At 41.8% G+C, this 144,179-nt stretch overlaps 3 protein-coding genes and 1 long non-coding RNA gene across 6 annotated transcripts; 3 read left to right on the top strand and 1 right to left on the bottom strand.

The window, feature by feature from the left end:
- Nucleotides 1-53,865: 53,865 nt before the first annotated feature.
- On the bottom strand, nucleotides 53,866-59,222 carry LOC142151010 (uncharacterized). Its single transcript, XM_075206272.1, has 7 exons — nucleotides 59,043-59,222; nucleotides 58,531-58,641; nucleotides 58,107-58,253; nucleotides 57,311-57,959; nucleotides 56,605-56,846; nucleotides 55,946-56,121; nucleotides 53,866-55,492 (listed from the first exon to the last, which is right to left on the bottom strand). Exons 2-7 carry the CDS (start codon nucleotides 58,585-58,587, stop codon nucleotides 54,772-54,774), a joined length of 1,992 nt encoding a protein of 663 aa, XP_075062373.1. The 5' UTR covers nucleotides 58,588-58,641; nucleotides 59,043-59,222; the 3' UTR covers nucleotides 53,866-54,771.
- A 4,986-nt stretch (nucleotides 59,223-64,208) lies between these two features.
- LOC142150989 (hippocampus abundant transcript 1 protein-like) lies at nucleotides 64,209-78,977 on the top strand. Of its 3 annotated transcripts, none has more exons than XM_075206243.1 (12): nucleotides 64,209-64,472; nucleotides 66,888-66,983; nucleotides 67,067-67,129; nucleotides 67,238-67,365; nucleotides 67,736-67,850; nucleotides 71,109-71,327; nucleotides 74,812-74,925; nucleotides 75,138-75,209; nucleotides 75,483-75,595; nucleotides 76,048-76,145; nucleotides 76,538-76,704; nucleotides 77,437-78,977. In XM_075206243.1, exons 1-12 carry the CDS (start codon nucleotides 64,389-64,391, stop codon nucleotides 77,647-77,649), a joined length of 1,482 nt encoding a protein of 493 aa, XP_075062344.1. In that variant the 5' UTR covers nucleotides 64,209-64,388; the 3' UTR covers nucleotides 77,650-78,977. The 3 variants fall into 3 exon arrangements, with proteins under 3 accessions (XP_075062344.1, XP_075062336.1, XP_075062353.1); XM_075206235.1 differs by lacking the exon at nucleotides 64,209-64,472 and adding an exon at nucleotides 64,479-64,595; XM_075206252.1 differs by lacking the exon at nucleotides 64,209-64,472 and adding an exon at nucleotides 64,596-64,611.
- Nucleotides 64,618-65,087, top strand: LOC142151004 (uncharacterized). The gene is made up of 2 exons (XR_012691121.1): nucleotides 64,618-64,875; nucleotides 64,914-65,087. It is a non-coding gene; the product is annotated as an uncharacterized LOC142151004 (long non-coding RNA).
- A 5,249-nt stretch (nucleotides 78,978-84,226) lies between the features above and the next one.
- On the top strand, nucleotides 84,227-127,817 carry MADCAM1 (mucosal vascular addressin cell adhesion molecule 1). Its single transcript, XM_075190662.1, has 8 exons — nucleotides 84,227-84,462; nucleotides 101,603-101,872; nucleotides 105,587-105,889; nucleotides 109,402-109,758; nucleotides 112,664-112,933; nucleotides 117,332-117,634; nucleotides 123,567-123,923; nucleotides 127,486-127,817. The coding sequence occupies exons 1-8, from the start codon at nucleotides 84,408-84,410 to the stop codon at nucleotides 127,737-127,739; spliced, it is 2,169 nt and encodes a 722-aa protein (XP_075046763.1). The 5' UTR covers nucleotides 84,227-84,407; the 3' UTR covers nucleotides 127,740-127,817.
- Nucleotides 127,818-144,179: the final 16,362 nt, after the last annotated feature.

Below are 144,179 nucleotides of genomic sequence, written 5' to 3'. Positions count from 1 at the left end.
CTTAGAATTCTAGTGCCCTGGGCGAGAAAGACAAATGCCGCCCCCCTAGCCCTCAATTTTAACCAAATTAACCTAAAATATTCCTAAATTGCGCCCCCCTTCAGCGTTGCGCCCTGGGCGGTCGCCCCTGTCGCACAGCCCTAGTTACGGCCCTGCTTACATGCTTACAAAGACAACACCTTCATGTCTTGATCTTCCTCCTTGAAATGATCCTTGCCGCACCTCCTTTGTGCTCCAGCTGACAGCTGGGTCATAAGGTCTGTTCGAATAAATTACAAACATTTAGCTATTTCGTAAAATGGTGTCTGTCTCACTTGTCCTCAAAATGAAAGAGATTGCTAGGTATCTCCATTAGAAAACATTGACAAATCAGTGCCTTAAAAACAGACAACACTTAGTTTATGTACTTTACCTGGGCAGAAAAAACATTCACATAGAGAGTCAGATATATGATTAAAACAGACTATGTTTAATTACTGAATATTTTTCAGGTGAGGCAGACATGTCCCAGATAAGGCCTGGTAGTACATCAATGAAAGCCTTTAATTTGGTCTATTTTAACCTAAACTCTAACAATCAAGCTTCATCATTATTTTTCTAAGTGCTATGGCTTTATAAGTCACATCTGATAATCTCAGCATGGGCAGAGGCAACCCTTACAGATGATTACAAAATTGCAAATTTCAAATGTAAACATTTTTATTTAAGTGTAAACGGTCTGGTGCATGCATTTGTATATGTTTTGAAAAATGAAACATGCCTTCACTTTCATTACCAAACAATTGTATTTTTAGGATGTTAGAGAATTTTAAAAGTGTGATATAAACAATATTAGAAAAAGATTTTACCTTTCAAATCAGTGTGGAACCTGAAGTGGCCTGCCTCTACAGTTCCAGGAGGGCTGGGAATCTGTTGGATAGACATGCAACATGGGGAAGTGCAAAAACACATAAGAATCATTTTAATAGATATTAGATTGAAAAGCCTCAAACCCCCCTCCCCCCCCCCCCCCCCAAAAAAGAAGAAAACAAAAAAAATTGGGTTAAATTTATAAGACAAATGACACACACTGTTATTGTGGATCATAAAATATCTTACAAACACTATAAGCTTGGTTTATGGTTTATGTACTCACATTTATTTTTACCTAATAGAACTTTCAAACATGGTGCTTGACATTCAAGTCTATATAAAGTATGTAATGCTCAATCAGCACATTGCCTTAGTAGTTAGACAATACACTTTCCATCAGTGGGGTCCTGAGTTTCATTCCTGACCCATTTTGTGGAATATGCCTATATAGCATGTTGAAATTTCTGCGGAGCTATAATACAGACAAGCAGCTGTTCCAAATAAAGTGAATCCAAACAAATAGAAAATATCCACAGATAAAAGCAAAAAAAATCCTAAGTACCCAAAAAATCCCAGAAGACAAAAAATGACAAACAATTTTAAGTCCAATTATTATTATTATTATATTATACATCAATGAATTTCCATAGAAAATTATTTAAACTGTGCATCTATCAAGGATTTAGGGCTATAATATTTCACTGTATAGTTATTGACATTAATTTAAATTAAAAAAGAAAAACAGTTTATGAGAGAAGTTCATGCTCAGCTTTTCGTTCTAATCTATATCATGCACATATTGTTTCCACCTGCACGTTAGCTTAGTGGTTAGACAATCCACCTTTCAACAGTGGGGTCCTAAGTTTGAATCCTCACTCAAGGCCTTATCTCTGTGGAGTTTATATATCATTCCCATGTTAGTGTGGATTTCCTATGTATCCCGTATGGAAGAGTACACATGGTTTATGCTCACACAATGTATCTATCCAATTTTAACAAATTAAGCTGTTATATCTTTCATTTATACTAGCGTATTATTAGCCATTTTTTTTTAAATATCAAAAATAGTGTAGGCTAACTATTAGATATTACACATCCACCAATTTTACATTGCAATTTATTACAACTGTGCATCCACCATGGTAGTTTTTAAAAATAGTACATTTGTTAATGCTTGATTATGACTGGATCACTTATAAGTAATTTATGGTATAAATTGATTTAAAGGAAATAGCGTCGGGCGCTTATTTATATAATTGCACATGCACTTATTTTGGTATTGTGATTTTAGTAAGGGAAGTCTTTAATTTCTGAGACCCGGGGGAGATCATTTGTTTTTTCTGTTTTAACCTTTCTAGAGGAAATGCCTTATTTCTGATGTATATATCTGATACAATAAGCCTTTGTTTAGAAAACCTTTTGTATATCTTGGTGTAAGGAAATGTCTTGTTTGGGGTTTGCAACTTTTCTTGGGGAATTCTTTTCTTTGGAGGAAATGTGTATTCTGCAACTTTTGGAAGAAAGGACTCATGCTAATCTCATGCTAATTAGACCTTTTGATGTGTGAGGGTCATAGGAAGATGTAATTAGACTTGCTGTCAGATGTCCACTGTGTCCAAATTAAGATGCAGGATATCGCAGCAAGGTTTTAAGATATCACAGATAAGCGTAAATATTGTTAGCTTTGCAATGCATGTAAATTTATGTTTTGGTAAACAGGTTACATCCTGATTAAAAAAATAGCCTGTAAGGCTGTGTCTAAATAGTATAAAAAGGGAGCCCTTGTAAACTGAAATGTATCATTCTGATATTCCATCTGACCTGACCACTGATACCTTTAATCAGTGGGACTGTCCTTGCCAGGACACATGAGCAATAAACATCACTCTGCTTCAAAACCCTGCTTGACAACTTCTTCAATATTGCTGTAATCCTGTGACCTACAGATTAGACCCTAAATCTAATCCGTCCTGTGGCTGTTTCTGAGGTTTGGACCCAGCTCTCTAGTACCACCTCTATACCGCTACCCAGCAGCTTTGGCCAGTGTGATAGGCCAGGGGAATCCATCCACAGCCCCCTTATCCATAGTAAGCTGTCAAGGGTACCAGCCCAAGTGTACCAGCACAGGAGTACACTAGCAGCAGCAGTTACCCAGAAGAATCGTGGTTCTGGGTGCCATAAAGGAGTCCAGTGGTAGCAGCAGGCTCCTCCTACTACGGCAGCAAGGGCATATTCAGAATAACGAAAGGGGATGGTGGCAAAGTAAGCCAAGCCGGTTCCCAGCAACAACAGACAGGGTGGCTTAGGCGGTCTATCCTGTCACATTGATATATAATATACAATGTCAAAAAAAAAATTTGAGTGAAGTGTATTAAGATGTATGTTATGCATATTTAGTTGTCAGTGTTTTAAACGAACAATGCTTTATAAACAGTTTAGTGATATCATTCAGCGCTGCTGCTATAGCTGTTTTGGATTTAAACATGACCCCGAGCTTCCTTAAGTTTAGGCAAGAAGTTAAGAAGCATTTCTTCTTATCTATCCGACAGATCCGGATGTAAACGCCTAATTTTCTTAAGTCAGTACAATCTCCGCCCATTCCCGCCCCTTTCCCAACCCTTTTTTCTTAAGTGTTGGGAGAACTTCTTAAGTGCAGTTTAGAAGGATTTTCATCTTAACTTAAGAAATTCTTAACTTACGTAGTGGATTTTCTTTTTAGTATCCTTTGCTGGGCATGCTCAGAGAAGATTTTCTTAAGATCCTCAAAAAATGGCAGATAAGATCAGTAATGAATCAGGCCCAAGCAGATGTAACAATTGCATACACAGGAGCCAGATAGCTGGATAGCTGCTACAGATTGTAGATGCTGGATTGCTAGGGGAGCAATACACTGCAGACACAGTAACAGAGGAGAGTCAAACAAGCCAGAGATCAAAGCCAGATGGTCCAACACTATACCAGAGAAAAAGCAGGTGAAAAGTCACAACAGTGCCGGGTCAGGGGTCACAGGAAGAGATGCCAAAATGGAGGGACAAGCAGAGGTCCATACCAGGAAATCATTCTGGGATAACACACAGGAGAGACAGCAGAAGTTAAGGCAACAGATGAACTGTCAAAGACTGCTGGGAGAGATAGTCTTTTAAAGGCTAGAGACAGGTGCTAAGCATCCCAGAGTAATAAACTTAGCTCTAGCAGGTAGAACAATTCAAGTACCACAGTGGCCCCTTTAGTGGAACAGCAGCACTGCAGGCTAGATACATATAATGGCAAAGTCCAAAATAGAACTTGGTAGACAGGAGCTGCAGGAGGCAAGCAACATCCTCATGGAGAATGCTGCAGAGCAGCCGGAGGCAGATTGTGATAGGGAGAGAGGAGGCTGAAGAGAACTTTAGGGAGAGAGGGGGCTGAAAAGAACTTTGGGGGGAGATGGGGCAGGAGAGAACGGGGGTGGGTGGAGGGGCTGGAGATAATGAGGGGATGGGCTGAAAAGATCAGGGGGGAAGAGGGACTGGAGATAAAAGGGGGGAGAGGGGCTGAAGAGATCAGTGGGGAGAGGGGCCTGAGAGAATAGGGGGAAGAGGGACTGGAGAGAACAGTGGCAATTGCTGGAGAGTAGGAGGAAGATTCAGGGTGCTGGGGGTAGGAGAGAATGGTGTTACGATTCGGGGTCTTAGCCCTGTTTACACCACTCGGCGGTACCATATTACCGTACATCTTCCTCCTGGTCATATGCAGCATGTTATCCTGGGACTAGCATGACTTCTGTCTGCAGCACTGAAGGCTGCCATCTTGGGTGAAACATTTGCTAAGCTTCCTGCTGAGTCTGAACACCTGATCCCATTCCCCAATTGGCTTCCTCTGCAGACTATAAGAGTCCCCTCCTACACTCAGCAAGTTGCCAGTGCAACACTTCCTAGTTCCTGGTTCCAGATCTACAAGTTGCTGTTTTGGCTGCTCCAGGCTATCTGCTGTATAGAGATCTCTACCCTTTGTATGTATTCAGCCTCATCCTGATTACTGCTTCTCCTCCCGCTGTGTACAGATCTTCATCGTTACCTCTGAGTGTATTCAGCCTTAATCTGCTGTTATGTTATGGACATCTCTCAGTGAGTTCAACTTCTTCTATATGAACTGCAACATTAACCATTTGTGTGAATTCAACTTCTTCTGCTGCCATTATATGAACTGCATCATTAACCATTTGTTTGAATTCAACTTCACCTGTGCTGCCGTTATATGAACTGCAAATATTAACCATTTGTGTTCATTCAATTTCATCTGTTGTTATCTGAATATCAACTATTAACCAATTGGGAGAATTCAGCTTCATTCTACCGCTGAAATAAATACCTTGGTTTGTTATTCCTCATGTGGATTCACCTTCTTTGTACCTGCAAGCAAGCTCTCTGAGCAAGACATTCATCAAGCCCTCCAGTTTCCACTACACTCCTGCCACAGCTAGTCCCTGGGGTCCAAAGACGGATCCCAGATACTCTATTGCCGTGACAAATTGGGGTTGTCCTTTGGAGTGCAAAAATACATGCTACATTAGTACAATAAAAGCATAATAACTAATTCATTATAAAAACATTATAGGAAGTGGGCTCTTATTTGGCACTGCCACTAATATATCAGATACTGTATTTCACTGCTATACTGTCAGTCAAATCCCATCTCAATGCCACCACAATCTGTAGCTGTGTATTTAGCTTCAGTGTCAGGGAGTGGTTTGACTTCAGGGTTTTGTGACCGGATGGGTCTGACAAACTCCATCCTGCCCAATCCGCCTCTTAGGAACTTAAGATCATGCCTGCTCTATTAAATTCTATGGATGAATTTTCTTTATTTACACTTCATACTTGTTATAAACTCATAGCTTATAGAGATACACCCTCATGAATGGACTTGAATTTATCTGTGTAGTTTGGGTTAAGAGATATTGGGCTTAAATGTAGCCAGGTGCTCTACACATGTCCCTTGTAAAGGACAATCATATGACATCCCTATTTCCTTGCCAACTATAACCTCCCACTCTAAAAGCAGGAAACTGAAAGCAACTGGAGCTGCTTCTAAACCATAAAAGTATGCAAGGGGTTAAAACAGGGAGTTGCTCTAATCAACTTGGATTAAGTTTTTCATCAACTGGGTTGAGCAACTATTGTTCTCCGCTGGACTCTTCTTGACTCTTGGGCACCATCCCAGTAGGGGGCTGACCACCCTCTCCACCTCTACCGCCCATAGGCATCTCCCAACCAAACCCAATACACCTGACCTGAGAATAATCTTTCAGGGTGGGATTTTCCTCATGGGAATTTTGGTCTAGTTAAAAGAAACCTGCAAGGGAAAATCTGATGTTCCTGGATAATCTGAGCATGGTGTTGAAGTTCTGTCTCCTTCCAGCTCTATTGTCGTTCCAGATTTAATTCTGCATCCTAGTTGCATCCTATATAGGACATCCTGCATCGAGGAAAACTCTACTCCAATGGAGGCTGCCCGTGCGTCTGCCCTCCTGGTGTGATTACAGGAGTAGGGTGACTGGGGTCCAAACTCCTATCATGCTGGTAGAGTAGTTTTGGCTAAGTGGTCGGGATCGTCAAGATACAAGGACGGGACCTCTTTGCTCTACAACTTAGCCGGAAATTTTACATGGGAAGTCTATGAGACATACAGTTTGACTGTGAGATTTAGTGTAAGTCAGTTAGGTTTTTTGGACACTTGGCCCTATGGACACTCTGCTTGCAGTTTGGCTTGGAACAAGTCTTCTAACTAACATCCTCATGGAGAATGCTGCAGAGCAGCCGGAGAGTACTGGATTATTAACTCTGGGAAGCTCTAAGCTTCTTTTGATGATGGTGATTGTCCTGGTGATTATTTAATTGTATGTTTTTTATTAAAGCTAATGTTTTTACAGTTATATCTGTATTCTGTAAATACAGATACTATTGTATGTTCCATATTTCCAAGGGTATGTGATCTAAAAAACCTAAATTGCCAGTGGATACCTTGTGAGTCCAGGTTGATGATGTGAGGCTAGAGCATAGGTGTCACATCACAAGTTTAGAGAAGCATACTTGTGACTGGCATTAATGTTAGGCTTACACCTGGCATTGTCAATAAAAGAAAAAAATAAAGGGGTTGCATCTTTGTCACTTTGCTACCCACTTTACCTTCAGTTCATATGTTATGACCTCTAGCATCAATCCCTTCTTGCACCACCATCTCCCTCTCCCTACACACTTGTCTCTCCTCCCACACTCCTGTGGGGATGCTCTCTTAACCCCTGTTTCCCACTGCAACCCCACCTCACTAGCCCACCCATCTTCTCCCCATTTACTCTGGTATTTGTGGATGAAGTCCGCACCCTTCTATTCTTCACACACCCCTGCACCTGTTCCTTTCACCCCATCCCCTCTCACCTCCTCTGTTCCCTCTATCTTGAGGCCTGCTCCCACCTTCTCAACCTATCCCTTTCCAATGATACCTTCCCCTCCTCCTTCAAACATGCTCTTGTCTCCCCCATACTCAAGAAATATCCCTGCCCTCTCTCTAATTACTGCCCTATTTCTCTACTTCCAGCTCCAAACTTTTCAAACAGGTTTTTTACAACCATCTCATCTCCTTACTTTATTCTCACTCCCACCTAGACCCACTTCAATCTGGATTATGCTTCCTCTACTACAAAGAAACCCCCACCACTAATGACCTTCTCTCCATTAATTCTATGGGACACATTTCTGATGCTTTCAATACCATTGTCCACCCCCTCCTTTTTTAAACTCTCCAATCTACAGGCCTCTTTAACACTGTCCTCTGCTGGTTTTCCTCTTACCTCACCAGCCGCTCCTTTTTTGCTCGCCGCAACTGAGCCTACCTCCACCCCTCTTCCCTAACCTGTTAGAGTTCCCCAAAATCCACTTGGTGACTTCATTAAGTCCTTTGGCCTCCAGTACCACTTTTATGCTGATGACACCCAAATCTAACTTCCTCCTCTGGCCTTTCCCTTTCCCTCATCTCTCATGTCTCCTGTCCTAACGTTTTTCTAAACTCAAGATTTCTAAAACTGAAATCATTGTCTTCCTGTTGCTTTCACTTCTGGAATATATCCAAGATCTGACCCTTTCACACCATGGAAGCTACCAAAACTCTTATTCACGCCCTTGTAAACTCTCAGCTTGATTATTGTAACCTCATGTTCACTGGTGTAGCAAACTCTCACCTTATCCCTCTTCAGTGTGTCCTCAATGCTGCTGCCCACCTTGTTTTTCTCACCCCCAAACTATCTCTGCCAGTCCCTACACTGGCTCCCTGTCACCTACAAAATTTAAACTCCTCACCCTCCCTCAACTAATCCTCCACCTTCTACATCTCCAACCTCATCTTTATCCACACTCTTTCCCTCTCCCACCACTCTGCCAATGACCACTGACTCACTATCACACTGATTACCTCTTCCCACTCCCACCTCCAGGACTTTACCCAGACTGCTCCCATGCCCTAACAGATTAACCTCTACTCTTCAAGCTGCTGTTAAAACTATTTTTTTTATTGAAGCCTATCCGTCCTCCTCCTATCTCATTTGGCTTTGCTTTCACCACCAGTTCCCCTGTTGGAGCCAGACTATTTGTGTCTTCCCCTTTTCTTTAGGATTTAAGCACTCACAAGCAGGGCCCTCTTACAGCGTAATATCCTTCTCCTATTGTATTAACCTCTCTACCTGCCTGCTTCCCCAGCCCTATTTTCCTGAGGCCAGGCCTACTTTACGATTATATTACCATCACTCATACTCATTGTTCTGTAAATTACTTGATCTGCATTACCAAGTTATTTTTGTGTATTCTGTTAATTCTTAAATTTCTGTACTTTTGTATTTTTATGTTAATTTTAATAATGTATTATTGATGGTTTCTGCCTGGGTATTGTATATTACTGTATATGTCATGCATGATGTTGTGGACCACTTGTGGTATTTTATAAATAAAAAATAATAATAATTAGAGCCCTAAGTGACATAATTGTGGACAAGCGGTACAACTGGTTGCAAGCCTTTGCTACTTGTCACACATTGTACCAGCAAAACCTGCTTTATGGTCACTGTTCTCATCTGTTTCCCTCTTCATGCATTCACTTGCTGGTCTGAACTGAGCATGCACACACCTGGTCTGCTCAATACTTCCTGCATCATCTTGATTGGCTAATTGCCTCTCAGCTCTCTCTATTTAAAGCATCTGCTTCTCTACCAAGTTGCCAGATCTTCAAGTCTACTCTCCTGTTCAGATGTCCTGTTCTCTGGCTCCTGTTTGTTACCTGTTCTTGGAAGTCTCCAGCACATCTATCCGCAGATCATCACAGCCTCTGTGAAAACTCCACTATCCTGTGGCAACGCTCTGCAGATTATTGCTACCTGTTCTCTGAAGTCTCCAGCACATCTATCCCCAGACCATCACAGCCTCTGTGTCTACTCCACTATCCTGTGGTAACGCTCTGCAGATTATTGCTACCTGCTCCCTGAGTCTCCAGCACATGTACCCGCAGATCATCGCTACCAGTCTCCAGTATCACCTGCATACTCGCCCGTGATGTTCCTTACTCCCTGTACATTGGCTCTACCCTGCCCTGGGAAACTGCCTCTTAGTCTCTCAGTCATTGAGCTACTTCTCATCCGTTGCATCTTCAGTTATCATCTTGGTTCTCAATACAGCCGCGCTCATCACCCCCTAATAGGGCCGCGACCTGCGGTCTGGGAGCAGCTAACTCCAAACTCCCTTGCGGGAGTCCCTGGCGAACACCTCCCTCACCGTTAGACTTTGTGCCTCTCAGGAGGTAATATCAGGTGAGACGGCTGTACGGTCAGTCCTCTGACCCTAACTCAGTGACACTACTCTAGCTAGCATTATTATTGATAGGTTTTTCAGCAATGGGTAAACAAGCTGCTCCCTTTATATACAATTGTCTGCAGGTCTTATGGCACCAGAGAGTCTAACTATGTCAGCGGTGTCTGGTGGTTCTTTAATAAAGGTCAGTCTATGTAAAATTAGTGTTCTCATTACAATGGTACCCAGCCAACAAGTGCTTAAAAAGATGAAACAGGCCTGCAGGGAGAGGTCATACATGAGATACTAAGGGTAAGTGGTGCAAAGCTGAGGAAAATAAAAATGATGGCCCCTCGGCTCGCCCAATTTCCTAATAAAAGCTACATATCTAGTTGGGAACTTGGCAGGTGGGAGTTGAAAAGATATAAATTGTGTGTGCTTAGCTAGCTTACTCTGGTTTCACTGGGGCAGGTCTGCGTAACTAGGATTCATTTTACATGTTGTAGTCTTAAATTTGGCTGCAAGCCATTCATTGTTTGGATACATGGAGACTTTTGTCATTGGGCAGGGAAGAAAGCTGCAAGTAACCTGTGCATCAGGCTGTGCTCAATTGGTTTTGAAAGAGTGGTATATGCTGGTATCACATCTATCACCAGCACTGAGCTGTGATCACGTTGTAGCACATTACTTAGGTTATGTGCATTTTATGTACTTGCCCTTCATAATTGGAGAGATAGGCAGCACGGTGGCGTAGTGGTTAGCACTTCTGTCTCTCAGCACTGGGGTCATGAGTTCGATTCCCAACCATGGCCTTATGTGTGTGGAGTTTGTATGTTCTCCCCGTCTTTGCGTGGGTTTCCTCTGAGTGCTCCGGTTTCCTCGCACACTCCAAAAACATACTGGTCGGTTAATTGGCTGCTATTAAATTGACCCGCCTTTTTTCTGTGTGTGTGTTAGGGAATTTAAACTGTAAGCTCCATTGGGGCAACGACTGATGTGAGTGTGTTCTCTGTACAGCGCTGCGGAATTAGTGGCGCTATATAAACAAATGATGATGATATGGTCCATTTTAGTCAGCTGCTATAAAATTGTATAATAATTTGTTGCGTGATGATTATCTGCTTGGTTTGGAGAGAGGTTATAAGGTGCTTTAGGTGCTTTCCACTGGCCAGTGGATTATGTGGAAGTCAAATAATTGGATGAAGTAAACCAAATTGATTAATATTATTTTACCGTTTTTCTGTTTTGCACATAAGTTAAATACTGACTGTTTTTTCATGTAACACACAAATATCAACTTTAAATTTCAGTGTACAAGCAAGCTATCAAGTATTTGTGTGCTACATGAAAAAACAATCAGTATTTAACTTATGTGCAAAACAGAAAACTATTTTGCACTACTTGCATTGCAACATGGTTTTGTCCAGGAGACTGAAATAAGATACCTCTTCATTTAAGGTCCTTAATGAGTAAAATGTATGCATAGATAATACTATAGTAAAGGTATTTATGGTTCAGGTCTTGTAAAAGGTAAAGAGTTTTGTCTCATATTAAAGCTTATTTCACCAGCATTAACCCGGTTTGGACAGAGTAGTGATCGCATCTAGCGGTCGCAAGATATAAGCAATATGAGATTAATACTCAAAAGTACTTTGTGTGTGGGTCAGTTTGAACTGGCTATTCAGAGGGAAGACACGTAGACAACAGTTGGGGACAGTTGCCCCTCACCCTTTCAAAGGATCAAATGAACTGACCTTTGACCAGCAGGCAACTGGAATATCATTATCCCTGGACCAATGAAGACCTCACTAAGTGTTATCTGTGTACATAGTGACATCATCAGTATTTTTATTTTTCTATACTGAAACTGCATATAAGCAAGCTGCTCCCCCAGCTAGATCTCTAAGCCTGACTTCAGACAACATGACCCTATTTTATCATGGGCCCGAGTGAAGTACTACATAACATGTAATGTATTCGGTTTATGTTTATACTTTCCTGATTATAATATCTTTTATTGCTTGATTGTAACATCTTTTATGCATTATGATAGCTTTCTGTAAATCCTGCTATATTTTTACATTAAATATCTTTGTGCTTTGAAAACACAACAATCGCATTGGACAATGTTTTATTGGTAGCAATAAAATTACTTTAATGATTTCTTCTCAGTTAAGCATCTAGATCTTGAAGACCTCATCCTTATCTATATTGGCAGCAAGGGGTACACATATCTGATATAGGTAGCAATATTTTTACCAGGAAATAGTAGAGAGGGCCTTGATTTTGTTTGGATGAAAAGGCCAAATGAAAGTGTGAAATTGCCTCTTTGGTAACAGTTTAGGGTAGAGAGTTTGGTGGTTGTGTCCTGCAGGCATTGGGGGTAATTGTCCAGCTGCACTCATGTACGAGTACTACGGTACCAGAACATCATGTATTTTCCTGTGCACGTCTATTGGGTGTGAGGAAATATCTGTGATGTTATATTGCCACATAGTGCCTTTGCAAATGTTCTGGAGGAACTCTGGGACTCATCGCAGGGAAATTAATTTCCATTATGTTTTTGTCATGAGGAGCTTGGAGTTAAGTTAGGCTATGGTGAATTCCAATGGCTAGAGACCAGGGATACAAGTCATAGAATGGTCAGAGATAATTGCCAGGGAAGTATAGTCAGAAAAGTATTCAGTTGGAGCCAGAGTGTAGGCAGCCATAGCCAGCTAGTTGCCAGAAGAACTAACCAGATAAAGCCAAGATCAATCACAGAAGTCAGTTAGTGGAAAACAGGAGTCTCTAGATAAGATGTATAGGGCACAATAATCTTGCACTGACTTAACAATGCAGTGTGATAATGGCAGATTAAGCACGCACAATTCTTGCACAAGTTTTTTGTGTTTATGAATTTGCTATTGCGTCAGTCTTTTCTCATCTTTGGGCATATGTCTGTTACCCTTTTACACAGGCACAGTTCATTGATCCATTCATGCACATGCAGTTTTCAGAGAGTGATGCCTGTTGGCTTGTCATGAAAGGAGGCAATTTGTTGTGGGGTGTGGACATCTCTCATCCAAGCTGTAACATGGATGGCAATAATGCTGGTCTGAGTAAGGAGGTATAGAAAACAGGGTGGCCTGTGGAAGTGCCAACCGGAAAGTCTAAGAAGATATTTGTTTAATGATATGAAAAGGGCCTATCAATCATTCTGCTAATTGTAGAAGAACGCCCAAAGTAGATATTCACAGTTGACAGCCAATCTTTTGCCTGATGTGATAGCTCAGACCAGGAATGTGTCTCTTATTTGCATGATACTTATAACGTGCTTGATCATGTTGTAAGTGTGTCTTCAGAAACTCTTAGGAATCATACAGTCTTGTGTAGATGAGTAATTGCTTGTAAAGGTCTTCCCGCTGTAAAACTAGAATAGATCCGGTGGTGAAATTCATAAGAAGCAAAAGACCTCTTCTTTCTAGAGGAGTATACTAAATTATTGTGCATAAACTCTGTCATTATGAGCAAATGGGCCCAGTCATTCTCTCTCTTCTAAAATGTGGCCAATCCACTTGAACAAAAATGGTATTGTGTATCTTGAGACTGACAGCTTGGTAAAAAAAAATGCATTGAGATTGAACTCCAGGAACAAGGATAGACCAGTTACAGCTGCAGGAGGCTGGACAGACTGGAACTCAGTTACTTCTGTAAGTTACATTTTTAGATATAAAGGACAAGGAGCTACAGGGATGGAAAAATTGCCACTCCTTGAATCCCATTACTTTTTTACCATGACAACCACAGCTCAGGCTGTCTCAATATGAAGACCTGATTTTGAGAATACACTGAATGCTTACTAAGACATGACCAGCACTGTCAATAAAAATAATAAATAATTTTTAAAAACACCCCCCCTCCCATCTTAAAAATTCTGTTACTAGCCCCAGAGCTAGCCAGCCGCTGCCGATTATCACTATAATGAGGAAATACAGCATGGGGATGCCTGATATAATATTAGCTAAGTCCCAGATTTGTAAACAAGGGGCTGATGATTCTATTATGATAGGTGGAGTAAAAAACACAAGGTACTGAGTGACATATGCACTCCCCTCCACATTGAGCTCTGGCCCACATTGAACACCACGAAATATTGAGGCCAGATTCATGTATGTGGCAAAATAAAGCACATACATGTCACAACATTTATTGAACCTCAATAGAAGGGAAAATCTGGGGGGGGGGGGGGCTGCTAGTGCTGCGGACACCACTTAACATGGGGGACCCCCTGTAGTACCTCCCCAACAACCTTGCACTTGGTTGCCCCAACTCCCTGCTCTTCCTGGCAAGTTCTCACACAGCCAGATGTAGTGACCTCTTGCCTACCATAGGACTATTTTTCATGGCTGACCAAAGTGCTTGACTCCAAGAAAGGTACCCTACCCTGCCGTTGGCCACTTGGGGAGCATCTTTAGAGCTAAACTTTGTGCACCCCTGATGGGGGAAGACTATTGCCAATGGTGTATAGGGTATGGGGCCTGCTAGAAATCTGGTGGTGTTTGACAAATATCCACAAAACACCCCTGAGGCTTCAGGCCAATCTAGCTCCTGTTTTAGGAGGAGAATACAAATCCCTTCCTGCCACCACAACAGCATTGGCTAGTGGATTGCTCTCCTGGATTAGACCCAATGCCAATAATTTTGCTGCACCAAGCATCATCTACCTATCTTTTTAAAACTGCCCCTGCAGGCACTGTAGCAGTGCCTGTGCGGAATTAATGGGTGCTATGATAGTTGCTGTCTAGGCCTAATATCTGTAAGCATCTCTAGGAGACAGTATTTAATTGGTACTTGGACAGTGACTTGACTAGCCTAAATGGCTGCTAGCTCCTCCTCCTTCCTGTGTTCACTGTTAGCTGGCATGTGACAGACCTGATATCTGACCAACAGTGCGGTGCTTGGGTAGTTTATTATAGTTAAAGGCCAAGATGCTCTATGTCATAATTTGTTTTAGGAAATTAAACGATTTGCAAGAAACAGCCAGAAAGAGAGTAATCTGACAAGGGATTTGATATAATGTAGGGATGTGCACCGGCGACTTTTGAGGTCTCGTGTTTTATGTTTTGGATTCGGATTTTCACGATGTTTTGGGTTCGGATTTGTTTCGCAAAACACCTGCCGAAAGGTTTTGGTTCGGATTTAAGGTTTTGGATTCGGATTTTTTTTTAAAAAAGCATAAAAAGTTCAAAAATCAAGTTTTTGGGCTTATTTTCACTCCTACGCTATTATTAACCTCAATAACATTCAATAACAAGCATTTCCACTAATTTACAGTGTATTCTGAACACCTCACAATATAGTTATTAGTCCAAAATGTTGCAACGAGGTATCTTTCTGGACTGCGTAGTGGAGTGGTCCCCACAAGGCTTGACAACCACCAACACCCTTGGACTCGCCTTGGCGATTTGTGATAATTTCTCTTTAGAAGGCAGAGTTGTTTGCTGTTTTGTTGCTGAAAGCATAACTCTCTTCAATTTTTTGTAGGGGGGGGGGAGGAGGAGGAGGGCTAAGTTCCTTGGGTGAAGATGGACCACTAGTCATGAACACGGGCCAGGGCCTAAGCCGTTCCTTGCCACTACGTGTCGTAAATGGCATATTGCCAACTTTACGTTTCTCCTCAGATGATTTTAAGTTTCTCTTTTTGCTTTTTTTTGAGAACTTGGGCTTTTTGGGTTTTACATGCCCTGTACTAGGAGATTGGGCATCTGGCTTGGAAGACAACGTTGATGGCATTTCATCATCTATGTCATGACTAGTGGCAGCAGCTTCAGCATTAGGAGGAAGTGGGTCTTGATCTTTCCCTACTTTATCCTCCAAATTTTTGCTCTCCATTATATGTAGCACAAGATACTGCAGAATGTGTGAACTTGGTAATATTGCAGTACCAATGGGCTTATACTGCAGGATTGGTTTTGCAAATTTTTTCTTTTTTTTTTAACTTTTTTTTAATTTTTTAAACACTTGGGAATAATGGGGAAATAACTATGCCCTTAGAAGCACAGAGCACAGGACACAGCACCACTGGACTGAACAGGACACAGCACACAGGACCCAGCAGCACCACTGAACTCAAAATTGACAGAGCACAGCACACAGCACCAGTGGATTGATACTGCAGAACACAGTACAGCACAGCACAGCACAGAACTAAACAGCACAGCACGAGATCTACCAGAACAGAGGACCACCTAACACACCCTCCCTCTACCCTGATCAATGCCCGAGTGAAGATGGCGGCGACTACCGGGTAATTTATAGGTTCCGAGTATCGCGAGATCCGACAGCGGGATTATGACTCAGAGCCTCGGTTTCAAGTTTTCATTTGGCGCCAATACCCGGATCTGTCTCGGATCCGACTCGGATCGGAAAGGTTCGAGTGGGCTTGGATTCAGGAAATCCGAGTGCGCTCATCTCTAATATAATGTATAGAGTTTTGAACAAATCTCACAAGGTTTCACATGATATAACATTATTTAATAGGCCCATTACAGTGTATTTATTTTAGCTGTACTGAATACACTTATTGTGTATTATATGGGTATCCTAGACATTTACAAGATTTGCTCACTGGCTTTCAAATATCTATTATTGCAATCAGTGCTTTTATTGTAAGAAAAAAGGTGCCGGAACTCACATCACGTAGTCAATCACTGTACACACACCCACACACGTCAGTTGTAAAATGAAACATAACGGTTGCCGCCCGCAGTAAGCACTCAGCGAGCGACCACACGACCAATCACAAGCTGAGCAGCGCCACAAGCTATGCAGTGCCATACATACAGTATGGCTGTTATAAATTTGTATCACTAAATAATGTGGCAGATTAGATAGTGCTCAGTAGGGAAATTACGATCTTGGTTTTCACCTCTCACTGGCTTCTACCAGAGTTTCATCTGCCTGACAGTGAATGGTTTGGCTTAAGGACCTTAGACTAGATACAAAACAGCTGACTATTATATGACAGTGAGCGAGCCAAGGAGTGGGCAGTGTTAGAGCTGGTGCAGTAGCTGGCAAAGATCAGAAAATAATAAATAAATCTTAGTCAGGGCACATACTATGATAGCTGGCACAGTCATGTTTTGATCATATATCAGGGTATTTGGCTAAGAATTATATGAAGGTCATATAGCATATATAGACCAACCAGATACCAGAACAGTATGATACAAACACTTTTACAGAATAAAAACCTGACAACAAAATACTGGAATCCATTGATGTCACTTTATCCCTTTATATATAGAGCCTGTTTCACACATGTATTAAATACAAAGTGTGCCCCATATACACACTGCTAACTTAGCCCATCTGGAGAATAACTCTTTACACAAACTAACCAGGTAATTGAATAAATATGGACACATTTGCATTACAAACTCCGTTGTGCCAGGACTTGCTCAATATATCAGTCAACATATCTGACAAAGTTGGTGGTTATTGCCTTTAGCAAAATATGTACAAACACTTTTCATATGATATTGCAGGTTATTGTAGGGTACAGCTTATAAGAAATGCTTTTGAAAATATTAAATATGGATGCAATGGTTTAAAATTATCATTTAAAAACTTGACCTGACATAAAAGGACAAAAGGGCACCTTGATGGAGAACCTTAAATAACACCTGCATATTACAAAGCAGACTTATGCTACATGATCTGTACTTACCTTATATGCTATTTTCTCGATTCGCTACAAGATCGCGGCTCCTCTCACTGACAGCGTGGATGACGTCACTGCCGGAAGCAGGACGCACACAGATGCGGTGCTGCTACAGACAGGGCCGGTGCTAGCATGTCTGACAACCCCTGCAAAAATAAATTCAATAATGCTTTGCTTCATATACAAATCATATAATAAACCTTTTAGGTCTCCTCTCATTCACACTGTGCACATCTTGCTGTGTTTATGTCTTTAATGAGCCCTTTCTCATTATTTTTCTCCCCCTTGCCTTTTTTATCTCCCCTTTCTTTCAAACTGTGGCCCTTTTTTATTATTTTTCTCCCCCTTGCTTTTTCATGCTGTGTCCTTTTACTTATTATTTTTCTCCCCCTTGCCTTTTCATACTGTGCCGTTTTACTTATTATTTTTCTCCCCCTTGCCTTTTCATGCTGTGCCCCTTTACTTATTATTTTTCTCCCCCTTGCCTTTTCATACTGTGCCGTTTTACTTATTATTTTTCTCCCCCTTGCCTTTTCATGCTGTGCCCCTTTACTTATTATATTTTTCCCCCTTCCCTTTTCATGCTGTGACCCATAACTAATTTTTTTCTCCCCCTCATTCTGCCGTTTTTAAATTTTTTTCTCACCATTTCTTTTTTTTTTGCCACTTTCTTTAAACATGCGCCCCTTTCTTATTCTTTCTCTGATTTACCTTTCTATTGCCGCCTTTGTTCTCTTCTGTCTTCTTTTCCAGTCTTCTGTCGCTGTCGGCGGCGCTCATCTTCATCCGCTGACAGCTCCTCACTGCTCCATCTGTAATGAATGTCGGGCATGACGTGCACCCGACATTCATTGCAAATGGAGAAGGGAGGAGGGCGCAGCCGTGCCGGACATAAGGTGCTTGTTTTGATTTTGATTTTTTTTAAGGCCGGCAGGGGATGGCAGGCGCGGGCAGCGTCTCTCAGACTGGGTCCCCCCTGCCTTGCTTTCCCCGCTTACCGTGTTCCGCCGACCCTGGCTACAGAGAAAAAATAAATAACTTGTTAAAAACCCTTGGGAAAAAGGTGCCGTAATGGTGTTCGGAGCGTTCTATGAGAAAAAAGCCCTGATTTAATAAATTTTATGTACAGTTCTGCATAAAACCTCTCAGTGCAAAGTCGCTCTGCACTGCTTAATATGGCAATGTAAATGTGGTTTGAGAAGGTCAAGCACATTGTCGAAGTTGCTAAAATGCTGACAGCTCTTTAAAGGTTTATTCAGGAGGGAATGCATGATGAGCATGCACGGTCAAAGTCCTCGCATGCAACTTTAACAATTAGAAAAGCAGGAAAAGAACACTTTTACTATGGCGGTAAGGCAGCAATGAGAGTTAAAGATCACTTTGCAAAATTATGGCAAAACTGTCGGAAGAGTGGTGGGGTGTGGGATGGAGGGGGGCAGCAAATCCCATCATTTTGGCTCTGCCTCACAAAGCAATGACGCAAAATAGTAATTTTACTGTGAGGGTGGGACCAAAATGATGCAATTCAAAGTGAATTGCATCATAGAGGCTCACATCTTGCCCACTTCACTAGGAAGTAGGCACGAGGCAGGAGAAATGCCAGCTCTCCGGGGAGTCCAGGTGACCTACCCGGAATTCGGGAGCCTCCCGGACATTCTGAGAGAGGGGGCAAGTATGCCATACATTCTGAACATTTAAAGACAAATTGTGGAAAAATTATATGGAAATAAATCAATATTAAAAGTAGGATACATTTCTTGTTTAGGATACATACACACTGGTGTTACAATTTGACTTCTAATGCAAGTAAAGTGCATGTAAACAGATATGATATATAATCTTTGCACCAAACGCGACAGTTAATATTTGTCTTTTTAGGTGTATTTTACTTGCATTGCGCTTCAGTGAATAATTTTTAATAGTTCTTGTTCCATTTCAGTGTGTCAAAACTTCAATGGGAGTACATAAAACACAATAACATGCACAATATAACATTAACATATACATTTCAGCGTTTGATTGAACAAAACAACTTACTGCTTTGTCTTAGACACATTTCAAAAAAATGCAAGTTGAACGCCCTTGTAAATGCATACATAAATATGATGTGGTTTATATGTGTTTTTGCATGCAATTAAAAAAATGTATTGCAAACACCAGAGTGTATTATGTCTGCTTAAGCCAATAGAGTTTTACATTGTAAAAGTTATTGTTGTAGTGAAGTATTAGGTGGACTCAAAAAGCCTTATACAGAAAAGGTTATCTGGATAACAAGAGAGCAGAGGAAACCTGCTACAAGCAAATTATGTGTTACTATGGAAACTCAATTCAGTAGTGGAAGAAGTGAATCCTACAGATTCCCAAATGTAGAATTAATGGGGAGATAAGCAAGAAAAATTGCAGGTTCAGCTGCTTGTCTAATAAATCATGTGACATGTAACTCAACTGAACAGAAATAATTGCTCAAAAGAAAAATACATCTGGCCTGAGTCATTAAGGAGAGCGAAGCAAAAAAACGGAGTAACTTTGCACCTGGGCAAAACCATGTTGGATTCGAGGGGGAGGTAATTTAAAATGTGGGATGTGAGGGACTCACCTGGAGGTCGTGCAAACAGGGGGCCCTCCGCACCCGTCCTGGCGGCAAGTGGGGCAATGTGAGGACCCGCCGGCTGTAGAATGTTTTTAAGGAAGCGTTGTACATTCTACAGGCGGTGGGTCCTTGCATTGCCCCCTTAATAGTAGCAGTGTAACTGTTGCCTTTGAAAGTGATGCAAGTTTCTGTTCTGGTATGTTCCTTTCTCGTAATTCTTGTATGTCAGTTTTTCAAGAAGTCTGTATTTCCTGTATGTCGGGAATTACAGCGTCGCATTTAACATGCCTGTCTAACTGTTGTCAGAAACTACTTCTTCGCTATAATGATTACCACTGCCTGCGAGTACAGTGTGCTACGATAAAATAATAGATCCCAACTAAGTGTTTTAATCCAGGGGTTACAATGACTATGATAGCTGGAGACTAATTGCAGTTGGGATAGTAATAGGGTCTACTTGACCTCTAACTCCTAATGTCTTCAAAGAGTTAATCACTTGTATGGCTTTTGACGTCTCTCAATTTGCTATGAACTCCAGCAATTCCCTTGTTGCCATAGAGTCCTGTAGTTGTTGCCTTAGAGTTCTGTAATTATGAAATTGCCATAGACCCTGGTGATTCCAGTGTTGCAATAGATATCTATTGTTGTTATGTTACCCCAGAGGGTCCACTGCATTCTTTTCAACCTGAATGTCCCTGGGTTATTTCTCTGTGGAGACTGAAATGTGTTTAACAAGCAGGTTAGTGATGTCAAAACTTGCCGTGATTAAAACCCAGGACTATTCTGTTCCATGTATTATAATTATCTGATTTTCAATACCAGCGTACACATTTCCTACAAAACACACATTAATTTACATCAAGAATTTTGTTTTTATTGATCAGAATGGGCATTTTTATGCCTAGTGCACATTACCTGATCCACTCACCAGTGGTAACTGCCGCAGATCATCGCTCACCTGATCGACTCACCATTGGTAACTGCCGCAGATCATCTCTTACCTGATCAACTTACCAGTAGTAACTGCCGCAGATCATCACTTACCTGATCCACTCACCAGTGGTAACTGCCGCAGATGATCGCTCACCTGATCCACTCACCAGTAGTAACTACCGCAGATCATCGCTTACCTGATCAACTCACCAGTAGTAACTGCCACAGATCATCGCTTACCCGATCCACTCGCCAGTATTTACTGCTGCAGATCATCGCTTACCTGATCCACTCACCAGTGGTGGCTGCCGCAGATCGTCACATGCCTGATCAACTCACCAGTAGTAACTGCCGCAGATCATCGCTCACCTGATCCACTCACCAGTAGTAACTACCGCAGATCATCGCTTACCTGATCAACTCACCAGTAGTAACTGCCACAGATCATCGCTTATCCGATCCACTCACCAGTATTAACTGCTGCAGATCATCGCTTACCTGATCCACTCACCAGTGGTGGCTGCCGCAGATCGTCACTTGCCTGATCAACTCACCAGTAGTAACTGCCACAGATCATCGCTTACCCGATCCACACATCATTGGTAACTGCTGCAGATCATCGCTCACCTGATCCATTCACCAGTGGTAACTGCCGCAGATCATCGCTCACCTGATCCACTCACCAGTAGTAACTAGCGCAGATCATCGCTTACCTGATCAACTCACCAGTATTAACTGCCGCAGATCATCGCTTACCTGATCCACTCACCAGTGGTAACTGCCGCAGATCATCGCTTACCCGATCCACTCGCCAGTATTAACTGCCGCAGATCATCACTTAGCTGATCCACTCACCAGTGGTAACTGCCGCAGATCATCGCTCACCTGATCCACTCACCAGTAGTAACTACCGCAGATCATCGCTTACCTGATCCACTCACCAGTGGTAACTGCCGCAGATCATCGCTCACCTGATCCACTCACCAGTAGTAACTACCGCAGATCATCGCTTACCTGATCAACTCACCAGTAGTAACTGCCACAGATCATCGCTTACCCGATCCACTCGCCAGTATTAACTGCCGCAGATCATCACTTACCTGATCCACTCACCAGTGGTAACTGCCGCAGATCATCGCTTATCCGATCCACTCGCCAGTATTAACTGCCACAGATCATCGCTTACCCGATCCACTCGCCAGTATTAACTGCCGCAGATCGTCACTTGCCTGATCAACTCACCAGTAGTAACTGCCACAGATCATCGCTTACCCGATCCACACATCATTGGTAACTGCTGCAGATCATCGCTCACCTGATCCATTCACCAGTGGTAACTGCCGCAGATCATCGCTCACCTGATCCACTCACCAGTAGTAACTAGCGCAGATCATCGCTTACCTGATCAACTCACCAGTATTAACTGCCGCAGATCATCGCTTACCTGATCCACTCACCAGTGGTGGCTGCCGCAGATCATCGCTTACCCGATCCACTCGCCAGTATTAACTGCCGCAGATCATCACTTACCTGATCCACTCACCAGTGGTAACTGCCGCAGATCATCGCTCACCTGATCCACTCACCAGTAGTAACTACCGCAGATCATCGCTTACCTGATCAACTCACCAGTAGTAACTGCCACAGATCATCGCTTACCCGATCCACTCGCCAGTATTAACTGCTGCAGATCATCACTTACCTGATCCAGTCACCAGTGGTAACTGCCGCAGATCATCGCTCACCTGATCAACTCACCAGTAGTAACTGCCGCAGATCATCGCTTACCCGATCCACTCGCCAGTATTAACTGCCGCAGATCATCACTTACCTGATCCACTCACCAGTGGTAACTGCCGCAGATCATCGCTCACCTGATCCACTCACCAGTAGTAACTACCGCAGATCATCGCTTACCTGATCAACTCACCAGTAGTAACTGCCACAGATCATCGCTTACCCGATCCACACATCATTGGTAACTGCTGCAGATCATCGCTCACCTGATCCACTCACCAGTGGTAACTGCCGCAGATCATCGCTCACCTGATCCACTCACCAGTAGTAACTACCGCAGATCATCGCTTACCTGATCAACTCACCAGTAGTAACTGCCACAGATCATCGCTTACCCGATCCACTCGCCAGTATTAACTGCTGCAGATCATCGCTTACCTGATCCACTCACCAGTGGTGGCTGCCGCAGATCGTCACTTGCCTGGTCAACTCACCAGTAGTAACTGCCACAGATCATCGCTTACCCGATCTACACACCATTGGTAACTGCTGCAGATCATCGCTCACCTGATCCACTCACCAGTGGTAACTGCCGCAGATCATCGCTCACCTGATCCACTCACCAGTGGTAACTGCCGCAGATCATCGCTTACCCGATCCACTCACCAGTGGTAACTGCTGCAAATCATCGCTCACCCGATCCAATCATCAGTGGTAACTGCCGCAGATCATCGCTCACCCGATCCAATCATCAGTGGTGACTGCCGCAGATCATTGCTCACCTGATCCACTCACTAGTAGTAACTGCGCAGATCACACTTACTTGATCCAATCCTTAGTGGCTATCTGGTGACTACCTTCACCCCTAGTGCCTGTTTTCCTGTTTTATTGCCTGTTTTTCTGTTTTATTTTCCAGTTTTATTGCCTGTTTTTTTTGCCTCCACTTTTATTTTCCTGTTACCTTCTGCTACCTACTGCTTTTCATTGTCTCCATTACTCACTGTTCTGTCTCCATTATCCACTGTAATTCACTTTTGTCTCCATTATCCACTGTTAGTCTCCCCATTATTTTGTCTCCATTATTCACTGCTACTCACTCCATTGTTCACTGTTTTTCCTTATGCCCTCCTGCCTTGTTTTCTTTGCCACACCTTTTCTCCCTTCCACTTTTAAGCCTCATTACTGACTTCCCCTTATTCTCCTCGTGTCCCTTGTCTCCCCCATCTCCTGCAGCCGTCGGCTCCTGCTCCCCTGCCCTCCTAGTATCCTCCCATAGCCCTTTCTCTGTCTCCCCACCGCCCGCTACCTCCCTCTATCCTGCCCTCCTTTTCCCATATGACCTTCTTTCGTCCTCTCCTCTTCAGCCCTCTATCCCAGTCTCTCTCTCTGCCCTCTCCCTTCCGCGCCTCTCTCTCCTCTCACTATGCCCCCCTGTCCACGCGCCATACCCATTCTCTCCCGGGGCTCCGCCTCACCCTCTTGCCCCCGCTCTCCCCAGCACTCTGCCCACCTTGCCAACCTCATCCCTATCTCTCCTCTTCCCTTCTTCCCCTTCTCCTGTGCCCTTTGGAATGCCAGATCCGTCTGCAACAAACTCACCGCCATCCATGATCTCTTTGTGTCCAACTCTTTTAACCTTCTTGCCATTACGGAAACCTGGCTCTCCGACTCTGACACTGCCTCCCCCGCCGTCCTCTCCTATGGCGGCCTCTCCTTCACCCACTCCGCCAGACCCAGAGCCCGTCCAGGCGGTGGTGTGGGCTTCCTCCTCTCCCCCGCCTGTACTTTTCGTGTCATCCCCCTGAACCCTCCCTTTCCTTCTCCTCTTTTGAAGCTCACTCTATTCGTCTCTTCTACCCCATCCACCTCCGTGTCACTGTCATCTACCGTCCCCCTGGTCCCACCTCCCTCTTCATCGACAACTTCGCCGCCTGGCTTCCTCACCACCTCTCCTCTGACCTCCCCTCCATCATCCTCAGCGACTTTAACTTCCCTATCAACAACCCCACTGACCCTGTGTCCATTAAACTGCTCACCCTCTCCTCCTCCCTTGGCCTCACACAATGGACCTCCTCCTCTACCCACTACCTTGGTCACTCCCTCGACCTAGTCTTCTCCTTCCTCTGTAATCTCTCTGACTTCTCCATCTCTCCCTTTCCTCTATCCGACCACCACCTTCTCTCTTTCTCTCTCTCCTCCTCTCCCACTCCCCTCCCCACGCCCACTCCTACTCACTCCAGGCGCAACCTTGACGGTCTCGATCCTGCTACTCTGTCCAGGCCTGCCCCAGCCTGGCGGTCTCCTTCTACAACCACACCCTCCCCTCTGCTCTTGATGCCATCGCCCCGGCCCACTCTGTCAAACCCCGTTGCTCCAAACCCCAACCATGGCACTCCAAATTCACCCGCTTCCTCCAAAAATGCTCCCGTACGGCTGAACGACACTGGAGAAAATCTCTGGTTGATTTTCTCCACTTCAAGTTCATCCTCTCTTCCTATAGCTCCGCTCTCTCTCTCGCCAAACAATCTTTCTTTAAATCCCTTATCTCCTCCCAGTCCTCCAACCCCCGCCGCCTCTTCGCCATCTCCTGTCCCCCCCCCCGCCCCTCCTCTCCCCTCCTCCCTGACGGCCACTGACTTTGCCTCCTTCTTCTCCTCTAAAATCGAGGCCATCCGAAATCTTAACCTCCCCTCCCCCGCCCCTCTCCCTCTAGCCACCACTGCCTCTTCTCCTTCTGCCCCACTACGGGAGAAGTCCACTCTCTCATTTCATCCTCTCCCCCGTCTTCCTGTCCCCTGGACCCCATCCCCTCCCACCTCCTTTGCTCCCTTTCCCCCGCCACCTGCTCCCACCTCGCCCACTTCTTCAACCTCTCCCTCTCCACCGGCATCTTCCCCTCCTCCTTCATACACGCTCTTGTATCCCCCATTCTTAAGAAACCTAATCTTGACCCCACCTCTCTCTCCAACTATCGCCCCATCTCTCTTCTCCCCTTTGCCTCCAAAATACTTGAGAGGCTCGTCTGGAGCCGCCTCTCCACCTACCTCTCTAATCACTCCCTCCTCGATCCTCTCCAATCTGGCTTCCGCCCCCTCCACTCCACTGAAACTGCCCTGGCCATAGTCACCAACGATCGCCTCTCTGCTAAAGCTAGGGGCCACTTCTCCCTTCTCTTGGATCTCTCAGCGGCCTTCTAAACCGTTGACCACCCTCTCTTGCTCCACACCCTTCAATCCTTTGGCCTCTCCGGCTCCGCCCTGTCCTGGTTCACCTCTTACCTTGCTGACCGTACCTTCTCCGTCTCCACCTCTGGATCTATCTCCCCCCCTCCTCCCTTCCAGTAGGGGTCCCCCAAGGCTCTGTTCTCGGACCCCTACTGTTCTCTCTTTACACCTCTTCCCTGGGTGAACTCATCAGCTCCTTTGGTCTCAAGTACCACCTCTCTCCCTCCCTCCTCTCCAGGGTGTCCGCCTGCCTCTCCACCATCTCCTCCTGGATGTCCTCTAGATTCCTCAAACTTAATCTCGCTAAAACCAAACTTATTGTCTTTCCCCCCGCTCATTCCCCCTCCCCTTCCGACCTTTCTATCACCGTTCTCAACTCCTCTATTTCTCCTGTTCCTCAACTTCGCTACCTCGGCGTCACTCTTGACTCCTCTCTCTCCTTTGCCCCTCATATTCTCTTTCTCGCTAAATCCTGCCACTTCCAGCTGCGCAACATCGCACGCATTCGGCCCTTCCTCTCCCAAAATGCCACTAAAGCTCTTGTCCACTCTTTTATTATCTCCCGCTTGGACTACTGTAACCTTCTCCTTACTGGCCTCCCCCGCTCTCATCTCGCTCCCCTTTGCTCCGTACTCAATGCTGCCGCTCGGTTCATTTTCCTTTCTCGCCGCTCCTCTTCTGTCTCCCCCCTCTATCAATCCTTCCACTGGCTCCCCATCCCCCACAGAATCGTGTTCAAGCTCCTCACTCTTACTTTCAAGGCCCTCTCCAACTCCACTGCTCCCTACATCTCCAACCTAATCTCCATTCACGCTCCATCCCGCCATTTGCGCTCGGCTAACGACCGCCGCCTTTCATACCCCCTGGTTACCTCCTCCCATGCTCGCATCCAAGACTTCTCCCGCGCTGCCCCCCTCCACTGGAACCAGCTCCCTCGCTCCATCAGAACTTCCCCTAACCTGTCTAGCTTCAAACGGGCCTTAAAAACCCACCTCTTCCTTAAAGCCCTCCAGTCCCCCACCTAATTGACCTCCTCCCAGTCTCCCCCTACCCCCCTCCTACTCCTGCCCTCCCTCCTGTCCCAATCTTACCTCTCTCCTTTTCATTCTCCTCTTCCCCCCTCTCCGTCTCTGCCTCTGTTCTCCCCATTCCCTCTTCCTACCATTGCGTCTCTATCCGTCCTACCCTCCCCTTAGATTATACGCTCCTTCGAGCAGGGCCTCCTTTCCTTCTGTTCTCCACCACCTTAACTCTGCTCTTCAGCTCCATGTCTCTTCCACGAGGTCCTCCTGCCCTTCTACCCCTCTCTCTACCCCGCTTGGGGCTCTCACCTCTCATCTAGCTGTACATTGAGCTTCGTAATTACTGTGCTTTTTGTTAACTGTACCGTGCCGTCTCACCCTGTATCGTGTTTCTGTCTGTCCCTGTACGGCGCTACGGATAGCTAGTGGCGCCCTATAAATAAAAAATAATAATAATAATTAATTAAAATAAAATAAATACATATTGCTCTGCGTATTTGCATTAACAACATGCAAATACACCTATGCAATTTCTGTAATGATTTTACCAATGATTGAAAGTCCCTATAAGCATGCCGATTCATGTGGACACACCTACACAGTTTACCTGCAGATCTGTGATAAACATCTGCTGAAAAGATCATTGCTGTACACACTCTACAGATATCTGTTTTGCACTGCTGGTCGTGAGTGCATACACACATTTGACCAACATCATCCCATCACTGATTTTGATTTTTAGGAAGTTTATGAAACCAAATTAGCAGACGCGATGTGTTTTTGTACAATAAAACATGATCCAGAGAGCATACACAGTCTTGCAATATCTGACCAAACAATGTGATCTGCACGATAATTGCATAAATGTTTACCCAACTTTACTGCGTAGGTTAGGGACGCACTACAGAATTTTCCAAACAATGTGTTATCCACTATGATTGTACCTATTACCGAAGGTCCAATCAGTGGATCGATTCATGCACACACACTATACACGTTTTAAGCTATTTTTGCATGACTAATCATTGTGATTTCTTACACATTAAAACGATACATAGCCTGCCTGCAGCGATATGCCAAATACATTTAAATAAGGGCTGAACACCACCATAAATAACTAAGACAAACGTCATTGCCATTCATCATATAACACATCTATGTGTATAGTGTACGTTTGTTCACTAGTAACTGCACATTAACAATTTTTTTTTAATATGAATACGGTTGAACTACAGCAAGCTTGTGGTCTTTTGCTACTCAATATGGCAAACAAACTACAAGCACAGACGCAGAGGGAAAGGAGAAAGAACCAGTCTTTTTGGACCAAAGAGTGGTTCTAGAGAAGAGACTCATTTTCTCATATGCCCCTGCTACAGGAGAATTTCCTGAACATGAATGAACCTGTAACACTCCGGTCCCACAGATAGTACCTGTCTCATTACCTGCAGTCCATTCATCTGGAAACTGCCATATCCCAGCATCAGACATTCTCCAGTTCATTCATTCAGCTATATTCAGATCTGTGCAGGTGCAAGCCCAGGGGAGGGCTGGCAGACTTCAGCCCGGGGGGCAAGCACACAGCACTGGCCCATAAGTAGCGGCCTATCCTAAAAGGGTTGTTTTAACTATAATATATTTATCAATATAAAAAAAGAGGTTATTTTAGTGTTGCTTAATCCAGCGGTACTTTTATTATTATAAATGTAAATCTTAAATAATGAAAATAAATAATGCAACAACAAACAAACCTCCCTTTATATTGTATGTTATTTATTGTATATGTTCCTCCCTTTTTCCCATATCTGTCTGATTATAATGGATTATATTCTGACACCCTGGGAACATCAATACTGTGGCGATCACACTCACACAGTCATTTGTCGCTGCAAGGCTCCTGTAGTCTAGGGGGCATAAGTGGCCATCACATACTGCTGGATTCGGCCGCATCACCCATTGACAGAATATACAGCTTGCAGTACAATAATCTGTCAATGGATGACATGGCCATATAAAGTAGTACATGATGCTGCTGACTATGCACGGACTGCATAGGCTCCTGCACCGAGTTTGCCACTGGACCACTAGGTTCTCTCCCTCCACAACGTACCTTTGTGGGAGTAGATGCTGCCTTTCAGTGGTTACGCATCACCGGTGTCTTCTGCTTGCTGGTCTTATGCTCCGTTGCTGCTTGGCTGTATCCTCGAATGTTGGGCTCCTGTTTGGATAAGAGATAGTTATTATTCACGTTTTGAAAAGTTGAGCAGTGAGTGAAGAATCTTGGCCTCCCTCCCCACAGACATTAAATCAGTAGCTTTTTCTCTTTAATAAACAGGCCTACTTCCATCCCATCAACTCCAGAATGTTATTCATAGCATTTAAGTGTAATGTCTATTTTCCTCCATATAGCCCCGACATTAAATTAATAGCACCCATAAATTAAAAGCCTCCTTCTCCCCAATCAATACCCTATAATAAATGAATAACAATTAATAACATTTCCATTTAATAAACAAACATAACCCCCCCCATCAGCCCAGACATTAAATTGATAACCTCCACATTTAACAAACAGACCGATTTAACCCCTCACTATCCCCGACATTAAATTTTTAACATTCCCATGTAATACACATGTCTATTTCCCCACCAGCCCCACAATCAAATTACGGGTTACAACTTTCCTCACATTTAATAGAGATTATTATTGCAAATTAATATTTTACTGATTTATTTTTTATATTACTTATGTTTTTATAGTATGCACCATACTATAAAAAAAAAATCCTCCCTTCTCTCCACCCTCCTGCCCTCTGAAATCTTCAGCCTCCTCTTCTCATCAGCCCCCTCTTGTCTCCTGCCGCCCTTCTCATTAGCCCCGTCTTCTCATCAGCCCCTTCTAGTCTCCAGTCCCCTCTTCTCATCATTCCCCTCTAGTCTCCAGCCACCTCTTCTCATCAGCCCCTTCTAGTCTCCAGCCACCTCTTCTCATCAGCCCCTTCTTGTCTCCAGCCACCCCTTCTCATAAGCCCCCCCACTTCTCATCAACCCCCTCTTGTCTCCTGCCCCCTTCTCATTAGCCCCGTCTTCTCATCAGCCCCTTCTAGTCTCCAGTCCCCCTTTCTCATCAGCCCCTCTCTTCTCATCAGCCCCCTCTAGTCTCCAGTCCCCCCTTCTCATAAGCCCCCCTTCTCATCAGTCCCCTCTAGTCTCCAGCCACCCCTTCTCATCAGCCCCCCACTTCTCATCAGCCCCCTCTAGTCTCCAGTCCCCCCTTCTCATAAGCCCCCCTTCTCATCAGCCCCTTCTAGTCTCCAGCCACCTCTTCTCATAAGCCCCCCCCCCCTCACCATCTGACTGTAATTTACTTACCTGAGCTCTCTTTTTCCTCCTTCTTCCTGCGTCCGAGCTGGCTCCTCAAAGCAGCTCCTGTGTTCTGGGCCGCCTGCACCTACTATACTAACTATTGAAAGAGAGCCAGCGCATCGGCTCTTTCTCACTGCAGCATCCTGACTTCTTTTTTTCACGTCAGGACGCTGCAGTGAGAGAGAGCCGATGCTCCAGTGTACTTCATCGTGACAGCTTCAGTTCTCGCATCACTACCACTCAGAGCCGCTACTACATCTGTGGCTCATCAGTTGTTACCACGGGTTACCTCCGATACTCCAGCCTGCTCTCAGTCTCTGGCCGTGTTGAACTATCGCTGCTCCAGTACCTCTATTACGATCTCCAGTGTACTTCATCGTGACAGCTTCAGTTCTCTCATCGCTACCGCTCAGAACCGCTACTCTCTGACTCATCAGCTGTTACTACGAGTTACCTCCACAACTCCAGTCAGCCTTCAGCCTCTGGCTGTGTTGAACTATTGCTGCTCCAGTACTTCCATTACCATCTCCAGAGTACTTCATAGTGACAGCCTCTGTCCTCTCGTTGTATACCACAGAACACCTATTCTCCTAGTGACTCATTGGCTGCTGACCATCAGCCTATATTATTGTTGTGCCTGTATTTATACCACTCATCTGTGGACTCCATTGTCTCCATCCACTTCACCTGGCTCCCTCACATCATTCTGCTGTACACTCACTCACGGAACCGCGACCTGCAGACTTGGTGCAGCTAAGACCATACCTCCTTGCGGGGGTTCCTGGTGAAAACCACCTGTCTGTTAGACTCCGCGCCCGTGGGTGGGCTTAGTCATGTTCAGCAGAGCCTAGGGATCAATTTCCTGTAAGCCAACCGTGACAGAACCCACATTCCAGGAACTGCTCCAACTTGTCACCCCTGTCTTCCAGAAGGAGGACACCCATTTAAGGATAGCAGAGACTGGTTGCTACCCTGAGATTTTTGGCCACAGGTAAGACACTGGCTGATCTGAAATACAGCACAACAATTTCACCTCAAGCTCTGGCTTTGATCATACTTGAGACCTGTGACGCTATTGTTCAAGCTCTGCATGGATAGTTTATGAAGTTTGGTAAAAATAAATATCATGGGTTTTTAAAAAAATAAATAAATATGTATTTTATTAAAATAGAAAGTATACCTATTACATAAAAACTGTGTGATACAATAAACACAAGTAAGGGGTTCACAGCTGTTCATAATGCAGAATTTAGCTATTTTCCATTGGGGATGGACTTCCTGAATACTGTCGCACACTTGTGCCCATAGGTGCGGAAGTCATCTAGGGTTGCAGGGTAACTGATTGTCCTCCCATGATGGGATGTTGCATGTGGAGAGTCCAAAATATATATGATGGTGCCTGCCTGAAATGTCTTTGCTTCTGTGTGTGGTTGGATGTTGTTAAAACAGTGTCTGGCGCCAGATGCTCCCTGGCTGACCTACAAATGATGTCATACACCAACCGTTCCATCTCTATGCACATTGGTCAGCAAGCACGTCTCAGTTTGCTTGAAAGAATTGCTCTTAGCAGATCAAATTTGTCTTTTGTCGAGGTTTTTTATCAAATGGTTGGCACACTCTACAGTGATGGCCAAAAGTTTTGAGAATGACACAAATCTTATTTTTCACAAAGTCTGCTGCCTCAGTTTTTATGATGGCAATTTGCATATACTCCAGAATGTCATGAAGAGTGATCGGATGAATTACAATTAATTTCAAAGCCCCTCTTTGCCATGACAATGAACTTTATCCCAAAAACAACATTTTCACTGCATTTTAGCCCTGCCACAAAAGGACCAGTGATTCTCTCGTTAACACAAGTGAGAGTGTGGCCGAGGACAAGGCTGGAGATCACTGTCATGCTGAGTTAGAATAACAGACTGGAATCTTTAAAAGGAGGGTGGTGCTTGAAATCATTGTTCTTCCTCTGTTAACCATGGTTATCTGCAAGCAAACACATGCAGTCATCATTGCTTTGCATAATAAGGGCTTCACAGGCTTATTGGATCATCATGAACTTCAAGGAGAGAGGTGCATTAGTTGTGAAGAAAGCTTCAGGGCGACCAAGAACGTCCAGCAAATGCCAGGACCGTCTCCTAAAGTTGATTCAGCTGCGAGATCGGGGCACCACCAGTGCAGTGCTTGCTCAGGAATGGCAGCATCCAGGTGTGAGTGCACCTGCACGCACAGTGAGACGAAGACTTTTAGAGGATATCCTGGTGTCAAAAAGGCCAGCAAAGAAGCCACATTCCTCCAAGAAAAACATCAGGGACAGACTGATATTCTGCAAAAGGTACAGGGATTGGACTGCTGAGGACTGAAGTAAAGTCATTTTCTCTGATGAATCCCCCTTCAGATTGTTTGGGGCACCTGGAAAAACGCTTGTCCGGAGAAGGAAAGATGAGCACTACCATCAGTCCTGTGTCATGCCAACAGTAAAGCATCCTGAGACCATTCTCAGCTGAGGGGGGTGGGCTCTCTCACAATTTTGCTTAAGAACACAGCCATGAAAAAAAGAATGGTACCAAAAACATCCTCTAAGAACAACTTCTCCCAACCATCCAAGAACAGTTTGGTGAGGAACAATGCCTTTTCCAGCATGATGGAGCACCTTGCCATTAGCCAAAAGTGATAACTAAGTGGCTCGGGGATCAAAACATCGAAATTTGGGTTCATGGCCAGGAACCTACCCAGACCTTAATCCCATTCAGAACTTGTGGTCAATCCTCAAGAGCCGGGTGGACAAACAAAAACCCACAAATTCTGACAAACTCCAAGCATTGATTAGGCAAGAATGGGCGGCCATCGGTCAGTATGTGGCCCAGAAGTTGATTGACAGCATGCCAGGACGAATTGCAGAGGTCTTCAACAAGAAGGGTCAACACTGTAAATATTGACTCTTTGCATAAACAATGTAATTGTCAATAAAAGCCTTTGACACTTATGAAATGTTTGTAATGGTCATGAAAGCCTGAGAGTGGAAATGCTCTTGATCTCTGCTTGAGTGACAGCTACCCCCAGAGAGGTGCAGAGTCTAACGAAAGAAAAGTATTCACCAGGGATTCGCACAAGGGAAAATGGTCTTAGCTGCTCTCAACCACAGGTCGCGGTCCTCTAGGGGGCGCAAAGCAGATAATTCGGAGAACCACCAAGTAGCTGTAAGGCAGAATGAAATGTAGCCCCAGGTATATGGAAATTCAGGAACTGGACGGATGCTGTGTGATGATCAGCAGTATAGCCACGAGTCTTGATAGCAGAATAGGCTGAGCAGGTAGTACTGCGAAGCGATGAGCTGCAGGACTTAGAAGGTCTGAGATATACACAAGTCTAGTAATTCAGGAACAGGACAGATGCTGAGCGATGTAGTATAGTCACAGGTCTAAACAGCAGGATAAGCTGAACGATGGTGCAGTGAAGCGATGAGCTGCAGGACTCAGAAGTTTTAAAAGTTCCCGGGGTTGCGCATGTGCAGAATACTTAGCAAAATGGTGTCCGAGGATAGAGGAATGCCAGGCTGTACAGCAGACAGCAGTAACCAAGGGAAACCAATTGTACATAAGGATCAGGATGGAACTAACCAGTGAGATGCGTGATAGTAATTTTACTTCAGTATACCATAGCAACATCTGACAAAAAGGTCTAAAAACACTAAAGCAACAAACTTTGTGAAAACTAATACTTGTGTCATTCTCAAAACTTTTGGCCATGACTGTACAATCTTTTCTGTTAGTGCATCACTTTGTTCGAGATCACATACTCTTTTTTCTTTTTTATTCATTTAACCACCTTGTGGCTATGTTGGTACGTCTGTGAAGTGCTGGCTGTCTAGTGTCAGCTGGCTGGCATACATAGGTGTATAATGTTGTAGTGAGTAGAACATTACATGCATGTACCAATTTAACATTTAAACAATGTTTATCTTTCAGTTTCCTGCAATGGTAGAGCAATGGCACGTTCTTACTGAAGATTTTGAAAGTCTTTGGAATTTCTCAAACTGTGGCGGTGCCATTGATCTTCTGCATCTATTTACAGAAAGAAGAATGCACGATGAAGGCTTCTGCATAGCTACTGAAAAAGTTAAAATGGAAGAAGCTGTAAAATGTGTTTCCTTTCCTCATATAGATACCATCGTCATATCTCCAGTGCATGCCTCAACTTGAGGACTATAAACTTGCCTTGTCCCTAGATTTGGTGGTTAACTAAAAAAATAAATAAAGAGAGAGTGAGAGAGACACCCTGATAATTTTCAACTCTCTCTTCCTATCCCTACCAACTATGGAGGAGATAAAAAAAACCTCTTGTGTTATTGGCGCACAACACGAAAAAACCTCCTAGGGGGGGAACCATACTGGAAAAACACCCTTTCCCAGAGGTTGTGAACTGCAGGAGAGAAGAAAAAAAAGGAGAGAAGAATGGAGAAGAGGAAAAGAGAAAAGGCACAAAGGAATAAAAAAACAAAGACATTCATGTAAAGCAATTCCCATGCCCGCAATTCTATGCCAGCAAAGTCCATAATGCCCGCAAAGTCCATAATGCCTATACCCCACCTTCCCTTAATAATTCATCATTTGTTGTCTTTTAGTCTTCATGTGTTATTCAGTAAGTCAGTACACTGTGTTGTTTAACCAGTCTTTTATTACTACCATGTGCGTGACTAATACCAATATAATGAGAACTATTATGGGATGAATTAGAAGATAATACTTTTACATCATGTTCCAGTTTGATTGTAGCTTGATTGCCAGAGAGTTTCTGCAGTATGTCTTCTTCCTTCCCGAAGTTGAGCAGCCAATTTCTTGAGTTCTGAACCAAAACTAAGCGGAATTTTCTGAAGCCTCACTCACAGGAGTATTTGAATGGGCACTTGGTCGCTTCTCTGGGGTCACTGGTGTTCTACCCATCTTCTCCGCTACATCAACACCTAGAGTGGAAGAAAGAGTACAATATGCTCCTCGGAGGAGTGTCCCTCTTTCAGCACAGTTAGTTGCATATACAGTAAAAGATGTAATCAGGGTAGGGCTCTAGGATTTTCCTTTCCTTACATTATGGTTCTCAATGATCAGTTAAAACCTTTTTTTTTTTTTTATTTGGAAGGGGTATGATTTCTTAATCTACCCGTCTCAATGAGCACAGAAGCACTCTATTGAGTTAAGGAGGCTTGTGTGGTTTTCACTTGATCAACGGACCCAGAGAACTTTACGTCTTCTCCGAGAGTCCTTCTTTGTAGCCTTTGTACTTTTAGCATTGTATCACCCAGGATTTCAAGGACCTGATATGGAACCTCTCAGTTTGCATCCCAGGGACCTGCCTTTCGGAATGTCTTGATCATTACCAGACTATCTACTGGAGGCATGGGAGTCTCCCCCTGTAGATAGGGTTTGTTCAGCCAGATGGCTGCGTATGGCAGCAGTTCTTTCAGGTTATTTTGCACCTGTTGTAAGAACACATCTCTGCCAATTGCCTCTTTGATGGGGTTTGACAACTGTGGTTCATTGGGGAAGCAAAGTGGAATTTTGCGACCAGTCATGAGCTCAAATGGAGTGATCCCTGTTGCAGTTTTCTCAGTTGCCCGAATACCCATCAGTATTGCAGGCAGAGTTGTCACCCATGAGGAGCCCTTCTCTAACAGTGTCTTGGTCAAACGAGATTTAATTGTACGATTCATTCGTTCTACTATTCCTGTTGACTGGGGATGATAAAGTGCATGAAATCGCTGTTTTATGTCCAGTAATTTACAAAGCACTTTCATGACCTTGCCAGTAAAGTGTGTTCCCCGATCAGATTCAATGATCCTGGGAACTCCACAACGTGACAGGATCTGTTCCCATAAGACCCTTGCTGTGGTAGTAGCAGTCATTTACAGTTTGAATGGCCTTAACCCATTTTGAAAATACATCCACAACTGCCAAGGCATACCGACAATTGCGACTGGCAGCTGGTAGTGGTCCTATAAAATCTATCTGTCCCTGCTGTGTTTAGCAGTTGAGACAATGCATATTTGGCCTTGTGACTTACTTTGAGATTGCGCCCACTCAAATTCATTATCCATCTCCCAAACCTCTGTTGAGAGACACCAGGCAGCATGTCCTGGAGTAGAAGGGTTAATGGAGAGTGTGGGGTCTGTATAGTAAGGGGTCTAAAGCCCACAATATGTTCTGTCAGCATAATGTATTGCAGCCAGTTGTTTTGCACATTCATCAAAACCTCTTTCCACAGGAGAAAGAAGTCTTGAAAAATAGCCTAGAGGTCTAGTCACAGATCCTACTTCTAGTAGTAATACTGTTATGTGGACTCTGGGCCGGTGTGAGCCTGAATTGCCAGCTCCCCCTCTGGGTGTTGAGTGGCCAAAACAGAGGCAGAAGAGAGATCTCTTTTCAAAGTAGAAAATGCCTCTTCCTGTGCTTTTGCTCATCCTTTCATTGAAGGCTCCTCACCTCTGAGCAATTCATACAGAGGTTTCGCTTTTGTAGTAAAATCCTCTATGAACTCACTCATGAAGTTTGTAACCCCAAGGAATTTTCGCAAATCTTGTAGGGTATTTGGTCTAGGTAATTTGACCATTGCCTCAACTCGGGCAGCCATTATACCTTTTGTCCCATGAGCGATCTTGACTCCCAGAAATATGACCTCTGACCTAGCCAGGTTTGCTTTGTGAGGACTTAGGTTGAGCCCTGCACGTACAAGGAGGGCTAACAATTCCTGTAGGAATGTCAAATGTTCCTCCATTGTCTCTGTAGTTAGTAGATCATCCGCATATTGCAGCAGACATTCTGGGTGTGAAAATACACTCAGTACTTCTGCTAATGCCTGATGGAAATATGTGGGACTACTGTGAAATCCTTGGGGTAACACGCAAAACATGTATTGCGTATTTTGCACGGTGAATGCAACTTTGTAAAGGCAGCTTTCTGTCAATGGTATCGAAAAGAAACCATTGGCTACATCAATGGTGGAAAATACCTTACTTTTGACGTTTATTCTTGCCAATATGTCTGGCGTCTCTGCTACCACCTGTGCTGACATGGGGGTATATTTATTCAAAACCCTGAGATCAATTGTGAGTCTCTAGGTGTTAGTCTCCTTCTTCTTGACAGGCCATAAGGGATTATTGCACTTGGAATTTCCCTTTATGACCGACCCCCTTGCTTCTAAGTCAGTCACAGCTTCTATCACTGGTTCCATAGCTTCAGGGGGGAAACAATATTGGCGTTGAGGTGGTGGATCTGGTCCTTGTATGTCCACCTGAACATCAATCATCTTTCCACAATCATTCTTCCCTTGAGCCCACAGCTCTGGGAATTTGTATACAATAGGTACAAGGTCTGTGTTATGCGAGACCTCTGGCTATTTGTGTACAACCATGTTGACTGTTCCACTAATTTCATGTATGGGTGGTCCTAATTGATGTCTCTTTATCACACAGACCTTTGAGTTTCGTGGGTCCTTCCATAACAGTTTGCTAGATCTAAGATCCAGCCATTCTGTGTCATTACATCAGTTCCGATAATGTTATCAGAACCTGAATAATACCACATAGGAATTTTTAAGGTGAAATCATTGTTGATTTCCACAGTGACTTCCTAAATTTTTTGGGCTTTTACCCCCCTTGTTGGTGATCAAATCCAGTCACCACACACTGAGGGCTGTCTGGTAGTAAGTCATGTTCTACATTAGTGATTGAAATTTCTGACCCAGTATCAAGCTTAATTTTTTAGTAATTCATTTTTTATTTTGCCCATTATGTGGGGTCTCCCTGAGGAATCCAATATGATATTGCATATTGGTGCCAGATCCATAGGGGTGCCTGACCTTAAATCTAGTTGCAGCAGATTCCCAGTAGGTAAATCTGCTGAGCAGACTGCTACTTGTGCTTTCTGAATGTCACAATTGTTTACCTGTTTTAAAGAGATCTGTGTCTGTGGAGTCACTGAGTTATGTGACTGTACATGAGACTTTCCTGTTTGGCCAGTATGTGTACTTACAAGCGACACACATTTTTGTATCTGACTCAAGTGTTCAGAGTCCCTTATATACTCTTTGTGAACACCTTGTGGACAGTTACGTCTTACATGGCCAAAGTTTAGGCATGCATAACATTGCACATTCACCCATTTCTCCTGTGGAGGAGCTGTAGGGGTAATATGTGTCTGTCTGTGCACATTGCCATATGTTGTGTAACGGTTACCTTGTGATCTGCCATTTACCACAACATATTCCCTGATCTTCAGTGGCTTCCTATTTTTCATCAAATCTTGTCTATACTCTTCTTTAACCATTGCTGCGTCTGCAAGCGTTGGTTCTTTAGCCGCACTTAAGCGAATTGCTGTATCAATGTAAGGAAACTTTTCCACAAATATGCGTATCATGTCTTGTGGAAATTGTGTACCTTGATCTTTGGTTACTTTTCTATACATTGCTTCAAACCTACCACATAGAGACAATGGCTTCTCGTGAATGGTTGATTTAAAGTTAGATACGATTCTGGGGTAACCTCCCAATGACTAGTTGCCAATTTCATTTCTCTTCCTCATCGTTAAATTGACCATTTTTGGGAGTTTTTCCAGTTGCTGCATACCTCTGATTGAGGTGAGTGGGTAACCACAATTTAAACAAGTCCATGCGATGTTCTTGGGTGACACTAAATTTGTCACAATGTCCCTCAAAAATATCGCAGGATGTAAAGGGGTCTATAATGGGATCATATTTTGGAATTTCCTTACGGATTTTCAACAGAAATTGAGTCTTCTCCATACTATAATTTTGATGGGGAACATGTAATCATGTGCGATTACCGTGACTTGTTTGTGGTGTAAGAGCAGTATGTAGAGTTTTCCAACCGCTGCCTAGGCCAAAAACTTGATCATTCCAAAAATTGTGCACGACCATTAGATCCATTTCCCATGGGTGTTGGCGAATAAGTTAATGTGCGTGCTACATGGTCAGCCACTGAGGCTATTGGATTTCTCTGATCTATCACAGGGGTAAGTATGGGAATATTATGTCCTATCCCTGTTTCACTGCTTCTCTTATCTGCTATACATACCTGCTTTCTAGGCATGGATTTATTATGTGTTGTGGAGAAGGGTGATAACTCATTGATTATTTTTTGCATATTGGTTATCATCTGTGCTCTATTGATTAAATCACTTTGTCATTCAGCAATTAGAACTTCATTAGATGTTACCTTATCCCTGAATACATTGATCTCTGTATATTGTTCTGCCAATTCCTTATCAACATATGTGTAATATTTTTCTCTCTAATAATTGGGATTTGAGCATACAAATCTGCCTTCCCCTATCTATATTGGCCATATGTTTGTCTTCCAATTGTGCTTCAAGTACGGAAACACTTTTATCCTTTTCAATGCAGCACTGACAATGAGAATTTGCATTAGTGCCCTTTTTTTTTAAGTAACATCTCAGTGTGTTCAGATGTCCAAATCCTATCTTCATAAGCATGTACCAATTTAGCTAACATTTGGAGAAGTTTAGTTTTTTGTGGAACACGGTTCTCCTGTTAATACACAGCGTATCATGTGTATAAGCCTGTTCTAAAAGTGTTGCCCATAATGTTTCAGCAGATGTGTAATTATTAGGAATCACTGGGTTAAACATACTATTTGCTGACAACTTCTCAATGGTAATAAAATTCATACTCGCCTGTCCAGATACAGAAGTCATTTTTGTTCTGTGTTCAGTGTTACCTCTCACTGTAGTAATACCGGTCCCCTTAAGCCTCCGAGACTTAAAAATGCTGCTTCCAGAAAGATCCTCTTCAGTTCAGGAACATCTTTATCCTCTCAGCAGGACTCTTCCAAAGGACTGTTGCAACCTTGAAAAGTGAATTCACGTTTCTCACAAATGCTCACAGTGCGACAAACCGTTCCTTCTTAAAGAAAGAAATAAAACAACGAGTATCCAAGAAACTTTAAATTTTAAACTAGATTTGCTGTAATTAATTGTATTTCTTCTAGGCCTCAAGTAAAACAATGTTATCTGTCCAAACCACTTTCCAGAAAAAGCATACGCTAATAACACATAAGTATCACCTCCTTTGTGTACCTATGCTATTCGTTCCCGCCCCTCTACCGAATTAGGTTTACAATATAACAATTTTCACTACTATATCCTAGTATAAATATTACAATTAAAACAGTTGGGCCAAGGCTCGCCAATGTAAAAGGACCTGTGGTAGCGCCTCACATGCGAACGCTATCCTCTAATTCTGTTCTCAGATACACTCGTTATAAAACTCACACTTTTATGCACTTTCCTTACACAGTGTTGCTTTACTCTTTTGACCACACTAAATAACACAAGCTTTACAGAATTATTTATCCAATAACCACTGTATCTCAGCAGTACTTCACAGTATATATTCGTTATAAATAACCAATACTCATAACATATGTATGTATTTAAATCAAAGTATTTTACTGTTAACACAGAAAAGCTTGAATACACAGTTCACAAATATATCATAACGTTGTTCAACATAACATAGTATATCAATATAAAATTAACCCTAGGTTTACCACCTTTTTCCTTACGCTATCCTTGCTTTACATAAGTATCCTTGATAAGAATCAGTATTTATAATATTAACTATCACAGATATCGGACCACAGCTACCCAGTTATATGTATATAAACAGTTAAGTCCACATTACAAACACACATATAGCTTTATAGATATAATACCGTATTTCCCCATGTATATGACGCTCCACTGTATAAAACGCACCTATATAAATTATGTGAAAAAATTGAGGATAAACATTATCCTCAATTTTTTCACAGAGTATTGTGCAGCATATACAGAGGAGAGACAACGCTATAGTCAATTCTGCCTTACCCTGTCAGATGCTTCCTCTGTCCAGTAAAGTCTTCTTTCTTCTGTCCATTCTGATCCTGATGCTGGAAAGCCGCTTACCGTCCTCTTCGTGATGATCGGATGTCCTTTCAGGACCTTGAAAAGGTCCTGATTGGAAAAACACCAAATGCTGAAACCGGAACTGTGCGTTCCAACTGCGGTTCACGCACCACATCCGGTCATCGCAAAGAGGATGGTAAGTGACTTTCCAGCATCAGGTTCAGATCGGATAGAAGAAAGAAGACTTTACAGGACATAGGAAGCATCTCACAGGGTAAGCGCTACTACCCCTGTATAAGACGCACCCAGTTTTTAGACCCAAAATTTTTGGGGAAAAGGTGCATCTTATACATGGGGAAATACGGTGTATGTAATATATATATATATATATATATATATATATATATATATATATATATATTAATGATAATTATCAAGTCCTTGTATCATGGATTCAATTCTTTATCTGCAGTGTAGGGAATGTTCCTCTAGTATAGAATCCTTTCCTGTAGCTTAGTGTAGGATTTCTGTAGTATAGTGTATTTTCTGTAGTGCAGTGTATTCCTATATATCTTTTCTGTAATGTAGTATATGTATATTTTCTGTAGTGTATCTATATAATATATATTTTCTGCAGCGTAGTGTGGCCTATATCTTTTCTGCAGTGTAGTGTGTCCTATATATTTTAGTATATCTTTTCTGTAGTGTAGTGTGTCCTATATCTTTGCTGTAGTGTAGTGTGTCACTAGAGTAGTGTAGTATAGTCTAATGCTCGTTGTCCAAAGGGCAGGCAGCAAGACAGGGAGGGGGAGTTTTATAGTCCAGACCCAGGATCTCCCAGCCTCCCCAGCAGCAATGTGTGTGTGTGGTGATTCACATGGAGCAATGGAGTTCTTCTCTTTGTGTGTTACCTATATAACACAGTACAATTTGACTGAAGATTTATATCAAGCCTGCCAGCCCTAATATTTGTATTTCAGCAATGACAATTAGCAATGGAGCTCTCCTCTTTGTATGTTACCTATATAACACTGTACGTTATGGGACTGCAGATTTAGTTAGAAGACCAAGCCTGCCCTATTAATTATATTTCAACAATGACTATTAGCAATGAAGCGCTCCTGAATGTCACTGTAAACTTTGAAGAACACTGCTACCCCCTCCTCTTCCTATTTTACCTATGTTGCTGCTCTTCAGACTGTGCTACCACTTCTGTGTCCCTCTGTGAAATGGCGTAGATCGTTGTGGAGGGCGGTACTCATAGTATCCAAAACTCGCGAGATCCGATGACATAACAATGACGTTTTGTCTCGTTTTCAATTCTGAAAAAGCCCGAAAGTACCACTCGGATCTGCTAGGTTTGGGTATGTTCAGTTCTCGGGGAACCAAGCCTGAGCATCTCTATCAATAATATAATTAGAGTTGTACTTACTCTGTAAAAAAAATTTTGTTCATTGATAGGACTTCTTTTATATTTTCTGCTATAATCTGTTAGGAGTTGTAGTTACTGTGTAATGGATTATAACTTTTGGGTTAATTTTAACTAGTAAAATAATCACTTAACAACTCTTTTTTATAACTCGTCTTTTGTGCTGAAATGATCTCATGAAATTTGCAGTTGTTTTGTTTTGTGAACACTTCTTTTCAAAAAACTTTGGATACAGTTTTGTAACCCAATTACATTCTTGTTGAACATATACTAATAACCCATTACACTTTTAATATTGTGTAATTGATAAAATAGAGAAAAAAATACATTAATACAATGATCCTGTTCTCTTTTATTAATAAAGTATCAGACATTTTTCACACAACACATTCTTGATGACTCCTTTCGATCTGCAATGTCAGTTTCTGTTAAGAATTAGGATAGGTACTGTTCAGTTAGTAGCAGGAAATATTATAATTTACTTTTTTTTATTTTTTAAAATTTATGGATAATGTACTAATAATTTTTTTTTTACACCTTCTCCCGGCAAATCACAGCTTACTAATAAGCTTTATCGAAAAACATCTGCTTCATTGCTGATCCGTTTGATCGGTCGGGATATCTTAGAAAATAAAATTTAGATGTCAGTAATAGATTCATTTTAGACGCATTTTTCTTATCATCATTAAAAAATTTTACATTGCTGCAATTCAAAAAATAAAACATAAAATACTCACCATTGATGATTTATTCTTTTTCTTACCCATTATCATGCAATTAACAGAAATATCCTCCTTGGTCATATCTATACAGTTGCCCATCATTCCTGCATTTAGGATGACAATAAAATATTTTTATTACTTGACACTTAAGAAAAAAAAAAATATGAAGCTTTTTGAGAAAAATATAATTACTTACATGAAAAAAAAAATCAGCTATTACACGTTGCCGTACCTGAGTACCGAGCTCTACCACCTATACTACCTCAGTAGAAAGGTCCAAATCCCAAAAAATCCCTGGATCTATATCAACCTCCAATCTGTTTGTGATACAAATATTGAGCACAACCAATAATTATATCACAGACTTTAGAGGGTGAATATAAAAGAGCCCCACCGGACATATCTAAACAGGGAAACCGGCTCTTAAGGGCACCAAAGATTCTTTCCATAACTCCCCTGGTACTACTGTGTGCTGCTTGGTACCTTATTTCTGCGTCAGATACAGGGTTACTTAATGGAGTCAACAACCAGGGCCGGCTTCCATATCCCACGTCTCCTAACAAAAAAAATGTAGACATTACATTAACATGAGCACTGTCATAATATAAATGCTTTTTTAGCTCTATTTATTCTTCTTTCTTTCTATAACTAGATAGTACTTTTGAAAGAAAAAATTAAATTGTACTTCCCAAGCAGCCAGCCATGTGGAAACACTCTTTCTTCAAAATTTCTGAACAATAACAACTGCTGAAAGATGAAGGAGTCATGTGATGAACTTGGAAAACCAACAGCATTGGTCATTCTTTGTTTGGCATCACAAACCATCTGAACATTTATGGAATGGAAGTGTTTTCGATTACAAAAACTTTCTTCCATTCGACAGGGTGGTATACATGCAATGTGGGTGCAATCAATTGCACCCAGCACATTGGTCATTTGAGCCAAAGCATAAAAATCTGCTTTCAGCTCACGCCACTCATTGGCGCACTGCCGGAATTTAATAAAGTGTGCAGTGTGCTTTTTGAGGGCTTTTAGGACCTGGAACAGGATCCTAGAAAAGGTAGGTTGGGAAAAACCCGGCAATAAGTGCTAAGGTGGGCTGAAATGTTCCTGAAGCTAAAAAATGCAAAGTACCAAGCAGTTTGGCAAGTTCAGGGACTGTGCGGTTAGTAGTGGCACTAGGTTCCTGGTACTCTTTTACAATCTCATACAGATTGTAAATTGCTGAGGAGGATAGGCGATAAAGTTTTCTCACCTCCTCCTCAGGCAATCCTTCAAGCAACCGCCTGTTGCGTTACAGACGTGGCCTGGGGATTCTAGTCCTACTTGCCTCAATTGACAATGCTGCCATTACCTGTCCACCATTCTCTCCCAGTCTTTCCCTTTTCCATACTCACATTCACACCACATGCTTTAACATTCTCTCCAGCCACTCCTACATTTGCATCGCCTTTCATTGCATACAAAGCAGTCTCCTCCATACATGCAGTATACATGTACATCCACACTGTGTCCATGAATGGCTCCATTGAAAAAGAGACCCTAAACTATTAAAGAAAGGATAATTAAACTAAACTAAATTATTAACTATTTCTTTACAACAAATAATGTAGGAGTCAGGCCGGTGAAGGGGAAGAATGGGCCTGTGAGAAGTACTAGTTTACAAGGATATTACTTTGGTTGAAGTGACTAATTTATATGTAATTTTAGCTACATGACAAACTACACAAATCAAACAATACGATACGTGTCCTTGGAAATACGCGATAATCATCAGAAATCACTTCAAGTTAAATGCAAGATAATGTTGTTTGCCCAAAAAAATCTCTCAGCCAACAGCTCTTTCTCCAAAATGCTCTCCTTCACCACTGTCAACACGAGTGATTTAAAAAATATATACAAGTGTCTGCTCTATTTAAAATAAAGGACTGCACCAGTAAGCTATTTTTCAAAGGGGGAATAAGTAAACTTTAATAGTTTTTTAAGCATGCTTTTTTGAACTGTAGTTTTGCCTTTTCCTTTTCAAAAACAATAAGAAACTACTTATTTCAGTTTTATACCTTTATTATATGTTTTTTTATATTTTAAAACACTTTTTAAATTTTTAGCACACCCCAAAGAAGTGCGAGATAAAACTGCAGATTGGCCAGTTTAAAGCGCCATATTAAATAACAATTTAATAACTTTTAATACGGCTGCCTACCGCCCACCATATCCTCTCAATAGATCTTCTACCTGCCTGTGATAGGACCATTTAAGCCCAAAAAAAAATGGTGCGTTAAATTTTTTTATTGAATATCGTGTAAAGTTAACCGTCTCCAAAATGACTGAAAACCATGTTAACTGATTTTAACGCGGTTTTCAGACATTTTGAAGCAGGTTAACTTTACATGATATTCAATTAAATGTTAAAATTAAATTAAATGTTAAAAAAAAAGCACGGTCAATTGAATTCCACTCCTAGATTACATATGGAGCATGTGAAAAAGGTTTTTTATTGATTCGCCATTAAAAGATCATTATTTCCATGTGCTTCATGTTTTGACAACATACCACATGAGACAATGTCATAAATGTAAACATTCACGCCCAGAAAGGCGTCGCTGCTGGAGGAACTATCAGCAGATTGTCGGGCAGATGGTCATGAGTGCACAGACACTGCAGAATTGGAACGACATTGTTCCATTGTTGACCGAGATTTTTAGTCCGGTTTAAAATTCAAATCAAACAATACGATGTGCTTTGGAACTATAATCATTCATCACTGGTACACACTAATGCGATATCGAGCCTGACAGTCGTTTATTATGTGACTGACCTGCTAGTTGGGTGAAAAACCTGTAGTGTGTACCCAGCTCAAGTATGATTGTTTTCAGCTGTATCTTTTACTCCTGCTATAGGACAAGTGTAAATGCTGCATGATAGTCATGATCAACATGGCATTACATTTGCGTTCTACTTTTCACGCATGTGTCTCAGTAGCTAGCTCAGAATTGAAGATTAACTTTCAATATGCATTGTATGCACTGTATGCGTTAAAGTTAATTATTTAGTTATTTTAAAATAACGAATGAAATGAAAAAAAAACTTCAAATATAAGGATATTGAAAAAAATTGAAATTTCTTTGTTTTTTTTTTAGCTAGTTATTATAAAGTTGCATGCTTTTTAAAAATGTAAATTGGCTGAATTTGCGTTCTGACTTCAATCAAGCCCTAGGAGATATATTCAATTAAGAGCGAAGTGCCTCCAGAATGAACCCAAAGGCACTTTGAGTTATCGAAACACTACGGATTTCCGTTCTCACCCCATAGGGTTGTGAAAGGAAATCCATGATGTTGCGGTACCATAACAAAAAAAAATGCGCAGCCACGATGTTGTGGCTTAATTGAATAAGCCTCATAGGTGTTTAATACTAGTGCTGGCTCTTACTAATTTAATATTTGAAATTTCATATTTCCAGATTTGTGGAGGTCGAACACCTTCAATTCCAAGCAGCTTGTATAAGACATAGTACACAAACCTGTTTCTAGATATCTGAGCTCAACTGTCAAACTATCATTTAAGTCAATTAATATTAGGGATGAGCGGGCTCGGATTCTCGCAATCCGAACACCCCCGAACAGTGCGGATCTGAGCCCGATCCGAGCACTGTTCTGGTATTCCCGCCGATCGCAAAACTGAAAACGAGGCTTAACGTCATAATCCCGCCGTCGGATCTCGCGAGATCCGGATTCTTTATATTCCCCACTTGCCGCCGCCATCTTCACTCGGGCATTGATCAGGGAAGAGGGAGGGTGTGTTAGGTGTCCTCTGTCCTGCTCTTTCTCGTGGTGCTGTCCTGTGCTGTGTCCTGCTCAGTCCACTGGTGCTGTGTCCTGTGCTCTGTCCTGCTGAGTTCAGTGGTGCTGTGTCCTGTGCTCTGTCCTGCTCAGTCCAGTGGTGCTGTGTCCTGTGTTCTGTCCTGCTGAGTCCAGTGGTGCTGTGTCCTGTGCTCTGTCCTGCTGAGTCCAGTGGTGCTGTGTCCTGTGCTCTGTCCTGCTGAGTCCAGTGGTGCTGTGTCCTGTGCTCTGTCCTGCTCAGTCCATTGGTGCTCTGTCCTGCTAAGTCCAGTGGTACTGCAATATAACTACATTCACTGTTCCTGCAGTATATAAGTCCATTGGTACTGCAATATAACTACGATCACTGTTCCTGCAGTATATAAGTCCATTGGTACTGCAATATAACTACGTTCACTGTTCCTGCAGTATATAAGTCCATTGGTACTGCAATATAACTACGTTCACTGTTCCTGCAGTATATAAATCCATTGGTACTGCAATATAACTACGTTCACTGTTCCTGCAGTATATAAGTCCATTGGTACTGCAATATAACTACGTTCACTGTTCCTGCAGTATATAAGTCCATTGGTACTGCAATATAACTACGTTCACTGTTCCTGCAGTATATAAGTCCATTGGTACTGCAATATAACTATGTTTACTGTTCCTGCAGTATATAAGTCCATTGGTACTGCAATATAACTACGTTCACTGTTCCTGCAGTATATAAGTCTATTGGTACTGCAATATAACTACGTTCACTGTTCCTGCAGTAAATAAGTCTATTGGTACTGCAATATAACTACGTTCACTGTTCCTGCAGTATATAAGTCCATTGGCACTGCTGTATAACTCCAGTCCAGTGGTACTGTCCTGTGCCGCATATAATTTTTAAAGGCTTTGACGAGTGTGTGTGGTTTAGGGGTACGCTCTCTTGTGCTGCATATAATGGAGAACCAAAATTTGGAGGATAAAGTAGGGAAAGATCAAGAACCACTTCCTCCTAATGCTGAAGCTGCTGCCACTAGTCATGACATAGACGATGAAATGCCATCAACGTCGTCTGCCAAGGCCGATGCCCAATTTCATAGTAGAGGGCATGTAAAATCCAAAAAGCCAAAGGTCACTAAAATGATCAAAAAAAAGAAATTGAAATCATCTGAGGAGAAACGTAAACTTGCCAATATGCCATTTACGACACGGAGTGGCAAGGAACGGCTTAGGCCCTGGCCCGTGTTCATGATTCAGCTTCACCGAAGGATCTAAGCCCTCCTCCTCCTCCCTCTAAAAAATTTAAGAGAGTTAAGCTGTCATCAACAACACAGCAAACAACTCTGCCTTCTAAAGAGATGTCATCACAAATCCCCAAGGCGAGTCCAAGGGTGTTGGTGGTTGCGAAGCCTGACCTTCCCATCACTGTACGGGAAGAGGTGGCTCCTTCCACCATTTGCAGCACGCCCTCTGCATATGCTGGAAGGATCACCCACAGTGCAGTTACAGATTTGGATAATGAAGGTGTCAATGTTGTACACCCGGAGGAGGATATTGATGTAGCTGGCGCTGAGGAGGAGCTTGACGAGGAGGATGTTGATGTGGTTATCTTAAATGAGGCACCAGGGGGGGAAACAGTTGTTGTCCATGGGATGAAAAAGCCCATCGTCATGCCTGGGCAGAAGACCAAAAAATCCATCTCTTCAATCCCAATACGGATAACAATTGTATTGCCATATGTAGTTTATGTAAAGCTGCAATAAGCAGGGGTAAGGATCTTGGCCACCTAGGGACATCCTCCCTTCTATGTCACCTGAAGACCCTTCATAATACAGTGTTTAGTTCAGGAACTGTGGCTAGGACCGTCAGCAGTCCAGGGACACCTAAATCCTTTGGTCCTGTTGTATCCACACCAGCAACACCCTCCTCGTCAATTTCCTCCACGATCTCGATCAGAGATAGTCCTGCAGGCCATGTCACCGGCATGACTGAGTCCTCTTCAATCCGGGATTCTTCCGGAGGATCCTGCAGCGGTACTCCTACTACTGCCGCTGCTGCTGGGAGTCGGTCATCTTCCCAGAGGGGAAGTCGTAAGACCGCTACATCTTTCACTAAACAATTGACCGTACAACAGTCGTTTGCCATGAGCACGAAGTACATCAGCAGTCATCCTATAGCAAAGCGGATAACTGCATCTTTGGCAGCTATGTTGGTGTTAGATGTGCATCCGGTGTCCGCCATCAGTGGAGTGGGATTTAGACGGTTGATGGAGGTATTGTGTCCCAAATCTTGTCTAGATTCCACTTCACTAGGCAGGCGATACACGGGATGTACAGAGAAGTACGAAAAAGTGTCCTCAGTGCTCTGAAAAATGTGGTTCTACCCACTGTCCACTTAACCACGGACATGTGGACAAGTGGTTCAGGGCAAACTAAGGACTATATGACTGCGACAGCCCACTGGGTAGATGCATCGCCTTCCGCAGCAGCAGCTGCATCAGTAGCAGCATCTCCGAAACGCCTGCTCGTTCCAAGGCAGGCAATGTTGTGTATCACCGGTTTCAGTAAGAGGCACAACGCTGACAACCTCTTAGAGAAACTGAGGGAAATCATTTCGCAGTGGCTTACCCCACTTACACTCTCCTGGGGATTTGTGGTGTCGGACAACACCAGTAACATTGTGCGGGCATTACATATGGGCAATTTCCAGCACGTGCCATGTTTTGCCCACACAATAAATTTGGTGGTGCAGCATTACATGAAAAGTGACAGGGGTGTGCAGGATATGCTTGCGGAGGCCCGCAAAATTGCGAGACACTTTCGCCATTCTGCCAGTGCCTACCGAAGACTGGAGCACCATCAAAAACGCCTGAACCTGCCCTGCCATCACCTCAAACAAGAGGTTGTGACGCGCTGGAACTCCACCCTCTATATGCTGCAGAGGATGGAGGAGCAGCAAAAGGCCATTCAAGACTACACAGCCACCTACGACATAGGCAAAGGAGTGGGGATGCGCCTGAGTCAAGCGCACTGGAGACTGATTTCCGTGTTGTGCAAGGTTCTCCAGCCGTTTGAACTTGCCACACGAGATGTCAGTTCCGACACTGCCAGCTTGAGTCAGGTGATTCCCCTGATCAGGCTGTTGCAGAAGCAGCTGGAGAAAGTGAGGGAGGAGCTGGTAAACAATTGCGATTCCACAAAGCATGTAGCTCTTGTGGATGAAGCCCTTCATACGCTTTGCCAGGATCCGAGGGTGGTCACTCTTTTAAAGCCAGAGGAATACATTCTGGCCACCGTGCTCGATCCTCGGTTTAAAGCGTATGTTGTGTCTCTGTTTCCGGCGGACACAAGTCTACAGCGGTGCAAAGACCTGCTGGTGAGGAGATTGTCATCTGAAGAGGACCGTGACATGGCAACAGCTCCTCCTTCATTTTCTTCCACACCTGTGGCTGCGAGGAAACAGCTGAGATTTCATAAACGACCCGCTGGCGGGGATGCAGAGAACATCTGGTCTGGACTGAAGGACCTGCCAACCATTGCTGACATGTCTACTGTCGCTGCATTGGATGCTGTCACCATTGAAAAAATGGTGGAGGATTACTTTGCTGACACCATCCAAGTAGACATGTCAGACAGTCCTTACTTTTACTGGCAGGAAAAAAAAGGCAGTTTGCAAGCCCCTGTACAAACTGGCTCTATTTTACCTCCCCCCTCCAGTGTGTACTCCGAAAGAGTTTTTAGTGCAGCGGGGAACCTGGTCAGTGAGCGGTGAAGGAGGTTGCTTCCGCAAAATGTTGAGAAGATGATGTTCATAAAAATGAATTATCAATTCTTCAATCAAGACCAGCAATGGCCTCCAGAGACTACAGAGGGACCGGTGATTGTGGAGTCCAGCGGGGACGAATTGATAATGTGTGAGGATGAGGAAGTACACACTGAAGGGGGCGAGGAATCAGAGGATGAGGACGACATCTTGCCTCATTAGAGCCAGTTTACTTTGTACATGGAGAGATGAATTGCTTTTTTTGTGTGGGGGTCCAAACAAACCAATCATTTCAGCCACAGTTGTTTGGTAGGCCCTGTCGCTGAAATGATTGGTTTGTTAAAGTGTGCATGTCCTTTTTCCACAACATAAGGGTGGGTGGGAGGGCCCAAGGACAATTCCATCTTGCACCTCTTTTTTTTCTTTGTCAGCTCGTTTTGTGGGGGTCCAAACGAACCAATCATTTCAGCCACAGTTTTGTAGGCCCTGTGGCTAAAATGATTGGTTTGTTAAAGTGCGCATGTCCTATTTCACCAACATAAGGGTGGGTGGGAGGGCCCAAGGACAATTCCATCTTGCACCTCTTTTTTGGGCATTATGTGCTCTTTGGGGCATAGTTTTTCAAGCTGCCATCCTGTCTGCCACTGCAGTGCCACTCCTAGATGGGCCACGTGTTTGTGCCGCCCACTTGTGTCGCTTAGCTTAGACATCCAGCTACCTCGGTGCAACCTTTTGGCCTAAAAACAATATTGTGAGGTGTTCAGAATAGACTGGAAATGAGTGAAAATGAATGTTATTGAGGTTAATAATAGCGTAGGAGTGAAAACAAACAAAAAAAACAGGATTTTAGTAGTTTTTATGCTTTTTAAAAAAAAAAATCAGAACCCAAAACTTTGAGGGGGGGTGTCTTGGCAAAACCCATTAGAACCCAAAACCTTAAAGTAATCAGAACCCAAAATACCAAAAGTGGCCGGTGCACATCCCTAATTAATATAGTTCTTTAACCTAACAAAGTAGACCCTATGGGCACACATACACACTATACCCAATGTTTGGTATGATTCGCTAACACTTGAACAAGACTGCATACATCCCAACTATCCCGATTTCAGGTGGACTGTCCAGCTGGAATCAGGACAGTTGGCAGGTATGCAAAACAAGGTCTAAACCTCATAACAGTCAAAACCCTCAATAATTATAATAACCATAGTAAGCAAAAAAGCGTATGAAAGCTGTTCATGTATTTTAGTGCGCATTATACCTAGGTGAAACACCTGCATACACAGGTGTCATCTGTGTGTATATCTATATGGACATGTCGGACATGACCGGTCTTGAGAACTAATATAGCTTACTTCTGAGAAAGTAATAACACGCGTGTACCAGGCATGTAGACATATGGAAACGCACACAGCAGGTGCTTGTGAAGGAGGTACAGATAGACTGAGGTGTTATGACAGCTCATGCTTGTGCCACTCTCAATATGGTTGCGACTAAATCCCCTTCGGCTTAGGTACCCGGTACCTACACTGCATGGGAAATAGCACACTCAGTGTGAGACAGCTAAATCCCCTTCACCGAAGGTACCTTTTGGCCCCCTGCTGGCCGGGTCATGAATTGGAAGGGGATTTAGCCAGCTCAGTGTGAGACAGCTAAATCCCCTTCACTGTAGGTACCTGGTACCTACACTGCATGGGAAATAGCACAGTCAGTGTGAGACAGCTAAATCCCCTTCACCGAAGGTACCTTTTTGGCCCCCTGCTGGCCAGGTCATGAATGGGAAGGGGATTTAGCCAGCTCACAGTGAAATGTCTAAATCCCCTTCAGTGTAGGTACCTGGTACATTGACTGTATGGGAAATAGCATTTAGCCAGCTCTTAGCCACACTTATACTGTCTTATATTATTATTATTTTTTTTGGTGATGGTAATATCAGTACTAAATAATATGAAAACCGAAAGTATAATATGTGCATTTTGTTTTTTTTTAATTAGTTAGGCAGTCACCCTAAAAAACTAATATTTATTTTAGCCTTTTTTCTTGTTATTGCAAAAATGTACATAATGTGAGAACCTTTTAATAGTTAATTTCTCTTGTGGTTACTCCTTAATCATTTATATGGATGTTTAGAGATCTAAAAAACAAGTTAATATTAGAATGAAAAAGAGATAAACTTAAGATACAGGGTCATAAATTTCTGGAAATGACAGCAAGAAATGCAAATTGAAAGGTCAATTCAAAGTAAAGGATAATGTGTAGATATCAGGCCATAATAAAAGTTATTTACAATTATTATTGTATGTTAGAACCTTAATGCACATTATAATGCATTAGATATATACGAAGAGCACAATTTTTCCTCTCTATTCACAGAACTTGTTTTCACTAGCAGATAATTATAGTTGGCAGCTCGTTTGTTTGGTGTTACTTATTATTCTCTATGTCTGGAGCATGTAGATTTGCTTACAGGAGATGACTATTATACTTGTATGCTTTGTACTGGATGCTTTAGGTTATGTATTAATCATACATGCACACTATCCCGTTTTGTCCTGGAGACTTCCTAATTCTGAATAGGTCTTCCACTCCCGGGAAAGCAGTTTGTTTTCCCGCATCCTTCCGCTTCCTAGTGAAGTGGGCAGGATGGGATCCTGTATGATGTCAGTCCTGGCAATCCCTGTAATGTTGGCTTTCCCACCTGGGTGATATAGCTACACAGTAATATCAAGGAACTTTTTTTAACTCACAGCATTCCACTATTCCAATGTAATATAAAGCATTAGAAAACCATCGACATAACAAATATTAACTATATATAAATTTAATTTAAAAAAAAACAATGATAACAGTCATAAACGTATTTTTTTTTAATTTGCAATATATACACAAAAAAATGTAAATGGAATATAATACAATGTTCCTTTCAACTCAAAATTGCAAGGTAATTTTTATTCTCAATAATGACAACGTAATTTATACATTGTAGCTTATCTTTTTTTGTCTTTACATTGCGGACAGTAAAACATTTTTCTTTTTGTTGTGACACATTTGTCATCCTTTGTTAAGCCAACACAAGTGAAATGATACCACTGTTTACAAAGGTCACACTCCACCATTCCTTCTTTAGGCTTATGGATCTTGCAGAGGCAATGTGTTGTGAGTTGTATTTTTTTTTTTAACATTGTTTTGGCCTTGTTTAATTGAATATGTGGAAACATGGTAATGTTATTTTCTTCAATGCATTTGACTAAATGTTTCCTCATCTTGTCTTGTTCTAAATGTATTTTATTTAAATTCAACCCATTTGCCAGTGACACAGCATTGGCCAAGGCAAATACCCCACAATCATTTGCACCATCCTGTTTTTGGCAACATACCAAATTAATGTCAAGTACTGAATATTCACCAGTAAATAGCGGAGCATATAAACACAACATCTGTTCTTTAAGAGTCTCTGGTATTGATGGTTTTAGGGAGTCATAAACAGTCACTGAATTTTGAGACCTGTGTGACACCACCCAGTGAGCACCCAAATGGTGTATTTGCAGAATATTTTCACAGTCAATCTTAGAAACACTCCCATGTGCCAGTAACACTGTATCCTGCAGACCGGCAACAGAAGGGAATTTCTTTGATATTAAATACTGGGAGATATTCATGACATTGTCATCTAACCAGGCGTCATTGGATACAGCTTCTTTATCAGCAGTAGTTAATTTTATCCCATTGACTGTGACCCATGGACTCTCATTAACTGTAGTGCCTGAGTGGACAGTGTGAAAATCTTGTGATTCAGCAATTTGCGGATCTACTTCTACCGATTGCCATACATCTACTCTAAGCATATCAGCTCTTGATCCAACTCTCTGGGACGCTGGATGCTTAGGCTTTCCTTATTTTCTTTTTGGCAAAGGCTCAAATTTTTCAATATTTTTTCTTTTTTTGGGTGTTTCTATCAATGGTAAGCCTTGATCTTTTGGGATGTCTAGTTTAATTTCTTCAAGTAAAGTATTAAATTTTATATCCCAATTTTCCAGATATGTTTCTTCTTTCAACAGATAAACTGTGTCTGTAATATTTTTTAGTGTCTGTACACAATTAATAATAAGTGTTGTTCTTTTGGTCCTCCTTCGTGGTTCAAAGTGTTGAAGATCTTCAAGTGGTGACATCGTGTGCATGATACCTTCAGAGGGGTATTCAGCTTCATCTCCCCCTCTTACAGTATGGTCAGAAAAACAATCTGTGTCTAGTATAAATAATGCATTGTTTGAGTAAGATGGGTTAATTTTTTCCCATCCCCATCCCTCTACAAATTGAAAAATACAACACATGTGTTTACAAGGTAATAGAAATTTGATCCAATCTTCACATGTACATTCTGGACATTCTGCTCCCAGATTTACTGTATAATACTTTTCTTTATCGTATTCACTGTTGACTTTGAAAATGCCACTTGTGTGATCTATACAGGAAACATGTGTTCCATCGAGGTTACTTGACAATCTCCTCATAACGTGGTGAATAAATTCTCTTGGACGATTTTTCAGAAAATTTGGAACATCTTCATGGTATTTCCGGAAACTTTCGGAACTTCTCAAATTTAACTGTACATACCTATGTAAAAACAAATGAAAATCTATCTTATTACAACTATTAATTATGTTTTGCAAAAATTTACAACTGAGGTCATGTCAGGCTCTTTTTCAGCATTTATGAAGTGTAAGTGGCGTGTGTTTGAATTTCATACAAAGTAAGGTCATTTTTGGGTAAGTGACGTGGACGTGCCCACCACATTGTGGATACACCTCCTCTGCTAGTGCATTTAATTACAAGGAGGAGTGCCTGTTTAAATAGCACTTTGCCCCACATTTAGGATGACAGGCCTGCACATAACATAATAGAAATTACCCATGACATTTTACAAAGCAAGATGTAATTTTCTTAATGTATTTCTTCCTTGAAATACATTTTCCAAATATACTTTAAAAAAAGATGTATTACATTTTTGTGGCACAAGCCATTACTATAAATAGCAGACCCAAAATGTACTGAAAACACAAATCTTACTTCTTGTAAGTATTAGGAAAAAAACTACTGTGAAGCACTGTAATCATGTCACTGAGAGTGCAATTCTTGTAGCCATCCAGGTATGTATATTTAAGAGTCTCGTTTTGGCGCTCAAGTCCATTGTTTGTGTTAATTGCAATATGTAGTAATCCAGACCTGAAAACATGTGCCCATTTCTGTAGTGAGGGAGAGAGAAACATCATAAACAAATCATATTCATTTTAAATTGAAAAAATATTTTATTTTTCCCCCCAAACAATATAACCTTTATTAAAAAGATGAAACCAAACAAGTGAAGGATAGAACTGTTATTGAAATGGTCCATTATCAACTTATGAGGAATGTTAACAATGTATGCAGAGTGTTCCAACGTTCATATTAACGTCAACTGTCAGGAGTTCAATTAATATGTGTCTTCTATCCTGTCACTTGTTTATTAAAATACACAGAACATGTAAAGGCCAGTTCTAACAGAAAAGTTGAGGTGTTGTATATAGCAATTGGTAAAATTTTAGCTATCATGTAGCTACTACTTTCTAGAAAGTAAAAGATTGAAGTTTTTGTTTTGCTACGGGCAATACCTCCACCTTTAATTTTTAAATGATTGTTAAACCCCCCTCGTCATGTATTGTCCTTAAAAATAACAATAAAACTTTTACCTTTATTTCAGGCATCCACTTGTTTGAGAACCACTGCCGCAGTGCATCGCAGTTTTTCCAAATCTGGCAATTAGTCAGTATATTGAGAGCAACGTTGTGTTCCTCTATGTTTGTAGCAAGTGCTACACTACGCAGCATATTCAATATAACACTGCGACAACTGTGTACTCCATGTTGTTTTTTGGTCACCCATTCCATCCAAGCTTTCTCACGATGAAAATCGCAAAGTAATATTTGTGTATCTAAAATGTAAAAATACTGTTTATTGCAGTGAATTTATCAGATATACCCTTTGAATTAATACTCAAAAATCATTAAAGTTAGTTGATATTGACATTTTATTTGTATTATTATTTGCTAAGATTTGCTGAATGAAAACTTAATTAGAGCTTTCATGTTTTAAAGCTAACTTTAGTTGTGAAGTTTACTAAGTTAGTAAAAGGTTTGCTGGTACTTTTAGCCTACTTAAAAGGGTAATTCCATCCAAAACTAATAAATGTTTGGATTGTGTTAGCTGAGAAAAAAAAAAATTGGATATGGTTACTTGTTTATTTTGTCTCACACTTACCTTGATTTTTTGGGATAACTATGCATTTTTGCGAGATTATTTTTATGAAATGTAATTGATGCTGTTTAAAAATATAGATATTTAAAAAAAAAAAAAAAAGATGCATAGCAAAAATAATTATACAGTAATTTGACTAACCTTTAAATAACTGAGATATTGCATTTATCTCCTCTAGGCAAAAGTCGACCAAAAAACATTTTGGATTCCAGTTTAAGTTCCACTTTTTGAAAATTTCCAAGGCCTCCTGTATGCATGCTGATGTTTCTTGTTGTATTACGAATGCTCCAACTATTGCATAGCATACATTTGTCCGAACACAAAGGAAAAACAGTGGAAGCGCATACCTTGTTGTTCTGTATGTAGCATCTAACAGTGTGATCTGGTTTCCATACATTTGCAATAATTTTTGTTGCCATTCAGCTTGGTAACATAATATAAAACTTTGTTTATTTGTCATTTCCTCAGAGGTTGTATTAGGACGACAAAAAATATTTAATTGTGGGATTTGTTCTTTCCATTCTTTTAACTGGTTCAAAACATTTTCCTGATCCAAACTTGAGTTTCGACCTTCCTGTTTCGCTTTAAACATGAGATTGGCTAGGTCTTTTCTTGTGGGGTAAAAGCGTCTCCGTAAAGCTACAGGGGGATCATCACCCGGGAAAAGTTCTTGTGTTACAAACGCGTTAATGTGACTCATCATCTCATTTATTTTTCTAACCCCATTTCTGTGCAAACTGATTACTTTTTCTTGAACTCTTCTGTCGACCTTTTCCTGTAGGTTTGCTAACTGTTAGAGATGATAATTTAATTTTAAAATTTATAAAACACAATAAATATTACTGACGGAAATAATGTTAAACATTAAAACCATATCAATAAAAACATTTCATTCTTACTAAAACAAAATAACATGATAAGTTTATTACAATCTTACCTCTCCACTAGTTGCATGGAATTTATGTTCAGATAAATGTGGAAATCTAATTACGTAGGCATGATTGCCTTGTATTGTGTCACTTTGAAAGGCTTCTTTTACTTTCTTTGATGCATTACGTCTTCTTTTTTGTGTATCACTTTGGATCTATTAAAAAAAAGATAATTATTTGCTGTATGTGCATACCCGCACTGGCCTATCTCAATCACTGTTTTTATGTTTACATACTATATATGTAGAGTGTGTGTTTGTGTGTGTGTATATATATATATATATATATACATAAAAATCCACAAATTAGTTTACCTTTGCCCTTCTAAAAATATGTTTGCAAAATTTCTTTACCAATGTTTTACATTTTATTGGTCTGACAATTAAGTTGTAACAATGTAATTCAATGTAATGTGCTTAACACCGATTTTACCATAAAATCTGGGTATCTGATAATGTGCAATACATTGATTTCAGCTGGACAGCCCATTTTTTTGGTATGCTGTATAATACGCCTCCTTTTGGTGAAGGTATGATCTTCTCCCTATTAAAAGAATAATTGAAAAGAGCACTATATTAAACAATATATGTATGTTGTATTTTATTGTTATAACGCCTCTTTGACTTCATTAGCTGTGACCATGCTAATGAGGATACCTCTCCCCATTAAAAATGTAAGACAGAGAGTTGTTTGATGGCTCCACAGTACAATCTTTCAGCAATGTTCTACACATTCATTCTTCACATTTATTGTACTGCCTATCGTAGTGTTAAGTGTAGTTGTTCCCTAGTTCATTCTCAGCTAATTGAATGCTGTTAAAATACTGCTCGTTTGAGGGCACAAAGGCATTGATTGCAGCGCTTCAAATAAATGATATTAGCCAGCACTATTAAAAGACAGGCAATGCGTGGAAAACATTTTATAATTCAAAAAATAAGAGATACCTGGGTGATTTGTCTTTGATCTCCATAATTTTTTTTCTTCACAATGCTGAAGTCTCTACCCAAATGACACTGTAGAGTTTTTCTCCCAACCACCACGTATGGAATTCCAGAAAACTTAATTAGTTTGCCATACTGGATATCATTACTTTTCCATTGAATTCTAGATCTTGCATTTGGTTTGAAATCTTAATGGAAGTGATAAAAATTACAGTATTGTATTGTACATTTTAAACATGAACAACAATGTATTAGGCGTTTTTCTATATAAATGTATATACTGAAGATAAAAAAGGAAACCATAATTATTACTATATACAATTTCAAATAAAAATTACAGATTGTAAATTTTAGGTATATTAAAATAAAATGTACCCTCTTTGCCAAATTCTTTACTCTTCTGATGTATAATGAAGTTAGATTGTGTATTTTCCTCAAATTCACATATTGCTCTCTGCAACATGTCCAATGAATGAAAGATTTCACTTTGACAGCTTTCCCTATCTCCACCTTTACAATGCTTATCCTACAAAACAAAACAAATTATGCTCATCATGTCCCAAAAATATGAAATCCAATGCTAGATTTTATATCACTTTTTTTTCACATTGATTTGATGATTCAATGTCTTGCATGTGTTGGATGGCAGGTGTTACCAGTTCTGGTATTTCTGCACTAGTAGCCGAATGCATTTCTACACTAGACTAAACCTATATAAAATAAGAATCAGCTGCTAATCACAGATGATTTAAAAAAAAAAAAAAAGTTGGATTTGGAAAATATAAAGCAATATGTGATATAACTTTGCATGGAATTATCATCTAACAAATGAAAGAACTTACCTTATGACAGAAAAAAAGACTGATCTGGTCTTTCAGCTTAGAGCTTCTACTAACCCCAAAATTATTTTTGGATTTGAAGACACTACAGGACATTGCAGGACACAAGTTTTATAGGAGAAGGTGGGGTGAGAGACAGGTCACCAGCTGTAAATTAGGACTCATTTGTTATCTAAACAAATATAAATGAAACATATAAAAAGAAGGAAAAATAACAACAAATGTAAAGTCTCTAAGAGGTCAACATTCAATTTTAAGGATGTCCTAATAATCCTTATCATTCTTCAGTCGTCTAACAATTTATTCCTGTGCGGTGAAGAGGGGTCAGGTAAGGTACAGGTCAAGAGCCATAAATTAGCTCTCAATTACTATAATAACACATCTAAAGAAAACATAGAAACCAAAAGATAATTAACAAAAAATATAAAGTTTTTAAGAGCTCAACATTCAATTGTAAGGATGTCATAATCATCCTTATTATTCAGCAGTTGAATCTGAATTTATTTGTGGTGTGAGGTCCATATTGACATTTTCATTGTGAACATGTATTAGTGTTTATCCTTAAAGCATACATAAAATATAGGGTATCAATATTTAACACATTCAAGATTGTAAGCTTTGAGCAGGGTTCTCTTACCTGTGTCTGTCTGTATTACCCAGTATTGTTTTATTAATGTTTGTTCACAATTGTAAAGCGCTCCAAAATTTTATTGCGATCTATAAATAAATGTTGATGATAATGTGATTGACAGAGATAGTGGGCTGAAGCTTGCTATCCGTTATTGAAATATAGTGGTGTAGTACATGCGACAAGCACTTTCATGATCACTTCCACCATATCTTAAATAACAACATTGAGACAGGGGATGGGGTACTCAGGTTTAATACATGACACTGTGCAATGCATCACCAACACAGGGAAATAGACACTGCTGACAGTGGGTAGGCATTACTGTTGATGTAAACACCTGAAACTTACCTTATTATTCCACAGTAACAGAACAAGAGTGGGGGAGTCCGCTGGTCATGCCATCCATTGTCTATTTGGGAACTGTAGTTGAATTCAATTAATGGTTTTTTTTTTCCTCCCCAAAACACAACACTTCTTATTCTGGATCATATGAAAAACGCTGTACAAGTTCTAGATTCCCAATATAGGTGTACAATTAAAGTTTATTATGCTCGGGTCCTTCTTGTCATTAGATGTGGTGTTCTACACGTGGCACTACACCCAAATATTTTTGAAATTTGAGTAATTTTTAATATTTTAACAGCTATGAAAAAGTAATTATTGACAGGCAAAAGTAATGTAGGCATTGAAGAATACACTCGAAAGTGTCCCAACTAGTTCTCAAAATATAAAGGCATATTATATTGTCACTTTTTTAAAAGATAATTAAGAGAACTTATAGATGTACATATTTTGTTGTACACTGCTTGGTAGAACTGTTATACTTTATGCATTTATCTAATATTTTGACATGTTTTTAGGACACAAGCGGAAAGTGTGAAGGTTTCTTATACACGGCTTACATATACACATGTAAGAAATATCTACTTTACATGGGATGGGTGGAGGGTTGATTTAAGACTACTTTTCCAAGTCTGGTGGATTTAACACAAAAGAGAATGTGCTACATATAAACCAGTGTCCGGCCAAGTTATGGCCAGTGATCCTACCTGTGTAAGTTAATGTACATTCTGGATTATTGTGCACCTTTTTCACAGACGGTTGGATGACACTCAAGACAATGAATGTGCCAGTCCTGCATCCACCTCACATGCCCCGTGTGCCAGTCCTGCATCCACTACACATGCCCCGTGTGCCAGTCCTGCATCCACCTCACATGCCCTGTGTGCCAGTCCTGCATCCACCACACATGCCCCGTGTGCCAGCCCTGCATCCACCACACATGCCCCGTGTGCCAGTCCTGCATCCACTACACATGCCCCGTGTGCCAGTCCTGCATCCACTACACATGCCGTGTGCCAGTCCTGCATCCAACGCACATGCCCCCTGTGCCAGTCCTGCATCCACCTCACATGCCCCCTGTGCCAGCCCTGCATCCACCACACATGCCCCGTGTGCCAGCCCTGCATCCACCACACATGCCCCGTGTGCCAGCCCTGCATCCACCACACATGCCCCGTGTGCCAGTCCTGCATCCACTACACATGCCCCGTGTGCCAGTCCTGCATCCACCTCACATGCCCCGTGTGCCAGTCCTGCATCCACTACACATGCCCCGTGTGCCAGTCCTGCATCCACTACACATGCCCCGTGTGCCAGTCCTGCATCCACTACACATGCCCCGTGTGCCAGTCCTGCATCCACTACACATGCCCCCTGTGCCAGTCCTGCATCCACTACACATGCCCCCTGTGCCAGTCCTGCATCCACTACACATGCCCCCTGTGCCAGCCCTGCATCCACCTCACATGCCCCCTGTGCCAGCCCTGCGTCCACCACACATGCCCCCTGTGCCAGTCCTGCGTCCACCTCACATGCCCCCTGTGCCAGCCCTGCGTCCACCACACATGCCCCCTGTGCCAGCCCTGCACCCACCACACATGACCCCTGTGCCAGCCCTGCACCCACCACACATGACCCCTGTGCCAGCCCTGCACCCACCACACATGACCCCTGTGCCAGCCCTGCACCCACCACACATGACCCCTGTGCCAGCCCTGCACCCACCTCACATGCCCTGTGTGCCAGTCCTGCATCCACCACACATGCCCCGTGTGCCAGCCCTGCATCCACCACACATGACCCCTGTGCCAGTCCTGCATCCACTACACATGCCCCCTGTGCCAGTCCTGCATCCACCACACATGCCCCGTGTGCCAGCCCTGCATCCACCACACATGCCCCGTGTGCCAGCCCTGCATCCACCACACATGACCCCTGTGCCAGTCCTGCATCCACTACACATGCCCCCTGTGCCAGTCCTGCATCCACCACACATGCCCCCTGTGCCAGTCCTGCATCCACCGCACATGCCCCCTGTGCCAGTCCTGCGTCCACCTCACATGCCCCCTGTGCCAGCCCTGCATCCACCTCACATGCCCCATGTGCCAGTCCTGCATCCACCTCACATGCCCCGTGTGCCAGTCCTGCATCCACCTCACATGCCCCCTGTGCCAGCCCTGCATCCACCTCACATGCCCCCTGTGCCAGCCCTGCATCCACCTCACATGCCCCCTGTGCCAGCCCTGCACCCACCACACATGCCCCCTGTGCCAGTCCTGCGTCCACCTCACATGCCCCGTGTGCCAGTCCTGCATCCACCTCACATGCCCCCTGTGCCAGCCCTGCATCCACCTCACATGCCCCCTGTGCCAGCCCTGCATCCACCTCACATGCCCCCTGTGCCAGCCCTGCATCCACCTCACATGCCCCCTGTGCCAGCCCTGCACCCACCACACATGCCCCCTGTGCCAGCCCTGCATCCACTACACATGCCGTGTGCCAGTCCTGCATCCACTACACATGCCCCCTGTGCCAGCCCTGCATCCACCTCACATGCCCCATGTGCCAGTCCTGCATCCACCTCACATGCCCCGTGTGCCAGTCCTGCATCCACCTCACATGCCCCCTGTGCCAGCCCTGCATCCACCTCACATGCCCCCTGTGCCAGCCCTGCATCCACCTCACATGCCCTGTGTGCCAGTCCTGCATCCACTACACATGCCCCGTGTGCCAGTCCTGCATCCACTACACATGCCCCGTGTGCCAGTCCTGCATCCACCACACATGTCCCCTGTGCCAGTCCTGCATCCACCACACATGCCCCCTGTGCCAGTCCTGCATCCACCGCACATGCCCCCTGTGCCAGTCCTGCATCCACCACACATGCCCCCTGTGCCAGTCCTGCATCCACCACACATGCCCCCTGTGCCAGTCCTGCATCCACCACACATGCCCCCTGTGCCAGTCCTGCATCCACCGCACATGCCCCCTGTGCCAGTCCTGCATCCACCACACATGCCCCTCACACACTAGCACCCCTTCTACTTACCTTTTTTTACAGGAATGCAGCCAAGATCGGAAAGAAATGATGGCGCTCCTGCACCGACTACCATTCACTTTCAGCAGCCCGCCTAACACTTTGCACCATGTGACCGCTGCGATCACATGACCCTGCGACGTCATATTGACGTGCCAGGGTACCTAGACCGAAGGGGATTTAGCCGCTACCCTCTCAATATGGTACCGCTTACTTGCCCTCTAGTTTTGTCGCGCCACAGCGATTGACCAATCAGCGCTTACGTCATGTGTAAAGGACGTGCGCTCGGGTTAATTGCATTGCTCCGTGAGCTTGGAGGTAAGCAGCTATTGGCTGCCCAGTGGCCTAGAGGCGGAGAGAGCGGCAGAGGCCGGAAGCGGGTGAGAGGAGCGAGAATGATGCGGAGAGAGCCGCCGTTTCCATGGTAGTGTGGCCCGGTGAGCTCTGAGGGCTAACAGCGGAGCCTTTCCCGGTGTCGGGATGACGGGCCTGAGCTCACCATGACCGGAGAAAAGAAAAAGAAGAAGAGACTAAATCGCAGCATTCTGCTGGCTAAGAAAATCATTATTAAAGATGGAGGGACGGTGAGTCGTGACAGGTCCACATGCATGTCACGACTTATTCGTTGGTGTCTGAAATGTGTCAGGTTTGGAAGTGTGTGGTCCTACGGTGACAGTACCATATGGCGGCAACTGGTGATTAACATGGTGATTTGCAAATGATGTCAGTTCTTTGTAATGTCCCCGTGTTCTCTACACACTGTGCCATGTGTACAGTTACGGGACTATTAAGCTGCAGCTTTGTATAACATAACATTGGGACATTTTCTGAAAGTAGACAATATGGCAATCACAAAGAGCGCACATTGATACCACACTTTAGTGTCGTATTCATATGTAAGATATATATTTGTATTAGTCTAGTGTGGCTGTAGAGTCTCGGGTGGAGTGAGAACATGCACAGCTGTTCTACAGGTGAGAGCAGCAGGTGGACACCGGCAGTGCTGCTCCAAGGGAGAGCAGCAGGTGGACACCGGCAGTGCTCCTCCAAGGGAATAGTTCATTCAAATATGTGCCCTTCTAAGTGATTTGCTAAAAGAATCATCCCTTCCCTCTTAACAACTACTGTGGACACTACAACAGATGTAGGTGTTAGTTTTTGTAGCCTCTAAACAGTAGTGCAGCTCTTGAAGGGAAACTGTAATAAATTAGAAAATAAACTGATAGTAGACCTTTGGTTGTTTACTTTGGTCAATATTTTAAACAGGTGGTCAATATATAATTCATATTTTGGTGTATGTATGCAAACATAAGCAGTCTTTAGAATCTAATCAGAGTTCTAAACACTACTGTTTTATTATTAGTTTTTCAATGTAATAGTTCTCCTTTAAGGCTTTTCTACAGTAATAAGGATGATGTCAAACTGTAATACTTTTCCAGGTAGAAAAATGCTAGACCAGTAGTAACTGAGGATGGTGGCTGTCCATATGTATTTTCTTAGTGTTGCGCATTTTCTTATTGCATATGGGCAGATTGTATTTGGATTGTTTTGATAGTTATTTATATGGTGCTTGGTAATGGCTCCTCTGGGCAAGCTGGTAGACAGAACAACTATAAATCTCTAGTATACACTGGGCAACAATATAAAAGCATAATGTTTCAGAAAGGGAGAGGTTAATGTATTAAGTATGTCATCCCATACTGCCAAAATGAAAGCTCCATGCAGAGCAAATATTAACTCGCGAGCAGGTTACTGGGCATGTCCTCCACCCCCTCCTGTAGTCTGGCATTTCCCCTCTTAATGCAGCTTGATCTTTACACTGCTTCTATGTAAAATGTCGCTAATCCATGCAGAATTCTCTATTACAAATACAAATTGCTTAAACAACTAGCAGTCATATGAATAAGAAAGTACACAAGTATGCATTTTTATATATTTAGTCATAATTAACAATCATCTAGTAGTAACTCTAACCTCATGTGACAACCTGTAACAGATTTTACTTATTTATACAAGTCAGCATGAAGCCATGTGTGCATAAGTCATTACAACCTATGAATAGTAGCTTGTAGTACTGTCTTAACAACAGTAACATGAAGTATTCCATTTCTGTATGAGTTTCTTAGTGTCTATGAAGAATTGTGGCCCACTTTCTTGCAACACTGCTTCAGTTCATTGATGTTTGAGGGCATTAGTTTATGCACAGCTCACTCACAGTCCCTCCACAGCATCTCAATGGGGTTAAGGTCTGAACTGTCATTATACCATTCCAAAATTGCTGTTCTTTTCTTTTTTTTTTCAAATCATTAATATTTTTTTCATGCGTTCAATTGATCAATATGCATAGGAATGTGTCTGTGTTCGCTCTTGATATAGCTATAGGGTTTAGGTCCTTTTTTCACTTAGTATGTCTGATCATGAGCCTTATGTCTACATAGACCTCATGTTTCTGGAGATAGCTGAAAGTGCAGCTACACAACTGTTAAAGGTTACAGTGTAGTAGAGGTAGAGTCAGTTTCTTGGTAAGCCCTTAATTTCATAATTGCAAACATTTGCTCATTGTGAAGCTAGACTTCTAATATAGATTAACATCTGTATGAGTTCTTGAACAATTTATAAAACAAAAATATTAATGTAAAGCCAACTTCATTTATGCATGACCTGCATTTCTCCTTTAAACTAAGCCCCTAACATTGCGTCTATTTTATTAAAGTGTTTCTCATCATGTGAAGTCTGAACTCTGTATTTAACAGTGATTGAGCCATGGAAATTAGAGGGGGGGGACGACATTTTGCAGTAAAGCAGATTGAGTGGATCAAACCACCAAGCACTTGTGCTGCATTTTTCCTGAGATGTCGCACACCATTCTACCCCATTGAAATCTCTGGCAGCCTATTCTGTCAGAAATAGCAATCAGGGTTTATACAGGGGGTGTGGGGGGTCCATTTTGATGTTCCAACTGGCAATGCACATATAATTTCAATCTAATTTTTAAACAGCGGCAGGGGGTTGGAGAGCCTAGCGTCTACCATGCAGTGGTGGTTATATTCTTGGAGTTTTTCGCCTGGGGTCTACTGACAACGCCCATGCTGTCTGTAAGTAAGATTGATAAAGACATTGAACCTCTGTATCTTCCACCTTTTCATAAACAATTGAAAATCGAATATTTTCTTGACAGGTATTGCACCAGACATTTCCTCAGCACACCTTTCTAATGAATGGCTTGATACATGGTGTTAAGGTGAGAACAAAAGTGACAAGTGGATATAAACTCGAAAAGCATACACATCACAGCTTCTCTTTCCTTAGTGTCACTGTGACATGACTATTCCTGTCTCATTTATTTCAGGGACTTCTCTCCTTCCTGAGCGCACCCCTCATTGGAGCGCTGTCTGATGTGTGGGGTAGAAAGTCTTTCCTTCTCCTCACTGTGTTTTTCACGTGTGCCCCTATACCTCTGCTTAAGATCAGCCCATGGTATGTACTGGTGGCAGTAGTGGGTAGTTGATAACATGGAATGTGATATTCTTTCGAAAACCGTAGATTCTTCTTGTTTATATGTCAATTATAGGGATTGGCTCTCTGTGTTTTTGAAATGGTGGCATTAGCTGGTACAATTTAAGACTACAGAAAATAAAACGCCTGCAGATCAATGATGTTAAATTAACTTAAATACCTTTTTATATTTTTTTTTAAATCTAACCTGCTATTAACACATCAATACTGCTTTTCTGTGCTTTTGCCAGTATTCCCATGTATGTAGAAACTCTATATTTTAGATTTTATTTTTTTTTATTTTATTTTGTTATGTTTAACTTTTTCTGATTCCTTTTGGGGTTTCCTGCAGGTGGTACTTTGCAGTGATTTCTATGTCCGGTGTTTTTGCTGTCACGTTCTCTGTGATCTTCGCATACGTGGCTGATATCACCCAGGAACATGAGCGGAGCACAGCATATGGTCTGGTGAGCTCCATGTCCTTTATTATGATTGAGTTGCTTGGAAGACTTATTTTTGTGCATATCCATTGATTTGAAACTTGTAGGGATTTATAATTGCAAGTTCTGCACAACGACACCCACAGACATAGCTACAGGTCCCCACAAGGTGTTTTTTTTTTGTTTTTTTTTTGTTCAGTCAAATTTTATTAACATACATATAGCTCGAACCCATAGCAATTGACCACGTTACTTGACCCCACTGCGATTCTGGGAAAAGTTGTTGTCCTCTTAAAATCCCAGTATTTTTTTTATTTATTTTTTTTAACATTACAGAACTGACATTTATGGGCTCCTTGCTTTGTTTCAATATGGATTTGACGTCCTACCACCACAGAACTTGGTTTGAACTGAATGAAGAATACATGAAATGTCAAATCCAAGTGTTAAAAGAATATATTGCCTGCTTAGTAGTAGCAGAGAGTGCGAGTACTACTCCTTTGTTTTCTAGGGCTCATGCGCAGTACATATTGTATTTAGTTTTTATGTTGTTTTGGTGCAGCCAGACCCCAAGTCTTTGTGAACCATTGTTTTGGAATCTCAATGGTTCCTATTAGACTACATTGCATATCTAGCACTCTGGGAACAGGAAGAACATATTTTCTGGTTAAAACCAATAAATACCAGGATCAGTAGAACATGAGACAATCTATCACCATCTCTTCTTTTGTGTTAGTCACAGTCCACCCCCTCTTTATTTTCTAGCCCATATTCAGAATTGCTGTCATGCTATTTGTATATGCACTTAAAATTGTCCCCACTCTGCTTAGCCATTCAGAATGTATATCAATGAGTTTATGTAACATAATGCTTATATCACTAGCTCAGGTAAGTGTGCTTATTCATCTGTCTCTCTATATGTGTCAGGAGCTCACCTCCTCCCATTGGAAAATTTCTTCCCCCAAATAGAATAAAGGTATATCAATCACATTTTAATATAAACTCTTGTACTTAATACACACACAGTATTAACTTATTGCAAAGACTCCTTTATATATTTTAAATACTAAATCTATTAAATACTAATCAAAAAAACTATTTTGCTGAAATAGATTTTTGATTCTCCCTATTAAAGTAAGACAAGCAAGTCAACAACTTGTCTGCACTCGGCATTTCTGTGACCTGTAAGGGCAATGAGATTAATTATTAATTATGCTATTCTCAGTGTCGTAAGGAGCTTCTTGCTGGTATTCTATGATGGCCAGCAAGAAGCTTGAAGATGACTTGGGCAGTAATATGTACCCCAGGGCTGGACAAATCCTGGTGGCCATGGTGATTTAACAATGCACTCTGAGCTCCCTCCAGTTTTCCCTCTGCACTAAAGCTGCTGTGGACAGTCCTCTTTATTAGTCCTTTAGTGCATCTTTAGTGAACCTTTAGAACTGTTTCACAGCAATTGTATCTTCAATGCACAACATTCTGTAACATGTCTGTGTTATAATGAATATACTTTATGCTGTGCCATGCATGGCACATTGTACTGTGTGTTGAGTTATTAGATGGGGTTTTTATGGTTTGACAGAAAATGAAATATTATGCAGAGAGAGCATGTTTTGGAGATCACAGTACAATCTCTAGCAAATATTGGTCCCACATTAACATAGCCAAACTGTTTTTAGTGTGTTTAGTGGGAGGATGTTTAATGTGTGTATGTTACTGATGTATGAGCTATCCATTGAATTTCAGCAGAGAAGTTCTAGTTTGTAAAACATAAATAAAAATAACCTTCACTCGCATATAATAAAGGCAGTCTTTGTGTCCACTCACTTGCATGATTTAATTAAGCCAAAATTGTGGCTAAACCAAGCAGTATTTTGTAGGAAAAATGTAATGAACGTTTCTAAAGTGGTAGGAGGTTGGACAACCTAAACATAGGCATAATTGTAAATGGTAAATACCACCAAAAAGCAGAAAGTAAGCCTGTACATTGAAATGCTCTGGGTGCAGCAGGGCAAACCCAACGTGCAGTATGCATCCCGTGTCCTGATTTGGAGATGTCAGATACTTTAAGGCATACATCAAAACTGGACTATCTGAGTGAAAACCATATGACAGTCTCCTTAGCTCTCGGATCTACATTTCCAGTGGGTTTTTGGTTATTCCACTTCTGTTTATTTAAACAAATTATACTTGACTCTGCTGTAATTAATGTGCCATCGTATATATCACACAGTGAAGCCAGGAGAGCCACATGACAACACAGGTTGCAAGTTTTCAACTGGTTTAGAATCTGGAAATCCTAGAGGAAAATAATATGTATAATAAGTAAATTTGATCCATGTAAAGAATCTCTGTTTTTATAATTTGCAACAGATATATGAAACGATAGTATACACCAGTGGATCCTACACTTTATCAGTTCGAGGCACTGTTAGGGTGTCCATAATTTTTTCAAGGCACCCTGAAGCCAAAATAAATACCTTGCTTACCGCCCTGGCCATGACACTCCTGTGAGATCGCCGTAGCACACAGTGTGGTAACCACTGGTATACAGCAATAATTACCGGTTTAAAAAAAAAAAAAAAGACTCCACCAGGATCTGCATAAAAACCACTAGTAAATATGTCAACATCCATAAAATCACATATCAAGAGCCATTATAAGCTTACAGTATATGACCCAAATTATTTTAAGTAGGATACCCATAAGAACAAAAACAATATGATAATTACTAAACGGATAAATCACAGTATTGTTGCCTCACAGCACTGAGGTCATGGGTTTGATTCCAACCATGGCACTGTGCGGAGTTTGGGAGAAAACGCACCACCGGAGAACATACACACTCTGAAGACATGGGTTAATTTGACGTCTAACAAAATGAAAATGTGTGTGTTAGGGAATATAGACTGTAAGCTTCACTGGGGCAGGCACTGATATGAGTGATTATTCTCTAACGTGCTGCAGAATATGTAGATGCTATATAAATAACTCAATAGATACATAATAGTAGGCTTGTAGTTGATCTTTCTTATAATGTTAACGAAAATAGATGTTCTTCCCAAGCCTCTGCATAATTAAGACAGTATTTGGATATGTACATCTGGCTTTGCAAAATTTTAATTAAAAAAAAAAAAAAAAAAAAAGTCTACTTTTGCAATACTAAAAATTGGATACATGTAGAAACTGTAAAGTGACCTTGGCTTGTGATTTCCTTTAAGTCATTCTTTTTTTTTTATTTGTCTTCAATGTGTAAATAACATCCCTTGCAACCCACTTTCATAGGTGTCTGCTACCTTTGCTGCCAGCCTTGTAACCAGTCCAGCAATTGGTGCCTATCTGTCTCGTGCTTACAGTGACACGCTGGTGGTGGTACTGGCCTCTGGTGTGGCTCTTCTAGATATAGGTTTTATCCTGCTTGCTGTTCCTGAATCGCTGCCTGAGGAAATGCGACCAGTCTCATGGGGAGCCCCCATATCTTGGGAGCAAGCTGACCCATTTGCGGTAAGAATTACACTGTTCATTGGTGACATGTAACTCATTAAAAGAGAGACAATACAAATTATTACACTCCATATGGTGCTAAACTACCAGAACCTTTTTGTTACCTGTATGAAAACAAGTGGGCGGAGCAGACACTGCAAGAGAAACTGTTCATATCACTATAGCTAATACAAGCATTTTGTAGTTTCTGTACATGTCGGACAAATCCTGAATACTGCACAAGAAAGTGCACAGGTTGTTCTCTGTGCGTGCTTAAATGAGGATTCTGGCTAATTTTGAATAACTAGTTCTGGATATACCCAATTTGGCCATAATATGGGCAGTGATAGTGGCAGCTGGAAGAGCCAAACGTTCAGTTAGATGGTGGAGACAGCTGAGACATTTGGTGATAGCGGAAGATATCACATTGAACTATAGAACTAGTTACACCATAGAGATGGCATTAAAACTAAAACCTGCTGATTGTGCTACGTAGGGGTGAGGTAGAAAGGGATCTAGAATAGAACCTGCCAAGTTGATGGTTGGAGAGATGTGATGAAAACCATGGTACTACGTTTTAGACCCATAGAGCTTTGGATTTAAATGAGAGGAAAAGGTCAAATGTTTAAAAGGTGTCTCCTAAAATGACAATAATTAAAAGTGACTAATGTCTAGCAACCACAAGATCTTCCAAAACATTAATGAGAACTGTTTTAGTTGCATACAATGCAGATTGATTGGAGTCCAAGAGAGAGTTGGGGAACTATGGGCAGGTCAGACAGGTATTCAAGGAATTTTGATGCAAAGGTGTGGTTAGCTACAGGGTGGATGCCTGAGGGATAGAAAGGATCAAGAGACTGTTTATTTAGGATGGTAGTAATCAATTCATGCTTAGATGGGGAAGGGGGGTGCTGGTAGATATTGAAGATATGTTAGCTGGGGGGAAAAAAAGATACTGAATTTTTTTTAGGATTGGTACGTAAAGAAAAATGTGATATGAAGGAGGACTGGTTTGCTGCGATAAGGCCGTAAGTGTAGGAGAGAAGTCTTTAATGAAAGTTGACTAAAGCTGGATACACACTACACTGGTTTCGTCCAATAATCGTCTCAATCAGCCGACATACGACCGCTCGTTCAAAAGTCGGGTCGGTGTGTGCAGTGACACGATGGTCGAAAGTCTGCCCAAATGGACGATTATCGCCTCATTTGGTTGGTCGTACCGTTTAATATTTTCGTTCCAATCTAGTTTCAGCTGTGTAGTGTGTATAAACTTCCGACCGATCCACAACAGTGAGTACGAAATTAGTCATTGCTCACGACAACATGGTTGTAAAAAGTCCGCTCTTCCCTTTATCGTCCTAAACAAGGCTAGTGTGTATGCAGTCCATGGACGGAGCGATCGGACCATCGATCACATGTAAAAATTGCTCAACATAAAAAGTTGGTCGAAATTTCTGTAGTGTGTACCCAGCTTAAATTGAGGTGTGGCAGGCTAGAGGTTGAAATGGGGTTGTTTGTAGATCAGATCCAAGTGTAGGTAAATTGTTGCATATCAATGAAATTTAGGTCACAATAATTGAGTGTTTTTTGGAGGTGGGCATAAAGTGAATTGAGATGTTACATGGTGATCAGACCAAGGCCATATTTAAAACTGCAATTATATTAAAGGCAAAACCCGCATATTTGATGAAACCGCAGTCTAATCAATGTACCCCAAAGGGTAAGGGAATATAGGGAAGTTAGTGTAATGCATAGCTGATTTGTTGCTAAGCTTAAGAGGGTGACCCTCTTCATTTGTAGAGGAATTAGTTGACTGGGATGGGCAGAAAGAGTAGGCTAAGAAGAGCAATTTGAAAGCGGTGGAAAAGGACTAGGATGTTAATGATATAATGGGCATCCAGTAGAAGTCTGGGTATTTCACAGGATAAGAGGTGTGTAACTAAGCAGATAAAATGATGCATAGAGCTTGGAAGACTGTGTATAACTGCACTAAAAGGATGGAAATGTAATCTAGTATGAATTTCAAATAGGAGTAAAGGGGGAATATTCTGAAAAGTACAACAATCTCTTTCCAGATCTTCATAGTCTGTACATACAAAGAGGCTGAGCACAAAATGGTGGTAAATTACTCTTAATAAAAGAACAAGAAAAACGAGCATATTTCTGCCCACATGCAGAGCCCTACGTATCTGGAGATGTCAGTCTGCATCAGCAACATATGTGTCTGGCTTATGACAAGTCATCATCAGCAGATATTTCAACTGCCCTGTAACTGATGCAAAATATATGCCATCTAACAGATGTGTTTTTACATGAGCTGCATGTGCGTAAACACTCATTCACTGTACTCAGCCAAGGTTAGAGCACCTCTCCTCTCCCCGTCCTGCTTCTCCAGGTGCAGACGGGTTTTAGTATCTTATAAGCACTGGTCTGTATAGGTACATTTGCATTTGTTTTCTAAGTAAGAACAGAGACCTATTGCTTAAAATATGCTTTACAAACTGGTGTACGTCACACTCTGAAACACACATTCTGGAGCTGATGCAGAATGTACAACTAAATATGGAAAGTGACTTTAAGGTAGTAGTTCAAGCAGTGGTAGAAGATAACGGTCTTCCCTTATATGTAAATGAGGCTGCATTGATTTAAAAATGTACAAAACAAGTGGGCAGTGAACAGTAGGGAAATACTTAAGTGTTCGTAAGAAGTGTTTTCGTGTCCAGTTTCCCTTGTTTATAAATATCAATGTGTGAAAACAAAGAGGCATTTTTTATGTTGGGCAATGGAACATGGAAGTGAACTGACAGCTTGATGGATATATTTGGGGAAATATTACTAATCTGGTAAAGAAAAGGCAGATATTCAAAGAAGGGATGTAGTTGTTAGGATTAGTCTTCCTCTCGTTCTGTTTGGTAGTCAGCAGATTTCTAAAGCCTGGAAATTCTTAAGTGTTAAGCACTTGACTTTCATTGTTTAGAGAGTTTAAAAGTATAATATGAGAATGCATGGCAAAATTTCTGCTGAAACACTTAACCTTGAACTCAGGCGACAGTAGTGCAGATTTTGTGGTCACACATCCTGCAAATTGCCTGATGACCCGATTGAAGCACGTCAGATAAGTATTGGGCATACTAGAAATTTCGCTCAGTAGATTGGCCAGTCATAATTTAGTTCCAATATTAGTCTTTCATTACTAGTCCTTTATAAAATGACACAACGTCACTTGAAAGTGGCTTTGTAGTTCAGCATCTGTTGGACCAACTGGTTCTGTATTTTCTACTGCCCAGATCTGTCAGTTACTGTTACTTGTTAGGAGCCAATTTCTAACTTAGAATAAATGTGTTTAAAGCTTGATGTCCATTCAGAGAGTGAATTAAAAATGGGTAAGGAAGTGTTTTAGGAATAACCATTTTCTTTATAATCCATCTTTCATCTGTAGCACAGAGAGCATTTTATATTTACTCATCTTTTTCTTTTTTTTTTTTTCTCCCCTTTTCTGTGTTAGTCCTTGCGAAAAGTCGGTCAAGATTCCACTGTACTCCTCATCTGTATAACTGTGTTTCTGTCTTACCTTCCTGAAGCTGGACAGTACTCGAGCTTCTTTCTCTACCTGCGACAGGTGAGAATAAGCTATAGAGATTCCACTTATTTTGTTCAATGACCTGCAACTAGTTCTAATTTAAATACAAAGTTAGATTCTCTCAGAGGTCGATGACTTATCTACATATGACAATACAGACAATTTTAGTGTATTGTGTCAAACGGAGCCTATATTTTGTGCAATACATTTCAAAGTACATTGGTTAATTTATTCCTTTTTTTTCCAAATAGGTGATTGGCTTTTCATCAGAAACCGTTGCTACATTTATTGGTGTTGTTGGAATATTATCAATCTTGGCTCAGGTTGAGTTTTATTTCTTGCTTCTTCCTTTGGTGTGGGGGTTGGTTTCTCCTTCTTCTTTTTTTTTTGCTAGAGATAAGAACCACTTATGTACTTGAATAAGCATACAGTCCTCCATAGTGGAAGGTGTAAGAGTGATTTTTATGGCAAATTCGCCGAGCTGTGAGGGGACATTCATGACTGTGAGGGTTTTGGCAGAGAGACCTAAGTTTAGATATTTTTACTTGTGTTTGTCATGTCCCAGCTTGTAACTGCTTTTCTTGCTCCTCTTACAGACTGTGGTGTTGGGAGTTCTTATGAGATCTATTGGAAATAAGAACACTATACTACTAGGCCTTGGCTTCCAGATATTGCAGCTGGCCTGGTACGGCTTTGGATCTCAGCAGTGGTGAGTGATAACTGAATATGGTTCAGCAAACCAACCTAGGACATTGTCACTTGCAGCTATTGACTTGTACAGAAAATAAATGTTTACAAGTTTCTTTCATCAAACCAGTGCATGTTCATTCAGAGAAGAACTTTGTAAATATTTTTACATATTCCATTCGGTCCAAGAAAACTGACCCACAAATACTACATTAATCCCTGTGTTGGCATATCTCTACCGTTCCCATTGGCAAAATTGAAAAATAACCATCTTCTGTCATTTGGTCTGCTCCAAGCTCTTTTTTTACGTCTTGTAGAAAGAAAATGCTCATGTAGCACTCATCTGAATGAGTCCTTAATAAAATGTATTATAATATTACTGTTATAAACTTCCTTCTACTCCTTTTGCAAAACTAACCAAATCTTTATGCTGTACCTGCTGTCACTAATAAAGCATTACTCTTTCTTTGCAAGGATGATGTGGGCTGCAGGAGCAGTAGCTGCAATGTCAAGTATTACCTTTCCAGCTATCAGTGCTGTGGTATCTCGCAATGCAGATCCTGACCAGCAGGGTGAGTTACTGAGCTATGGCTTTTATAGGGATGACATATGTAGAATGAAATGGTGAATGACTTTTGGCACAAGGGTGTGGGAAGGGGTCTAAATGGTGGAAGGAATTGACTGTTTGTAGCAATGAGATGCTTCTCTAGGGATAAAGTGAATGGTACATAAATATTCTTTTGAGGACAATGTACAGTATTTAAATTATAGAGAAAACACAAAGGGCTTTACAGGTTACAAGATACAGTCAATAGCAACAGAAATAAACTGTTCATAGATGTCACATTCTAAAGGGTGTAAATGACATGCTATCTGTAATTCAAAGTGTAGTCCAGAGAAAAAATGGGTTGTAATTATGTATGATTTATACATGAAATAACATGATGCTGTGCCCCTACTTTAGGTGTAGTGCAGGGAATGGTAACTGGAATTCGTGGCCTCTGTAATGGACTGGGACCTGCTCTATACGGCTTTGTCTTTTACTTATTCCATGTGGAGCTCAGTGAGATGACTGAGGACGAGCCTTCTGACAAAGTCCTTAAACCTAACATGGCCAACCCTTCTGATGAGGTGAGCATGTAAATAAATGCAGATTGGGGAAGCACTTTATGAGCAATGCCCACTGAAAGGAATGGAGATGTGAGAAAAACAGTAGAAACCTAGACCGGCACATAGTGTTGTTTTAGCAGAGGCAATATGACATGCAGAAGAAGGTTGCAAACTTGGAGAACTCGTGATTGGTTATGGAAGACGTGTCTGCTGACTATACTAGACCTGTCGGTGGATCTGTATTGGTGGATTAGGTTTGTTTCCATCGTCGCTGCCCTCTATTACCTTTTATTGAAGTGCGGATGGGTGCTTAGAATTTTATTCTACTCCCTCCACTGAGGTAGAAGACTAACGGGTAGTTTTCCTCCTATAATTTTAAACTATTTATCCTGTTCCTAATAGTGTAGTAACATCAAGGTGCAGTCACATGTATGTAAAACTTTCCATGTTCTGACAGGAGTTTAAATAAGATTACATTATTATTTTATGTAGTCAAGTGCAGACTGTTCTCTTTTTACCAACCATATTACTATCCCAGAGGTTACCTCCACTGTTTGGGTTGTGAACAGGATAAAGATTACTAGTTCTTATAACCTCTTGAAACCTACATTCATAGGTGTGAATTGAAATTCAATATGTTATTTACATATTTAGCATTTTATGTTTTAGTAGCTGTTTTTTGGTTTTATTTGTTTTTGGGTGCCAGAATCCCACTTTTGACTGTCTTTTTTTTATTTCTTTGCCCCACGACAGAGAAGCATCATCCCCGGCCCCCCCTTCTTGTTTGGGGCATGTTCTGTGTTGCTGTCCTTACTAGTGGCACTCTTCATCCCGGAGCATACCAGCCTTACACTGCGCTCTGGTGCTCATAAGAAGCACAGCAATGGTGCTCAGAGCCATGCACTTCTACCTCCTGCTCACCTCCCGGAGGGCAAGGAACCACTTCTTGACGATAGTAGTGTATGACCCAAGGACCATGCATGCATGGGCATCAAAGCTTACAGGACCGGCAGTATCGCTGATGAAAGACCCTGTTTATGGAAGCTGAGGCAGCTGGACTAAGTGACAGAGGACAAAAAATGGACTATTTTATTTAATACCCCGGGTCAGGGGGTAGATAGAGCAAAAGCTGTTACAATCGGGATACAATTAAATGTGCCACTGAACATGACAGCAGGGACCACAATGCCGAGTATCTGTTAAGCAGGTGAAGTGTGGCTTGCAGGGTATAATTTATTATTCTGACAGCTGTATATTGACAGAAGCAGGGAGTGAGATATGTAATGTAAAATGTCAAGAAAGGGTCTGTGGCTGAGAAGAGGCAATGGAATCTGCCAAAGCCAGGAAGAGGCATAACTTGGACAGTACCTGCCTTAGCTCTAGAAGCAGAAACAATTGCACCATAGCAAAGAAAAAAAAAATATCTTTTTTTTTTTTTTATTATTTTTAATAATTACTATAAGTTACTGAAATGAAGGAAACTCTTTGCCACAGTTTTATGTGTATAAATTTTTTTTTTTTTTTTTTTTAATTTACTCAATTTGACCCTGCTTTCCAACATCTCTCCTGTGCACCATGGTGCAGTTAATGAGGGAGTGGAGTCGGATGAAGAGTCCTCATACTGATCTGACAGACTAGCCTCTCTACAGAATTAAAATAAATTTTTTTGTTTGTCCAAGATCACCTTCTGTATTTTAGTTTTTCTTTTGTTTTTGTGCTTTTTTGTTGTTTAGATAGCAAGGGTTGGTAATATATAGATATGGCTGATTACATTGGTAAAAAATAAAAACCTTATTAAAGAGAACTACGATTGGGGGAGGTGGCTTGAATGGGGAGCCGCTCAGTACGTTATTTACTAAAGGTAAAAATAGCATCTGCTGTGTTAAAGATAGTGCTACCTAGGAACTCTTACTATCATAAAACAAGTTGGAAACCATTATAAAAATTGTGATTACACTTTTTTATAAGTGCAGAAAAATGTTAAAGCATATTTAACTTTTGCATCTTGTTTTCAAAAAATGTTGTGAGGCCAGCTAACTGCCAAGAACTAACTATGTCTAGGGGCTGGGCCAGCTTCCATCCACCTCTGAGTTTAGCTTCACCATCTGACCTTTCCTGTAAATTCTACTCTGTGCTACATTCTGGAAAATAAACACACACAAATTTTCATATCTCCTAAAGGAAATTGTTATCTCCTGTAGGCAAGAACTTTCCAGAGTAAGATGACATTTAATGTGAAAATGTATTTAGTATTGTATACTACTAAATTTAATAAATGTTTACTGTAAAAGGAATTGCTGATTCTTTTTCTTTTCTAGCTAAAATGGTACACCCCAATATTCCAAAACTGAAGATGCCTGAAGGATTTATTTATTTATTTATTTTTAAATACTGTAAATTATCTTTTTTTTTTAAACCCACAGTTCCCATTCCACCATCCATGAAGTTCACCTTGCCTTCAGTGACAATTGCGAGACCACTTCTCTACTTGGTGCATACAGCATTTATACTGAATGCTGTGTCCACAATGCTTTATTACCTGAATACTCTTAACCATAAGTCACCATAAATAAGAATAACAATGATTAATGATTTGCAAGTAATGTTAACTCGCAAAGGTGGCCTGATCGTGGCATAATAATTTGGTGGTTTAAGGTAGTTTTAGTTGAATTATTGTGCCTTATTTTCAACAAATCAAAAATTAACATATAGTACATACACTACACAAAAATCTAAAAATTTTTTTAAAGTTTTATTAAGCAAAGTCACATATACAAAGAGTACAGTAGCCAACGTGAAAACACGAGTAGATAATAACGAGCAAATCGCACGATAACTGCGTCCAGCACAGAGCAGAAAAAAAAAATTCTTCCTGTCAACTGGGCTTTAAACAAGAATGATAAAGAGTGACCCAAAGTTTTTGTGGTAGGAGAAGAGGGGAACCAGGGTAAGGAAGAGAGAAAGAGGAGAGTGATTAGATCCATTATTATGAGTGGAAGAAAAAAAAGAGAAAAAGGAACAATAGACTGAGCTTTTTAATGGTACTGTGTTAGGTAAAGGGTGGATGTACCTGATCAAAGGATAGCCATGGGTCCCAGACCTTGGTGAAGGCTCTCGAGGGGTAGCGGATAATTCTAGTCATAAATTCCATCCGTTGGATCTGCCAAACTTATTTATAGATTGAAAAGAGGGAGGGGATTGTTCCGCCAATCTGCCGCAATTTGACAGGAAACAGCCGAGAGAATATGTCTGATTAATTTATACTGATGGTGGGATGCCGAGGGAACTCCCATGGGAAGAAGGAAGAATTTAGGCTCCAGAGGGATGTCCATCTGCAGGATTAAGTGGATCAGTTTCTTAATTTCCCGCCACAGACTTGACAGCTTTGGGCACGACCACCATATGTGGAGGAACGTGCCTTCATGGGAGCAGCCCCGTCAACACCGGTCAGAAGTGTTAGGGTGAATTCTACTAAGACGCAAGGGCACAGAATACCAACGGTAGAGCACCTTCTAAGCATTCTCTTTAATTCTGACACCTATAGAACTGGAGGCTGTATTCTCATATATCTCAGACCACTCCTTGTCTAGTAATTCTTCACCAAGGTCCCTCTCCCAGGCCACTTCATGCGGGCCTCTAAAATTCACTGTGGAGGGAGCAAGCTCAGAGTAAAGAGTAGAAATGAGGCCTTTTGTTGAAGATTGACGTAAGCAAAAGTAGAGGGGTTGAGCGGAGAGGCGGTTTTTTACAACACTATGAAAGTGGCGATGTTGCAGAAACTGGTAAAAGTGTTTTGAGGGAATATGAAACAGATTGGATGTCAGAGAATTGAGGGAAAGGTCATAGAGGTGGTTAGTTGATTGAGATAGCTGATTCCCCGCGAGTACCACGGCCGAAATGAGCTAGGATGAAAACCTGGGAGAAAATCGGGGAAATTGAATAGCGGAATTATCGGGGAGGGATGAATCGCAAATGGACAGAGAATGTGACACAACCGGATGGAATAGACAGCGCTTGGGGCAACGTGACCTAGGAAGCCATAGGAGAGAGGCTAACGAAAGTAGTCCCAGATCTTCTGCCTCAATTTTAGACCAGACTCTGGTATCCATCGGTCCACACCATAAGACATGTTGAGCAAGCGGGGCAGAGACGTAGTATCTACGGAAATCAGGAATCCTCAGGCCACCTCCCCGCGGGGACCTCTGAAGAATTTTGAGTCGAACGCAGGGACGCCTGTCCGACCAAACGAATTTAGTAACATGGAACTGGCGGAATTTAAAAACGGGCGGAATACGAATGGGAAGAGTTCGGAAATAATAGAGCAATCTGGGGAGGACAATCATTTTAACAGCATTTATGCGGCCCATCCAAGAGATATAAAGTTGGGACCAAGCTGTCAAATCAGATTTTATTTGGCCAAGGAGGCGGGGGAAATTAGCCTGATAGTGTTTGGTGATAGAGACACCCAAATATTAAATTTTTTTGTAGACTGGAATGAAAAAAAGTGCTCCAAAAGTAATTTGTATCTGAGATATTAAAATCTAGTACCTCAGTCTTGTCCGGGTTGACCTTGTAGCCCGAAAAATAGCCAAAAAGGTCTAACTCGGCCAAGAGAGGAGGAACCAATGTATTGGGGTGAGTAATGGATAGCAAGACATCATCCGCATAAAGCGCAATCTTATGGGTGGAGGGGCCCACCTGTACACCAGTTATCTCATGGTTATCTCGAATCCTAGCGGCCAATGGCTCAATAGTCAGAGCAAATATAAATGGAGAGAGGGGGCAACCTTGGCGTGTGCCATTCATAATCAGGAAAGGCATTGAGGTCAGACCATTAGCAGAAACAGTAGCTGAAGGGGAACGATAGAGGTCTAGGATACCAGTCAGAAATCTATCTGTGAACCCCATTGCTCGGAGCACCCCCTCTATGAAAGACCAAGAGATGCATTCAAACGCTTTTTCAGTGTCGAGCGCCATGAGGAGAGAGGGAAGGATATCGATGTGAACCGTATGAATCAAGTCGATGATCCTTCTCGTATTATCAGGGGCTTGACACCCTGGAATGAAACCCACTTGGTCTGCATGGATGAGGGCAGGGAGACACAAAAATATTTTTATTTTGGTGATTACACAAGTTTCTGCCCCTGCATATGCAAGGTCATTTTCTAGAATTTGAAACTCTTGAATATTGAGGTCTATCATCATCAGCTATCTTATATAGTGCCACTAATTCTGCAGCGCTGTACAGAAAACTCACATCAGTCCCTGCCACATTGGGTCTTATAGTCTAAATTCCCTAACATACACACAGACAGAGAGACTAGGGTCAATTTGATAGCAGCCAATTAAAATCTAGTATGTTTTTGGAGTGTGGGAGGAAACCCACACAAACACAGGGAGAACACAGATATGGCCATGGTTGGGAATCTAACTCTAGTGCAGTGAGTCAGAAGTGCTAACCGCTAAGCCAACATGCATGGTTTATGCACTTAACATTATATATCTAATAAGAGCAATAGCTTAGGCAGCTACATAATTTATCCCAGAAATAAATACACGTTATTATCACATGTACCCATTCCTTTAACGCATTCCAAAGGAGATTACATGTGTGAATGGAACTCTCTTTAGTTAGATGTATACCAGTTGCAAGGTTGTTCTTCCTGGGCCTGATTCATTAAGGAAAGTAAAGCAAAAAAAAAAAGGAGTAGCTTTGCACATTGTCAAAACCATGTTGCATTGGAGGGGGAGGTAAATTAAAAATGTGGAGACAGATTAATAGTTGGGGTTGGGCATGTCCTAGATCAACTTTAAATTTCAGTGTAAAAATAAAGCTATCAAGTATTTGTGTGCTACATGACAAAAACAACCAGTGTTTACTTACGTACAAATAATAAACTAATTTGCACCCCTTGCATTGTAACGTGGTTTGTTCTGGAGAAAAGTTACTTATTTTGCCCTACTTTCCTTAGTGAATCGGGCCCCCCTGTGTCTTTATATTTTATTATGAATGTGTGGGTGTTTGTAACTGCATATTGCACAATTTGCTGTGTAATACAATTTTACTGTACGACCGTAGCAATGTGATTGAAGTGTGTTATTAGAGGAGGTAGACTTGATTTCAGTGAAAGGGACACAGAGAGTTGTCTACTTTGGGTCTGTATTTTCAGCGGTAAAGAGTTGGAAGTTGTACAAGCAGAAATACAGATATTGGTGAATATGCGAGGAAAGAAACAGGGAAACCAATCAGATTCTAGCTGTCATTTTGTAGAATGTACTAAATAAGTAACTAGAATCTGAGTGCTTGCTATTGGCAACATATCCACATTTTCAAACCCGCAATTTAGTAAATATACCCCAAAGAGTGTTCTGCAGAAACCAATGGAATGTTAATTTTGTGAGAAAACATTTTTCTTATGAAGTTGCTCAGGTTTGCTTTCAGACATATCCCAAATCTTTTTCATAAGCCAGATGCCTAGGACTGAGCAGCTATTGGTATCTGCTTGGTTGTTAGAGATATTAATTGGTGTGCAGATCTACATATGTGGACTAATGGGCAATTGTACTATTCTGTATACCTGTATTTATACAGTGGCAGAAACTCTGCACTTCCCAGTGGCTACTGGTAGTGGAGAGAAAAGTAAAAAAAAAATAACCTTTTTAGAATAACTGTACCATTAATCACCAGACCTTCCTATTTTAGAGAATAGGGCCTTAGAATTCTTCTACACTGTGAGTTTGAATGAAAATGTACAGCCTGTCTGAAGTGTGAATGGCCCACCAAAATTCCTATCTATAGATGCCACTCAGAACACACAATATGTAAATATAAAGATGTCTAAGAAAGTCACTTACCTATGTTCACAAGGATAGTAAGTGCATTACATTTTTTGGTGATGTAAATAGAAATCTAAGACTACAGTATATTTTGTGTACAATGAAGTTAAATATAACTATATATGGCTCCTGTGTATGCAGTGCTTTTTTAAAAAAAAGTGTAGAGTACTTGAAGTAATAGATATACAAATGCATGTCCTACCCTGAGGAGCAGACATTCTAATTAAGTTAGTGGAACGTAAACAAAGACAATGGTACGTAAAAATGTAATTCTTATCTCAACTCGGACTGCAAAGCAGGGGTTACATATTAATTTGACTGTGCCACACTCAGCAAGTGGTGCTTAAAGTGGGGTTTGAAGGTTTAGATAGCTATAATTTTGCTAATTCCATAAACTTTAATTTTTAATGACAATACATTACAAGAACACTTAAAACAGACTACCTTACCTGAGGTGTATCCAAACTATATTTTATGAGATTTCCATTGGAGTAAAAAATAAATTCCTGAGCATATAGTGAAGATAGTTGTTCTACACAAGGTACAAAATGACAATGGTCTTCATTAACCCATAATGCACAATACTGAACTTTCATCTTGTTTATTCAGGTCTTCAGATTTTGTAAAGTGATATTGACGTGATTAAAAAATATGATCTAAAGATGCAGAAATTCATGGGTTAACTTCACATAATGGAATTCCCCATCTCCCTTTCCAGGATTCTCTGTCAATTATTCTTTCCCATTTTCTCCACCCCTTCACCTCAGTTTCACTGCATCCCAAAGAGTCCCCATTATAACAAAAGGTCACATGGAGAGATATAATTTGAAAGCAGGAGGAAGGCAAACAGAAAGTAAGGAACCCTTGTAAGAGAACACTTCAACACCATGTCTCCTTATATGACCTGCCTCATCCTCCTGCAGCTGTTCCTTCTAATCAATGGTGAGTGCAAAACTAATACTTTTACATAAAATAGCGCAGCCATATTTTTTTTCCATTCTTCACCTTACTAGTTTAGATCCAGATATAGTTGTGTGAAGCAATAACGATTTTATGTTAAAACCACAATTTTGATTCTTATGAAAAGTTTTCGCACTTATTTGATTAAGCATCTATTATATCAATATGTTAGTTTAAAGTCTTAAATTAATACATTGAGCAAACCTTTCCAGGGACAGCCCCAAGATTTAAAGATCTGTTCCTGGTTTTCAGGAATGACCAAATATGTACAGTATATTCTGTATATACAATGAAATTCTCACCATCTATTCTTGTTTTCTGGGCTTTGTAAGTTAATATTTATTTATTATAATTATAATCAGAGAACTTTTCATGATGTGTAGTGAACCAAAATATTATTAACACTGGCACTCATGTAACAGGCTTCAATTCACGTTCTCACCAGCAAAGCGTTCCTCAAACTTATATTTCAACGTTGGCAACTATACTTACTATATGGGGGCATTCAAATGTAGGAGGAGTACATTAACGGTGTGTTCGTGCAATTGCAAATGGATGCAGAAAGGCACTAAGACACACACACCTGAGAAAGCTGTAGTATTGGCAGGTGGGCAGAGTCAGCTGCAAATAGCGAATAATGATAACGGTATTCAGCACTAGCAAACTACCTTGTGATTGGCTGTTTTGTGAATGCACTGATTGGTACTTTCTTTGTCATACTGTCATATATTATGCTTTTGTGTGCGTGTTTAAGCAAAATAAAAATGTAATTCATACACGCGACAGTTTTTTTTTTTACATTTTATTGATGTCTAATAGCGAATGAGTTTGTGACACATAAAAGATATAAATAAAATAGATAGTTGCCAGTGGCACACAATTGTCTGTGACTTGTGCCTGCTGTAAACTGTGGGCATATGCTACTGCTGCCGACCAGGCAGCATTTTTTTTTTACATAAATTACACCCAATTGCGACCAACTCTGAATCAGGCCCCTTATAACTGCAGCATTTTCTTTCTTGCGTTCACATGTAAATGTGGTAAGAACATTCCACGACAACAAAAAACAACACAGATAAAAAGACATTTTGTAACATTCACAAAAAAATATACAAGTATAAAATCAAAAAGGATCTTGTAATATTCACAGAAATCCATAAAAATGTTGCATTACTTGATAAGAGTGTTTCACGTTCTGCTTAACCTAGTTATTCAGCGAGATACTGCCCATGCTATCAGCCCTTTCAGGAGCCGAGACGCTTCCTGCAGATTCACTGACAGGAAATTTGATGTGTGTATGAAAAAAAGGTCTCCCACATGATCAAAACTTGTCTAAAATATATCTCATTATGATAAGTTGCTGAACTTTATATACATATTTATAAATATTACTGTGACTGACGGAGATTCAGGTGAAAGCTCCATTGGTTACTCCTTAGGATGATGGTCATGGAGTAGTGAAGGAGCAGGATTGTTCTTCCAATGAGACAAGATGAGAACCTTCCTTCGGGCACCACAATCCTTTGCATCAGGCACAAGGTTCTCACCTCGCCTCTGAGAGAAAGGGGCAAGTCAAGTGCCATCTAAGGCAGTGTAAATGGGTCAAACGTTAGTGCTTCCAAAATAAACTCACAGAAATAAAATCTTACAGTGAGAACCATACAGTCTCTCTTTTGCTGCCTGGTACATGGGCACATTTTTGTAAACTGTTTTAAATGTGCTGTAACAAACAGGACTGGTTCTAGACCAAGTGGAGCCTAGGTCGCAAAGGGCCTTTGCAAAAACAAATGGAACTGTTACAAGACTGTGCTTTCAGCATTCCAGTCATTGTGTATATTATGTACAGCAGTCCACAGTCCATACCATGATATTAAAATACGCTATTCAAGTTACAGGAGAAGTGCATCTGCTTAGGCTTTCATCAACACTGCTAATTGTAGTAGTATCCATGTTTGTGGGGGTGAAGCTCAACCTGTTTGAGGAAGACCTTGGGATTTCCCTAGGTTCCTGATACCGCCATGATTAGCAGTGAAACAATAACTGAATGCACAGCTCCGATGGTAAGTGCTGGAACAAACTAGCCGTTATCGTAGTTGTGATTGACAGCTGGGGAGGGCAAGAACATGACAAAACACAAGTCAGCACTTGAAATAAGTGGCTGAATGGCAGATAACTTTTTATACTTTAAAAGGTATTTTCAATTATTTTGTTTGAACCAGTACCAGTAAGTGTAAAATGCGAGAAAAGTCTAAAAACAAGCCACACAAACTAAAAAAAACAAAGAAACATACAAGGCAATCTACAGTTGGTTACAGTTTTGTTTTGTGTTAAACCATTTATACTACCATGTAAAATGGGCAGAATAAATTACAATACAATCAAATAAAAAATGTTAACTTGAGGGAGGAAAATGTAATTTACTTTAATCTTAGCAAATAGCCCTATATATGCTATGCACAGTACTTTGTAATGTTTGTATTGATAAATCAAAAACTACATTTAAAAATAATTTATTGATTGTGTTTTCATAGCAACATAATGTAAACTAGCATCATGAAAATGGCTAGGGAGCTTGACAAAAGTTATTTCTGTTAAAAGCAATAAAGCTACAAAGACATAGGGGTGTATTTACTAAAATTAGGGATTGAAAAAGTGGAGATGTTGCTTACAAGCAACCAATCAGATTCTAGTTATTTATTAAGTACATTCTACAAAATAACAGCTAGAATCTGATTAGTTGTTATAGGCAACATCTCCACTTTTTCAAACCCGAGTTTAGTAAATATACCCCATAGGGGCCTATTTATCGTGAACAGCTCTTTTATGCCAATATGACCCTATTCACTTTGTCTCATATAAATGCCCCAATTAATGTTCAGCCACACATAATTGCCCCCAATTAATTTGATGCCACATTAGCCACCTGTGAGTGTGTACGCGACTTACCTCTTGCAGACACAGGAGTGATCTGTTCCGCAATGGAGCCGGGGGGGGGGAACTATTGCTCATGCACATCAGTTCAGTGTCGCCGACAGCCCGTCGGCATTCCAGACTACAGGGCGCTGCATGCCATTTCTGCACACGTGCCAGGGGTTGCCAACCCCTGTTGTAGAATATATTTTCTTTTTAATGGTGTTATGGACAACATATAAACCATGGCACTGCCCTTAAAATATTAAGGGGTATATTTATAAATGGAAGAAGATCAAAAATACTAACAACAAAACTGCTCAGGCAACACTTTGCCCATGTTATGAAAGGATTAACACCAAAGAAATCACTTATTTCTCCGGGAATAAACCAGTTACCACCCTCCCATAGATCTCTATGGGGATGGTGAAAGCTGTCAATACATCAAATGGCAGCTTTTCACTGTTTGCACTGAAAACCTAATGCTATTACAGGACTCACCGGAGAGAATGATCCTTCTGCTCCTTCCCCATGAGAGAGAGATTTTGGGGAAAATATAGTTCTATATGAGAGATTTATTGGCCATTGATTTGTTTTTATATGGGGGTGTCATGTCACAGATTAGCTGGATATCACCCTCTAGGTGCACATCGATACCATCAGTACAGAGACCTGTCATAAAATTAAATTATGGATTGCAATAACCATATAGGTTTTAAAAATAATCATCATGAGGCATGGATCAAAAGTGTCTCTAGAGCACAGCTTCGCAGAATTAAATGAAACTGTTCATAAATAAGTGAGATAGAAACCTTGTGCTTTCAAACATAAACATTGTGTTTGTTGTAATACAAGTAGCTTATATTACAACTTGTTAGCAGTAGCTTACATTGAATCAATGCATTTAGATTAGGGATGAGCGCACTCGGATTTATGAAATCCGAGCCCACCCGAACGTTGCGGATCCGAGTCGGATCCGAGACAGATCCGGGTATTGGCGCCAAATTCAAATGTGAAACTGAGGCTCTGACTCATAATCCCGTTGTCGGATCTCGCGATACTCGGATCCTATAAATTCCCCGCTAGTCGCCGCCATCTTCACTCGGGCATTGATCAGGGTAGAGGGAGGGTGTGTTAGGTGGTCCTCTGTCCTGGTAGATCTCGTGCTGTGCTGTGCTGTGCTGTGCTGTGCTGTGCTGTGCTGTGCTGTGCTGTGCTGTGCTGTGCTGTGCTGTGCTGTGCTGTGCTGTATCAGTCCAGTGGTGCTGTGTGCTGTGCTCTGTCCTTCTGAGGTCAGTGGTGCTGCTGGGTCCTGTGCTGTGTCCTGTTCAGTCCAGTGGTGCTGTGTCCTGTGCTCTGTGCTTCTAAGGGCATAGTTATTTCCCCATTATTCCCCTGTGTTTAAAAAAATAAAAAAAAGTTTTTTTAAAAAATACCAAAAACTACTTTAATTTTTTTTAATTACCACAAAATTTGCACAACCAATCCTGCAGTATAAGCCCATTGGTACTGCAATATTACCAAGTTCACACATTCAGCAGTAAAAGTCCAGTGGTACTGCAATATTACAAAGTTTACACATTCTGCAGTATCAGTCCAGTGGTGCTGTGTCCTGTGCTCTGTCCTGCTGAGTTCCGTAGTGCTGCTGGGTCCTGTGCCGTGTCCTGTTCAGTCCAGTGGTGCTGTGTCCTGTGCTCTGTGCTTCTAAGGGCATAGTTATTTCCCCATTATTCCCAAGTTTTTAAAAAATAAAAAAAAAGTAAAAAAAAAAAAAAAATTTAAAAAAAAAAAAAAATATATAATAATTATAACCAAATTTGCAAAACCAATCCAGCAGTATAAGTCCATTGGTACTGCAATATTACAAAGTTCACACATTCTGCAGTATCAGTCCAGTGGTGCTGTGTCCTGTGCTCTGTCCTGCTGAGGTCCGTAGTGCTGCTGGGTCCTGTGCCGTGTCCTGTTCAGTCCAGTGGTGCTGTGTCCTGTGCTCTGTGTATCTAAGGGCATAGTTATTTCCCCATTATTCCCAAGTTTTTAAAAAATAAAAAAAAAGTAAAAAAAAAAAAAAAATTAAAAAAAAAAAAATATATATAATAATTATAACCAAATTTGCAAAACCAATCCAGCAGTATAAGTCCATTGGTACTGCAATATTACAAAGTTCACACATTCTGCAGTATCAGTCCAGTGGTGCTGTGTCCTGTGCTCTGTCCTGCTGAGGTCCGTAGTGCTGCTGGGTCCTGTGCCGTGTCCTGTTCAGTCCAGTGGTGCTGTGTCCTGTGCTCTGTGCTTCTAAGGGCATAGTTATTTCCCCATTATTCCCAAGTTTTTAAAAAATAAAAAAAAGTAAAAAAAAATAAAAAAGTAAAAAAAAATAAATAAATATAATAATTATAACAAAGTTTATTTTTGTTCCCCACTTTACATTGACTACACCGCTTGATCGTGATTTCATTCTCCTCCACTTCACATTGTTATTGCTCTGCCACTGCTCTTCTCCTTTTACATTGTCCACATTGCTTTCATTGGTTTCACTGCTTTGTCTCCGCTTCTAATTTGATCTGTTCCACTTCGGACTCCCTACCGCTGCCCTCCTCTCTGTACTTCTCCCCCTCTCCTCCCCGCTTCCTCCAGCCGTTCTCTTATTCCCCTGTCTGTCATCATGCCGCCTCGCTCCTTTCCTATACCCATCCTCTCCCCCAGCCCCCGCCAAGGGCCCATATCTCTCTATCCTATCTCTCACCCCCCCCCTCGCTCCATCAACCCTGACAATCTCATCCATATCTCCTCTTCTTCGTCCCTCCCTTTTTCGTGTGCCCTCTGGAACTCTAGGTCTGTCTGTAACAAACTGTCCTCCATTCACGACCTCTTCATCTCTAACTCTCTTAATCTTCTTGCCATAACTGAAACCTGGCTCACTTCTTCTGATACTGCCTCTCCTGCCGCTCTCTCCTATGGGGGCCTCTCTTTCACCCACTCCACCAGACCAGACGAGCGTCCAGGAGGGGGAGTGGGCCTCCTCCTATCCCCTAACTGCACTTTTCGGGTCATACCTACTCTACCTTCCCTCTCCTTCTCCTCCTTTGAAGTCCACTCCATTCGGCTCTTCTCCCCCATCCACCTCCGTGTCTCCGTCATCTACCGTCCCCCTGGCCCTACCTCTCTTTTTCTCGACAACTTCGCCGCCTGGCTCCCCCACTATCTTTCCTCTGACCTGCCCTCCATTATACTGGGTGACTTCAACATCCCTGTTGACAACTGTACTGACCCTGCCACCATAAAACTTCTCACTCTTTCCTCCTCCCTTGGCCTCACTCAGTGGACCTCCTCCCCTACCCACTGTCTTGGTCACTCCCTCGACCTTGTCTTCTCTAACCTCTGTGATCTCTCTGAGTTCTCCAACTCTCCCTTCCCACTCTCTGACCACCATCTCCTCTCCTTCTCTCTGTCCTCCTCCCCTTCTCCCACCTCGCCTAAAGCCACCCTCACCAGGCGCAACCTTGACGCTATTGACCCCATCTCCTTCTCTGCCTCTCTTGAAACTCTCCTATCACCCCTTCCCTCTCTGGCCTGCCCAGATCAGGCGTCCTCTCTCTACAACCAATCCCTCACTACTGCCCTGGACACCGTCGCCCCGGCCTCTTCTATCCGCCGTCGTCGCCTTACTCCCCAACCCTGGCACTCCAAACTCACCCGCTCCCTCCAAAAGTGCTCTCGTACAGCTGAACGCCTCTGGAGGAAATCTCGTTCCCTGGCTGACTTCCTTCACTTCAAATTCATCCTCTCCTCTTTCTGCTCTGCCCTGTCCCTCGCTAAACAATCCTTCTTCAAGTCGCTCATCTCTTCTCAGTCCTCCAACCCCCGCCGCCTCTTTGCCACATTCAACTCCCTCCTCTCCCCCCCCCCTCCCACTGTCCCGCCTTCCCTCTCTGCGTCTGACTTTGCCTTCTTTTTCTCCTCCAAAATTGAAGCCATCAGACGCAACATCTCCTCCTCCCACCACTCTCCCCCCATCACCGCTTCACCTCCCGCCATTAACCAGCTGTGGTCCTCCTTCATCCCCACATCAGGTGAAGAAGTTCGCTCCCTTATTCTTTCCTCTCCACCCTCTACCTGTCCTCTTGATCCCATCCCCTCCCACCTCCTTCGCTCTCTCTCTCCTACTGCCTGCTCCTACCTCGCACACCTCTTCAACCTATCACTCTCCTCTGGCGTTGTCCCATCCTCATTCAAACATGCTCTTATCTCCCCTATCCTTAAGAAACCCAATCTTGACCCCACCTCTCTTGCTAACTACCGCCCTATCTCTCTTCTCCCATATGCCTCCAAATTACTTGAGCGGATTGTCTGCAGCCGCCTCACCAGACACCTCTCTGACAACTCCCTCCTTGACCCTCTCCAATCCGGCTACCGCCCCCTCCACTCCACTGAAACAGCCCTGGCTAAAGTTACCGATGATCTCCTATCAGCCAAATCCAAGGGTCACTACTCCATACTCATCCTCCTTGACCTCTCCGCAGCCTTCGACACCGTGGACCATCCCCTCCTACTGCAAACTCTTCTTTCACTCGGCCTCTCTGGCTCTGTCCATGCCTGGTTCACCTCATACCTTGCTAATCGCTCCTTCTCCATATCCACGTCTGGTTCTTCCTCCACCCCCTCCCCTCTCCCTGTTGGAGTCCCTCAGGGCTCTGTTCTTGGCCCTTTACTCTTTTCGCTCTATACTTCCTCCCTTGGGGCTCTCATCTCCTCTTTCGGTCTTCAGTATCACCTATATGCTGATGATATTCAACTCTACATCTCTTCTCCTGATCTTTCCTCCTCCCTCCTCTCTCGTGTAACTGACTGCCTCTCAGCCATCTCATCCTGGATGTCCTCTCGCTTTCTTAAAATTAACATCTCCAAAACCGAACTCATTGTCTTTCCCCCACCCAGGCTCCCTTCTCACCATGACCTCTCTATCGTTGTTAACAACTCCACTATCTCCTCTGTCACCCAACTCCGCTGCCTAGGTGTCACTCTCGACTCCTCTCTCTCTTTTGCCCCCCACATTCAATCCCTTGCCCAAGCCTGTCGCTTCCAACTCCGTAACATTGCCCGCATCCGTCCCTTCCTCTCTCAAGATGCCACCAAAACTATCATCCATGCCCTCATCATCTCCCGTCTCGACTACTGCAACCTCCTCCTTACTGGCCTCCCCCACTCCCGTCTCTCCCCCCTCCGCTCTATACTCAATGCGGCTGCAAGACTCATCTTCCTCTCACGCCGCTCCTCCTCTGCCTCCCCTCTCTGTCTTTCCTTACACTGGCTCCCCTTCCCCTACAGAATCCTTTTCAAACTCCTCACCACCACTTACAAGGCTCTCTCTCAGTCTACCGCCCCTTACATCTCTAGCCTCCTCTCCATTCACACTCCCGCCCGCTCCCTGCGCTCGGCCAATGATCGCCGCCTCTCCTCCACTCTGATCACCTCTTCCCACTCTAGAATCCAAGACTTCTCCCGTGCTGCACCCCTTCACTGGAACGACCTCCCTCGCTCCATTCGTCTCTCACCCAATCTGTGCTCCTTCAAGCGGGCACTTAAAACTCACCTGTTCCTTAAGGCCTACCAACCATCCACTTAACCACTCACCCTTCTGTTTCTCCCCTGGCTCCTTTCCTCTCTCCCCGTTGCTTCACTGGCTCCCTTTTGTGCCTGACTTTGTTTACCCTCCCTTAGGATGTAAGCTCGAATGAGCAGGGCCCTCTTCCCTCCTGTCTCCATACCTGTTCTTCTGCTCCGTCTCTACTGTATCTGCCTGCTTGGAGTTTCTGAAGTACTGGTACTTTGTGTTTATTGTCCTGTACTGTTTTACCCTGTATAGTCTACTGTTTGTACCATGTTCGGCGCTGCGGAAACCTTGTGGCGCCTAACAAATAAACGATAATAATAATAATAATAATAATATAACCAAATTTGCAAAACCAATCCAGCAGTATAAGTCCATTGGTACTGCAATATTACAAAGTTCACACATTCTGCAGTATCAGTCCAGTGGTGCTGTGTCCTGTGCTCTGTCCTGCTGAGTTCCGTAGTGCTGCTGGGTCCTGTGCCGTGTCCTGTTCAGTCCAGTGGTGCTGTGTCCTGTGCTCTGTGCTTCTAAGGGCATAGTTATTTCCCCACTATTCCCAAGTTTTTTAAAAATAAAAAAAACTAAAAAAAAAAAAAAATTAAAAAAAAAAAAAATATATAATAATTATAACCAAATTTGCAAAACCAATCCAGCAGTATAAGTCCATTGGTACTGCAATATTACCAAGTTCACACATTCTGCAGTATCTTGTGCTACATATGGAGACCAAAAATTTGGAGGATAAAGTAGGGAAAGATCAAGACCCACTTCCTCCTAATGCTGAAGCTGCTGCCACTAGTCATGACATAGACGATGAAATGCCATCAACGTCGTCTTCCAAGCCCGATGCCCAATCTCGTAGTATCGGGCATGTAAAATCCAAAAAGCCCAAGTTAAGAAAAAGTAGCAAAAAGAGAAACTTAAAATCATCTGAGGAGAAACGTAAAGTTGCCAATATGCCATTTACGACACGGAGTGGCAAGGAACGGCTTAGGCCCTGGCCCGTGTTCATGACTAGTGGTTCAGCTTCACCCACGGATCTTAGCCCTCCTCCTCCTCCCCCCCCTACAAAAAATTGAAGAGAGTTATGCTGTCAGCAACAAAACAGCAAACAACTCTGCCTTCTAAAGAGAAATTATCACAAATCCACAAGGCGAGTCCAAGGATGTTGGTGGTTGTCAAGCCTGACCTTCCCATCACTGTACGGGAAGAGGTGGCTCGGGAGGAGGCTATTGATGATGTAGCTGGCGCTGTGGAGGAACTTGATGATGAGGATGGTGATGTGGTTATTGTAAATGAGGCACCAGGGGGGGAAACAGCTGATGTCCATGGGATGAAAAAGCCCATCGTCATGCCTGGTCAGAAGACCAAAAAATGCACCTCTTCGGTATGGAGTTATTTTTATCCAAATCCAGACAACCAATGTATGGCCATATGTAGCTTATGTAAAGCTCAAATAAGCAGGGGTAAGGATCTTGCCCACCTAGGAACATCCTCCCTTATACGTCACCTGAATAACCTTTATAGTTCAGTGGTTAGTTCAGGAACTGGGGCTAGGACCCTCATCGGTACAGGGACACCTAAATCCCGTGGTCCAGTTGGATACACACCAGCAACACCCTCCTCGTCAACTTCCTCCACAATCTCCATCAGATTCAGTCCTGCAGCCCAAGTCAGCAGCCAGACTGAGTCCTCCTCAATACGGGATTCATCCGAGGAATCCTGCAGCGGTACGCCTACTACTGCCACTGCTGCTGTTGCTGCTGTTAGTCGGTCATCTTCCCAGAGGGGAAGTCGTAAGACCGCTAAGTCTTTCACAAAACAATTGACCGTCCAACAGTCGTTTGCCATGACCACAAAATACGATAGTAGTCACCCTATTGCAAAGCGTATAACTGCGGCTGTAACTGCAATGTTGGTGTTAGACGTGCGCCCGGTGTCCGCCATCAGTGGAGTGGGATTTAGAGGGTTGATGGAGGTATTGTGTCCCCGGTACCAAATCCCCTCGAGATTCCACTTCACTAGGCAGGCGATACCAAAAATGTACAGAGAAGTACGATCAAGTGTCCTCAGTGCTCTTAAAAATGCGGTTGTACCCACTGTCCACTTAACCACGGACATGTGGACAAGTGGTTCTGGGCAAACGAAGGACTATATGACTGTGACAGCCCACTGGGTAGATGCATCCCCTTCCGCAGCAACAGCAACAGCTGCATCAGTAGCAGCATCTACAAAATGGCTGCTCATGCAAAGGCAGGCAACATTGTGTATTACAGGCTTTAATAAGAGGCACAACGCTGACAACATATTAGAGAAAATGAGGGAAATTATCTCCCAGTGGCTTACCCCACTTAGACTCTCATGGGGATTTGTGGTGTCAGACAATGCCAGTAACATTGTGCGGGCATTAAATATGGGCAATTTCCAGCACGTCCCATGTTTTGCCCACACCATTAATTTGGTGGTGCAGCATTACCTCAAGAGTGACAGGGGTGTGCAGGAGATGCTTGCGGTGGCGCGCAAAATTGCTGGACACTTTCGGCATTCAGCCAGTGCCTACCGCAGACTAGAGGCACATCAAAAAAGCATGAACCTGCCCTGCCATCACCTCAAAGAAGAGGTTGTGACGCGCTGGAACTCCACCCTCTATATGCTGCAGAGGATGGAGGAGCAGCAAAAGGCCATTCAGGCCTACACAGCCACCTACGACATAGGCAAAGGAGTGGGGATGCGCCTCAGTCAAGCGCAGTGGAGACTGATTTCCGTGTTGTGCAAGGTTCTGCAGCCATTTGAACTTGCCACACGAGAAGTCAGTTCCGACACTGCCAGCTTGAGTCAGGTCATTCCCCTGATCAGGCTGTTGCAGAAGCAGCTGGAGAAAGTGAGGGAGGAGCTGGTAAGCCATTGCGATTACACCAAGCATGTAGCTCTTGTGGATGTAGCCCTTCGTACGCTTTGCCAGGATCCGAGGGTGGTCACTCTTTTAAAGTCAGAGGAATACATTCTGGCCACCGTGCTCGATCCTCGGTTTAAAGCGTATGTTGTGTCTCTGTTTCCGGCGGACACAAGTCTACAGCGGTGCAAAGACCTGCTGGTCAGGAGATTGTCCTCTGAAGAGGACCGTGACATGCCAACAGCTCCACCCTCATTTTCTTCCACATCTATGGCTGCGAGGAAAAAGCTCAGTTTTCCCAAAAGAGGCACTGGCGGGGATGCTGATAACATCTGGTCCGGACTGAAGGACCTGCCAACCATTGCAGACATGTCTACTCTCGCTGCATTGGATGCTGTCACAATAGAAAAAATTGTGGATGATTACTTTGCTGACACCATCCAAGTAGACATGTCAGACAGTCCATATTGTTACTGGCAGGAAAAAAAGGCAGTTTGGAAGCCCCTGTACAAACTGGCTCTATTTTACCTGAGTTGTCCCCCCTCCAGTGTGTACTCGGAAAGAGTTTTTAGTGCAGCGGGGAACCTGGTCAGTGAGCGGCGAAGGAGGTTGCTTCCTCACAACGTTGAAAAAATGATGTTTATAAAAATGAATAATCAATTCCTCAATGAAGTACAGCACTGCCCTCCAGATACTACAGAGGGACCTGTGGTTGTGGAGTCCAGCGGGGACGAATTGATAATGTGTGATGAGGAGGAAGTACACACTGTAGGGGGAGAGGAATCAGAGGTTGAGGATGAGGACGACATCTTGCCTCAGTAGAGCCTGTTTAGTCTGTACAGGGAGAGATGAATAGCTTTTTTGGTGTGGGGGCCCAAACAAACCAATCATTTCAGCCAAAGTTGTTTGGTAGGCCCTGTCGCTGAAATGATTGGTTTGTTAAAGTGTGCATGTCCTATTTCAACAACATAAGGGTGGGTGTGAGGGCCCAAGGACAATTCCATCTTGGAACTTTTTTTTTGGCATTATATGACCAATCAACAGTCGTTTGCCATGTTCAAAAAGTAAAACCAAATTTTAAAAAATTCAAGAAATTAAACCAAAAGTAAAATGCCGTGTCATAATTTAAAACAAGAGTTTTTGACGTGCTCTAAAACTACTGTATTGTGTTTTATATTTTATAAACACTACACTTGAAAGCTTGAGTCTTTCAATAAAAAAGTAACTGTCCATTGCACGAATATTTGCAACAGGGACAATTTTAGGGTTAAGAAAGCCAACTGATAACACTTCGACGCTGTCTGTCTTTATAAACACTACACTTGGAAGTTGGAGGAGGTATTGTGGCCCCGGCACCAAATTTACTACCGGGGCCACTCCACTGTGCAGTCCATATTTAGATGTATCAGATATTAAACAACGGTGACAGTTGATGCCCAATTTTTTAATTATATTGTGGCCTCGGTACCAAATTGTGTACCGGGGCCACCACACTACGCAGTCCAGATACTTGTTTGGTGGAATTCAGACCAGTTGAGGGTTTTATTATTATATTGTGGGGACCACTCTATCTATACCACACTACAACTCTATACCACTCTATTTCATACTTTAATTCTATTTCATACTTTAATTCTATTTAATACTTTAATTCTATTTCATACTTTAATTCTATTTAATACTTTAATTCTATTTCATACTTTAATTCTATTTAATACTTTAATTCTATTACTAATTACCATAAAGAGGAACAAAATAAACCAATTTTACCAAAAGTATAATATGACTTAGACTTACAAACACTACACTTGAAAGATGGTGCCTTTAAATGAAAAAGTCAGTCTTCATTGCACGACTATGTGCAACAGGGACAGTTTTTTGGTTTACAAAGTCAACCAATAACACTTGGACCCTGTCTGTCTTTAACATACTTGATGGGATCTCAATGACGAATTGTCTGTACCATGTTTGGAGGAGGTATTGTGGCCCCGGTATCAAATTGGGTACCGGGGCCACCCCACTACGCAGTCCAGATACTTGTTTGGTGGAATTCTGACACGTGGAGGGTTTTTTAATTATATTGTGGCCTCGGTACCAAATTGTGTACCGGGGCCACCACACTACGCAGTCAAGATAGATAGATGCGTATCATAGATAAAGTACATTCAGTGGTGTGGGGCAAATTGAAAAATATTCAAAATGCACTGACATTATCAAAAACAAGAGGTTGTCACACGCTAAAACTCCAACATGTATATGATGGAGAGGATGGAGGAGCAGCCGTATGTGTAGTGTAATGCAGACCTGTTGAAGGTTTTTTATATATTTTATTGTGGTGCCCAGTGCCCACTCCTCTACGCAGTCCAGATACATTTATTGGTGCGAATCATAAAAGTTCAGGGTTTTTAATATATTGTGGTGACCCACTCCTCTACGCAGTCCAGGTACATTTATTGGTGCGAATCAAACAAGTTGATGGTTTTCTTATTATATATATTGTGGTGACCCACTCCTCTACGCAGTCCAGGTACATTTATTGGTGCGATTCATAAAAGTTCAGGGTTTTCAATATATATTGTGGTGACCCACTCCTCTACGCAGTCCAGGTACATTTATTGGTGCGATTCATAAAAGTTCAGGGTTTTTAATATATTGTGGTGACCCACTCCTCTACGCAGTCCAGGTACATTTATTGGTGCGATTCATAAAAGTTCAGGGTTTTTAATATATATTGTGGTGACCCACTCCTCTACGCAGTCCAGGTACATTTATTGGTGCGATTCATAAAAGTTCAGGGTTTTTAATATATATTGTGGTGACCCACTCCTCTACGCAGTCCAGGTACATTTATTGGTGCGATTCATAAAAGTTCAGGGTTTTTAATATATATTGTGGTGACCCACTCCTCTACGCAGTCCAGGTACATTTATTGGTGCGATTCATAAAAGTTCAGGGTTTTTAATATATATTGTGGTGACCCACTCCTCTACGCAGTCCACGTACATTTATTGGTGCGATTCATAAAAGTTCAGGGTTTTTAATATATATTGTGGTGACCCACTCCTCTACGCAGTCCAGGTACATTTATTGGTGCGATTCATAAAAGTTCAGGGTTTTTAATATATTGTGGTGACCCACTCCTCTACGCAGTCCAGGTACATTTATTGGTGCGATTCATAAAAGTTCAGGGTTTTTAATATATATTGTGGTGACCCACTCCTCTACGCAGTCCAGGTACATTTATTGGTGCGATTCATAAAAGTTCAGGGTTTTTAATATATATTGTGGTGACCCACTCCTCTACGCAGTCCAGGTACATTTATTGGTGCGAATCAAACAAGTTGATGGTTTTCTTATTATATATATTGTGGTGACCCACTCCTCTACGCAGTCCAGGTACATTTATTGGTGCGATTCATAAAAGTTCAGGGTTTTTAATATATATTGTGGTGACCCACTCCTCTACGCAGTCCAGGTACATTTGTTGGTGCGATTCATAAAAGTTCAGGGTTTTTAATATATATTGTGGTGACCCACTCCTCTACGCAGTCCAGGTACATTTATTGGTGCGATTCATAAAAGTTCAGGGTTTTTAATATATATTGTGGTGACCCACTCCTCTACGCAGTCCAGGTACATTTATTGGTGCGAATCATAAAAGTTCAGGGTTTTTAATATATATTGTGGTGACCCACTCCTCTACGCAGTCCAGGTACATTTATTGGTGCGATTCATAAAAGTTCAGGGTTTTTAATATATTGTGGTGACCCACTGCTCTACGCAGTCCAGGTACATTTGTTGGTGCGATTCATAAAAGTTCAGGGTTTTTAATATATATTGTGGTGACCCACTCCTCTACGCAGTCCAGGTACATTTATTGGTGCGATTCATAAAAGTTCAGGGTTTTTAATATATATTGTGGTGACCCACTCCTCTACGCAGTCCAGGTACATTTATTGGTGCGAATCATAAAAGTTCAGGGTTTTTAATATATATTGTGGTGACCCACTCCTCTACGCAGTCCAGGTACATTTATTGGTGCGATTCATAAAAGTTCAGGGTTTTTAATATATTGTGGTGACCCACTCCTCTACGCAGTCCAGGTACATTTATTGGTGCGATTCATAAAAGTTCAGGGTTTTTAATATATATTGTGGTGACCCACTCCTCTACGCAGTCCAGGTACATTTATTGGTGCGATTCATAAAAGTTCAGGGTTTTTAATATATATTGTGGTGACCCACTCCTCTACGCAGTCCAGGTACATTTATTGGTGCGATTCATAAAAGTTCAGGGTTTTTAATATATATTGTGGTGACCCACTCCTCTACGCAGTCCAGGTACATTTATTGGTGCGAATCATAAAAGTTCAGGGTTTTTAATATATATTGTGGTGACCCACTCCTCTACGCAGTCCAGGTACATTTATTGGTGCGATTCATAAAAGTTCAGGGTTTTTAATATATATTGTGGTGACCCACTCCTCTACGCAGTCCAGGTACATTTATTGGTGCGAATCATAAAAGTTCAGGGTTTTTAATATATATATTGTGGTGACCCACTCCTCTACGCAGTCCAGAAAGATACCTTGTTGCAACGTTTTGGACTAATAACTATATTGTGAGGTGTTCAGAATACACTGTAAATTAGTGGAAATGCTTGTTATTGAATGTTATTGAGGTTAATAATAGCCTAGGAGTGAAAATAAGCCCAAAAACTTGATTTTTAAACTTTTTATGTTTTTTTCAAAAAAAATCCGAATCCAAAACCTTAAATCCGAACCGAGACCTTTCGTCAAGTGTTTTGCGAGACAAATCCGAACCCCAAAAATAACGAAAATCCGGATCCAAAACACAAAACACGAGACCTCAAAAGTCGCCGGTGCACATCCCTAATTTAGATAGTGATGAAATGTTATCTAAGTAATTGAAACCATCTAAAAATGATCATATGATAGATCGATTTAATTAACCTCCGAGTATAATTGATATTCATATGATATTCAACAAATTATTCAAAAATATTCTATGTTATTATTGGATCCAAGTTTAAAGTCTATTAATTCTGATAGCCCTTCCATTATTTTTTTATAGTCAAACATTTTTTTAGATCATCCTCAGAGTGATCGTAAACAGTTTAGGGTCGAATGTATAGAGGACGTGATAGATATTAGTGATTATGTCAACGTACGGTTTTCTGTATGCGCTCTCTGAGGACTCTGCATTTAGAGGACCTAAATGAAACAAAATAACTTAATATTATGGATAAATTATTAAGACTTTTTAGCTACTGTATTTTTTTTAAAATAGATTTATGATTTATTAGATTATAAATGAAGGATCCATTGGTTTAGCAAAACTGGCCCCTTTAGATACCCAAACTGGGAATTTAATTTAGTATTAGCGATATATGAATATAGTGTTAACCAATATCAGAGACATTCATGCCCCAATACCTTGTAACAGTCTATATGGATCAATATGCCAGCAATTATGGCAACAGATCTATAAACACTCTTGTATAGTTTTTAGAAGTAGGTCATGTTTGTTTATTAGATTAAGATATGATTTTTCCATACAAAATTTTGCATCAATAAGATTTGGTAACCCTTTCATTTGTGTCTGTTTTGATTATATATATTTATTTATTTATGTTTTAAGTGATAAAGGCACACCTTGAAATATTGTTTGCTTTTATTTATACAGCTCAGTATGGCTTAACTGTGCATCCTGTGAATCCAGTGGTGGCTCTTGGAGGGACCATACAACTGAACTGCTCCATTAATTGTCCTCTGGGTAGAACATCATGGAAAGGGCTTGACACCAACCTGAATGGGCAATTCATTGCTCCTGGCTACAGTATCCAGACCATAGAAAATGCCAGGATCTCAACCGAGGGGACCAAAATCTGTGTGGGAACCTGTCCAGGTTTCAGCAGTAAAAGTTTACAGACTTCTGTGTACCTGTATGTATATGGTATGTAGGATTCAACTATCTATCTATCCTTTAAAATGCTTACATATCTGTCTGAGAAGGAATTGTGTATACCACTTTATTATTAGGTAAATCTATCTAATAACAAGTAGCTCCCCGTGTGCCCTCAGGGCAGCCTGAATTCATCATAGCATGGACTAAGTAACCTATTAAAAATTGCACATGGATTGCATGTTGACTCGAGCCTGTCAACTTTAGAAATGTTCCACATATTCCGAAAAACCTGATCTGTAAAACTTATCATATGGCTCGCAAATGCCAGGATGTTACAGGTTTGTATTGGGGACTGACCTGATCAATTTGGCCTGGAATGAATAGTCAGCACTATGGAGCTTTACAAATCATTGATAACAACAGCAATATTAATAATATTAACCCCATAGTGTCTGGCCTGAATGGCTTGGTATAGTATAGTTACATTCGAAAAAAAATATATTCTATCTGCATACCAAAAACAGTACATCAGCTAAAAAGATTGTGACTGAACACTACATAGAGATCTATGGACACTGTTGTGTCTGCTCTGTTATAGAAACACCTCCCACTTAAGTTGGCAATCTGCTACAGAGGGTAGACATATTTAGTTTAGAAGAAAACAATTTAAGTTGTGGATAATGTTGTGTGTTCCTATTTTGGTTCTGAGAAGTGGTTGCTTGATTAAAATAACTTTCTTAAACCTAAATTGCAATTTACGCCAGGTAAAACATAGCATATTTACGTGCATTGAGACATTTACCATCTGTCTCAACTAGCATCTGATAAATCAGATGTTGATCAGGATTAGCAGTCTTCTAGGGTCCCAAACATGCAGAGATGTGTGACCAATTATGCCTAAAATGGCCCAACTGGCAGTCAGGAACACAAAGTGTATAGCCAAATTATCTTTTTCTGCCTCACCCCAAACAAAAATGAATTGAATCACTAAATAAATAATTAATAAATAGTGCACTAGAACATTTCTATGGTATCAATTGAATGTTTTAGATGTAGCCATTGACTATTTTTCTCTTGCCTGTAAGTAGCAATAGATCACCATTAAAGGTGTGTGTGTGTATATATATATATATATATATATATATATATATATATATATATATATATATATATATATATACATACATATATGTATATACACATATCTATACATATATTTATGTATATATATATATATATATATATATATATATATATATATATATATGTGTATATGTGTGTGTGTGTGTATATATATATATATATATATATATATATATATATACACGTGTGTATATATGATATATTTATATAAATATGTGTCTATATATGTATATAGATATGTGTGTGTATATACATGTGTGTGTATATTTGCATATACGTGTGTGTATATCATACTTACCTACTTTCTAGAATCTCTTTCCGGGACAGGGGCGAGACTGGAGGGTGGGAGGGGGCGGAGAGTGGTGAATCGCATCATTTTGGCCCCGCCCTGCTATGAAAATGCCGTTTAGTCGCGGGGGACGGGGGCAAAATGACGCGGATCACAGAGAATCGCGTCATTTAGTGGTGGCTGTAGCGGGATGCAGGAGATATGCCAGCTGAGATATGCCAGCTCTCCCGGGAGTCCGTGAGACTGACTGACCCGAATTTCGGAGTCTCCCGGACACTCCAGGAGAGTTAGCAAGTATGGTGTATGTATGGAAGGAGGCTAAATGGCAGAGATATGTGTCCCAGAACTCCAGCATTGTGTACGTTACAACTCCAGGGAGAATGTGTAGATGTATGGGTATTTCCCTGCGCTAACAAAACATGGTTAGGGTCCCTGGTGTTATGTATGGAGAAAGAGAAGGGTGGGCACCACACATAAGGCCCAGTCCGGGTCTTCTGATATGCCAGTCTCTAAACAGAATGATCAGGAGTTGCACCTGTAAGGTGCCTGTTAAAATGCAGCTAGAATATGCAAACAGTCTCTCAACCTGGGGAGGAGGCCAGATGGCTCCTGAGAGACTCTGCTGTGGTGAGCAATGATATGATGAGTGTGTGTTTGGACACATGGTCCAACACCTGAGAGAGGGTGATGCTAAAATGTATTAGCTAGTAACCAGACGGCTAGGATTTTGTTTATGTTTTGTTTGCAAGCTGGTGAATAAACTAGCTGTGGCTGTTATCCTGAAACCCCTGGACTTGTGTGTTTTACTGCTGCTGTTCATCACCATCTTCTCCAGGAGATGGCACCTATTCCCCTGATGATGTCACAATATATCTGTATCTATCTATCTATCTATCTATCTATCTATATATATATATATATATATATATACACACACACACACAATATGATGCAAAATCGAGGTAAATAAAAAGGTCAAGACCAGCATCCGTATTTTTGTTCATGGGCCCTTTAACTGCCAAAAAAATAAATGAAGATATTTGGTATTACTGTACTCAGGAGAACTGGACCATTAAATAATGAGGGAAAATTCAGTGGCTGCACTGACTACATTAGTGTAACTAGGAGAACAATCAGGGAAAACTGTATTGTTATGCATGTTTTGTCGCTATCCAATAACGATTGTCGAATCTCGATTTGTGTTTCCAAAGCACAAAGTGATTTATTATCCAAAAGTAGCAGAATAATGAGAAATAATAATAAGTACAGCCGTTACTTATCGCAGGCGCTCTGGATCCAGTGAACAGTCATTCAGGTCTGAAGTCTGTGGTCAAAGAAGACTGGTCACTAAGCCCAGAGCTCCTGCTTATATGCAGTCGGTGAATACAGTAAAACAATTCAGATGGTGTGGCTTGCTTCTATTGGTCCAGGCTTCGGGAAGGTCCAGTGTACTGTAGGTCATAGACCAGTTCAAACCAAAATATCCAAAGGTGGGGGTCATCTCTCCAGGGGATATGCTCCGACTTTCCCACCAAGAATCCAGTTTCAACTAGTCTATTAGCATTTTACAGTTGGTATCACTTTAAACATTTATTCCCTAACATCACTAACTAGAGTATGCAATGTGCGATCTCTTCAGCGAATGAACCAGACAACTGCTGATGAGTAGGGGATTAAAATAATACTAAACATGACACAGTTCCTGCAACCTGAACCTTGGGTTTCACTAAAATGCATATAACTTATAATATTAAACATAAATACTGCTATATTTTAACATAAATAACTTTGTGTTGCAACTACAATTAATGTGTACTAATTACAAATGTGTATGTTTGTGTGAATGTGTGTAAAAACCTGTTGTTGCCACGTTTTGCGGCTGGATATGCCCTTCCACGCCGTAGTGTGCTCTGCGCATAATTTCGGACAAAGACAACCAAGTTTGCTCGATATTAATTGAAATGACTTTATCCAATTTGCTGACTTCGACAGTATATTTTCCTATTTCTGCTTGTTCTCACCTAATTAATGTTTATAATGCTACCAAAAGAAACCTCTATCTGTCCTGGAATAAAATCAATATAATTGCAATATAAAAGCAATAATTTGCATAGAAAAATAAATAAAAGTTATTCCCATTTAAATGGATGCATTGCAAAATTAAAAAAGATAATTTGTCTGGGATTAAGGGAAAATATTCCGGTCATCAAGTGGTTAACGTGAAATCAGATAGACAGATTTTCATTGCCTTTCAATTTAAATTATTATTTTTAGGGACAACAATAAAACCTACATGTTTTTTGTATGCACTGATTCATGTTTTATTGCAGCCCTACCACAATCCCTGCATCTCTACTACAGCGTGAAAAATGACATCTTTTATCTGCACTGTTCCATGAAAGACACATATCCACATGTTTCTGAAATCAGCTGTTACAGAGGGTCTAAAAAGTTGGATGACCCCATTGAGGAAAAGGTGGAGGAAAAAGGAGAAGATCTAACCACTGTGACCTGGAGCTGGGAGGTCCATGATGAAGACCGGATAGCAGAGACTCTCTACAGGTGTGAGGCAAAAGTAGTTTTGGGTGACCACGAGTTGAAAAGAGAGGGAACCTTGATGATACCAAACAAAGGTATAATTAAGTTGAATGTAAATAAAAGTTGAGATACATTTCATTTGCCTATCTCTGTTTCAACTTAGAAAAGCTACATAATATGCAAACAGCTCACCCACATCTCAAAAAGACATGTAAGATAGAGGCGGCATGGGAAGGGTGGAAGGGGGAGCAAAATATCATGACAATCACAACAAAGAAATTCGAAAACCAACCAGGACAGTTGTGGTAAACAATGTAGGAAGAGAAGGATCAGAAGTAGATTGCCATGTGTTGCCAATGAAGGCTGCCAGAACTTAAGGAATTTATAATCACACAGAGACTGACAGCAAATTCCAATTATTCTGCCTATTACATTTGCTTATTGTCAATTTTATTGTTTTCTATTTACATTTTTATTAATGATAATAAAAATAATAATACAAATAATAACTTCTTACAACAAATTTATGTTTGCTACATTGATACACCCCCACTGCTTCTGGGGTTTCCATGGGTCACCCTTTCTTTACAGACGTGTCTCCATGTATTATGTTTCACACTGCAGCCTCTTTGAGAAATCCTTATGTTTGAATATGCTCATCCCATCTACTCTGTCAATACTAAGGGGTAGATTTATCAAACCTTTTAGAAAGGAAAAGTGGAGCTGTTGCCCAAATAAACCAATCAGATTCCAACTATCATTAATCGAGTACATTTTAGAAAAGGATTGCTAGAATCTAATCAACATCTCAGCTTTTCTTTTTAGAAATTTTGATAAATGTACTACTGATCCTTTAATTATCTCTCTATTTTTACTTTAAAGTGTTTTTGTAGTCAATGCACCATTTTTAGTAGCCTGTCTCTGAATTAATTCTATTAATGTCTTTTTGGAGGTAGGGCCTGCATAACTTTATACAATACTTACATGAAAGCATGATTTGCCAAAATTACTTGCCTCTTAATGATACTAATACATCTTCTTATACAACCAAGTGTTCTACTGGCTTTTCTATAGCTTTTACTAAAGAAGGCAATACTTGGTTAGTCTATAATTAAGAAGTGACCAGGGGGTAAATGTATCAAGCTGAGAGTTTTCCGGCGGGTTTGAAAAGTAGAGATGTTGCCTATAGCAACCAATCAGATTCTAGCTGTCATTTTGTAGAATGTTCTAAATAAATGATAACTAGAATCTGATTGGTTTTTCAAACCCGCCGGAAAACTCTCAGCTTGACACATTTACCCCCAGATGTTGCAAAGTGACAGTAGGAGGGACTATATGTCATATAAGCTGTCAGTTGTATTTCACGGCCTAAGCTACAAATAGAGTCCTTGGGAGATGTTCTTCCACTGAAGATAGCTACTTAAGATTTCATTATGTCTTTCTCTGCTAAAGTAGTTTCCAACCATGTTAGTGGCTCTACAAGACTGCAGTGTCTGATATTTTCAGTACATTCAGCTGGTACACCTTAGGTCAATGTGTACAGATGACTGGTCCAGGATTAAAAAGACAAAGGAAAGTGGGCACAATGTTTATAATAATAATAATAAACAAAATGGTGTACTGATCACTATTTTATGACAACGGAAAGCAAGGGGATCCACAAAAACATATTATATTTAATCATGTAACAGATTACTGGATAACACTACTAATCTTGATTAGCCCTGGCTTGCCTGAGGTGCGGAGTGTAACGATCTCCCCGGTGTTCACCAGAACCGCCGCAAGGCGGGATGGACTTTGCTGCCAGGAGTCGCAGGTCCTCAGGTTTGCCCCAAGATGTAGTACAGCGGAATAGGAGCAGGATGAGAGTAGTCGGACAAGCCGGGTCAGTTCACGGGAAGGCAATGCAGACAAATTCAGAAGGCAATCTCGGAGTCAATCAAACCGGTTCGGTACACGGGTCACCAGAATAGATGCGTAGTCAGCTACCCGGGTCTGTACACAGGTATGGCAGATAAACGAGTAGAGAGAGGAACATGAGACAATCCGGGAGCACAGGCAATCAGGGTGGTCAGCAAGCCGGGTCAGTATACAGGAGAAACGGAATCCAGAAAGGTCAGCAAGCCAGTTGGGTACACAGGAGGTCAAAACATACAGGGAGCAGGCACAAGGAAGAACAGGAATCAGGAGCCAGGAACAGATAAGTTGCTCTGACACTCCTAAAGTGTCAGAGCGATATTTTATAGTGAGCCCCTGTTTGAATTCCCGGCCCTAGGTCTGGCGGTCACGTGACCGCCGAACCTGGAAGCGCGGGTCCGACGGAGCGGTGGGGGAGCATGGAGGGGTAAGTATCATTACAAATTATTAGTCAGATAATGTGTTTCCACCATGTTTAGTTCGAAAATCCAGAATTGTTTTTTTTAGCAATTTCTTTTATTCTACTCTCCCTCCTCCAATTTTTGGTAGCCAATGAATCACCATAAACGTAATCATTAGAATAATTTTATGATATTAAGCAAAATGAACTGTGACCCGATAGGAATGTTATAGTGAAAAAAACATTGATTAATGTGTTTCCAAATCCTATATCTTAAATTATGCCAGGAACTAGGATTAGACAACTCATAAGGGACAAAAAAAATGGACAATGTATTCAAAGAATGTCATAACAATTTTCCAGAAGGATTGATGATATTTAAGGACAGTTAAACCTATTTTTAGGATGCTGGAAAATAATATTTATTTATTAATACACACACCTTTAACATCTTTAATTGGTTATCTGAGGGATTGATGCTTCGACAACCTTTGTTATTATGTATAGCATTTGCTATCTTCATAACATTGTTTGTCTATTTTGTTAATTTAATATTCTAATATAGGAAATTTGATATAAAAGACGACCAATTTAGAACAAAACAGACAACAGACCATAAGACCACAGTTCTTACAACCACTGTTTCTACTGTTAAAAAGTAGTTATATCACAGCAGGAAATTAAGATAATTAAATATTTGGATAGCAAGGTATTGTCATCAGAAAAAGAAATGGCTTCAACCTATTAGGATGAATAGCTGAGCACAATACAAAACATGCTAGTACTCGGACAGACAGGGCTAACTAACTTTTGGGGCTAGATTTACTAAGCTGCGGGTTTGATAAAGTAGGGATGTTGCCTATAGCAACCAACCAGATTCTAGCTTTCATTGATTTAGTACCTTCTACAAAATGACAGCTAGAATCTGATTGGTTGTGATAGGCAACATCCCCACTTTTTAAACCCGCAGCTTAGTAAATCTAGCCCTTGGTCCTTTATATCAAATTGTTATTGTCAATATGAACTTTCATGTTTCTAGGAAAAAGTAGTGGGCATAATTGTTATTTCAGATCTACTGTTAACCTCACTGTCACCACCTGGAAAGACACCTTACTGCCACACTGTAAATCTATAAAGACGGAATGGTTTGGTTTCCCCCTTAGATTGTGCAAATTTACACTTTTATGTTTCATATAAGGATCTATACTTTGTGCAGTATGGATTACAGCAAATGTAATTAACCAACTTTAAGCAGAATTTGTTATGTTATACAATATGTTTTATTCACAGAAGAGACCACTGCTTCCTCCACCTCCCAAATGGCAGTTACTTTATCCAGGAGTCTGGAAACTTCTTATGTGAAAGCAACTATTACCGCCTCTAATGATCCTCAAACCAGGTCTGGGAAGCAGGAAAACACTACAGCGGGAAATGGACTATCAGCCTTTCTGAGCAACATGACTAATACTCTGAGGACAACAATGGTTAGTCTTGGAACCCAAGAAACAGTTCTAACCACAAGAATACCAAAAACGTATCCATCAAGGACAGGCGTTACACATCCGCCAACTACATCACAAGATGTTCCCCAAATTGAATCAAGGCTGCGTCCAACTGCAGAGGAGGATCCTAGAGTCAAAACCAAAGGTAGGTTTGAACAACAAAAGCTATTCCCATCTAGTTCCTTATCTTCAATACCTTTATTATTCATAAATATATTTCTGTTATACAGTGCAAGACCATTTTTTTACTGAATGATTCCTGAAGCACCCCCTCTTTTTCTACTAAAGATTTAAAGATTATTTGTTTATTAACCTCATTGGCTACATTCAAAACACTTCCCTATTTCAGATACTCCGTGACCACTACATAATGGCACTGTTTATTTTGTTGCACATCTCCACACAAGGAATAGCCCCCAAAAACAAGGATTCTGACTTCAATTCCTGGATATCCAGGAAGAATTAATATCTTTCGTTTACAAACTAGTGTTTTGTCTGGTGTGTACTTCCTTTTTTGACTTCTTTTATAAAACAATGTCATCACTGCTCATCAAATACAAGGATACATTTTACAGGAGTTTCGACATATATTAATTTTACTCACATGGAGGTTTTTTCCCCACCATCTCGGCCAAGCCAGTAATTCCTTAGATTCTATAAAACTTATAGATCTAAACTGAATATCATCTATATGATGTAATTTTTCTATTTAGCATTATAACATCTTATACCAGTTTGGGTGAAATACAAATTGAGAATTTCTAATCTATAATGTGCCCAAATGAAACACACTGAAGGTCATTTACAAACCGCAAAATGGCCTCAATTGTTGATTTGTGAAAATGTGCTTATATTTTCACCAAAGTGCACAAAAGTTTGAACAGGCCAAGGGGTATGCCTAATCTTGCTGAGCAGTGAAAAAACAAGATTTCATTTTGGGGAGAGTGTTTAGGGGCATTCCTTGTTATGTGAAACGACACAGCAATTTTCACTCTGCGAAAGGAATTGAAATTTACACAGCTGATTGTCTTTGGGTCTCACCTATACTTAATTAGAGCTATGTTGTGCCTTCACAGACATATAAGTGCCAATTAATAAATACATTCTCTCATGAATAATTTCAGCCAGAAAGTAAACCAAGCAGTATATCTTTGCACAGTGCACATCTTCACACTTGTCTGCCTCTCCAAACTGCTGGCTACACTTCTACTTTATGGAGCCAACTCCCAAGAGCAAAGATTAGTCATCCACTGTGATGTGAGATGTGCAGCGTGTAAAACCAACATTTGCCTAAAGTCATGTGCTCACTGGTGTTAAAAGTCTTTACGATGCGTTTCCAATGCAAGTAATACGGATATAAGCAGATGTAGGCATAAAAACTAATATACAAAATACTACATGCTTGCACTTTTTTTTTCTGTTTAACATATGTTGCACTGCATTATTTTTTTGGGGAGTGAACATTTTTATTGAGTTTTACAAAAGCATATACAGCATAACAGGTTATGAAATGCAGTTGAGCCAGGCTCACATGAAAAAGACATCACTTGTAGAAGCAAGACACAGAAAAGATATACCTACATGTAAAGCCTCGAGAGAGGCTCAAAATGTTATGCAAGATTATTACTGCAATTGGAGGAAAGTCAGTGAGGGGAAAAGGAAAGGATAGAGAAACAGAGGGAAGGGGAAGGTGCAAAGGAGGTGGGGGGGGTCACTGTTTACTACAGAATGTGTTGGTATAAGTGAGTGTTATGAGCGGAATGTTGACTATGTAGAGGATTAAAAAAATTAAAGACCGAGTGTGGGGGTGAACCGCGGTAATTGGTCCAGGGGCTCTAGACCTTGCTAGATGGGGTTGATAATGGAAGAGGAGGGGGTATGATTAGCTTTTGAGTGTGTTTGGGGACATTGGGCAAGGGACGAAATAGTAAGAAATAGGACAGAGAAGCAGGGATAGAAATTGGAGTAATATTGAAGATGAAGCAATGAATAGAGTCTCAGAAGAGAATTAATTTCGGACAGGGTACCCACTTGATCACACAATCGCCAACACAACGGGGAGGCGCTCAGGTAGATAGTGAGTAATCTGTGGGGGACCAGGTACCATCGATAATATATTTTCCAATAATTTTTGCTAATTTTGACAGATTGAGGTTTTACCTATAGTTAGGCGAATTTTGACCTAGACCTCCGGAGTGAGCGTTTCCCCCATGTCCTCTATGGGAATGATGAAAGTCAATACAGCAAGTGGCGGTTTTTCACTGCTTGCACTGAAAACCTAATGCTGTTTCAGGAACCACCAGAGAGAATGATCAGAGAAGAGAGAGCTCTTCCTGCTCCTTCCCCATGAGAGAGAGAGATTTTGGGGCTCACATATTTTTATATGAGAGATTTATTGGTTATTGATCTGTTTTTATATGGGGGTGTCATATGTCACAAATTAGCTGAATAGCACCCTCTAGGTGCACAATGATACCATCAGTACAGAGACCTGTCATAAAATTATGTATTGAAATAACTATTTAAGTTTTAGAAACAATCACCCTAAGCCATGGATCAAAAGTATCTCTAGAGCACAGCTTCGCAGAATTAGATTAAATTTATCATAAATGAGAGAGCTAATTGGTGCTTTCAAACATAAACATTATTCTGTTAACCTGTTACAAGTAGCTTATTTTGAATCAATGAATTTAGATAGTGATGACATGTTATAGAAGTCATTTAAACTATCTAAAAATGATCACATGATAGATTGAATTAATTAATCTCTGATTATAATTGATGGTTCTAAAACATTCTATTTTATTATTGAATCCAATTTTAAAGTCTTAAATTCTGATAGCCCTTCTATATTTTTAAAGCCAAATATTTTTTGGGGGATGATCCTCAGAGTGATCGTAAACTTTATAGTGAAAGGTATAGCAGAGGTGATAGATATATATGTCAAAGTACGGATTTCTGTATTTCTGGTTCTGTATATATACACATACTTTTCTTTTTTTAAGTGATAAAAGCACACCTTTAAATATTGTTTGCTTTTATTTATACAGCTCAGTATGGCTTAACTGTGAATCCTCTGAATCCTGTGGTTGCTCTTGGAGGGACCATACAACTGAACTGCTCCATTAATTGTCCTCTGGGTAGAACATCATGGAAAGGGCTTGACACCAACCTGAATGGGCAATTCATTGCTCCTGGCTACAGTATCCAGACCATAGAAAATGCCACTATCTCAACCGAGGGGACCAGAATCTGTGTGGGAACCTGTCCAGGTTTCAGCAGTAAAAGTTTACAGACTTCTGTGTACCTGTATGTATATGGTATGTAGGATTGAACTATCTATCTATCCTTTAAAATGCTTACATATCTGTCTGAGAAGGAATTGTTTGTACCACTTTATTATTACTATCTAATAACAAGTAGCTCCCCGTGTGCAGGGGCGGATCTAGGCAACTGCTCTACCCGGGGCGATTTTAGGGGGGGCGATTTAGGCCCCGCCCCCTTTCTAATTTCTACGGCTGCTGACGGCTGCACAGTATGTGCAGGTCCGTTCAGCATTGGCAGTGTGCTGTCCCGCTGCTCTGATTGTGTTTAAAACACAATCAGAGCAGCCGGGCAGCACACTGTCACTGCTGAACGGACCTGCACAGTGTGCAGCCGTCAGCAGCAAGCCCCTGCTAGGGGGGGCGATCGACCCCTCCTGGATCCGCCACTGCCCGTGTGCCCTCAGGGCAGCCTGAATTCATCATAGTATGGACTAAGTAACCTATTAAAATTGCAGCACAGGGATTGTATATTGACTCCAGCCTGTCAACTATAGTAAAGTTCCACATATTCCGCAAAGCCTGATCCTTAAAATTTGTCATATGGCTCGCAAATACCAGGAAGTTACAGGTTTGTATTGGGGACTGACCTGATCAATTTGGCCTGGAATGAAAGTTAGCAAAAAGAAGATGTGCACTGTTGAGCCTTACAAATCAGTGATAACAACAACAATAACAATATTAATAGTAATAATAATAATAACCCCATAGTGTCTGGCCTGAATGGCTTGATGTAGGATAAATAATATTCGAAAAATATATATTCTATCTGCATGCTAAAAAGTTTTAAGCTGGGAAATCTAAAGCTGACTTGCTAGAGATGGGAACTGGGAGGAGAATTAGAATTTACTTTATTAGTTGTTAACATTTTTTTCATTTTGCAATAGTGTTTCCCAAATACCTACCACAGAATTATTTTTTTTGTGACACACCTGTGTGACAATTGACAATTTCTTTTAACGTTTAATTAAACATATATTCACATTTCATCCGCATTTTTTAAATGATTTTTTAAGTCTTTCCACCTAAAGGCACCTAAATTCTTTGGACATATCCAACCTAGAACTGTGACACGCAAGTGTGTCCTATCATACTATTTGGTTATGACCACCCTATGTCCTAATTAGCATTTTCCATGTGTAAAAATCAGAGAAACCGCTCCAAAACTAACACTTGCCTTTCCTGCATAATACTTTGGATGACAAATCTCTCACAACTGTGATTGCCCAAGACAGACCAGATAATGATAACATTGACTAGTTATTGATACCATCCATGCCATATGCCCAACAATTTTGTGCTACAGTAACAAAGTAAGCTAAATTAAGTGTCGTCTATCAATGTGTAACAAAGTAATAAATAAAAGCAATGTTATTAATTTAAACAAACTGCTAAGAAGCATTTAGCAGTGAATCGTACCTCTACAGTTCAGTGGCTTGCTTTAACCCACTTTTGCCCACTGTGTATTGTTCTCTAGACACGCTCTTCTGTTAAGGGTGACCGTTATGTATCTAATGGGTCTCCCTTATTGCCAGCACTAATACAAAATACATACTAAAAAAACTGGATCCAATACTACTTAATTGGGCTGATAAGGAGCTGTGCGTAATTATGCACCAAATTGCAGACACAATTTGCGTATGCAAAGTGCTACTAATCTTAAGATATTTGCAGGTCGGCAACAGTAGCAGATGTGCCTGGCTTACGCTAGGCATACGTCACATACATTACACCCTAGTTGCACCCATGTTTTTAAACTATTAGGGGCATATTCAATTAAAATGGCAGATTGTGGTTTCACGCAGCTGCACACATAAAGTGCCAATACGGTACTGCAACATTGCGGATTTCCCTTCGAAACCCTATGGGGTAACCGTGATCTGCCATCTTAATTGAATCTGCCCCTTATTTCCTTTGCAACAAATGCAGAAATCCCTGGGAGATATAGCCTGTGCAATGTGTAAGCACAGCTTCTGCTTGAATGTGCAGTAAATGGACAAGTATCACAAAGCATGGTTTCTGGCCCACTGTGAGATTCAGTTATCTTTGTCAGTAGCAGAAATATATTTTATTTAATAAAATTATGCACTTTATAAAAATGCTGTATGAATTGTGGTCTTCACACATACATTGAAAACAGTCTTATATTACCACTTTACAATATTCTATATTAATTATGGAATTAAAAAAATAATCTAATAGATACATTAGAAATAGCATAAAAAGGAGGGTTCCAAAACTGCAAATATGATGTAATTATTTTAAAGACACGTGCATTGTTATATAGATCACATATATGGGGGTCTTTGCATCAATAAGTTGCAGTGCTACTAAATATCGCTGCACATCGCAGAGTTGCATATTTATGCACCGCTTGAATGCATCATGCCGGGGCTACTCTGGGAGTCCCGGCGAAGTGACCCCTCTCCTGTGATCTAATTTTCCTATTTAGAATCAGCCTAGTGCGCTCGGTGATAGGAGGAAGTGCTGTGCGAAGAGGCTTCAGCAGAATCACATAGGAAATGACAGAAAATGACATCCTGAGATGTCGTTACCTGTCTGCACAATGCACAATATTTGCATAAAAAGGAGGAGATTTCACAGAAATAGCCCCCTTTTCAGGCAGTTAATGCATAGCAATTAAACTTAAAAGATGCAGAAACAGTAGTTTCCGCATCTATTAAGTGTCAAACAAGCTTGATGCTTTGACCATGTTTTCAAAGTGACATTAGTATAAGAATTTTTTATTTGTAAGGTCATTAGCTCACCTAGCCTGAAAGGCAAGAAAATATTTTTAAATGATCTTTAAATCCCAAAATTTATCTGGTCCTACTTCTGTATGAATCAATTAATCCACACAGTTCATATCTGTAGAGCAAGCTGTTAGTCACTCTGTGTCTGCTGTGTTAGAGAAGCACCTGCCCCGTAAGTTGGAAATCTGCTACAGAGGGATGGTAGACCTATTTATTAAAGTAGAAAACAATTTAAGGTGAAGATATAGTTGTGCATTCCTATTTTGGTTGTACTAGTATCTGAGAGGTGGTTACTTGATTAAATTATCTTTCTTAAATCTACATTGCAATTTACGCCAGGTAAAACGTGGCATATTCACTTGGCAATGGACACTATAAGAGTAGTCAGATGCTGACCATATATCCAGCCAGATGAGGTCATCCTATCCACATTTACCATCTGTCTCAACTGGCATCTGATAAATCAGATGTTAATCAGGATTAACAGTCTTCTAGGGTCCATACATTCAGAGATTTGTGACCAATTAGGACTAGAATAGCCCACCTTGCAGTCAGAAACACAACGTATGGAGCCAAATTCACTCTTTCTTCCTCACTCCAAACAAATATTGATTGAATCAATAATCTCTTGCATTTGGTGCCAGATTAAATAATATTGCACTAGAACATTTCTATGGTATCAATCGAAACTTTTAGTTATAACTATTCACAGGGAAGCTATTTTTTTCTTGCCTTTCAGTAGCAATAAATAACCATTAAAGGTGATCTAACATTGCTCTTGGATATGATGAAGTACCTTCTACATTTCTGTGCCCCTCTCTCTCTCCACGCAGGGCAAATTTTTTTTTTACAAAAAGTTTTTATTTAATTTATATAGACAGTATACATGTACACCGATCAGCCACAACATTAAAACCACCTGCCTAATATTGTGTAGGTCCTCCTAGTGCCGCAAAAACAGCTCTGACCCGTCGAGGCATTGACTACACAAGACTTCTGAAGGTGTCTTGTGTTATCTGGCACCAAGACATAAGCAGCAGATTCTTTAGATCCTGTAAGTTGCGAGGTGGGGCCTCCATGGCTCAGACTTGTTTTTCAAGCACATACCACAGATGCTCGATCGGATTGAGAGCTGAAGAAATTGAAGGCCAATTCGACACCTTGATAAATTGTCATGTTCCTCAAACCATTCCTAAACAATTTTTACAGGGCACTTTGTCCTGCTGAAAGAGGCTACTGTCATTAGAGAATGCCGTTGCCTTGAAGAAGTGTACTTTGCAACAATATTTAGGTAGGTGGTACATGTCAAAGTAATCAAGGTGATACCTTGGCCTTCAATTTCTACCAATTTTGCTACCAAAAGAAACCTATCTGTCCAGTCATAAAATCAATATAATTACAATATAAAAGCAATAATTTGCATAGAAAAAGAAATAAAAGTTATTCTCATTTAAATGGATGCATTACAACATAAAAAAAGATAATTTGGTCTGGGATTAAGGGAAAATATTCCAGTCATCAAGTGGTTAACGTGAAATCAGATGGACAGATTTTCATTGCCTCTCAGTATAAACCTTGATTTTTAGGGACAACAATAAAACCTACATGTTTTTTGTATGCACTGATTCATGTTTTATTGCAGCCCTACCACAATCCCTGCATCTCAACTACAGCATGAAAAATGACATCTTTTATCTGCACTGTTCCATGAAAGACACATATCCACACGTTTCTGAAATCAACTGTTACAGAGGGTCCAAAAAGTTGGATGACCCCATTGAGGAAAAGGTGGAGGATGAAGGAGAAGATCTAACCACTGTGACCTGGAGCTGGGAGGTCCATGATGAAGACCGGATAGCAGAGACTCTCTACAGGTGTGAGGCAAAAGTAGTTTTGGATGACCACGAGTTGAAAAGAGAGGGAACCTTGATGATACCAAACAAAGGTATAATTATGTTGAATGTCAATAAAAGTTGAGATACATTTCATTTGCCTATCTCTGCATATTATGTAGCTTTCCTCAGTTGAAACAAACAGCTCACCCATATCTCAAAAAGACATGTAAGCTAGAGGCAGCATAGGAAGGGTGCAAGGGGGAGCAAAATATCATGACAATTACAACAAAGAAATCCTAAAACCAACCAGGACAGTTGTGGTAAACAATGTAGGAAGAGAAGGATCAGAAGTAGATTGCCATGTGTTGCCAATGAAGGCTTTTATCTACTTTATTAATAATAATAATAATAATAATAATAATAACAATAATAATTTCTTACAACAAATTTATGTTTGCTACATTGTTACACCCCCACTGCTTCTGGGGTTTCTATGGGTCACCCTTTCTTTACAGACATGTTTCCATGTATTATGTTTCACACTGCAGCCTCTTTGAGAAATCCTTGTGTTTGAATATGCTCATCCCATCTACTCTGTCAATATTAAGGGGTAGATTTATCAAACCGTCTACAAAGGAAAAGTGGAGCTGTTGCCCAAATAAACCAATCAGATTCCAGTTATCATTAATCTAGTACATCTTATAAAGTAATAGCTAAAATCTGATTAGTTTTAATGGGCAACATCTCCGCTTTTCCTTTTAAAAAGGTTTGATAAATGTACAATTGTAGTCGATGCACCATTTTTAGTAGCCCTTCTCTGAATTAATTCTATTAATGTCAGTGTAGGAACCTCGGGGTCCATTTGGGTCGTAAGCACTGGAGGACAAACTAAAAATGATTTACTTTCGTCTCTTTGCAATATATGCTCACTCCTTACAGCAACAATCCCACATAGATTTTTGTTTTTCTTTAAATAGCAAACTAAGTAGCCTTTAAGCATGCATCTAAGAGTCATTTTTCTTAGCTATCCTCCTAGAAAATATTATCTCCTTTTCAAAAGCTTTCTGTTTGGCAAACAAAAATTGCTGCCAGACAGTCTTCTACACAGAGATAGGCTGACAGTGTGCTATGTGATGGCAGAGAGGGGAGACAGAGGATGTCACATTGCAGACAGAGCTCAGAGGGATATTTCAAAGATTCTCAACTCATTACATCATGACCCATGAACTGTGGTTGCGATGGTAGTTCTGAATAATAAATCCTCATTAGCAGCCTGGAGATTTTAAAAAAGGGCTACCCTTTCATTTGTTGCCTCTTTTGAGCTGTGTAGTATTTTGTTTTTCATTCTATACCTGGTTAATCTTTGGAGTACTACAAACTTTTGTGTACTAGTGTTCAGTTTAAAGTGTAATCCTTCTTTGTCTCCTCTTTTCTAGCCAAACTAGATAGGTTTTGTGAAATACAAAGGTTTAAATGGGACTGCGCTCTCCCCAATGGTGCAAGAGCTGCTCTAACCAAGGGTATACCTCCCTTGAGTACAATGGTAATAGGTATTGGTTATTCCTGTGTTGAATCCCTCTGTATGTCTCTACACTGGTTACCTGTTTTCTACCGAATCCGATATAAAATACTCTTACTAACCTACAAGGCCATCAACAAAGCTGCACCAACATACATCTCCTCTCTTATCTCAGAATATCTCCCAACTCGGCAACTCCGCTCTGCACAAGATCTGCCTCTCTCATCCACACTCATTACATCCTCCCATTCCCGATTACTGGACTTTTTCCGGGCTGCACCCACTCTCCCTCGCACAATAAGACTCTCCTCTAGTCTTCAAGCTTTCAAGTGTTCTCTGAAAACCCACCTCTTCAGACAAGCTTATAATATTCCTCAACCACCCTCTTAACCTCACTACATTACCCCTGTTATACAACTACCCCTTGACCAACATTGTTGTGTGACAGAATCATTCAGCTTATGAGTCACTTTTGCAGTCTGGCTGGGCCAACTGCAAATGTAGACTTAACCTCATGTGTCAAACTCCCATTGTCCAATAGATTGTAAGCTTGCGAGCAGGGCCTTCTCACTTCTTTGTCTGTTTCACCCAGTTTGTTTATTAGTTTACTATGTTTGCCCCCAATTGTAAAGCTCTACGGAATATGTTGGCGCTATATAAATAAATGATGATGATGATGGATTATAAATCAAAGACAATATCGTTATCACACTGACCAACAGTACAAAAGAATAACTGACATTAAAATACCACAACAATCAGACAGATTAAAAACTGTTGACCTATGATTAGAATAAAAAAAAAAATAATCATCAATACTATAGATCACAATAAAAGAAGCAGAGTCCTTAATTCAGTGTCCAAAGGCAGATAATAGCAGTCCATATGTTAATAGGTTATCTCAATAACGTGGTTATTAATGTCCATTGTTACCATTCTGATAAAAGTGCTAAATCATCCATGTAGTAAAGTGACGGTAGTTTGTGGTCGATATAGTCCAGTAAGTACACCACAATGATTGACCTTTGAAGAACCGCAACATGTGGTTTTAAATTCCAATGCCTTAGATAGATGTGTAAACACCCAATCAGTAGTAGTGAATGGCAGTCTTCCCCATATGTACAAACACAGGTAATAATACTTGCTGTGCTAGGTACCAAGCTGATGTAATGTAGAGTCTGTAGAACTGGCGTCCTTGCTTGAGCTAGGCAGGGCAGAGGGTGTCTCTCGTGCGTTCCACAGTGGAACGCACGCATTGATTCGCAGTTCCTGTGTCCGTGTCACTGTGTGACATGTCCCAACGTGTTTCGTCGGGCAGGACTTTCTTAAGGGCATATGTTCTTGTGTGTATACGATTGATAGTATTTATATCTCCTACTTGCCAAGATCGCTCTGATTGCAGGGGCAAACGCAGGATTTGTAGAGGGGGGTTTCCACACCACGCCGCCAATGGGCATGACAAGCATGCATGGGGGCGTGGCTATAAGTTTAGACAGTGCTTGGCTGCTCTCCAACTCTTCCTATCCCCATAATATACATGGGCAATGCTGCGTGCACTACTGTTAGGTGCACGCAGCTCTCCCTTTTCAATCAGAGCCGTGTGAAGAGGTGGGCAGGGTCCAGCCACCTCAATTATACAGTGCCCAGGCTTGTAGGGGGTTTCCAGGCACTAGGAACCCCCCCCCCTCAGTTTGCCTATGGATTGGTTGCCTTTATGTGATGAAAACTGCTGCAGACTTATGTACATACAATGGATTACTAGTGCGAATTAACACATTGATAAAACAAACATTTATTTCAGTACATCTGTATGTGCTAGATGGTAATGCAAAGTCTCGTTACTATGCATATATTTAGATCATTCCAATGGATATGTATAATAAAATTGATATCTACAAATAAGGACAAATACAGAATTTACACTGATAAGGTGAATCCCTATCCAATAATATTTGTTTGGAGATTATAAGATATTAATAATAATGCACAATTAATTGGACGATCAGAAGCCATATATAGATGTAAATCTGTTTCTATTTTAGATTCAAGATATACATTGATAGGTATAATCTAAGTATGCATATTACTGTGTTATATCTGACTGGATAGACACAATTCCTATTGGGATATTTCTATGAGCAAAGGGGAGCATCACTTACTGTACTATAAATGGCTCCAAATAAACATGACTCTTATTAAAATAGTACTGTGGGCAAGGGGGGGGGGGGGGGGGTTGTAGTGTTTGCCTTAAGTGTGCATATCTTTACATTCAAGCTAATGTTAATGAATACGACTGCTAATGTGTTCTGAGCCTCATTAAACGGTATAAGATTAATTACATATGCGGTGATCTCCCCTCTCACGTGCCCCTTATATATAAGCACCACAGTGCGCTTGATAGATTCATGTATCTCATTTTACCAGATCTAGCAGTCTTCCTAAATCGAATATAGAAGCAAATCGTGCATACTTTGAAATAGTCAGGATATCCTCCTTAGTGATAATGACCCAGTGTTCAATTCCTGCGACCCCCCCTGGTCAAATGGGTAAACAGTATACCTACCGTACCAGGTATTTTAACACGGTCTCCCATCCTGTTACTTACCTGGCTCCACCCTGCTTGGCTTCCAAGATCGAACGGGTTTAGCATAACCAGGGTGATATGACTGGAGTTTTTGTCTCCCACATATAGACCCTTATGTGGGGTTTTTAGGTCATGAAATAATGAGTAATTAGTCTATATTTGCATTACCATAATGAGATGTCTGTTATTGATGTTGCAATGGGGCAGAGAGGGTAACTAAGGTTTTGTGAGATACATTACCTATTGTCGTACTAACAACAAGTAAACCATCATTTTATTTATTGAAAAAAAAACAACACACAAAATAACTAGATTTGTAAACAGTGACCTACCTGCAATATTCTATTCTGCCAAGAACTTTTATCAGGGGTTTCTGCATTGAGTCTTATCTCAGTTGGGAAAATGTAAGAGGGAACAGGAAAAAACAACAACTTTATTTTATTTTTGTCCAGGAAGTGTCTACATGACAAGATCTTTAGGCCATCATCTCACGCTCCTTGCAGCTTGTCACTCACTGCTTCTCACGATCACCACATGCCCCTGCATGTATGAAGCCTGTCTAATGAGCACTGCCTTCTAGTACCTCTATTTCTATCCTCATTGGTTTGTTTCTCATACACTTGTGCAGGAAGACGAATGTTACAATTGCATCATTCATTCACTTACTAATTACTGTGTGTCTCCAACCGTATCATGCTATAAAAGTGGAAGTTTTTATTTATTAAATAAAAATTACTAGTAAATAATGTATTCGGAAAGTGCTGGTAAAAGACATCAGACGAAGAAAGATAAGGCAGATAAGAGCTGGCCACAAACTCAGACAGACTTTTTGTATAGGCAGTAGGAAGGATGACTGCATTTGTCTTGGTCCACTCTAACTTCTTTTGATACTTTTTTGAAGTTAAAAAATAGAATGAGTGTATGCACAGTTATTTGTGTTCTAGCAACATCACTCTGTAGTAACTACATATCTACAGAACGGGAAATTATTCTTTCTTTTTTTTCGATCTTCCAATCTCCAACAGTAACAATATCGAGAAAACTTGTCTGCAATTTTCTTGTGCGCTTTTATTTTAGACTAGCTTTATATAATTTGTTAGCTGGCTCTGAGGAGCCGTCTGTATTCTATATAGGCACATTTCTTATAACAACTGAGAAATGGACGGCCAAATTAGAAGAAAACAGACAACAGACCATAGGACCTCGGCTGTTATAACTACTTTTTAACAGTAGAAACAGTGGTTGTATCACAGCAGAAAATGAAGATAATTGAATATTTGTGTAGTAAAGTACTGTTTGGTGGTGGACACTTGAAACTGATCTAAAAGAGCTTAAGAGTCAAGCCACTTGTCATCAGAAAAAGAAATGGCTTCAACCTATGAAGATGAATAGCTGAGCACAATACTCAACACGCTAGTACTCGGACAGACAGGGCTAACTAACATTTGGGGGTAAATGTATCAATCTCCGGTTTCTTCAACTCGCGGGAGTTCGGCGAGATGACAGCTAAAATTTAAAGCGGCGCTGCCTTGTAAAGGGAAACTTGCCTTTACAAGGCAGCGCCGCTTTAAATTTTAGCTGTCATCTCGCCGAACTCCCGCGAGTTGAAGAAACCGGAGATTGATACATTTACCCCTTGGTCTTTTATATCAAATTGTTATTGCCAATATGAACTTTCATGTTTCTAGGAAAAAGTAGTGGGCATAATTGTTATTTCAGATCTACTGTTAACCTCACTGTCACCATCTGGAAAGACACCTTACTGCCACACTGTAAATCTATAAAGACGGAATGGTTTGGTTTCCCCCTTAGATTGTGCAAATTTACACTTTTATGTTTCATATAAGGATCTATACTTTGTGCAGTATGGATTACAGCAAATGTAATTAACCAACTTTAAGCAGAATTTGTTATGTTGTACTATATGTTTTATTCACAGAAGAGACCACTGCTTTCTCCACCTCCCAAATGGCAGTTACTTTATCCAGGAGTCTGGAAACTTCTTATGTGAAAGCAACTATTACCGCCTCTAATGATCCTCAAACCAGGTCTGGGACGCATGAAAACACTACAGCGGGAAATGGACTATCAGCCTTTCTGAGCAACATGACTAATACTCTGAGGACAACAATGGTTAGTCTTGGAACCCAAGAAACAGTTCTAACCACAAGAATACCAAAAACGTATCCATCAAGGACAGGCGTTACACATCCGCCAACTACATCACAAGATGTTCCCCAAATTAACTCAACGCTGCGTCCAACTGCAGAGGAGGACCCCAGAGTCAAAACCAAAGGTAGGTTTTGACAGCAAAAGCTATTCACATCTAGTGTTGTAAAACCAACATCTGTCTAAAGCCACATACCCACTGGTGTTAAAAAATCTTTAAGATGCGTTTCCAATGCAAGTAACACACATATAAGCGAATGTAAAAATAAAAACTATTGTACAAAATACTATATGCTTGCATTTTTTTGTCTGTTTAACATATGTTGCACTGCATTTTCTTTAACTCTTCTTGTTCCATATTAGCGAGTCCAACATGCGTCAAGAGTTGAAAACTACATATATCTCAATGGGAGTACATTGTAAACACAGTAACATCTGGTTAAGACGTGTTTACGTATTATATATGCATATATAAAAAATACAGACTGAAAGCATTTGTAAATGGAACATTCATGCTGTACAGCTGAGATATATCTATAATAGCCGGATCACACAAAGCAGATATAAACTAGAGATGGGCGGGCTCGGTTCCCCGAGAACCGAACCCACCCAAACTTTGCCTATCCGAGTACCGAGCCGAGCAGGCTCGGTACTCTCCCGCCCGCTCGGAATCCAAATCGAAGCCGAATGTCATTGTGACGTCGTCGGATCTCGAGGCTCTGTTCTCGCGATACTTGAAAATTATAAATACCTGCCTCCACAGCAATCCATCGCCATTTGACAGAGGGAGAGAGCGGGGTGTAGTCACAGGCTGATTAGAGCAGGGACAGAGAATACAATTCTGATTCCAATTCTGATAACAATTGATAGAGAAGAGAGGAGTCTTTTTTTTTTTTTTTTTAATATTTGGCACTACAAGTGCTTTGGGGTGTCCCCCATTCTTTTGCATTAATATTTCTGGCTGTCAACAGTCCTGTTTGTCAGCAATCTGAAAAATAATTTTTAGCACTCCCAAGTGCTTTTGGGGTGTCCCCATTCTTTTGCATTAATATTTCTGGCTGTCAAATGTACTATCTGTCAGCAAACTTAAAATATAATATTTAGCACTCCCAAGTGCTTTTGGGGTGTCCCCCATTCCTTTGCATTAATATTTCTGTCTGTCAAAAGTCATATTTGTCAGCAGTATCTAAAACAATTTGTAGCACTACAAGTGCTTTGGGCTCATAAAGGATTCAAAGCAGTCCACATATGAGCAGAATCAGCAACCAGGTTCTGTCACCAGTCCTGATGGTAGTGTTCCCAGTACGTCATCTGGGAAAGGCGATGTCAAACTACACAGTCTTTTGAAATCAATCAAAAAAAACACACACCAAAAAAGCATTTACCGTGTTGAAGTGAAAAAGAAGTGTAACTGAGAAAAAGTTAAGTGCCAATAAAAAAAAATTGCCAACCTGCCATTCTACACACGCAGTGGCAAAGAGAGAATGAGGCCATCGGCTTTCTCTATTAGTGGCAGATCCAAAAATGTTACTGAGCCTTCTTAGAGGATAATGTATGCTCTGAATCAGAAATAACACCAATTCCTGTGGAGAGTCCATCCACCAGTGGTATGTCTAATCGTAAACATTCTGTTAGTGACAGTGTACCCATAAAGAAGAGTCCTTTCAGCAGGTCTGCTCATGTGTGCCTTAACAGCCCAAGTATGCCACTTTTGAATTAGAAGAGGATGAGGGGGAGATTTGTGTAGGCGACGAGGGCACTAATGATGATGTTGATGATTTTGATGCAGACAGATACCAAATTGCCTTTCTCAATTTCTATATTATATTCTAACGGCTGAATAGTTGAATAGTTTTCTATTTTACTCCTAGTTGAGAGGGGGGTCTGATGCAGACAGATACCAAACTACCTTGGTCCATTTATTTTTACTCTCTAATTCCACAGTCTATGCAGGCTGCTTTTTTTCTATTCAACTACAAGTGGAGGGTGGGGGGGGGGGCATAGATAGCCACCAAACTACCGTGGTCCATTTATTTTTACTTTCTAATTCCACAGTCTATGCAGGCTGCTATTTTTCTATTCAACTACAAGTGGAGGGCGGGGGGTGCATAGATAGCCACCAAACCACCTTGGTCCATTTATTTTTACTTTCTAATTCCACAGTCTATTGAGGCTGCTTTTTTTTCTATTCAACTACAAGTGGAGGGTGTAATATACACCCAAAGATGATGGCTACATTGAAAATAATCAAAGATGGAGGAGGTAGACAACCAGGTTTGTCTGTATAATTTGCAGGCAAGTGTTCGCATTAAGGACAGCCTACCAGGGATTAAACTGTTTTTTTCATAATTTATTAGCTTTAGAATTACCTTACTTATCCAAGAAACTAGTGGAGCACTAAATTAGGTTATTTTAGACCAAAACAATTGTATTTTTTTCAAAAATGGCAAACCAAAACCAAACAAAACCAAAACCAAAACACGCAATGACGGTTTGGCAAAACCAAAACCAAAATACGACGGTAATCCAGATCCAAAACCAAAACCAAAACAAGGGGGTTAGTGAGCATCTCTAATATAAACTGTGAAGCAATCAAAAAGGGTAGGTTGGACAATAGCTGCAATGTAGGCAGCAAAGAAGACATCTCTAAACATGGAGTGCGAGTAGTAGCAGGCTAGAATATTTAGATCAGAAATTTAACAGTCAAAATAACTTTCACAGAATGATTATTCAGGGTATCCCAAAAAAACTCTGTCTTTGGAAAAAGAAGGTTTCTCTCCTTTAGTAACTGAAATCTTTGCTAAAATCCAAAGTATCAGCAACTATTGTATTGATAACGATGTCTCACATGTATGTGTATACACATTGAGCCTCAATTAGAGTTGGACATATCCATTTTTGTGGCATAATATACACATCTCCATGCTACACGAATAACAAAATGCATCCAAATCTAGATTTCAGCACATCTTACTTGCGGGGTGGGCAAGCATAAGTTGAATACAGTAAGGTTGTGTACAGATTCTTTGGAGGTGTATTTTTGTCACTACTGGCTGCCTGGTGTAAAGAAACAGGATGATAATGATGACACCTGCAGCACAATCTGTTTCTGATTGGCTACTTCCAGCTCATAGTATTTCATCCATTAATATTGTTCATTGTGTCAAGTTGTGGCCATCTATTCAGATTACTTATTTGTCGTTTTCATTAGGATAGCTGCAGGAACATAGATTAACATTGGATTTATAAAGTGGGGAAAAATATGTGAGGGTGTTGGTATTTCATTACATTTTATATGGAAAATGCCAATATTCTATTTATTACTAAAAGTGTCAAGACACTATTCCTCTTGTAAACTATGACTTTCTCATTTACTACAAACACTGTCAAGCTGCTATCGTAGGGCGCAAGTTTACACATTTGTATGTAGGAGATAGAAATATTGCTGTGTTTTAAGTTGGACATATCTTGAGATAATGAGACTCAATATACACATGTAAGTACGCAACAGAGTTGTGAATGTGTCACACCTAAATGAGTCCCATTACATGCACTGCAGAAGTTTAATCTGTCTAAATATGCTGGATCATATGGTATATCCTAAATTAAACCAGTTTCACCCAAGCCGTTTACATATTAACCAACCAGATCAGATATAAAAGCCATCTTAACATACTTTTTTTTTTCAGATGGGCTCAGCCTTATGTTAATGATTGCCCCAGCTGCAGGCCTGGCTGGGACTATACTGCTTTCTCTGCAAATTTGGAAACAGCTGAACAGGAAGGGTTTCTTTCAACCCAAACAAATAGACTGGTCAGGAGTCAAAGAAGGCACCAAATCTCAAGATCATATAACCAGCTTGCAGGCTGTACATTCTCATTATGCATCCATAAAGATGATGTATACTCAATGTACTGACACAACCAAACATATACTGTCCTAATATGCTGCATCCTCATCAGTAATCAAAGTGGAGGCCAACAAGCTACGAAGACTAGTTAGTGGATGAAAATGCAGAACTGTATAACTACTGGTACAGCTAGAGAGGATCTATGAATATTTATTGAATCCTCACAAAAACCATGTCCTTTAAATTCCATGTCATTCCACTTAGAGTAGCCAGACGTGATAAAGAATCTGGAAAGAACTGCCTCTGGAAACTGAAACAATGCCTAAAGCAGAGTTGATGACTTTGAGAGTAGAATTACCCCCTCACTAATGGCATTTTATCTATAGGAGTATGTCATGTACTAAAAGCGTTGTTTCTTTCGCAAAGACCAAAACAATCCACATTTTTACAGTCACTGCATGTTTGGGATGTAAGTGTGACACCATTAACCTAGTCATTTGGTCAGCTGCACGGAATTTGCCATACATAACAGTCCTCCATTATAATGATTCTAACATCGGTATGGAAGGCCATCAACCTGATAGAAGTTACTTCATTTCAGTATAAACAAGTTTTAAAGCTCACCATTAAAACTGGCTGGATATAATGCAAAAGTGAAGTTATATGATCAATGAATGCATGGTAGTTCTAGTATTCTTAAAATTTACAATAAGGGGTGCATTTTATATATGTAGCAAACATCTATTTATTATATTATTTATACAATTTATTTGTATAGCTTAAGCAAATCTTAAAAACATGTCTGGTCTTCACAAACACCAGAAATCTTTGTTTTAAAAATGCTATTAAAATCAGATCAACTCTGCTGGTACCCAGAGCAGTTGCACTTATCTAGAAACTATCCTGATATAATATTTGTACCACCAGATTTACAACCCGCATTTAGAATTGCTGTGTATTTTTAGCATTTCTCATACAACCAGGGCCGGTGCTAGGGTCCATGGCGCCCTAGGCATTTTGAAAAAATCGGCTTTCCTTACCTCACCACCGCCGCCTCTCTGCTCCGTCTCCTCCCCTCCACTCACTGACACTAGTGAGTGGAGGGGAGGAGACGGAGCAGAGAGGCGGCGGTGGTGAGCAATAGCCTCTTTCCCCCCTCCCCCGTGCATCTGAATGCTGTGCGGCGGCCGTGACAGGTATGGTCAGCGGTCGCCGCACAGTTTTAAAGTAATTTTCATTCTGGAGGGCGCCCTCCAGAGCCCGACGCCCTAGGCAAGTGCCTAACCTTGCCTAATGGGAGCGCCGGGCCTGCATACAACATATACTTTTTTGAAAGGATAGCAGTGTATTTTTTTACTGTATTTTTTGTTTTTCTATGGGTGGAGGGGCAGACTAAATTTAGACTTAAATTGATACAACAACAACAACAACAACAGCAACAACAACAACAACGTGTAGCTACAATCCTTTCAGTGTTAAAAAAATAAATAAAATAAAAAATTCCTTATGTAACCTTTCAGTCTTACAGCTTCCAAATTTTACAGCTAAATGCAGAATGAGGCCAATATTTTGTTTAACAGTTTAGAAAATTGTGTTTCTTTTAGTATTTTCTTTATTTAGAAATATATTGGAATAAATAATATTTAAGGTTGTTCAGTGTTTAATTGATGCACAGCAATGTCAAACCATGCCATTTCAAAGTTTATGATAAACGCTATATCTTTGTGGTCCAGACATGCATTTGTGATGGTACACAACTGGACACAAGCTGGAGATCTGTGGATCTGTTCCCAGTAGAACATAATGGGCTCGGGATACAAAGGATTAATAACACATGACACTCAGGCTGTCTAACAGGTGTATAGTTTATTTTGTGAAAGATATAATATAAAAGAGTAAATATAATGCAAAGAGTAAGTATAATAAAAATAGTAAATATAATATAAATTCTTAGCTGCTGCCAATAGATTATTCAAGTTGATATGTTTAATCAGGACCCTGTCTTTATCCGTGCCTCAGATGGTACGTTATCTCGAAAGCTAGGATGAACAAACTGGTAACAGAGCACTTGGCATCCTGCAGTGATCCAAGCTGAAGCGGGTTATGTTGCAGTTTCCTTCCTTTTATTGACCAAGACCCTAAAATCATTTGCATGTAAGGTATAAACATGATTTTCTGATTTTTTATTGGCTTAATACTGATAAGACCTTTGAGCATGAGCAGTAAGTACAGCCAACCCCTCTAGTTGAGATGTCTCTGGAATGTGGCAACATTTTTAGAAAGGCCTTTATAATATAAGCATTGCAAAATCATTTGTTATAAAAATGAATTCAGGCTTTTAATTGGTAGAGTAGAGATAGGAAAAATATACTCTCTGCGCAGGTGCAGTAAGCCCTGAGACAACGCCCTGGCAGGATATGTTAGCATTCTCTCGAATCTGCCTTGTTTACTTAAGCATTTAAAGCAATGCACACATAAAAGTACAAACATCTAAATGAGGTTTCAGCAGTCATTTTGTTAGACCGGTCACAGGATCTGAATTATCCAGATGTAATTTATGCTTGCCTTGCACTAATTTGTTATTGTACTGTTGAAAATAAAGAATTCCATTTCAGTTGAGCTATATGCTGGGCAATTTGAAATCTGTATGCTCTTCAAAATAAAAAATCTTACTAAAAGTGTCATTGCAATCATATTACATCCAAGTTGAGTTGGGAAATTGTTACATGCCAATATGTTACTTGTTTGAGCTGCATGCATGCACTTGTCCATCACTGAATAGTTCAAAAAATTGGATTTATATGTTGAAAGCTAAACTGATATTATTCAAATTATAATACACAAAATACACCAGGGGGAGCATAATAAAAAAATAATAATGTTGTGTAGTGGTTTCAGCCATAAATTTGTAAAAGGGTAGTCCTTAATGCCAAAAATGCTCTAAAATAATTTTGTACTTACCAGCCCGTGTTATACAGTTTTATTTCCTTGCATTCCAAACATTCATATAACAATATTTCCCTCAAAGTACTTGGGTGGCACAGTGATTAGTTTTTACTGCACCACAATACAGGGGACAGGGATTCTGTTTCAACTAAGGTATTATCTGTGTGGCATTTCTATATTCCCCCTATGTTTGTGTGGGTTTCCCTTGTGTGCTCAATTACAATTAATAGTGCTGTATAAAATAAAGATGATTCATGATAATGAACTTTGCACAGGACAATTTACAGCTATACAGCAATACAGCAGGCCTTCTAGCATCCCATATACACACGGCTCAATGATGTCATCTTTGGTTTTATGCCTTAAGGCTTAAGCTGTTACTCAGCAAACTTAAACCATCCTATCAAGAAAGTGCTTGAAGAAAAAAGCAGACTGCTTTAACAGAGCTAGGACTGGACAGCAGGCAAGGTAAGTGAGGAGGTGCGGGTGAACAGGTATACACTATGGCCATATTTGCCAACATTTAATATTTTTGTTCCGGGAGCTGCCAGTAGGAGGTGGGCGTGTAGGGGGCGGGCCCCCGAAAAAAAACCCGCGTCATTTTACCCCCGTGATGTAATGACGCAAATCGCTGCATTTTACAGTGGGGACGGGGCCAAGCGCAGCGATTCCCAGTGAATCGCGGCGTTTGAACCGTATTCTGCCCACTTCACTAGGAAGTGGGCAGATCAGGGAGATTGCCACACTCTCTCGGGAGTCCGGGAGACTCACGCGAAATGCGGGAGTCACCCGGACGTTCCGGGAGGGTTGGCAAGTATGACTATGGCATGGTGGAAAAGTGAATTGTAATATGGCTGTTGTAATATACAGATTTTTTTTTTATTTGTATATGTCCTAGAAAGGTAAGAAACATGGTCTTTGTGTGACAAGGGTGTGTGTTTTATCTGTATTTGAACCTTGTATTAACAGGTGGCTTTGCTAGTTTATTTATATCGTAATGATTTGTGTTTGTCACACCATGTGGATCAGAGACGTTGATCTGGCGTTCAGATATTTGCTATATATGCATATTATGTACTCAGTACTTCCCATGTGTGTTAGGAACTCCTTCAGTCAGCACGACAAAACCCGGAGTCTGCCTTGAAGTCTGGTGTTCGCTGGAGCCCCTAGTGGTGGGGACAGACTTGGCTGCAGACAAACGGAGGGTCGTGTAATGTGCACTGACTGGGGAGAACCCAGGGGTAGCGTGAAGTAGTACACAGCAGTGTGAGATCCAAGCAAAGGTCAAGGGCAGGCAACAGACAGCGATATCAAATAATAGGCCGAGGTTAGGGGTCACAGGCAATACAGCGAGGTCCAAAAACAAGCCAGGGGTCATACATGGGAAGTCCAAACAAGAATACAGCACAGGAGCAGATAACAGGGAACAGGAGCCGCGGCTCGTAACAGTACCCCCCCTTGAGGAGGGGTCAATGCACCCCGACTACCAGGTTTCCCAGGATACTTTTTGAAGAAGTCCTTAATGAGCTGGTTAGCATGGAGATGTTTGCGTGGCACCCAAGACCGTTCCTCCGGGCCATAGCCCTTCCAGTTGACCAGAAAGTGAATTTGGTTTTGCACCTTCTTAGAGTCCAAGATTCTTTCAACAATGAACTCCTGGTGCCCTTTGACTGAGACAAGACGAGGTCTGTGCAACTGATGTGAACCTGAACCTCTGCGACCCTGTGACCGCTATCAGCAAAGAACAATGAAAGGCATTAGGAATCTTAAGTGAAGGAGGAAGTTTTAACTTAAAAGCCACAGGATTAATTTGTTTAATAATGGAGAAGGGTCCAATGAACCTGGGACCTAACTTCCTACAAGGTTGCTTGAGTTTAATGTTGTGGGTAGACAGCCACACCTTGTCCCCGACTTTGAAAGGACATGGTCCACAATGCAGATCAGCATAATGCTTAGACTTGAATGAAGCTTGTTTAAAGGGCAATGTGAACCTTTCTCCATATCCGGCACAGATGAGAAATCGAAGAACTAGTTTTAGATTGGTTCGGAACTTCTAGAGAGTTGGACCGAGGATGGAATCCAAGGTTACAGAAAAATGGCGATTCCCTGAGTAGAAGAATGGCACGAGTTGTTGTAGGCAAACTCTGCCCATGGAAGCAAAGCAGCCCAATCACTATGGCATTTGGTTACATATAAACTGAGAAATTGCTCGAGGGATTGATTGGCCCTTTCCGTTTGTCCGTTGGACTGTGGGTGATACCCCGATGACAGACAGAGTTGAATTCCCAATTGAGCACAGAACGCTCTCCAGAAGGTGGCTACATATTGGGGGCCCGCGGTCAGAGACAATATTAACAGGAAGTCCATGGAGCTTGAAAACGTGCTGAATGAATAGAGATGCCAATGTTTTAGCACATGGCAATCCTACAAGAGGGATGAAGTGGGCCATCTTGCTAAATCTGTCTACTATCACCCAGATGGTGTTAAAGCTGGATGAGCGGGGTAGTTCCACAATGAAGTCCATCGATATGTGTGTCCAGGGTCTCACTGGAACAGACAGCGGCATAAGAGGACCTGCAGGAAGTTTGCGAGAAGACTTATTCCTGGCACAGGATTCACAAGATAACACAAACTCTTTGGTATCTGCTGACAAGGAAGGCCACCAGATGGAACGAGACAGAAGTTCTAACGTCTTGGATACTCCAGGGTGACCCAAGGTTTTATTATCATGGCATTCGGCGAGGACCGTCCTCCTCAGATAATCAGGTACGAATAGTTTACCCCTGGGAGTAGCCGACGGTGCCAAATGTTGGAGACCACGGAGGGTCGTGCCAAGATCCTGAGTCAGGCCAAGGACTACTTTGGATGCCGGAATAATAAAAGTAGGTTCAGCGAGGGAAGGATGAGAAGCGATAAAACTGCGAGACAAGGCGTCTGTCTTAGTGTTCTTGGATCCGGGCCGGAAGGTAATAGTGAAGTTGAAACGGGAGAAGAAAAGTACCAACCGGGCTTGTCTGGAGTTTACAATTTTGCCAGATTGAATATATTGTAAATTTTTGTGGTCGGTATATACAGTAATTACATGGTTAACTCCCTCTAGCCAGTGGCGCCACTCTTCAAATGCCCACTTGATTGCCAGCAACTCCCTATTACCAATGTCGTAGTTGGTCTCTGCGGAGGAAAATTTCCTGGAGAAGAATGCACAGGGGTGCAGACAGTGATCATTGAGATCCTTCTGAGAAAGGATGGCACCGGCCCCGACGTCAGAGGAGTCTACTTTGATAGTAAAAGGTAAATCTGGATTGGGATGTCGGAGGACAGGTGCGGAGATGAAGGCCTCTTTGAGAGCTTGAAAGGAGGTCAAAGCAGCGGACGACCAATTAACGGTATCGGCCCCTTTTCGGGTAAGGGCAGTAATAGGAGCCACTAATACTGAGAATGACCAGATGAATCGCCTGTAGTAGTTAGCGTCCTAAAAACCTCTGAATGGCTTTTAGATTACTTGGCTGGATCCAATCGAGAACTGCCTGTACTTTACTGGGATCCATGGAGAAGCCACAAAGAGAGATGACATATCCGAGGAACGTGACCTGAGTGACTTCAAACTCACATTTCTCGAGTTTGGCAAAAAGGCAGCGCTGGCGGAGTTTGAGGAGGACCTTTCTGACATGAATACGGTGCTGCTCCAGTGACTGGGAATAGATCAATATGTCGTTGAGGTATACCACCACGAATTTTCCCAGAAATTCTCATAGACCATTATTAATAAAATCTTGGAACACAGCAGGGGCATTACATAGGCCGAAGGGCATGACCCGATACTCATAATGGCCTGAATGAGTGTTGAAGGCCGTCTTCCACTCATTCCCCTTCTTGATCCGGACCAAATTATATGCCCCCCGCAGATCAATCTTGGAGAAGATCGTGGCTAACTTGAGCTGATCAAAGAGCACGGAGATAAGTGGCAATGGGTAGGTATTCTTCACGGTAATCCCATTCAGACCACGATAGTCTATGCACGGGCGGAGGCTCCCATCTTTTTTTGCTACAAAGAAGAAACCCGCTCCTACAGGTGATTTAGATGGTCGAATGAATCCCTTACGCAGGTTTTCCTCCACATATTCATCCATAGCCTTAGTCTCAGGAATGGACAGGGCATATAACCTTCCCTTAGGAAGCTTGGCATCCGGAACCAGATCTATGGAGCAATCGTAGCTACGATGTGGGGGCAGAGAGTCTGCTTCCTTCTTAGAGAACACGTCGTGGAACTCTTGGTAAGGCAAAGGAAGAGATTCAAGACAAGGCTTGACAACCCGAACAGGAAGAACAAGACAGGTTGAGGAACAAGCCTTACTCCATCGTATGATTTCCCCTGTGCTCCAATCGATGTGAGGATTGTGAAATTGGAGCCAAGGATGCCCCAGGATCAATGGTACGGAGGAACAGGAAATCAAGAAGAACGAGAGGACTTCAGAATGGAGAGCTCCCACTGTAAGATGCAGAGAAGGAGTTTGATAAGAGATCCTTCCGTCAGTCAACGGTCTACCATCCAGTCCGCAGAGTCCAGGTTTACAGAAGGAATACCAAGTGTTTTGGTAAAGTTCACATCCCAAAAATTTCCAGCTCCACCACTGTCTAGAAAAGCAGAGATGGAAACGGATCTATTACCATACATGATCCGAGCAGGGTTTAGGACGGAATTCTTGGAAGAGACCATTTGGAGACCTAGGCGTACCTCTTCCTTTGCTCCTAGGCCTAGTCTTTTCCCGCCTTGTTAGGGCAGTTTCGCAAGAGATGGCCCTTATTGCCACAGTAGAGACATAGCCCCTGTGACCGCCGCCTGGATCTTTCCTCAGGGGCCAGGCGATAAGCCCCTAACTGCATGGGCTCTGGCAAGTCCTGAGGAACCGGGTAGATGGCTGAAGAGGACCAGGACCATCACCACCTCTGTGCCAGTCACCATCACCACCTCTGTGCCCATCACCACCACTGTGCACTTCACCATCACCACTTCTGTGCCAATCACCATCACCACCTCTGTGCCTCTTCACCATCACCACCTCTGTGCCCTTCACCATCACCACCTCTGAGCCCATCACCACCTCTGTGCCTCTTCACCATCACCACCTCTGTGCCAATCACCATCACCACCTCTGTGCCAATCACCATCACCAATTCTGTGCCCCTTCACCATCACCACCTCTGTGCCCTTCACCATCACCACCTCTGTGCCCATCACCACCTCTGTGCCCATCACCATCACCAATTCTGTGCCCCTTCACCATCACCACCTCTGTGCCCTTCACTATCACCACTTCTGTGCCAATCACCATCTCTATGCCCTTCACCATCACCACCTCTGTGCCCATCACCATCACCACTTCTGTGCCCCTTCACCATCACCACCTCTGTCCCTCCGTTGTTTTACTTACCTTTCTATTGCCTTTCTTCTCCGGCGCGCTGCTCCTCCTCGGTCAGTCCAGATTTAAAAAAAAAAAAAAAAAGTCACGTGATCGCTCGTCGGGTCCCGGCAGCCTCTCCTTCTCTCTCTATCACTGAGACACTGAGAGGAGGAGAGGCTGCCGGGACCCGATTCGCGGCACCCGACCCCCCCTCCCCCGATTCGCGGCACCCGACCCTCCTCCCTCCCTCGACTCGCGGCATCCCCCCCGAGGGACCGATTTTTTTTTGTTTGTTTTTTTAAAATTGCTCCTGTCCCCCCCAGCTGTGCCCCCCGAGAGCCGCTAGGCCTTAGGCAGGTTGTAAATCCGTCCCTGCTGGGAGCTATAACTGGCAATGAGGCTCAGTCCTCACTGCCTTAAATAGCAAGGAGAGCCAATAGGAGAGAGTGTAAATGAGACCCCTCCCACTGCATAGTCTCAGCACCCTAGGCAATACATGCATAAAAACAAACAGCAACAATAAAAATATTAGCAAAAAGACTCTAACCCAGAGTCTAATTTAAAAAAACATGAAGCAGTCCTTACCTCTTTCTGCTTGCATGCGCCCGGGTGTCAGCCCTCTGGCCGGGCGCTGCGGCACTGAGGTTACAGCGTCCCGGTTGTTGCCCAGGCAACCGGGACGTCGGAGGCGGAAATGACGCCCCGTCATCATGGAGACGGCCGGGGCGTCTGGGAGAGCCGGAAGCGAGCCGCGGCGGCCCGTCGGGGAGCCGCGGCTCGTAACAATATGCAATGTCAAAAAGTACTCATTCCTACTTTCACAACCACTTCCATTCCCATTCCTTACACTTTTATGTCCATCCTCACCTACCTTTTACCCACTCTCAGCTGCATCTCTATTTCCACCTCTAACTCTAATTTCTACAATATTGTTACCATTTTTACATCTTCAACCCTTATTTCCATTACCAGCTCAATACTCTTCATACTCATACCTCTATGCATCTCATACTCCCTGAAACCATACACATGATGATACTATCATACAACTTTACTGGCAAATGCATAGATTACACATATTTCTTACAAATTACCAGGGCCCGGGGCCCCACTGGAGTATTATAATTTAAAAAAAAAAAAAAGACAATTTTTTTTAAAGTATTTTTTGTGTGCCTGTGGGCGGGGGTGGAGGGGGCACGTGCCCGGGCTCCCCTCTCTCTGAGGCCCCCCGCCGCCGGCAACCTGTTGGTCGAACTGTAGCGCCTGCGGGGAACAGGAGAGACGCACACAGAACAACTTACTTTGTAAACGATGGTCACCTCCAGTCCGCTTCCGATGTCCCAGCCTCTGTCCGATCCCAGCAGATCAGCAACTGCAACCCTTGTCACCTCCAACCACGTCCCTCTAAGAAAGAGACAGAGATTGCGGCCGTGCCTACCAGGAAAGGGCTGTCCGAGAACACGGCAATGAACAAAGACACTCTCAGTCCAAGCTCACTTGTCGCCTCCTCACTTTGCTCTTGCCAAGGCGCGGGGGGATTACAGGCACTTGAGACCAGGAACGGTCCCGCCTCAAGTACCTCGCACACCTCCCGGTGAGGGCCTAACCGAAAGGGGGAATCGAGCGTGATACTCACCGGGACACTCCCACTTCCGATCCGGTTCTCCTGCACCTCCCCGACACCTGCGGATGACAGGGAACACATAGCCTCCCTCTGCGCTATCCGTGAGACTAAGGAGTGCACCCACAACACTGAACTAACTACAACAGCGACCCGACCCTAACAACGCTCTAATGATCGGCAACGCAACTAAGTCAAACAACTATAACTCTAACTAGGTGTGATGCACTAACGGGAACTATTCACTACGCACTACGGGGAACACCAGCCGGTGTTCACGGACTATACCGGAGGGCGGTTCCTAACCCCCTCACCCAGGTCTAACCAAGGAGACTGTCTCCTTACTATGGGGTCACCCACAGACCCTAAGGACTGGCTGCACAAGGCCCGACTGAGGCTCAATGGAACAGCCGACTAACCCGGGAGCCGACTGCATCACGGAACAGCCGATCGAAACTGAACCGCCCGACTGCCTGCACCTGGATATCCAACACGCATCCTTACACCTGGAACCGCCAGAGAACCTGCACGGAATTCAGGCTTGGGGACCCTCGACCAGAACCACGGGCTGCCCCTGGAACTGCCTCAAGTTGTGCTGCACTGCCACTGACTCACTCAGCCACCCCCTCTGGAAACCAGTGTGACCCCAGGGACATAAGAGACGGGAAAACTATGTGTGTTATTCCCTGACTATGTGTAAGCTGGTAACTACACTTGTCCCCACAGTATGGGTTAGTACAGGACAACACAGGAAACAAGAGCCTACCTTTAATGGGGGCCTGACGTCTTGCACCTGGAAACAATTATGTAACACACCCAAAAATACAGTAATACAAGCAATACTCGCCGCACAGACAGAATAAATACAGTAATACAGTACTATACACGCTACTCACCAGAGTACACAGCTGATAGCCAACCAGACGGTTGCTACAGCACCAACAGGAGCCTCCACTCTACTGTACCTCTTACTCTGTGTACATACCTCACGGGACCGCGCCCTACACTCACAAGGCTCTCACGCCTCTAACACACCATCAGGGCCTTATGCCCTACACACCATGGGCCTCTGCCCAGCTACATACAGAGCCTTGTGCTCTGTCTATGGGCCTTAGCCCCCACTTTAACTCAGGGCTCTGAGCCCACTAACTAGGGCCTTGTGCCCTGCTACCTAGGGGCACTAGCCTCTGCCTACTTAGGCCTTGTGGCCTTCCTTTCTAACTAAGGGCCTTGTGCCCTTCACAGTCAATGGGCTTATAGCACCTGACCAGGCCCTGTGGCCTCTCCTATGGCCTCTAGGCCACTACCTAACTAAGGGCCTTGTACACTTAAACACCTGGGGCTCTGAGCCCCACTGCCTAGCTAACTAACAGGGCCTTGTGCCCTTTAACCACTATTGGGCTATTTGCTCCAATACCTAATAGGGGCCTAGTGCCCAACTCCTGGGCCTTGTGCCCCTAATACATGCTGCACAGGCCTTGTGCCCGACCGTGGCCATGGGCTTAGTGCCAGACCTAACGCTGAGGCTACTTACCTGCTCCGCGCAGCAAACTCAGCTTGCCACTCCGTCTTCTTTCTTCTCCTTTTCCGGGTCTTCCAGACCCTCCAGCCGGCGGTGCCTCGTCTCCTATTCAGCGCTGTTGAAGGCTGCTTGGCGAGGGCGCTCTTACCCCTTACAAGGGCTCCCCGCCGACGATCTCTGCTCCGGCGTCTTCATTGAAGTCTTCGGGCGGTAGGGTAGCTCACAGCCCTTACAAGGGCCCCTTGCCGCTGCTCTTGTTGCTGGACGTCTGGTAGAGACGTCCTCCTTCCTCTCCGCCGACGGACTTCTCCCAAAATTGCGCTGGCCGGCGACTTATATAGTCGCCGATGCAGCGTCATCTCTAGGTGCTGCCGCGAGCGCTGATTGGCTCACCGCGGCGCCAATCTTTCAAACGGCCGGGCGCGAGCCGCGATTGGCTCGCGTATCCGGCCGCTGATTGGCCAGCGGAGAAAGGTGAGCCCTGATTGGCTCATCCTTCCTCCGCGGACAGGACCTGGAAGAAAGAAGCCATACTCACCGCCGCTGGAGCGCTGGACGGGTAAGTCACTTTCTTCTTTCTTCTTTCTCTTGCTGGGCACCGCCATCAGGGGACTCTTCAGCCCCTCCAGGGGCATAGCGTCACCGGGCATCTTCGCCCTCTTCTCGGGCTCCAGCTTGGCTCCCGGGGCTATCTCTATAGGACCACCTGTCACTTGGTGATCCGATTCTTCCTTTGCTTGTGCAGCTGTAATCTTTGTTTCAAGAGGCCTCAAGAAACTTACTGTAGAAAATAACTATGGGAGATGTAGTTTATCAGACTGACAGTGTCCATCACAAACTACCAGCAATGTAACTACAACTACCAGAAGCCCCTGCCCTCTAATGTCACATGTTCCACCTGTCCAATCGCTGATTCTAAAGTCCAGAGAGAGGCACTTGCTACATATGGTATTGTATAGTTTATATGTTGTTGTCTGTGTGTGTAATGTTGTACAGGTGTGTAGTATGTGCACACTGCTTGATACATGCCATGAGCAGGATGGGATAGTCTCATCATCTTACACTGTAACAGCTGCTGCTCCATGTGAGAGACAATAGTAATAAAATCATTGCTTAGAAATCATGTTCACTATTAAGTATTGCATAGATCATTTAGAATGTGTTGCCCAAGTCTATTTAAATATATGAAAGCACATGACAAATTAGACAAATAAAGAGTAAGCTTCTGGATCCATGTTCCTGTTGTATTGGTGTGTTTTTGCAAAGTACTATGTAGAATTTTACATAATTTTTAGTTATTCACTTGCATTTAAGAGAGTTAAAGTAAAATATATGTTTCAGTTACTCTGACTTTCCACTGTAGCTAACGTAAAAGTACAGATAGTAGGGGCGTGGCTTAGTTAGGAATGAAGTAGGACATGCATTCCTGGGGGTAAATGTATCAAGCTGCGAGTTTGCAACTCCAGTGATTTTCTCAGGAGAGTTGAAACTCGCCGATGTATGAAGCTGAGATTTCATGCAAAATCGCCAGAGTTGTGCTTCTGTCAAAATCGCTGTTTGCAAAATCGCCAGTGATCAAACTCCCGACTGTTTGCCACTGCAGCTATACAGCTCTCAAATGTATAAAGCTGCGAGTTAGCAAACTCAGGAGAGTTTGCTTCAAAACACGCCAGATACAACACGCTGCTTGATAAGCAGCGTGTTGTACAAACACATCACTGTTATACTGCCCTGGCAGTGTTAAAATGGTAAAGAACAGATAAAAGTTGAAAAAAAAAAAAGCGTGAGGTCCCCCCGCTATTTATGCTTAACCCTAGTGCTGCCTGACTAGTGCTGGTCCCGTGAAAATCGGGGAAAAATTTTGTGTGGGGTTCCCCCGATTTTCACTTTACCAGCACTAGGCAAACCAGCCAGTGTTGGCGGCACCATAGCAGGGAGACACGCAGCAGGGGTCCCCCTGCCATAATGACTAACCAACCCTAGACTGTTCAGCGCTGGGCTGGATTCCCTAGGGAGTGGGGTCCGCTGACAAAAACGAGCGGGCCCCCCCCCTAAAAAGAACCAGCCCAGTGCTGATAGCACTAGGGCTCTTCCTACCACCCCTGGGCTGTGGGTAGTAGGGTAATACGGCGTAAAGTAGTAAAAAAAACAAACTGACACCAATTTTGTTTGTGGAACTACAAGTCCCAGCCAGCCAGGTTGCCAAAAACAGTGTGGCCATGCTGGTGCTTGTATAACTACAAGCACCAGCATACCCACGGCAGCCAGGGCATGTTGGCACTTGGAGAACCACAAGTGCCAACATGTCCTGACATCCCTGGCTTGCTGGGCCCTGTAGTTCCACAAAGAAAAAAGTTTACAAAGCCACAACACCCTCTTATAAACCACATACATTTATTAAAAATAATAAAACCCACAATAAAGACACTAACCACCCTCTTTTAAATCACAAGTATTTATTAAAATAATAAAACCCAAATACTTACCAATGATGCCTTCTTTCTTGCTCCAATGTCACTTATTATTTGTAAATCCATCTTGCCGGCTTGCCCCAGTCCCAGCCATTTGTACCTCCATAAGGGAATCTTTGCCAACAGGAACTTTTCGCCCAGAAGGGGCACATATTTGTACATCCCGACTCTTCAGTGTTGCTTGAAGATAAAAAATAAAAAAAACAGGAGCCGCCGCAAACACCTCCTACCTAGTAGGAGGTCCGTTTCGCAATGCTCTTACGCTGTTTGCGTAAGAGCTAACTACTGTATTATGGTATTTTCCCACGCTAGTGGGAAAATCACATAATACTGTATCTAGCGCTTACGCAATTAACGTAGCGCATTGCGCATGCGCTACGCTACTTGCGTAACCTGTATTTACTGTATTACAGGTTACGCAATTTGATTTGCGTAACCTGCGATATGCGATTTGCCGCGATTTAAACACGTTGGCAAACTCGCACTTTGATACATTTACCCCCTGATCTCTCCTACAAAATTCGCTCAAATATCATTAAATCCCATATCTGCGGACACTTAATTGTGCTATACCTGTGCCAGATGAACTAAGAAGGACTTCCTGGCAAATTACCTGTGGTTTCTCGTTATGGGATTGAGCGAGAACCACCCACTGTCTGGGCCCTTGATATCCTGATATGTGGAGTAAGGAGTTTGTCGGTAGAGGAGGCTGCTCGGCCTGGGTGACAGCGGTTGGAGAGCAATACAGAAGGTGGGGTCCCTTTCCTCCTCCCCCTGTGACTGAATAGTGGAGAGTCCCTGAAAGTGACCCCTTGGCTATCTAATATTACTGCTGACGGGCTCGCCCCTCCAACTCCATCCATTGGGTCCCGCTGCCATTTTGTCAGTGAAGTGAAGTGGAGCTAACAGGGCAAGAACTAAGATATTGATGCAGAGGGCACCCTGCAGGCTTGTCAGATGAAATTCCCCTCTCTCTGCCCTCCTGGATGTGCCAGCATCGTGTCTGCGGTTCCTTCATCCCTGCACCTGTGACTGTGTGCCGACGGGCTGGCGCTGTCTGCGTCTCACCATCGGTGGGCACTGAAAAAACTGTCTTCTGTGAACCTCACCCTCAGAGCTGTGGTGGAGTCGGGCCGAGGGAGCCGTGGAGAGTGAGACTCTCTCTCAGACAGCATCTGCTCTCATTTGGATTGAATTGCCTACATCTTGGAGTTAACCAGTGCAGTGCCTGGCGGGAGTCCAGCAGCCACTCGGCGGGAGGCGAGGAGCAGCGTTTAACTCCCTGACTGCAGGTTCTTCGTAAACCTCCGGCTGACTCTGACATTGCAGTGATACCTAATATTATATAACCAGCACCTGTATAACTATATGATGTACATTGCTGCCACCTAGTGCTTGCTCCACTGCACTACAGATTGAGTCTATCACATCTACCTAGGCTATTCATTGAGGCTTCAGTAATCAGACTTGATAGAGACACCTAACACTGCATAACTTCTTATCCTGAGCACACTGGGTTGCCCTCGGACCCCGCCCCCCCCGACTCACTCTGAACACTCTGTAACGCTGACAATGTCCATGGAGCCGGAAAACAGCGCGCAGTCTAATGGCTAGATGAGCAGCTTTATTGTGTCGTCTACATACCCATGGGAGAGAGAAATCTACCTAACTGTTAACTAAGCCCGCCTGTCCTATTCGCTGGATCTTGAAGAACTTCTCAACCATTGAGGCCATACTATAATAATGCCACACAAGCATAAGAAAATCACTAATTCGGGAACGGCTTCTATTTTCACTCAAGCTAAAAAAAGAACTACCGCACAAATGATAACATCCTCACCATCGCATCACTCTGACTATGACAATGATGATGCTAGCTCTACCAACAAAACATCTATATCTACAGAATTGAGAGTTATTTTCAAGTTTGCCTTCACGTCAGACGTTCGCACCATTATACAAGAGGAAAGTAAAAAGGTGGTGACCGAATTCCGCAAGGAAATTGCAGCCATCGGTATGAGAACAGCGGATTTAGAGCAAAAAGTTGACGAGATCTGTCATTTCCAGGAATTTGTGACCACAGAATTATCAGAACTCCGTACAGATATGGAATCGTTCAAGGAACACCTTGAGGACATTGAAAACAGAAATAGGCAAAATAATATTCGCCTCCGCAACATTCCAGAAGAAATCGATAACGATATTCTACCTAAATATCTGGAGAAACTATTTTGGCTCTATCACCCTGATGAATCAGCATCTGAGGTTCAAACAGCTCGAGCTCACAGAGCACTTAGACCGAAACCCTCTGCGTACCAGCCGCCCATTGTGCGATTCCATTACAATAAAATTAAGGAGCAATTCGTCATAGCCGCCCCAAGCTGCGTGTCACTTAATTTTGAAGGAACGGATCTCCAAGTATATCAAGACTTGGCCCCCACTACTATGCAAAAGCGACGAGATCTTGCTCTGGTTACCAAACTCCTGCGTGATCACAAAATTAAGTATAGATGGGGATTCCCGTTCCACCTCTTGGTGGGACATGAGAGTCATCAGTCCCATAAAATAAAG

This window comes from Mixophyes fleayi, chromosome 1 (assembly GCF_038048845.1).
Source record: "Mixophyes fleayi isolate aMixFle1 chromosome 1, aMixFle1.hap1, whole genome shotgun sequence".
In the NCBI taxonomy this organism is placed as follows: Eukaryota; Metazoa; Chordata; class Amphibia; order Anura; family Limnodynastidae; genus Mixophyes; species Mixophyes fleayi.
Note: the sequence above shows the minus strand (reverse complement) of the source record. Positions and strands in the feature narration are given on the sequence as shown.

Excerpts from the sequence above, each read along its gene's own strand:
- LOC142150989 (XM_075206235.1), top strand. The coding sequence starts at position 64,497 with ATGTCACGACTTATTCGTTGGTGTCTGAAATGTGTCAGGTTTGGAAGT. Across the intron at positions 66,984-67,066 it reads TGACAACGCCCATGCTGTCT|GTATTGCACCAGACATTTCC; the intron begins GTAAGTAAGATT and ends TTTTCTTGACAG. Across the intron at positions 67,366-67,735 it reads CTGCTTAAGATCAGCCCATG|GTGGTACTTTGCAGTGATTT; the intron begins GTATGTACTGGT and ends GGTTTCCTGCAG.
- LOC142151010 (XM_075206272.1), bottom strand. The coding sequence starts at position 58,587 with ATGGGCTGTCCAGCTGAAATCAATGTATTGCACATTATCAGATACCCA. Across the intron at positions 58,254-58,530 it reads TCAGATACCCAGATTTTATG|ATCCAAAGTGATACACAAAA; the intron begins GTAAAATCGGTG and ends TTTTTTTAATAG. Across the intron at positions 56,847-57,310 it reads AATATCTCAGTTATTTAAAG|ATACACAAATATTACTTTGC; the intron begins GTTAGTCAAATT and ends TTTACATTTTAG.
- MADCAM1 (XM_075190662.1), top strand. The coding sequence starts at position 84,408 with ATGTCTCCTTATATGACCTGCCTCATCCTCCTGCAGCTGTTCCTTCTA. Across the intron at positions 84,463-101,602 it reads GCTGTTCCTTCTAATCAATG|CTCAGTATGGCTTAACTGTG; the intron begins GTGAGTGCAAAA and ends TTATTTATACAG. Across the intron at positions 123,924-127,485 it reads CCCCAGAGTCAAAACCAAAG|ATGGGCTCAGCCTTATGTTA; the intron begins GTAGGTTTTGAC and ends TTTTTTTTTCAG.